At 36.7% G+C, this 144179-nt stretch overlaps 8 protein-coding genes, 2 long non-coding RNA genes and 2 other non-coding genes across 14 annotated transcripts; 3 read left to right on the top strand and 9 right to left on the bottom strand.

Moving 5' to 3' along the window:
- Window positions 1–23223: 23223 nt before the first annotated feature.
- On the bottom strand, window positions 23224–25934 carry LOC113279950. The gene is made up of 7 exons (XM_026528585.1): window positions 25552–25934; window positions 25177–25383; window positions 24696–24908; window positions 24429–24581; window positions 24107–24281; window positions 23991–24040; window positions 23224–23764 (listed from the first exon to the last, which is right to left on the bottom strand). The coding sequence occupies exons 1-7, from the start codon at window positions 25932–25934 to the stop codon at window positions 23224–23226; spliced, it is 1722 nt and encodes a 573-aa protein (XP_026384370.1).
- A 1004-nt stretch (window positions 25935–26938) lies between these two features.
- LOC113283399 (phosphoinositide phosphatase SAC1-like) lies at window positions 26939–35904 on the top strand. The gene is made up of 16 exons (XM_026532635.1): window positions 26939–27226; window positions 27330–27534; window positions 28383–28548; window positions 29930–30152; window positions 30516–30592; window positions 31113–31300; window positions 31424–31521; window positions 31746–31879; window positions 31973–32107; window positions 32673–33045; window positions 33153–33274; window positions 33472–33582; window positions 33663–33875; window positions 34733–34924; window positions 35130–35238; window positions 35398–35904. The coding sequence occupies exons 1-16, from the start codon at window positions 27098–27100 to the stop codon at window positions 35635–35637; spliced, it is 2715 nt and encodes a 904-aa protein (XP_026388420.1). The 5' UTR covers window positions 26939–27097; the 3' UTR covers window positions 35638–35904.
- A 1213-nt stretch (window positions 35905–37117) lies between these two features.
- TRNAR-UCG lies at window positions 37118–37191 on the bottom strand. Its single transcript has one exon. It is a non-coding gene; the product is annotated as a tRNA-Arg (tRNA).
- An 89-nt stretch (window positions 37192–37280) lies between these two features.
- Window positions 37281–43081, top strand: LOC113283398 (threonylcarbamoyladenosine tRNA methylthiotransferase-like). The gene is made up of 11 exons (XM_026532634.1): window positions 37281–37581; window positions 37678–37716; window positions 38106–38197; window positions 39424–39673; window positions 39848–39967; window positions 40046–40121; window positions 40504–40712; window positions 40887–40995; window positions 41334–41426; window positions 41642–41802; window positions 42238–43081. The coding sequence occupies exons 1-11, from the start codon at window positions 37393–37395 to the stop codon at window positions 42820–42822; spliced, it is 1923 nt and encodes a 640-aa protein (XP_026388419.1). The 5' UTR covers window positions 37281–37392; the 3' UTR covers window positions 42823–43081.
- Window positions 43082–77239: 34158 nt separating this feature from the next.
- LOC113283397 (TOM1-like protein 5) lies at window positions 77240–83590 on the top strand. Its single transcript, XM_026532633.1, has 10 exons — window positions 77240–77436; window positions 77654–77779; window positions 77867–77945; window positions 78488–78586; window positions 78680–78793; window positions 78915–79072; window positions 79703–79778; window positions 81101–81186; window positions 81918–82088; window positions 82997–83590. The coding sequence occupies exons 2-10, from the start codon at window positions 77679–77681 to the stop codon at window positions 83346–83348; spliced, it is 1236 nt and encodes a 411-aa protein (XP_026388418.1). The 5' UTR covers window positions 77240–77436; window positions 77654–77678; the 3' UTR covers window positions 83349–83590.
- Window positions 83591–101214: 17624 nt separating this feature from the next.
- On the bottom strand, window positions 101215–101990 carry LOC113283396 (late embryogenesis abundant protein 6-like). The gene is made up of 2 exons (XM_026532632.1): window positions 101833–101990; window positions 101215–101685 (listed from the first exon to the last, which is right to left on the bottom strand). The coding sequence occupies exons 1-2, from the start codon at window positions 101908–101910 to the stop codon at window positions 101383–101385; spliced, it is 381 nt and encodes a 126-aa protein (XP_026388417.1). The 5' UTR covers window positions 101911–101990; the 3' UTR covers window positions 101215–101382.
- Window positions 101991–102300: 310 nt separating this feature from the next.
- Window positions 102301–105962, bottom strand: LOC113283394 (multiple organellar RNA editing factor 1, mitochondrial-like). Its single transcript, XM_026532631.1, has 5 exons — window positions 105477–105962; window positions 104903–105000; window positions 104755–104820; window positions 103267–104179; window positions 102301–102639 (listed from the first exon to the last, which is right to left on the bottom strand). Exons 1-5 carry the CDS (start codon window positions 105866–105868, stop codon window positions 102615–102617), a joined length of 1494 nt encoding a protein of 497 aa, XP_026388416.1. The 5' UTR covers window positions 105869–105962; the 3' UTR covers window positions 102301–102614.
- Window positions 105963–107019: 1057 nt separating this feature from the next.
- LOC113283393 (ferredoxin) lies at window positions 107020–107785 on the bottom strand. The gene has a single exon (XM_026532630.1). It carries the CDS (start codon window positions 107696–107698, stop codon window positions 107264–107266), a length of 435 nt encoding a protein of 144 aa, XP_026388415.1. The 5' UTR covers window positions 107699–107785; the 3' UTR covers window positions 107020–107263.
- Window positions 107786–108336: 551 nt separating this feature from the next.
- On the bottom strand, window positions 108337–114150 carry LOC113283392 (transmembrane 9 superfamily member 1-like). 2 transcript variants are annotated; one of them, XM_026532628.1, is made up of 12 exons: window positions 113827–114150; window positions 113087–113282; window positions 112885–112989; window positions 112765–112782; window positions 112571–112668; window positions 112322–112474; window positions 111744–111878; window positions 111427–111593; window positions 111058–111152; window positions 110160–110533; window positions 108979–109252; window positions 108337–108752 (listed from the first exon to the last, which is right to left on the bottom strand). In XM_026532628.1, exons 1-12 carry the CDS (start codon window positions 113905–113907, stop codon window positions 108685–108687), a joined length of 1764 nt encoding a protein of 587 aa, XP_026388413.1. In that variant the 5' UTR covers window positions 113908–114150; the 3' UTR covers window positions 108337–108684. The 2 variants fall into 2 exon arrangements, with proteins under 2 accessions (XP_026388413.1, XP_026388414.1); XM_026532629.1 differs by having other exon boundaries at window positions 109020–109252.
- A 220-nt stretch (window positions 114151–114370) lies between these two features.
- On the bottom strand, window positions 114371–117031 carry LOC113278030. The gene is made up of 4 exons (XR_003325270.1): window positions 116955–117031; window positions 116685–116847; window positions 116428–116583; window positions 114371–114728 (listed from the first exon to the last, which is right to left on the bottom strand). It is a non-coding gene; the product is annotated as an uncharacterized LOC113278030 (long non-coding RNA).
- Window positions 117032–120912: 3881 nt separating this feature from the next.
- On the bottom strand, window positions 120913–122466 carry LOC113278029. Of its 2 annotated transcripts, none has more exons than XR_003325268.1 (3): window positions 122413–122466; window positions 122103–122303; window positions 120913–121039 (listed from the first exon to the last, which is right to left on the bottom strand). It is a non-coding gene; the product is annotated as an uncharacterized LOC113278029 (long non-coding RNA). The 2 variants fall into 2 exon arrangements; XR_003325269.1 differs by having other exon boundaries at window positions 120913–121032.
- Window positions 121733–121815, bottom strand: LOC113285054. The gene has a single exon (XR_003328565.1). It is a non-coding gene; the product is annotated as a small nucleolar RNA U36a (small nucleolar RNA).
- Window positions 122467–144179: the final 21713 nt, after the last annotated feature.

The raw sequence follows: 144179 nt of genomic DNA, 5'->3' as shown, positions 1-144179 counted from the left end.
TGTTGCACATTTCATCATGACCTCTATGTAGAATCAAAATGATTGGGCAGTTCTCTAGACATAATTTTTTTTAGAGGGCTTAACGCCTTCAGGACGTCGACGCTGCATGTTGTTCCATGACTACATAGAGAGACCCACCTCTACATAGAATAACGATTGGATAGTTCTCTGGACATAATTGTTTGTCAGAGGGCTTAACGTCTTCAGGACGTCGACGCTGCACGTTGTTCCCTGACTATGTGGAGAGACCGTGTATATATTCAGGCGGCTCTCTAGACATAATTGTTTGTTATAGGGCTAAACGCATTCAGGACGTCGGCGATGCACGTTGTTCCCTGACTATGCACCCTTCAGAACGAGTATGATGCTTCAATTATCTCATATCTCGATTCTGCAAATAAATTAATTCTACTGTGACATTCATCCACTGAATTCATAGAAAACAACCTATTATATCTCATTACTCCGTTCCTGAATCCCCCGTTCATGGATTAGTAATAGATAACCATTTTATCCCATTACTCTGTTCCTTGAATTCTCCGACTAGATTTCATGGATTAGTAATAGATACTCAATTCATTTTTATTACTCCGCTGAATTTCATGAATTAGTAATAATTACTCAACAATCGGGCATCTGGACTATCACCGAGTAAGCCCCAATAAAACAGTGCAAGTGTACTCAACGATGATGCACGAACGAGCATTCAAAAATATGGACAAACGAGGAATCCTACACATAACAGGAGAGAGAAAATAGTAATAATAAAAAATAATAAAAGAGGCGCCTAGGGACCGGACCCACCGGCTGGCCGGTCCCCCACGCCTCTTCCTTTATTTTTCTTATTTTGTTATTTTCATGATCTCATGAAGATTCCTTCATTCGAGCAACTTTCCTTGTTTGAGCAAAACTCATGGTTTCTCCATATTTTCACGGTTTCATGAAAAATAATAAAAAATAGGGGAAGGAGTCGCGGGTCCGGGCTACCTAGACGGCCGGTCATGCCCTAGCCATGGCCGGTCCCACACTATGCAATTGTTTTCACAATTATTATTTCCCTCATCTCATGAAACTCCTCCGTTTGAGCAAAAAACCCTGGTTTTTCCATATTTTCTCAAATATTGCTCAAACCATGAAAAAGCCAAAAAGTCAAACGATCACACGACTGACTAAGCTACTCACGTTAAACATTAAAATATTATTATTTAAATATCCTCAAAATATTGGTCACATGAGCAAAGTTCTACTTGCTCATTCGAGCAAAATCAAGAATTTCAGTCAAAGATCAAAATCTTTTGAAAACCCAAAATATTGTTCAAACGCACACCAGAAAATATCGAAACTCTCAGGACTGAGACATGGACATCAGGTGACACGGGCATGCTCCCTTGACCGACCAAGGCCGGTCCTAAGGCTTGCAAGGAGCGGTCCTACACATCTTTATAATATTGACCTAATTTTCTCAATTGATCATATTAGGTCCAAACTTTCTCCAACCAACTTTGAATTTGCTCAAACGACCATCAACTGGTCCACGTCCACCAAGGGCTGGTTTCATGCCCTCTTGGTCGGTCCCCCACTTCTCTATAATTAGGTTTCATCACCTAATGCTCAGACGAGCACTATTCTAATAAGTGATTAAACCAGCTGTTTGAGGGTGAAAACCGTTTCTGCTGATTTTGGTAATTTTGGGTGTGTGGGTGAGAAACGAATCTAAACCCTAAACAATGTACTGCACGGGAGTACTTTTGATTCGAGAGATCAATCTGTACAATCCTGGCCTAAACCAAGAAATGGCCGTTCCAGGCTTGTTTCGGTCACAAAGTGAAGGAGAAGGGTTGGTCTTAGGGAGGGAAGCGAAGAAAGTGTTGAGACCAGAATAGTTGATTCTGGAAATGTGGGTGTTTTATGACTTGTATCAGAAAGTAGAACCAGTGAGCCGGCTGGAAAGATACCAGGTGATTTCAAGATACTGTGTGTTGTCGACCAAAAAACTTCCGCTTTGGTGGAAATAGGTGAGACCTATTTATACAAGTCATAGTGAAACGTACCCTGGTCTCGTCGGAAGCGGAAACGATTGAGTGGTGGGAGAAAAGAGTAACATCTAACTGCCAGACGTTATGTTTCCATGATGAAGAGAGTGAATTGGTGTAATCGCCGGTCATTACTCTTCCATGATGAAGGAAATGAATTTTCTACACCATTACTTTTCACCACCACTAATTATACTACTTCATGACACTTTATTGTAACGGGTGCATTGCACACCGCACGCTGTAAACCGCCAGACCAATACCCTGATGAGCATCCCCCAGTTTGTGACATATTTTGATGTCTCGAGTATTTTCGTGGAAAACATGTAGCACTTTGCTACGTGTGTCAAGTTAAAATTGAGAGGCTTGTCGCAAGTAAATATCATGTAATGCTAGGATCGTCTTGTCTAGTCGCCTAAAACTTGCCGCCAGCTCATCAGTTCGGTGGCGAACTTGGATGGCTGAGATTGCATCTCATGAAGAAGGATGACCATTGATTATGGCCACATCTTGTTGTATAGTGAAGTGGCGTCAGCCACATGCTAATGGCATGCCAGTAGCGTATCCATGGCATGGCGGCATGCTAGTAGCCGCGACATAGTGGTATGCCAGTGATGTTGCGGCATGGCCAAAGCTAAAAATTGGCTCCGCAGCCAAAGTTAGGGTTTGGCGTCGTGGAAGGATTTGGCGTGGCCAAGTCTTGGCGCCGTTGGAAGGACTTGGGCGTGGCCAAGTTTTGGCGCCGTTGGAAGGAGTTGGCGTGGCCAAGTCTTGGCGCCGTTGGAAGGACTTGGGCGTTGCCAAGTCTTGGCGCCGTTGGAAGGACTTGGGGGTTGCCAAGTCTTGGCGCCGTTGGAAAGACTTGGGCGTGGCCAAGTCTTGGCGCCGTTGTAAGAATTCTTCGTGGAAGAATTAGGGCTTGGCGTGGCCAAGGCATCGTGGAAGAATTGTTCGTGGAAGAATTAGGGATTGGAGTGGCCAAGGGGCCGTGGAAGAATTCTTCGTGGAAGAATTAAGGATTGGCGTGGCCAAGGCATCGTGGAGTCGGACCCACATGTGGCGTGGCAACATTGGCCCTGTTTCCACGCCAATTCCATTGCTCTGGGAACGTTATTTGGAGTTGGTAGCAATTTTCTCAAATTAGGGTTTGTTGAATACCCTAATTAGTGCACGTGGCGTGCGGCTGTGGCATGGCGCTACTTTTGTGCAAATGGCGCCATAATTATGCCAAAGGAACCATGGCAAGGCCATATTGTGGAAACATCCACATGAGTAGGAATTGTCCTGTGGTGGCTATTTAAGGCAGGTTGCCAAGAAGTGGCATGTTTGTGAGGTAGCATGTTACGAAGTTGGCATGTTGCGAAGTTGCCGCGGTAGGGTGCATTTGGCCTTTAATGTATGATGGAAATTTTAGAGCAACCTGATTGGCCACAAAAGGGGTCCGGCCAAACATAAGGCGCGACCACACTTCTGGTGAGAGTGTGGCGCCTTTAGGGCGACCTGATTGGTCAATGGAAAGTGGGGCCAGCAAGCTAGGGCGTGGCCGCACTTCTAGTGCGCTGCTGCGAATTTAATTAATTTTGACAAGCAAGGTCTAGTGTATTGCACGAGGCGCGAAACCCTAACTTCTGCAAGTTAGTCAGGACGATTGACTGAATTCTATGTGTCGACACAAAGTTCTTTTAAGTTCGTTGCCAGAGAGCAGCATGCTTTTCTGATTGAATACCTTATGCAAAGATCTTATTCTTGATACTTGGAGATTCGTGCTACTCTGCAGCGCGTGAACACGAATCGTCATGCCATATCAACATTAAGGGTTCAGCCGGAGAACATAGCATAGAAGGCATTCAGAGGAACTTATTTTAAGTGAATATAAGCGAGGCGTCGAAATTTACAGAACATTTGGGATTCGCCAGTCTGGATAAATTTCATGTAAGTATATTGAGCGACTCAATAAATTTTTCAGTCGAGAGGTTAGCACACGTGGCTCTGTTTCCTTGCAGAGTGACGTCACATCAGATGCAAGGTTTTACGATTTTGACCCTAAGCTAAAAACCACCATCAACATTAAGTCCCCTGCTTAGCACGTAACAGTGGCGTTGTTGCGGGGTAAGCATGAGATGGTGACAGATAAGTGCAAAATCGAAGAGGGCAAGGCATAAAGAGTTTGCCAGGGAAATTTAACTAACCTTTAGCGGAAGGCATGAGGAATCCGTGATCCTTGTACTGACGACTTGGCGCATTTCCGGCTTGACCAGGGGGTGTTGGCGTAAAGTTTTGCTTCCCGGAACATTGGTGCCATTTTGGGCCATGGGGTGGTGAAGATGGCGCTTCCTTCTTGGGAGTGGCGAACGACGCGGCTTTGAACGGCGAAGATGGTGCTTCAATCTTGGCCGAGCGAAGATGATGCTGCGGAATGACGAGTAGCGCGGCTAGCTTGGAAGAGCCGATGACATGACTAGCTTGGAAGGGCCAATGACGTGCTTGGCTCGGAAAGGACGATGACGTGGCTAAGAGGGGTCATGAAGCGTTGGAGATGGATCCATGGAGCGTTGGCTTGCGACGCGGAGATTGCACTGTCTTGAACGACCAAGATGGCGCCGCTTTGAACGGCGAAGATGACGCTGCTTTGATCTTGGATGTGCGGAGATGGCGCGACTAGTTTTAGAACAACGCTATTAGCTTGGACGCGGACTTCTGGCACAGGCCTGGTGCGGCTGACTTGGATTAGCGGATGGGTGCGGCTAGCTTGGAGTAGCGGATGGCGTTGTTGGTGCATCGGCTATCGAGCAGAGAAGCTAGCGCTGGAAGAATGCGAGATGTTGGTGTCGACTAGGACGTGGGGCCGTTGGCGCTGCTGGCTTGGAGTGGAAGGACGGCGCTGGCTAAGTCACAGAATGACTTGGATACCAAAACCCTAATTATTCTGTATAAATAAATATTTAATCCAGCTGGTATCACGCGTGTGAAGCCTTAATTCGCGGCTGGTAAAATATTTTCTGCTGAATATAAGAGGTGATCTTGAATCCTTCTCTCATACAGATTATCATAAAATTGCATCCACCTTCTTCACGGGTATTGCCTCGTGTTTCTTCTCCTAGTCCCATTTTGTCTTTCTCATCATGTAGATTGCCGGTGCAAACGTGGTAATTTTTTTTTTGCATAGCATATAATAGGATCTTCTAGTGATGATCGTACCTCTTCGGAAAGAAATTCTGAGCCTGACGAACACCAGTTTTCTTCCCATGAGGGGGTATTAGACAGAATTGATTCTCTGTTCCGTGAGGCTGACGAGATTATGCAAGGCATGTCTCTCGCCAATTTATGCAGAGTGCAGATGTGTGTTCAGACTCTCTTGGCTTCAGTGGACATGGAGGAAAAGTGGAGGCACGATGAAGCATCCCAGCTCGTCGGGAGATCTCAGAGCAATGAAGCTTCTGTACAACCCAGTGTTGGGGCTGAACGATTCGCCTCTCGGTTGAAGCGGCGGAAGACTGAGTCCACGAAACTTTTATATGAGAACCATTTTAATTACCATGTCCATGATGGTATCGTAATCCTTGACCTTGATGCGGACGAATCGGGACGTCCTCAAGAAGTTGTTGGAAAATATCATGAGAAAGATGTCGACACGGTTCACGAGGCTGAAGCAGCTTCCGGAGTGGACGCCGAAACTGTTGTCAGGGACGTTGACGCAACCACTGAGGATGTCGTTAAGGCAGATGAGGAGACGGATGCAACGTATATTGGAGCCATTGGAGAAGCTACAGAAACATACGCTGGGACTGTTGTTGAAACAAACGCCGGACAGGAAGTGGAAGCTGTTGCTGAGGTGGCTTCTGGATGGGATGCTGCGGTCTCTGCTGCTGAGGCGGCTTCTGGATGGAACGCCGGAGTTGATGCTGCCGGGGTGTTTGGATGGAACGTTTGTTGCCAGAAAGGGTGCTGGGGAAAGTGCTTGAAAAAGCTCTGATGAAGTCGCTATTGATCCAAGCGTCTGCCATTAACGCCCAATTTTTTCCACTTTTGCTATTTCTTCCCGGCGTTTATCCTCTTTTGGTATTCCAAAAGTTTACTCTCACTTTCTTGTTTTCATGGCGGAGTTAGGGCTTCGCCAAGTAACATTTCGTTATTCAGTTTTATGGTTCACATCTCTGAATGAATTAATAAAACCTTCGTACTGAAAAGATCCAGAAACCCTTTATGCGAAAATAAGTTGCTCGCCCCTCCTAGTCATCCAGTAGACGGACGGACGCCGCACAAAAATAGTGTGGATGGAATTTGTCGCCGGTATTGGCCGGCCTGCTGCGCTGCCAATGCCTCCGAACGCCTACATCACCCATCGTAACTCGAGACAGGAGAAAATAACAATAATAGTTAAGGGTTCAACTGACCTTTCTTGTAAATTCCGTTCTTCGGTACTTGGAATAGATATATCCCCCTTTTTTGTAGTAGTAGTTTGGTTTCTCTGGTTTTCAATCGACAGGCATTGATTCTGCGAGAGTTTGGGTTTGCTTGGTATTTTTCCTTTAAGGTGGCTTGGGAAGACTATTTAAGGAAAGATGCTCTTTTTAATTGAAATTGAAAATTCTACTTATGAATGCAAGCAGTGCAATCATTTTGGAGAAGTTACAAACATTGCATGAAAAAAGGGAAAATGCAGAAGGAAATGTCGAAAGGAGAACGCTGGAGGTGAAGGTAGCACAACGTTTTAGGTATTGAAGGGTTTGAGCCATCGCGAGTGAATCTTCACACTTTCCAATCTGTCAGAATTGATGAATTTGTAGTAACCACCCAAGATAACATTTGCCACTAGATATGGCTCGTCTTCCTTTTCTTTGGGTGGACCGGGTCGAGTAGCTATCTTCACTGTTATATTTCCAACTTGAAACGAGGTTGTCTTGACTACCATATCTCCAATTTGAAACGGGTTTGGGCGTTGTGCAACCACTTGGTTTTTGAACTCGTCATCTTTGGGTGTGACAGCTTCTAGATTTTTGGCAAAACACTTGAAAGGCCTAACATCCCATTACTCCTAATGGTGCCCGGGTTGATAATCAGAGCGAGTCACCACGCCCGGCCGAGAGGAGATGTGACTGGGTGCAGAAAGGGTTGTTTAACCAGGCTTACTTGTGTTCGGAATATGCGGATGAACATCGACGGGATTTCTCCAGGTAATTGAGTTACATTGGTAAGTTGTTGATACGACAACATGTAATCTTCAAAGTTGGATGGCTTGTTAGAAATCCTTTCGGGTATCGACATCGGCAGAGGGGATACTCCTAACTTTTCTTTGTTGTCGTGTACCCATGCGCGCCCCAGAATCATGTCGTAATTTGAAAGTTCTTTGACAATGTGGAATTTGCCATATGTTAGAGTGTCTTCTACCTTGATTTCAAGGGTGATGTAGCCATACGCGCCAATCACCTCGCCTTCCAAGTTTTTGACCTCGGTTGGGGAACGGGTAGCCTCCTGTTTCAAAACTCCCGCAGATCTCAGGGTTTTGATGGTAATGATGTTGAAGTCAGAGACCGCGTCGATTAATGTGTTGTCGAGCTCGGCGTCCCTCATATGAACCGTGGTCAGCAGTCCCCAGTTGCATTTTCCAGCACCGCTTCCCGAGAGAGTTTGGGGTTCTGGCGTGGTTTCTTCAGTAGGAAAGAGTCGCTTGCCTGATACAACACGATTAAAGGATGTGAAGATATCTTGACACTGTGTCTTGGAGAGATAGAGAATTTCGCACACACGCTGTATCATGGACTGCACAGTCTCGTGTACAGAGTCCCCAGAGACCATGCAATTTCTGACTGGGAGTGGATCTCTGTGAACTCCTTCATTGCCCAGTTGAAGTTCCCCTGCTTCTATCTTTTCTTTTAATATATGCTTTATCTTGTTGTAGTCACTGGTCGGGTGGTGGACAAATATGTGGTAGCGGCAATATTTAGGGTTTGTCATTTCCGCTTCGGTTGGTGGGCGTCTGGTAGGAGGTAGTATGATGTCGTCGTCTTGGATCCATGCTTCCAAGAGTTCAATCACTTCCTCAATTGGGAACGAGAAATCCAAGACATGTTCTCCAGCTTCTTGATGTCGCATTGGAGCTTTAGCGGTAGTATTTCGAGGCGGAACTGCCTGTCGTGCTGGCGTTGGGCGCTTGGATTGTTGTTCTGCCGCTGGAGCCTTCTTTTTTCCTCCTTCATCTACCACGCTCACAGATAAGGGACCAATGTTGTATTGCTTATTGATGAGGCGTCTATTCCCTCGAGTTTCGCGTGCGTCCTCGCCTCTGGCTGGCCTGGTTCTCTCCAACAACGCTGGTGCTGTTGTGGCCGACCGTTTTGAAGCTTCATGAAGTTCAGAGAACGTCTAGAATCGCAGATTCTCTAGTAAGTCTCGATAGATGGGGATCATGCCATTGATGCAAAAATCCACCAATTGTTGTTCAGTCACGTTTGGGTCATGACAATCCAGTGCTTGAATTCTGAATATTTTGACAAAATCATTCGGATGTTCGTTGTTTCATTGGAACATCCTTCCTAGATCTGAGAAGGTAATTTGCTCAGACACAAAGAAGTACTTCTTGTAGAAAGCCACAACCATGTCAGACCAGTTGGGAATGCTTCCTGGCATAATGTTGTTATACCATGTGTATGCTCTTCCAGTAAGTGATTTCGAAAATTCCCTCAAACGGAGAACGTGATTGTATTCGTGCTCCCCCAAGGACTCCATGAATCGAGAGACATGTTCACGTGCATTACCGGTGCCATCATACAGAGAGAATTGAGGGGAAGAGTGCCTCTTTGGAAGAGGAATTCTTTGTACTTCCATAGGATACGGGGGTTGATGCTGATGTATGTCCATAGAATCGCTTTTGTCTCGGTTTCAGAGAAGTTGTTCCAAATCTTCTCGTGTAACAAAATTGGACGGTTGATTTCTCTCCGCTGGAGTTCCTGGACGAGTCTCTTCGTCTACAAGGGTGCGCCCTATTGAGGTGCTGGCGCCAGGGGTATTGGAGGTGTTCCTCATGGGCTCTGGCTGGCGTGATGCTTGTGGTAGCCGCTCTGTTAGTGTCTTGAGAAAAACAAGCACCTCCTTCTGAGTCGAGGTCATGTCCGTTTGGGCTCTAGCGAGAACCTCTTGTCTTTCCATAAAATCATCAATAGTGATATAGGATCGGCTCCCACTGGGTCCTCCAGTTTATCGTCCTGACGGCGGAGTAGCTGCGACTCTGGTGACGGTTGGAGGTGTCATACTTTCCGAAATATTGCGAGCGGCGGCAACGGCTCTGGCTCTGGTGATTGGAGGTGTAACACCTGAAGGAGCATTTTCCGCGACAGAGGCTCTTACTCTGGTAACCGAAGGTGTAACGCCTGATGGAACATTCCCCATGTTGTTGTTGTTGACAGGTGGCGTATTAGCAGCACTGGAAGGAACGTTAACACCGAGAATAATTTGGGCACCAGTGTTCTTAGGGTTTATCGCTGATCCGGACATGAGTTCTACCATCTTGAGATCGGGGTTGAATGATAAGATCGAGAGTTAAGAAATTGATATTGTAACCGAGAGATTAATCTCCCAATGTGGTCGCCAATTGTTTGAGGGTGAAAACTGTTTTCTGCTGATTTTGGTAATTTTGGGTGTGTGGGTGAGAAATGAATCTAAACCCTAAACAATGTATTGCACGGGAGTACTTTTGATTCGAAAGATCAATCTGTACAATCCTGGCCTAAACCAAGAAATGGTCGTTCCAGGCTTGATTCGATCACAAAGTGAAGGAGAAGGGTTGGTCTTAGGGAGGGAAGAGAATAAAGTGTTGAGACCAGAATAGTTGATTCTGGAAATGTGGGTGTTTTGTGACTTGTATCAGAAAGTAGAACCGGTGAGCCGGATGGAAAGCTACCAGGTGATTTCTAGATATTGTGTGTTGCCGACCAAAAAACCTCCGCTTTGGTGGAAATAGGTGAGACCTATTTATACAAGTCATTGTGAAACGTACCCTGGTCTCGTAGGAAGCGGAAACGATTGAGTGGTGGGAGAAAAGAGTAACGTGTATCTGCCAGACGTTATGTTTCCATGATGAAGAAAGTGAATTCGTGTAACCGCCGGTCATTACTCTTCCATGATGAAGGAAATGAATTGTTTACACCGTTACTTTTCACCACCACTAATTATCCTACTTCGTGACACTTTCTTGTAACGGGCGCATTGCACGGCGCACGCTGTAAACCGCCAGACTAATACCCTGATGAGCATCCCCCAGTTTGTGACATACTTTGATGTCTCGAGTGTTTTTGTGGAAAACATGTAGCACTTTGCTACGTGTGGCAAGTTAAAATTGATAGGATTTCCGCAGGTAAATAGCATGTTATGTTAGGCTCGTCTTGGCTAGTCGCCTAAAACTTGTCGCGAGCTCATCAGTTCGGTGGAGAACTTGGATGGCTGAGATTGCATCTCATGAAGAAGGATGGTCATTGATTATGGCCACATCTTGTTGTATAGTGAAGTAGTGTCAGCCATATGGAGGCATAACGGCATGCTAGTAGCCACGGCATAGTGGTATGCCAGTGATGTTGCGGCATGGCCAAAGCTAAAAATTGGCTCCGCAGCCAAAGTTAGGGTTTGGCGTGGCCAAGTCTTGGCATCGTGGGAAGGACTTGGGCGTGGAAGAATTAGGGTTTGGCGTGGCCAAGGCGTCGTGGAAGAATTCTCTGTGGAAGAATTAGTGCTTGGCGTGGCCAAGGCACCATGGAAGAATTAAGGCTTAGCGTGGCCATGGTGTCGTGGAGTCGGACCCAAATGTGGCGTGGCAACGTTGTCCCTGTTGCCACGCCAATCCTGTTGCTCTGGGAACGTTATTTGGATTTGGTAGCAATTTTCTCAAATTAGGGTTTGTCGAATACCATAATTAGTGCACGTGGCGTGCGGCTGCGGCATGGCGCTATTTTTGTGCAAATGGTGCCATGGATATGCCAAAGGAACCATGGCAAGGCCATAGTGTGGAAATGGCCACAAGAGTAGGAATTTCCGTGTGGTGGCTATTTAAGGCAGGTTGCCACGAAGTGGCATGTTTGCGAGGTAGCATGTTGCGAAGTTGCCGCGGTAGGGTGCGTTTGGCCTTTAATGTATGGTGCCAAGTTTAGAGCAACCTGATTGGCCACAAAAGGGGACCGGCCAAACATAAGGCGCGACCACACTTCTGGTGAGAGTGTGGCGCCTTTAGGGCGACCTGATTGGTCGATGGGAAATGGGGACGGCAAGCTAGGCCGTGGTCGCACTTCCAGTGCGCTGCGGCGAATTTAATTAATTTTGACAAGCAAGGTCTGGTGTATTGTGCGAGGCGCGAAACCCTAACTTCTGCAAGTTAGTCAGGACGATTGACTGAATTCTATGTGTCGACACAGAGTTCTTTTAAGTTCGTTGCCAGAGAGCAGTATGCTTTTCTGATTGAATACCTTATGCAAAGATCTTATTGTTGATACTTGGAGATTCTTGCTACTCTGCTGCGAGTGAACACGAATCGTCATGCCATATCAACATTAAGAGTTCAGCCGGAGAACATGGCATAGAAGGCATTCAGAGGAACTTATATTAAGTGAATATACGCGAGGCGTCGAAATTTACAGAACATATGGGATTCGCTAGTCTGGATAAATTTCATTTAAGTATATTGAGCGACTTAATAAATTTGTCAGTGGATAGGTTAGCGCACGTGGCCCTATTTCCTTGCAGAGTGACATCACATCATATGCAAGGTTTTACGATTTTTTCCTTAAGCTAAAAGCCACCATCAACGCCATCATTTAATCATCCTTTCACCAACCAGTCAACAAAGGACTTTGGTGCACGCTCACTCGAGAACTTGGCGCTACATGGTCGTCCATCATCCCATGTAGCAGGTCACTCCTTCACTCAGTGGCCTATTTTCAGTTAATCATCAATGATGAGCAATTGATCAAAATTAGGGTTTTCGAACAAATGCGTTGCAAATCATGATTTTGAGCAATTTCAAACACCGATAAATTTATGTTGACCCAGCAATCAACATCTGGATTAATTATATAATATTTGGTAGGCTACCAATATTTTAATTAATATTTTATTGAGTCACGTTACCAATAATTCATCGAATGAGCAATGCTTGCTCAATTGCTCGAATATTGATCCAACTATCAACATTCAGTAATTCATTGAATTGAGAAATACTTGCTCAATTGCTTGAATATTGATCCAACTATAAATATTCATTAATTTATCTAATTGAGCAACTCGCTCAGTATATCAATATCCCGCTGAATATTGATTCAACTCAATATTCAGCAATTCGTCGAATTTACAATATTTGCTCAGACGAGCAATATCGACATCATTCAGGAACTATACATATGGCACGTTCAATCCATGAATCACTGAGCATTCGTCAATCATGATCAATTCAACAAAACTTAGACTCACTGTATAATCAGTCAACGACTGACTAATCAAATACACGTCTTCTTTGCAGACTCCACGTTCGTGAGACATCAATCACGTCACATGGGGGATATCAATTAGGGTTTTGGCATGGCGGCCTACAACACGTGTGATCATCCACGATGATAAATATGAGTAAGTCTTGCAAGTGGTTGAGAGAGTTAGAAAAGTAGTGGGTGGACGATCAACCAAGTCTCCATCGAACTGATTTTACCACGATCTCCCACTTTCCCACTCTTTCACTCAAGAAACCGTCACACTTACTGGGATCAAGGTGTTTACTATTCTGACAATATAAATAAGTCTAAAGTCGATGATTGAGACAAAAATTCTCTCGATCGAAAACTTATTTACACATTTCACATACTTGCAGAAACCTTCAACACATCCACAATCCTTGATCATCATTGATCCTACAATTCTCAGCTTCCCTCCTACAGATCAACCCATCTTCCTCTTTGTGACCGCATTGACTCTGAAACGGCCATTGACTTGGTTTAGGCCGGAGTCCTACAGATTGATCTCTCGAACTCAAAGCACTCCTGTGTAGTGCATCTGTGTGAGCTTAAGCAGTTTGATCGGTTGAGGAGTCCCGCCCGAACCTTCGTCTCTTCACTTTCCTAAAAAAACCAGCAAATCATTTTTCCCCATTTACAGAAGTGCTTGGGTTACTCCCTGAAGCTGTTCAAGAATCCTTGAGAAGATATCCTTGACAGCGTTTATATTTCCTGAAAGGCAAAAACCACATGACTCAAGTTGTGCGAGTTACTTGTGAACGTTGGTGGAACACTGCAAATAAGTTCTTTTTCAAGGATTTCGAGTGTGGTAAGTTCCATTTTTTCTGTTCAATAGTTTAATTTTTAGTTCTAAAAACAAATTTTAATTTTTAGAGATTCAATTTTTTAGTTTGATACAAATTTTAGTTCCACATACAAACTTTAATTTTATGACCATGTTGTTTTTAGGGTTCACACCGTTAGATTTGTACATGTTGACTGGAATAAAAAGTGAGAATGAAATAGTACAATTTAACCAATTAAAGTGGATATCAGAAGAAAGATGAAAACAATTACTCTCCTTGTACTCAAATGATACTGAAGGAAAGCCAGAATCCAGACAGTTACACTCATATGGATTAAAAGTGTCTAGGTTGAAGGTTTTTTTGAGCCGTTACCATGCCAAGGGGATAAACAGAGTTGAAGATTATCCCGAGCTTGAACGTATTTTTGTGTTATGGATATTAGGACAAGTTTTTCCCCCCAATGGTAGCTCAATATCATTAATTGGTTTTTTGGAAACTTTAGAAGATTTAAATAAAATGCCAAATTATGATTGGGGTTCTGCAATTTTAGCTGAGCTATACATATGTCTTGGTGATTGCTCAACTAAGAAGACAGATAGCTTAAATGGATTTTGGGTCATATCTGAGGTAAGAACTATTTATTAGATTTATTATCGAGTTGTCAAACTAGTGGTGAATGTACTAACACATCAATTTTCTTCAATGTTATTTTTCAGTATTGGTGGTATACTTACTTTAAGGTCGGCGAACCTGATCTTCACGATAAACGATTAATTTTTCCAGTCGTGTACAAGTACCAAGCTGATAATTGGATTGGTCAGATTAATGATGGTCAAAATGTTGATGCTATGCAAAGGATGCAACAAGTGTGCAGAACTAGTGTCAACATTGCGTCAGTGTCGTATACAATAATTGATGAATTCCATGAACCAGCGGCACAAGCCATGCTTCAGTTAAGCCTTAGACGACTTGTGTTTTATAGTCCAGTTAGTGGCTAGGGTATTTGGTATTACGGAGAAAGACGTCTGTTTCAGCTACAAGGAAAAAAGGTAAAAGCAATCAACCCGTTTCCAACTTCAATAATTTCACATGATGATTGGATAAAGTTGATAAATAATGGACAACCTTGGGAAGAAGCTGATGATTTGATCCAAGAACCAGAAGATGACTATGATTACTATAGTTGGTTTCTAAAGGTATGCAAGCTAAATATTTCTAATCATCCACAAAACTCAGGTAGTGTTGACTTTCCAGCAATTGGCAATTTGCCACTTACAGATCTTCCATCCCAACCCCCACCACCGACGGGCGAAGCATATACGTACCATATCAGTCAAATGGGGTCGTCAAATATGCCTCAATTATCTCGGGAAGTCCAGACTTTATCACCAAGTGGAGATGTTGTTACAGTTTCACTTACTAGTGAAGGTATCCGACAGATCTATCCATACGATGGTGTGGTAGAAATAAAAGAAGAGTATAAGAACGAGTTGAACAATTTTGCGCTTTTTACCAATCAATTCAGCGATTTTCACTTGAGACAGATGCATGCTTTGAGGGAGAGCATGAGTTATGAATTGCCTGAGACTCCGTTAGGGTCAATTTCTCATATGCCCGATGAGAGCAATACAAGAAGTCGTGCAATTGGAACTCGTGGAGGTCATAGAAGTCGTCATCACACTCCAACTATGATAGAAGAGACTCAGCTACCACCAACAACAACAAACTTGAAGACGGATTTCCAGTCTCCTATTGGTTTCATGCCCCAAGTTCCTATAGTTACTCCTGGTGGTGGCGTAAATATGGATGCATTTAGGGAATCCGTAATTTATACCCCAACAAGTTCAGCTTTTCACCGATTTCAAGCACCTCCAATGGCTCTGGTACCATTTCAAGGTTATGAATCACCTGATGCTACTCAACCACCATCTCAGAGTCTAAATAATGAGTTTTCACAAGATCAAACAGGCTTAGGGGATTATATATTTGGTAATTGTTAGTTTGATAGATTATTAATCGTTAATAGGAATCGTGGTTTGTTTAGATCGTTGATGTAATTGCACTTTTGTTTGATAAATAATAATCTTCATTTAAAGTTTTCTACATAAGTTAAAATTGAAAATTTAGAATTGATAAGCTAGATTAAATTGGGGAAACACTTTTAAGATTTCATAACAACTTGCATATCAGAACTTCTCTCCGTTGCCACGGAGCCACTTTGCACGACATCTTTGATCAATCTCCAGCAGGGTTTCACCACTTCTCATGTTTTGAGCCTCTTCCCATATCATACCAATATACTTGTTAACATTCTTGGAAATTATGGAGAACCGAGCACTCAACATCATCGAATTGCGATTATCGCGGTTCGCTGTTTCTTCTTCAAATTTTATTAAAACGCGTCCCCAAAACGGAATTAGCAGTAATGTGCCATCAACGATTGGATAATTAATGAAGAAAACATAATTCCTGCAGATGCATTCATCTTCTAACGTGCTAAAATTGCGCTGCTGTGCAACTCTCCAACTATTTGCTCTTCTTATTAAATTTTGCACACTAGCTCGAAGTGCAACTCTTTGATTTTCGGCCGCATGTTGCTCTTCTGTGAATTGAGCCATAGACATGTTTTAAGCCATTGGAAAATCTAAGAAAAAGGAAGAAGGTGTGAGTTAAAATGGTAAAGGAATGGGGTATTTATATGGGGAAAGATTTATGACCGTTGGATCAGATTCTACTTAACAGTGTAACTAGACAGACATGTCTTATAAGAGCCTCTAGCGGTGTACATAACACCTAACAGTGTAGTCTTAACCGAGCGATCAAGACTCGACCACTCGGTGGAAACTTGACCTGGCTAAGTGGAAAATTTGTCACTTAGCCAGGCCAATTTACCAGTTTTCCAGCTCCATAGTGGGTTCATTTTAACTCTGAAGTTTGCCACACCCATATAGGAACGGGAAAAAAACGGTTCAGTCCAAAATCTCCCTCAAAAGTGCGGATTAGTCCACCCCGATCCGACTAGGAACAGATTAGTCCAAAGTTAATTTGAAAATGTGCAAAGACGCTGTTATTCTTCTCACGCGTCTCATAAAGCGCACGTGCAACGAATTGGAACTGTTTTGTAACTGACACAGTTAATGTGGAAGAGACACGTTGGTTCTAAAAAAGAAAACTGAAATTAAAAACTGGAAAAAAACCTGGAAATGTTAGTAATTCATTTAGCAGAAGAGAGAAGATAAAAAATCTCAGAGAAAAGAACACCAAGAGAGAACTTTAACCTAAAATCTAAAATCCAAAATCGAAACCTAAAGCTTCAAAATCAAACCTTAAATCTTCGTAGAATAGATAAATACAGTAGCAGTAACATAATGGTGACTGCTAAAAAACCAGTTGCAAAGCGAAAATCAACAGAAGAATCTTCTGATACACCAACAACAGTTGAAGAAGATACTTCAAAATCACAAGGACCGAAGACGAGATCAAAATCTACAGCAATTTCAACATCAACTGTACAAGAAGATACTTCAAAATCACCACCACCTAAGAAGAAATCAAAATCCACAGCAATTTCAACATCAACTATACAAGAAGATGCTTCAAAATCACCACCACTTAAGAAGAAATCAAAATCCACAACAATTTTTCAACATCAACTGTACAAGAAGATACTTCAAAATCACCACCACCTAAGAAGAAATCAAAATCTACAGCAGTTTCAAAAAAGGGTAATGCTACTTCAAACTCTTGTCCATATATTGTGTTTTACCAGTGTACAGATCTGTACACCGGCATGCTATATCATGTTTATATGTTCTGATGTGTGTGTTTTCAGACTGTTGTCCATCTCTTGTTGTTGCTGTGTAGAGATGTGTACACCGCCATGCTGTTGCAGGCCTTCTTTTACAGTTTTATATATTTTCTTGCAATTTTCATGAGATTTGTTGTTGCTGTGTAGAGATGTGTACACTGCCATGCTGTTGCAGGCCTTCTTTTATAGTTCTATCTATTTTCTTGCAATTTTCATGAGATTTATTGTTGGTGTGTAGAGATGTGTACACTGCCATGCTGTTGCAGGCCTTTTTTTACAGTTTTATCTATTTTTTTATGATTTTCATGAGATTTGTTGTTGGTGTGTAGAGATGTGTACACCACCATGCTTTTGCAAGCCTTCTTTTACAGTTCTATCTATTTTTTTCTGATTTTCATGAGATTTGTTGTTGGTGTGTAGAGATGTATACACCACCATGCTGTTGCGGGCCTTCTTTTATAGTTCTATCTATTTTTTGTGATTTTCATGAGATTTGTTGTTGGTGTGTAGAGATGTGTACACCACCATGCTGTTGCAGGCCCTCTTTTACAGTTCTATCTATTTTTTTGCAATTTTCATGAGATTTGTTGTTGGTGTGTAGAGATGTGTACACTGCCATGCTGTTGCAGGCCTTCTTTTACAGTTCTATCTATTTTTTTGCAATTTCCATGAGATTTGTTGTTGGTGTGTCCGAATGTTGATTTAGTTAGTTTTCTGTAGGAGTGTACACAATTATACACCTGTATGATATGGTCCTATTTATGCGTACAGTGATATGATTTGTACTTATATGAGTATAATGAACTATTATTCTTCTTGGTTCATTTTCGTAGATACCAAAAAACCATATAGGTCAAGTTTTCATGCCTTCAGTGACTTTGTGAATAGAAACCTCGAGGAAGATGAAACAAAAAAAGGAGAAAAAGTATGCTTCACCAATTATCAACTAGAGAAGCAAAAAGAAGGACCATTCTGGCCTGTTGTAGATATCTTTGTCCACAAAAAAAGCATACCGGAAAGATGAGAAAGATACAAGTAAAAAGAGAGATGATATATGGATTAAGAACCCAAACTCAATTCTGAAAATTGTGAGACAGTACCGCCATGAAATTTGTGACTCAGGGGGACATTATTTCATGTTTGATACTACCAAGAAGAACAAGCAAGTGGCAGTAAAGAGTGAACCCGATGATTTGTTTCTATTTTATGGGATTAAGATGGTGCCAATGGAAGTTGAAAAAGGGGAAGATGTAAAAACTGCATCTGAAAAAAAATACGGTCCGCTGATAAACAGATTGACTCTTAAGAACCGAACTGAGCTGGGAAAAAAAAGATGTGGAGGAGGAAATCGTACGTATCATGAAGCTAAAACCAAAGTCGAAAATGGAGATTGAAAGAAATGATGAAGACTTAGTGGTATTGTTTACTATATACTTGTGTATCACGGTATTTTTTACCCAGGCAAACGGAAGTACGATTAGCAAGAATCAGTTTGCACACTTTTTTGAGTCTTTGGATAGGATGAAGAGAACTTGCTGGCCAGTTCATATACATGAGTATCTCATGGCGAGCATTAAGAAACATCAGGATCCACCACTTAAAGTTAATGGTTGTGTGCTTTATCTGTTGGTGAGTTCGCATTTGTACACCTGATATATCCATTCACCATTTTAAATAATTATGTTCATTGTATTTGTTACTTTCTCTTACATTTCTAACTATTCACCTATTTGTTAATGCAGCATTGGTTTGCTGAAAACAACAAAATCATGAAGCCAAGCAATGAGGAAGGTGTGCCAAGGCTTCTTAGGTGGATCATCAGCGACGTCAGTAATACAATCGAGAAAGACCTGAATGATGCCATGAAAAAGGTATCTCAAAAAACTTTCTTAGAATAGTATATGTACATTGATATACACCTTTAATAAGGTGTACAGGATTGTACATTGTTGATAGATTTTAAGAAATTTGTCTTGTGTACAACAATGTACACTCTTACAACATGTGTAAAAAAGTGTACACCTGTGATCAATGTTAATACTTTGGCATGTTTTCAGATACAACCAGGATGGGTGAAGGCTTATACTGATGAAGAGCGATTGCTTTTGGATGAGTACCGGAGGCAGAAACAAGAAAATAGCATAGATGCTGTGAAGGAAAAGTTGCGCATTTCAGATATGCGAAGAAAGAAGTTGGATGAGGAGCTTACTGAAGTTCTGGATAGGCAAGAAAGGATTCTTAGTTTCATTGAAGAGAAAAGACTAAAAGTTAATAAAGTTGGTCTAATGAGCTTGATAGAAAGAGAAGTTAATGATTTCCGTAATTACACTTTGGATGAAATCTTTAAATGTGCAAAGGAAATACGGCTTGAAACTGAGGAGAATGAGGAGATTGAGGAGGATGGGGAGGAGGAGGAGGAGGAGGATGACAAGGTTAAGGAGGAACACAAGGAAGATGATGATGATGGTGATGACAATGACAAGAGGAGCACAATGAAGATGGTGATATGCATGATCATAATGATGATGATGATGGTGATGACAATGACAAGGAGGGTAACAAGGGTGGTGATATGCATGATCATGACAATGGCAAAGAGGGTAGCAAAGGTGGTGATGACGAGCATGGAACTGAATCTGAAAGGAATGAAGTTCCGTCTGAAACTCCTGAAAAGCAAAGGTACACCATCACTTTTTTTAAATTTTCAAGTCATTTCTTTTTTATGTGTGTACATAGTCGTACACAAGTGTGTGAGAGCTAATACCTTTTCTAAAAACTTGAATCTTTTTAGCACTCCTTCACCAAAGACTAATGAGGCAAATGAATAAGAGGATGGCAAGGATGGAACAAGCCAAGGAGTTGAGTCTTAAACTGGTAACAAGCCGAGGTATATGTGTAGATCGCATTTATTCTCATTTTCTATATATGTGTACCAATATGTACACCTTAGTAATTTCTTCTGTGTGTATATCAAGATATACACCTTAGTGATTTCTCATTTTCTAAAAAAATTGCATTTTTTTCAGCACTCTTCTGCCAAAGGAAGTTGAAATCTCTGAAGGTCAAGAAAAGCATATGAACCTTAATGACCAGGATACTGCTCAAACTGATGAAATTGACAAAGTAGCTGGGTGTGAAGCTGCTAACAAGCAAAGGTATAAAGAAAATGATCTCAGCTTATATATTTTTTGTTTGTTTGTTTTCAGTATGTGTGTACAAGGATATACACCTTTATGACTTCTTCTGAATTTGTGTACATACCTGTACATTGGTGTAAAACTCTGTACACCATTGAAAATTCTCATAAAAATTTCATTTTTCAATACTTCTATGCCAAAGACAAGTGTAATCAATGAAGATAAACAAGACCAAGTGAACCTTGATGACTATAATGTGATGGATGGCACTCGAACAGCTGAAATTGATGAAGCTACTATAATTGCAGCTGAAGCCATATGTCAGTTGGATCCTAAAGAAGTCCTTTTACTCACACAAGGAGAAGAATCACAGAATGAGACTTATACATCAATTGAGGACCTTCTAGATAACTTGTATGAAACTGTATTCGTAAAGCTTGAAAAAGGTTGTTACAGAATGGCACCATCTGAAGTGAAGGAAAAGATGGCAACCCTGATCCACCACGATTGTCCAAGCTTTGCATTATTGAGCCAAGAATATCCAAAAGAAGAGTCGTCGCAAAAATCATTATCCAATGAAGATGTACGAGAAAGGATCATTGAAGAAGCAGTGCATTTCATTAAACAAAATCCTAGTGAATTTTTTAGCAGCCAAGAGGTAGAAGAAGAGAAGACGACTCTAGTGAGGACAAGAGCAGAGAGGATGAAAGAAGCAGAGATGTTGAAGACACAAGCCGCTGGCAAGTTGTCCAAGACACCACAAAAGAGAAATGCAAAAAGAAAGCTAGATCCTGAATTCACCGCCGAGGGTAAAACCAAACGAGTTGTGATAAAAGCAGATCCAAAAGGCAAGGGTATCAAAGAGGAACAAGGAACAGGCTATCCTGCCCCAATAAAGAGAAAGGGAGATGTATATCGTCCTCACAATCCATTGCCAGATGTTCGTCTATCACCACTATACCATGCTATGCAACCAGGACAGGAAAAAAAAGGGTACAAAAATTCTTCGACTATGCAAGCATGGAGTAAGTTCACAAAACACCATGATTGAATCTTATAAAAAAAATTATGTGCACAACTTTGTACACCATGTTAACATTTCCTTTATGTTTCCGCAGCTCTGTAGCTTGGAAACTAACAAGACTGGATGATCCAACAGTCAAGGAAGATATTTTGATTGTTAGAAGAGTACTTCTTGAACTGATGTTCAACAAATATCTGGACCAAGAGGTACTCCAGTTCTACATCCATCGACGTAGAAGAGCACTTGTCAGAGATAACATTCGTCATCCAGATGACAAAAAGTACCTAAGCTGTGAAATAATGAGTCCTACTGCATGTGTAAGTTTCTCAAAACAAATAAGAAATGTCATATATAGTTACTTTAATATTGTGTACATAGTTGTACACCTAATTGACATGGCGTGTTCTATGTGTTTTTAGATTTCTTTAGCTGTGTACATTGATATACACCAATATGCATATATGATTGACACATGGTCTGTTAAGTGTTGATTGTTAGATTTATTTATCTATGCACATAGATGTACACCAATATGCATCTATGATTGACACATGGTCTACTAATTCTTGATTGTTAAATTTATATAGGTGTGTACGTAGGTGTACACCTGTATATCATACATGGATATACGGTATGTTTTCAGGCCTACAATGTTTGATTTGTTAGTTTTCTGTAGTAGTGTACATGCTTGTTAGTTTTCTGATTAAGGTGAGCCTAATTAATTTTGTTTTATAACAAATTATTAATTGCAGTACTATGTCAAGTATAATGTCACCAGCGAGGTGCAAAAGCTTGTGGTTGATTTCATATGGGACATGCCTGAGAATCTGGAAGTTCTTGTAATCCATATCAATCACTCTACAGATCAAACGAGGATGGGATTGCAATGGTCGCTTTTGAATTTTGATTTCGAAGCTAAGGAATGGAAATGGTATAACTCGTTACACTCAGAAAATGAGCAGTCATATCAATACGATGCAAAGAAACTAGCAGATGTGGTACAAGTGGAACTCAATAAGAAGGAGCATTGAAGGGTCACCCACCTATAGAAAAGCACGAATTAAACACCATGACATTCCCTTCACAATGAATCAACCCGGACTGTCTAATATATACTTGTTACTTTATGAAACGAAATATGAAGACAAAAAAAGATATGGAAAAAGGTCAGCAGAGGGCCGAAGACATTTGTCAGCAAATGAGATCAAAATTGGTGGCCAAGATGTTGACAAAAGTCCGATGGTATGAAAAGGTGTGGGATATAGCGAAGGACGAGGAGCATAATCAGTGGCGCAAGACTACATGAAAGCAACCATTGAAGAGGAAGAAGATTTTTTAATCTTCATTCAAGATCACTTTCTGAATTTCTTCTAAACATTTTTAATCTTCAGAAAAATTTAAGTTTTCAACTTTCTGTTTAAGACTTATCACTATTATAAAGACCTTGAATTAATGTTTTTTATTAGTTTCAATATTGATGTTTTGAAAATAGACTTGTGTCAGTACTAAGGTATATATTATAGGTTAGGAAATATTAAGGTGTACATGATTGTGCAGAGTTTCTGATAGAGTAGAAAATCTGACAAGCAATAGTACAGGAAGGTGTACATAATGGTACACATGTACTAACATAAACATAAAATAGAAAAAGTAATAACCTAGTATCAATCATTAAACATCAAAAATTAAAAACTAATTACTAGAATTAGAACTGAAAAGATAGAATATTACTAAACAAAATAAACTAGTAGCATCAATTTTACAACAAGGTGTACATAATGCTACACATGTAAAAAGACAGGTAAGAAAAGTGAAGTGCATAGGAAGGTGTACATAATGGTACACAAATCCTGACACTAATTATTCATGAATAGAAAAATGAAAAGACATTACCAAAAGTAAAAACCAAAAAACATAGAATCTTTCAAACAAATCAAACATAATAAAAAGCATCAAGGCATGGGGCAGGTAGCTCTGTTGTGGTGACCAAGAGTGAAGCACTCTGTGCACATCATAGGCCTCTTTTGCTTCTCCCAAGGCTTCTTGAAACGCTGTTCTCTTCGTCTACCGGGTGGAGGCACAGGAATAGGAACAATAATCCTATCACTAGGATCATAAGACTGCGGCTTGTCATAATTAGGGATTGGCAAGATGATCTCTTGGTATGTCATGTTGTACCATTCAGTGGTGAAGTATGGCTCAACAAATGAATAGATGTCCTCCCTTGTAGATTGAATGGCAGCACAAGAATGTGCGCAGGGAAACCCATTTACTTGCCACCTGTGACACGTACAAGTTCTCTCCAGCAGATCTACAGAATGAGTGCGGGGAGACCTGACTTCATACAATCTTTCCATAGACTCAACAAAAGTCCAAGTACGACCAATATTGATGTTCTCGTTTAGTAAATCCTCGTATACGGGAGTGAGCCTAGTGTTAAAATTTTCAAGACCTTCTACCCTTCTCTTAGAATTCATCTGCAAAACCTTCAAACTAAGATAACAAAAACACAAAATATAAAATCAAAACATGATATAGAATAAATACAGATAAAACATGTGTACAACAATATACACATTAAGGAAATCCATGTGTACAACAATGTACACACAGTTGCAGAATCACAAATATAACATGTGTACAAGTATGTACACATCAAGCAAATCCATGTGTGCGACAGTAAAAAATAAATGAATGAAACACTAAACGTAAAACTCACCGTATCGCATCGAGAAGAGCAAAAGCAGGCAGCTTTTTGAACTCAAGAATCTAGTTATTCAATGACTCGGCAATAGATGAAGAGTGAGCAGCATATCTGCATATAGGGAAAAATACATTTGCCCATTTCTCCTTTGGAATGGTCCTGAGATAATTAGCAACATGTCCACAACCAATTGCATGCATGCCCCGCAAAGCTTCTTCAAAGTTCGCTGCTGTGTAAGAGTAAGCAGCTTTGTAAAACAAATCAATAACGACATTGTAATTCGCATCAGCTTTTCCAATAGGGAGACTGCACTTGATGTGGTAAAAGCAATAATTGTGATTTGAACCAGGAAATGATCTTGGAATGCCCTGCAGAAGTCCTTTGTGACGATCACTAAGGAAAACAATCAGACGATCATCGACCACTTATTGAAGATTATCCAGAAACCAAAACCAATTGTCTTTGTTTTCAGATAAAACAATAACAAAGGCATATAGGTAAAAACCATCATTTCCATTGACACATGTTGCAGACATCAAAGTACCGCTGAATCTACCAATGAGGAAAGTAGCATCCAAGTAAATCATGGGCCTGAGATACCTATAGCTATGATTGCAAGCACCGAAACAGATGAAAATCCGCTTAAATCTTCCAGTTTCTTCATCAACTTCAAGTTTCACAAATATATCATGATTAGTTTTCTCAATGGATTTCACATACCAATTTAAATCGCTATACGACTTCTCGTCGTCACCATATTGATCTTCAAATACAGCTTCTTTCCCTCTACGGGCATGATGATACTTAATATTGGACCCATAAGTCTTCTTAAAGAGTGACATGATCTGTTTGGGTTTTAAAGTGGGATCACGCTGTATATTATCAGCGATCAAATGCTTAACTAACTTGTTTGTCACCACAGGACTCTTCAACCTCAAACCAACACCACAGCTACAAAAAAAAAAAATATCTGGAATAAGTAATGTGCACCACATTGTACACCTAATAAAATCTCAAAAACAACAACACACATGCAAAAAGAAAGCACAGACCAGGCAACAATATGAAATTTACACCACAAGTGCCACCTAAAAAGCCTACAACAAGTAATGTGCACCACAATGTACACCTAAAACAAGTCTACATATTAAAACCTAAAAATCAATAACATGGATCAAAAAAACAAGTGAACACCACTAACCTGTGAATAACATTAGAATCTTTCAGCACAAACCGAGAAATGTCACCATTCACAGGCCCAAAGTGAATCCGCCAACCACAACCATCTTCTTCGCACTTCGCAGTAAAACGAGTCTTGACGTTTTTAAGAATAAAAATCTTGTAACCAGTACACATCTTGTACTTTTCAACAGCAATCCTTACAGCTTTAACACCACCCACAAATTCTCTACCAATATTGTCAAAAACATAACACCATTAATCGATAATGAGAGGCTTGGCCTTGTCCGCGTCATGATCGACCACCCTTACAAGCTTAGGACTTTCACTTACACAAGAGTTTGAAGTACTAGCACCACAACTACTGCTACAACCAGAATTAGAACGAGACAAAGACCTTGAACTAGTGCTACAACCAGTATGCTTCGGAATCACATCAACATTCAAATAGAAATCTTCATTGTTCATCAGAATAACAATAGCAACTAAACCTTGAAGTTGTATATCACCTTGTATAAAAACTACTTGATTAATATCCATATGGGAAAAACGTATACTCAAAGCGGACAAAGACCTCAACTGCTTACAGGCAAAATGCTTCAATTCATCAACGGTGATAAAAGTATTAACACGAAATGCAGCAGAATACTCACCATGATTCAAAACAACATGAACAAACTTTTCAGATATACTTGATACACCTACATATAACAAAAGATATAATAATAGTTTCATATTCGCATAACCTAAAACTTGAAGAGTGTAAAGGAAAGTACACATTTAATCGAAGGCAAAAATCAAATAACAGTAAACTTAAAATCAAAACTACTCCATCGATTAATCGAAGATATAAGCTTCAGAATCTTACTAGAACACATAATTGAATAAACCAAAAGCATATGATCTAATATCAGTTCGATTTCATATCATGCATCATAACACCAAACACAAAAAAACAGTAATCAAAATCATTTAGCGAAAATCAAAAGCTAAAATATAACAAAAATCAAATCAATAACATGCAAACAATAAGATGTAACATATTGAATTCATATCATCAACTGATAAAATCAAAAAAACTAAATATCAGAAAAGAGATTCAACGATGAAGCAAAAACAAAACTAACCTGAAGTTGAATTCCGTTAAATATCAGAAACGATGAAATCCAACCTAACCTCTATGAATCTGTCTGAAACTGTTAAATCGCTGAAACTGAAGTTGAATTCTGGATCGATCTATCTCTGAAATCTTTCGTGAATTCAAATCTGAGATCAAAAATAATCCCATAACTACACTTTACCAGTAACCTGAAGTTGAATCGCAACCAAATTTCTCTCTGAAACTGTTAAATCGCCTACGAATTTCTTCTCTGTTCGGCTCCCTGTTTTGAACTCATGTTTGAGATATGGAATTTTCGATTTCAAATCCTCGTTTTATGTATGGAATCGTCTCAAGGGTAGTTACGGGATATTGGAAATACAGGAAAATCGGGATCGGTCACAATTTTGGACTAACTCATCCATATTTGGATTAAATTGTTTGAGACGGGACTTTTTTGGACTAGAGAGTACTAGGCCTGAGATGAGAGGACTAAAGCGTCCCAACCCCAGTAACTTTGGGATTAAACGTCAATTTCTGCTACAGGAACCGGCCTTACAAAAATAAATTAAGCTGAGATAAAACGTAGACAATCCTATAATACTAACTTGTTTCGGTTTTTACATGGCGCCATGTGTCTAAGTCACACTTTTGTATCTACACTCCTTGGGTCGTTTAGGACTTGAAAAATGGCTTCAGGGTTATTTTCTTTCATTCTCTCTCTGGAACAGCTTCGTTGGCGCTCTCCAGCCAAACCTATATAAAATCTGCAGTCTTCACCAATCGATTAAATCTAGTAACACTGTTCTAATTTCAAATTATTTGAAAATCAATCGATTAAGTAATGTCTAAATCAGAGAAATCAAAACCTAAAGCATCATCTTTGTTTCCTATCAGCGATCAACCAATTGAGCAAGATATGGACCCTCATTCATATTCTCTCGAGAAATTCAAGCTCTATGAAACCAGAGCAGTAAGTAAATTGTTTTAATTTTTTTATTTTTACAATTTTGACTTATCAGAAATTTAGGTGAGGTTTTTAACAATTTGATTTTTTTGTTTTTTTTGTCATACAGAGATTTTATTTAATTGGAAGTGATAGAAGTAAGAAATTTTTTAGAGTATTAAAGATTGATCGATCTGAACCATCTGATCTTAGTATTAGTGAGGATCCAGTTGTGTATACACAACAGGAAGTTAAGAATTTGCTTCAGCGGATTATGGAAGGAAATCGTTCTACTGGTGGACTTACTTTTGTCGCTAAGGTCTTTGGTATTGCTGGTTAGTAAATTTAAAATTTTCAATTACTAGTTTTTCTTTCATTTTTTTTTGCGTGTAATAGTGTTTGTTTGTGAGTGTCCTGCTTGGGAGCGTTTCCTCTATTGGTCACGACTGTTGGATGATCCTTGTGATTAAGTTCATTGTTAAATGGTGAAAACCGGAGTATAGAACAAGAACAATACGAGTGTTAAAACAAGCTTTACTGTAAATAAAAATGAGAATAAATTAGTAAAACAATACATTTCTGGGGATCACTGTAGGTTCTTCATGTGCATTTTTTCAAAATCTTTTGTTTTGGCCAAAGATCTTAGATTTCAGCTGCTATGGATATTGTTTTGGCTCCGTAGTCACTACCATCTCTTGGGGTCTTGAGCTAGTCTAGATAGACGCAACAACGATTGGAGTCTTTGATAGTTGATTTTCCCCTCAAGTTAAGTCCAAGAACTCCGTCAACAAATTGAGTGATTACTTTCCGTGGAAGGTAACATATTATAGTATCACCACCAGAAAGTTCTAGTTCTCACAAACTTGTAGCCAACATAAAGCACCTAAAATGTAAACAGTAAAGTCTTATCCTCGACAGGTAAGTCAGACTGCAAATTAGTACCTTCTCTTCCTAATCCCCAGTTTAGACTACCATCTACTATTCAATTACATGCTATCCAGTCAAGACACTGAAAAAGTGAAAGATTACAAATCACAAAATTAGAGTTCACAAGCTCACTTTAGTCAAAGCAAGATCATCATCCAACACTTGGTACTCCATGAGGAAGTTCTAACCAGTGACACCCACATCTTTATTTATGCTGTATAAATAATGCCTTGTAAATATCTTTCTTGTTTACTAGGTTGCATCAAGTTTCTTGAGTCTTATTATTTGATTCTTGTTACCAAGCGTCGACAAATCGGATGTATTTGCGGCCATGCAATTTATGCCATCGACGAGACCCAAATTATCACAGTTCCACATGTATCAATTCAGAGTGACGTAGCACATTCAAAAACTGAGCAAAGGTCTTTTCTCCACTATTTTTTTAAGACTTCATATTTTATACATTGGTGACTTTTATGCTGAATAGTTTTAAGTGCTCACTTCCTCTGACTCTCTACATGTAATTAAAATAGGTTAGGAGTGTTCTGTGGGCTAGCGTGAGATCTTGTTACAGTATGCACATTATCTTTTATAGTTGGTTTATATGTTATCCTTTCCTTACCTGTGAAGGGGTTACTAGATGAGTAATCACTTTTAATGTGAGTAAAATAAACTTATGGCTGATTATTACATCAGATGTCCTTTTTTTTTGTTATTCAAGCTATCTTTCATGTGTCTACAAGGAGCTGTATCTTGAGTTTGGTAACGTTATTGCATTTGGAGCCCCAAATGTGGCAGAAAACTAGTTTATGGAAGGTATTTTCTTGGAAGATACCAAAGTTGTTAGGAAAAGTGTAGAGGTTTTGTTAGATTTTAGGATGTAGTGCTTATAGTTAAAGAATTTTGTGTAAAAAGAAATAGATCTAATTTGACAGTTTCCAAATTGATCTATGTTACTTTGATGCATGCCAAAGAAATGACAGACATCTGCAATAACGATAATGAATATCCAACAAAAAAAGAGGGTGATATAACAATATGATGGTCTCTTAGAAATGGAGATGGGGAGTTTTCAAGAAGACAGTTCCTAAGCGAAGGATATCTGGAGGGTTGAACCCCAAATAAATATGAACCTACATGCAAAGGGGAAGCAAAGGTTTATCATATAAGTCACACTCATCAATAATAAAGACGAAGCATGTTGTGCGCTTATAAAGTAACATATGGAATAAGCAACATACAATAGCCAACAGGACTCTTTGTTAATAATAAGTTCTTTCTGTATCTACCTAGTTCATGTTTTTAATTTTTCAGTGAAATGTGTTTTTGCTCATTACCTAGTATATGTATTACATTCATGTTTTGTGTCCCTTTTCCCTTTAGGAAATCGTGATGTTAATGGAACTTGTTTGAACAAAATTTCAGCATTTATAGGTAAAACCTTGGTTCACCCCGGTCTAGGAATGGGAGATCTTTTTACTCTAATATGATACCTTCAATTTATCACTTACTCATACTGGGAATTTCGTGTATGTGCTATTGAAGTCTTAATTGATGAAAGACCTGACATCAATTTTTTCAGTGCAATAGCAGATAGGCGCAAATAACTCAAGTTATCCCTTTATGTAACACAAAGCTTCGCCAGTCACTCTTTCAGGAATTTGACGTCTCAAATTTGTTTGATTTAGACCAGCAATTCTTTACCGGAGTTTATAATTTTGTCTTTTCGGTGGTCAGGATCTTCTTCTCTAAACCTGGTTGGGACTTTTTCTGATTCTTGTTATGTTATTTCATTTACTGCAGGTACAAAAAGCTCTTATCTAGTGTTGATCTGACAAAAGATTTTTTCTATAGTTATACATACCCTATTATGAGAAGCTTACAGAAAAATGTCTTGGCAATGGGTGAGGAGAGGATTCCTTATGAGAATATTTTTGTATGGAATGCTTTTCTTACACAAGCCATACGTTCACGATGTAATAATACTCTTTGGACAATCGCATTGGTTCATGGGCACTTTAAACAGGTCTGTCTCGCTTCTTATATGTATATTTTGCTTCATTGGTATTGATTTGAATCAGTAATCTTGTGAGTTTTGTTGTTCGACTCATTTTCTTACCACTTTGTGCACCACATGTGTTGCTCTCTTCATAGTTTTTCGTATATTGATCGACTATAATTTTTGTGATTTTTATTGGTAGTCTGGAGTTATTTTTTCTATTTTTTCACATTTTCTGAAGTTTTATTTAGTTCACTAATCATGCACGGTCCTAAAGGAATTTGCGGATCACCCCAAGATATCTTAATTGATTACTTCTGGTTCATTTCCAACTAAAACAGGTGTTCTAATATTAACATTTAGAGATTCGATTTGTCTTTCTAATGGCAGGTCAGGCTGTCAATCTTTGGACGGGAATTTGGTGTTACTCTTATTTCTAGACGTTCTCGGCATTTTGCAGGCACAAGGTATGTCCCAGTAATGATACTTATACCTCCTTTTACTTTATTTATCCAAAGAAAAAGCAGTGAAAACAAAAATATGTTCGTCTTATGACTCTTATCAAGGATCATCCAGGTATAATCCCCTATATAATTGAATGAAAGAAAATGCCCTTATTCGTTGTTTAAGGAGCCTATTTCACGTGTCAGATTGTAAACAACTATCTTGTTCTTGCCGTACAACAATGTCATGTACATCAGATCTTCGCAAATATATAAAGTGTACGCTATATTCTTTATGTGGAAGTCCTGTGATGTATAGTTTCTATATTTGAAATTGAACAATGTTGTTGTCCTGGATTACAGTTTGCACAAAATACATGAAGAATAAGATTTTCTTTCACTATAGTTAAACCTAACATGTGATATGGCAGAAGACCTTATAACCAGAATTTATAAATTTACTTTTAACTGTTAATTGTGGCTAGTGGTCTGCCTTCAGATTGACTGATATAATCTCATTCTCTGAAATAATATTATCGTCCAGATATTTGAAAAGGGGAGTGAATGATCGGGGAAGAGTCGCCAATGATGTTGAAACAGAACAAATAGTCCTTAATGAAGAAGCTGGGTTAAGCAAGGGAAAAATGAGTTCTATAGTGCAGATGCGGGGTTCAATTCCACTCTTCTGGTCTCAAGAAGCTTCCAGATTTAGCCCCAAACCTGACATCATATGTAAATGTCCAAACTTGCCATTTTCTTTGGTTTATTTTTCAGATGTTGCATGGAGACCATTCATTTTTGTGTAGCTTTAAGTTCAGAGAGTTTGATGTGTTTTATTTTCAATGTCTTCGTCAGTGCAGAGATACGATCCTACATATCAAGCGACCAAGTTACATTTCGAAGATCTCGCCAAACGATATGGCAATCCGATCATTGTACTCAATTTGATTAAGGTATGTTTATAAAACCGATGTTCCTTTTTGTTTAGAATTATGATTAGATTACATGTTAGATTTTGAGAGTATTTTACAAGTAGAAGTGTTCAACCCAGATTGTTTACTTTAGTTTATACTGCTTAGCATGTTTAAGTTGTCTAATTCAGTAATTATGCTTATGTCGTATTATCACTACTTACAACCAAGTATGAAGTCTCATTCCAAAATGTCTGGTAATACAGACTGTTGAAAAAAGGCCTCGAGAAATGATGCTGCGACGTGAGTTTGCAAGTGCAGTAGGGTATTTAAATCAGATTTTTTCAGAAGAAAACCACCTAAAATTTATTCACTGGGACTTCCATAAATTTGCAAAGAGGTAAGCATGTGCACTTCTGTCTGCAAACCACACAACATGTACCACCAGATTCACATGGATCAACTCTTATGTGTTTTTCTTCTTTTTCTAAAGCAAGTCAGCCAATGTTTTGGCGGTTTTAGGGGCAGTTGCGAGCGAAGCTCTTGATTTGACTGGCTTTTATTGTAGTGGAAAGCCTATCAATGTCAAAAAGAGAGCAAATTTGCTCAGTCGAACAAGCACAGCGAGGTATACATGTCTCCATTTTGATTATTCTATTAATTCATAGATGCAACTGTCTTCTAAGAGTTTCAGTATTGTTTAAACTTGACATGGTAAATTTATGCTTTGAACCGTGCAATCTTATAGAATATAAATGAAGTTGATCTTTATGATCCATTTAGGTTCATGTTCTTCTGACCTCGAGTCTCGAATTCGGACTTTCGTATCCGATTATTACTCTCCTTTACAATATATGTATGGAACTATGTAACGCATATACTGGCTAACTATTTTATATTGTGCAAGTGATAAAAAGAGCACTTCAGGTGGGTTTGTGTTTTAATTGGTCCAGTAGCTTGGGCTTATGAGTGGACCTATGGTTCCTCCAAACGTTACTCAGCTTTTGAAGTTCTGTTTTTCTTTTCTTTTCTCGTTTGTATCCGTCATTCTTCAACGATTATCTATTTTAATAAATTGACACGTCCAACGAAGTATTTATTCAATATCTGCAGTTGGAAGTATGAACTTCACAATTCCCACTTCAATTACATTCTTGTTATAGATGATTCTTTGCATGTATAAACTTCTACAGGGACACCACTCTTGTAGACCTTAGAGCTAATTCCGGCGATTTTGCAAGGATTGGGAATGGCAACGAGATTTTGAATACTTTCATATCTAAAGAGAAAGAACAACAGTCGAGAAAAGATGCACATGGTGATACAGGACCTTGTTTTCAAAGCGGAGTTCTTCGTACTAATTGTATTGACTGTCTGGACCGTACAAATGTAGCCCAGTATGCATATGGTTTAGCAGCTCTAGGGCGGCAACTCCATGCAATGAATTTGACAGATAAGCCCAAAGTGAATCCTGATAGTAGCATAGCTGCGGCTCTCATGGATATGTATCAGTGCATGGGTGATGCACTTGCTCAGCAATATGGAGGCTCTGCAGCTCACAACACTGTGTGAATTTTTCTCTGGCTTGTTTGATTCATTTTGTTTCGAGTATTGCTTTTTCTTTGTATAATGTTTGGAGAGAGAGTTTTCTTATATGCTGCCATTTATCTCAGGTTTTTCCAGAGAGGCAAGGAAAGTGGAAAGCCACTACTCAATCAAGGGAGTTTCTGAAGTCTATCAAGAGATACTACAGCAATGCCTATACAGATGGTGAAAAGCAGGATGCAATAAATTTGTACCAACTCATCTCTGATTCTTACTTTATTTTTTTAACAACATTTGAAATGTTAACTCTGGACTAGTACAATTTCTTGATTGATTTTGTGCTTCCTACCTGACATTCACCCTCCATAAATACCTTATTTTGTGATTGTCATCACCCTTTTTGAAGGATGCCTTTGTTTCTAATGACCTTTGTGGATGCTTTTACAGATTCTTAGGTTACTTTCAACCGCAGGAAGGTAAACCTGCTCTATGGGAGCTGGATTCTGATTACTATCTTCATGTTTCTGGGGTTGGAGATGAACCTGTTCACGATGTTAGGTAAATATGGTTCTGTTGTGACATATTTCTGTTTTCATGTGTATTTTGTCGATCTTGATGGTTATTTATCAATGTCGCAGTTCACCTCCTGATGCTAAACCAATGGTACGACCAGGGAATATGCTTGAACCTACTCCAGCTTGCAGAGATGACTTCTTGCGGATGAAATTGACTTCCTTCGATAAGTTAATTGAGAAAACATGCAGTTCAATAAAGAATGTAAGGCTTTGCAGTGAACCGGATCTAAGAGCAGGTGGTGTTGTAAGTACTTCTGGAATGGCTCCTGATGCAGCGTAAGTTTTGCTGCTCCTAGCAATTATTGTAGTTCGTCCAGCTTCCTATTTTAAAAGAGTGAAAACCTGAACTAGTCTAGAACTACGTCTAGAGCTAAAGAACACGTATACCACTCTCAACTAAAAAAAAAACTTAAATTATTATTCATGAAAGATGTCTTATGCTGTAGATTGGTTCCATCCTGCTTATATAATAAATAAGTTCGCTAAGCTTATTTAAACCCTTCTTGTGAGAAATCTTTACATCAAGGAAACATTCCAGATCCCAACTGCTTACAAACATATAATTTTACAACTACTAGAGAAAACCTTCTAGATTATTGATGGAATGTGAAACCCTACTTGCAGACCATATATAGGCTTTCCTCTTCTTGGACACGGGCTTGGCCTTGTCTAGCTGATCTTGAACTCTTCAGCAATTTCCTATGCTCATTTCTTCATCTATAATTCAAGATATCTGGTCCCATGCATCTCTTTGACATTGGCACTTATTATGGCGTGAGGCTTAAGTTTCTTTTGGTGTTTGTTGGGCTATTATCTCTCTCGTTGAGAAACTTATCCCATTCAGTGTTAAGCATTACTTTTTCTTGCCGTGCTGTGCTAGTTTCTGTTCTTGTTTCGAGAATGGTCACTACTAAGGATGAAAGTAAAATTTGCCTCTAATTGTTGGATATTTGGTGAATCCTTTTTAGTATTTATTCTTGACTTGGCATCTTGCGGCTGTTAGAACTTGAGTCAAAATAGTATGAGCTGAATAATTTGTTTTTTTATCAATTGCTGAAAATTAAAATAATCAACAAACGGAATGCTAAAGGGAAAATTCTGCTCAATTTTGGATCTCGTAAACATTTATGCAGTGAAATTCAGCTTAAGAGCCCGAATTGGCTCTTCGGGCAGAGGAAGTCAGATGATCGTGGTTCTGCTGCAAAAGTTGCTACTCCAGAACCCGCATGTGGAGTGTCTTTAGATGGAATGAGTGCCAATGATCTCTGTGACTTAGGCTGGATGTCATCTGTTGTTGATGATTGCGATGAGGACATTTTCGAGAGGTAAATCCGTAAGAAATTTAAAAGTATTTTTTGTTAAAAGCGAAGAAAATCGCATAGTTGAACATATAGTAGTTAGTACTGTAGCCATCTAACGAGGAAACCAGCTTAGGTGCATGTAGTTCCAAGGTTTAGTTTGAAGCGTCATTGGCTTCTCTTGAAAACGAGTCTTGTATTTACTGGCTTATACATGTTCTTCCATTGCCAGGTACACAATTAGTGCGGTAGATAATGCCAATGGTTGGTTCGGTGGATCTTTATTGGAGGATGAAAATGAAGATAGTGAGATATATAAGCATTATGCTGAATTATGCCAGGTAAAAAAATACTGATTTCTAAATCTCAATTGGTATTGTTATCTGTTAGGATTTTTGGTACCCAATCTTAAGAAACTGGAATATGCCTAACACTACGCATCAAGAAAAGAGTACTATACCTTGCATCATGCATATATAATATTTGCCTCGACTTAGCAGGGTCCTGCCACGGAGCTATTTCGAAATGACCCTGAAAAAGAAGAACACTATGCGAATCTTTTCAGTCTTGGTGGTGTAGAAGGCGTGGATGATGAAGTAGTTACAAAAGAGATGGAAACTGCACTTAAAGAGTATGACCAGATTGGTGATGACCTTGGAATTTTTTCAACATGTAAATCTTTAGCAGAGGAACCAAGCAAGATAGCAAGATTGATGGTGGGGGAAGAAAGTGTGAAATGAAGGCCGCATTTAATCTAATTGGCTTGAGTATATTGTCTTTCTGTTACATCAAGTGTGTCTGTATTTTGCTGTTGAAAATTTGGTTTGAGTCGGAGAAAAAGGAAAAAAGAGCATTCTTCAGATTGCTGGCATTGTAAATGTACATAATTGAAAAGATATAGGAGTATAAAGTTTTTGTACAGAAGAAAATTATACTGGCTCCCAATTGAAAAGATATGAAGCCTAATCTGAAAATAAGATGCTTTTCCTGGAACTCATGTTTTTGTTTGTCTTTTGTATGTAAAATAAATTTCAGAGCATAATCTGTTAGGAGGACACCTTGTGCTTGACGAAACATGAAAAACAACAGGGACCTGGAGGTTCAAGTGCATAGTGCATTATAATTGAAGCGAAGGAGGAGACACACCATTGAGTTCTTGGATATGTTTATAGAAAGTGCAAAAACAACAGAATTGAAAAACATGTGCTCCTCAATTAACCCTATTCAAGATCTGAAACACGAACATCAACATAAGATGTCGTTTCCCATGAAGGTGGTGGAAGTACTGTTGGCAATGCCTTCAGAACAAATGGATGAGTATTATAAGAGTTATGAAAGCGATAATCTGAATGAGCCTTAGCTATAGAAGAAGGCTCAGTGAGCTCTTCGTGTCTTCTAGTTTGAATGTTGTATGCCCAAAAGCCGGACTTGTAGCCGAGCAGAATAACATCTTCCTCCACTGGATTGAAACCTAAAATCTCGAATTCCTAAGAAAAATCATCGCATTCGCCATAGGAAAACGCGCTATGTTCCTCTTCCCAATCATCATACACATCAAATCTTCTAAGCATTTCTGCTATGAGATCACGCAAATCAATATCCTTGTACAACAAATGCCAGTCTTCCTTGAACACCCAAACACCTAAAATCCTCTTGCTTGTCACAAATGAAGTATAATAAAGCAGACCTTCATACTCGCCAAGACAATAAACATTGCTTTCCCAATAATAATCTTCTTCTGACTCCAGGCCAGGTTCAAGGTTGTCTAACAACCTACACTGCAGGCCACCAATTTCAACATCATAGTTGTTGTTCAGATTGTATGCTAGTAGATATCCCCCTTCAATCCAATGCAATACTCCACTTACTATAACTAAAGAGTGAAAGGGATACTCACACCCAATACAACCCTCAGGGCGTGAAACCTCGTAGACATTCCATTCACCCACATCAGAAGAAAATATCTCAATGTTAAATTTGCTGGATTGCTTATCAAATCTCGGTAGAAGCACAACTTTGTAACAGCTAGTGGATGAAATGGACTCGCAGGTAAAACCAGCAACAACTTCAAAAGTGGTGGTGGACATAGGAGTTTGAGGGAGTAAGTAATACATAACATTTAGCTGATTAGATCCTTCCTCAACAAGGTGGGAGAAAGTCAGAGAACTTCCTCTAGAAGGAGGGAGTGCTGTGCTTTCAAAAAGAAAAAAAAAAGGAAATCGACCACAGTGGGAGTCGAACCCACGACCTTTTGATCCGAAGTCAAACGCGCTAATCCACTGCGCTATGCGGTCTTGTTGTTGCTTATATCGTAATCAAATAATGAAGTAACATATGTTCCTTAAACCTCCTTGTGCGAAATACCGAAATATAGATTCTACGCTACTTGAGATTTGGTAATTCGATGACGGCTGTTTCTCGACCAGTTTCATGAACTGATTCTCTCTCTTTCTCTGAAACGCACACACACAGAGAAAAATCCGAGTGTAGTTGAGATGGATGATATCGAAGATATGTTAGTCGGAAACGATGGAGCTCCTCCTGGATTTCGTTTGCCGGTAATGTCTGTTGGTTTAAACCCTAAACTACGCCAGAAGAAGAAGAAGAATGAAGATACACCCAATCTCAAACATCTAACTCAAGATATTCCTTCTAATCCTTCTCCTCAAGTCCCTGGAACTCAAGTACGTCTCCACATTTTTACTAAAAAATCACCTCTCTATATATCTCACTGAATACTTGATTTTATTATCTGATTTTGTTTGTTTTTGTTTCTACAGACTATATACATGAAGACTTTCGGATGTTCGCATAACCAGGCAAGTAACTTAACCTTAATTTCGTTACAATACCACCAATAAACACAAGTAGCAATTGCTTTATTTGATTTAAGTAAGGATACCAATAATGAACAATTGAGACTTTTTTTAAACAAAAGAACTTGATCTGGGAATGCTCCAGTGTGAATTGGTAGGGTTATAATTGGGAATTTGCAATTGCTCTAAAAGGAGCTCAAGTCCAAGAGGTAGTCAATGACAGACATTAGGTTAGAGAAGTTCAGTAAGTTGGTTTTATGTTAGAAAATTTGGACTGTGACATTTATAATTGTTGTTTGTGGGGTTTACAAGTTTTGGACTTTAGATTTGTAGGCTTTAGCGTGTAGTAATTCCATTCAATGAACTAAATTGTACTTTTTTGTGAATGACAGAGTGATAGTGAATATATGGCTGGTCAGCTTTCAGCATTTGGATATGCGTTGAGTGATAATCCTGATGATGCAGATCTTTGGCTGATCAATACGTAAGGGTTCTTTCTTTCTTTTTCTATTTGATACAAGATAGTGTAATAAAATTAACGAAAGGAGGTTATCCTTTTTCATATAAACACTATACAACTTGCATTGTCATACGTAGGCCACATTTGTTTTGCTAAACTTCCATAGGCTAATCACTAGCCTTCTAGTAGGGTTGACAAAAGTCATAAAAGTTGAAGTGCGATATATACTTCTGATAGTTTCTCTAGAATTATCTGTAGGGTTGACAAAATTCATAAAAGTTGAAGTGTGATATATACTTCTGATAGTTTCTCTAGAATTATCTGTATTCATAAAACTGTTTTTATTTCCTTTCTTCTCTTCTGCTCTTTCATGTAGTTCTCATAGTCCTCATAGAATTTTCTGGTTGTATACCTTCTATGTCTTGCTCATAGATGTGGTATTCTGCTCTTGTTTTAGCTGCTTCAATGATAACTTAGTGAGAGAAAAAAATGAAGAACCCCTTTGCGATGCAGCTCATGTCGTAAATCTGAACCCTGTTGACAAACATGCTTCAAAATTTTGGTCAACTTAGGACTGATCATCCGTCTCATAATATCGACTCTGTCCTCATAAATAAAGAAATCACCAACTCAGGTGGGGTACCCTCTCTGGTCTTGAGTCTTCAAGTTCAAAGATTTGGTATTCTTATTAGTATTACAAAATTTTGGCAATTAAGCCAATATCATCACCATGCTGTGCACCAACTTGATAGAATCACTGTCTTGGTTGTATCTCAAATCAATGGAAAGTCGGAAATGGTAAAACTAGATTAAAGAACGAGATAATAAGATAATTTCGAGGCAACGTCGTTCTCCAAATTGTGATTGATTTCGGGGAAACTATTGCCTCCACTACATTACTTTCATATGTTTATTAACATTCAGATTCCATTCAAAATAATAATAAACTTGTGTGAACGTAATTTCCAAGATAAAGTACTAACCACCTAGTATCCCTCCAATGCATAGAAATTTTCATACACTGAAGTGGACACGCATAAACGACTTAGTGAAAACTAATTCAATTAACACTACCTAACTTGGGCAGTGTTTCCTAGAAGTAAACATAAATCTGACTTCCTTCTTTTATCTTTGTTTTCTTTGCTTCAAGATACAAGCATAATCATGAACCAGTAACACTTATTTGCTATTTTCTATTGCTAGTGTTGTGAGTAATTCCATATAAAAATGATGCCAATTATTTAATACAGATGCACAGTGAAATCTCCTAGCCAGTCTGCTATGGACACGCTAATAGTGAAATGCAAAACTGCCAAAAAGCCACTGGTAGTGGCAGGATGTGTTCCTCAGGGAAGTCGAGATATAAAGGAGCTAGAAGGGGTTAGCATAGTTGGAGTACAGCAAATTGACCGTGTTGTTGAAGTTGTGGAGGAGACTCTGAAAGGTCATGAGGTGCGGCTTTTGACTCGCAAGACATTGCCAGCTCTTGACCTTCCAAAGGTAAACGCCGAATGTCTCTGTAAGACTGTAACAACTATAATTTTGCCATGTAGGGGCTGTAAGCTGATTAATACATTTTGGCCCCTTCGTAACACTGACATTATTATATCCAATTTTCTATTAGGTTATCTGTGATTTCCTCCATTAAGATCAAATTTTGAATTCATTTAACAGGTGAGGAAGAACAAGTTTATAGAGATTCTTCCAATAAATGTTGGTTGTTTGGGTGCTTGCACTTACTGCAAGACTAAGCATGCTCGTGGGCATTTGGGAAGCTACACTATAGACGGTCTTGTAAGTAATACTAATCGCTGAATTCTGAGAACTGATTCAGATTCTGTGTATGTTATTAAAGCTTAATATCTTATGTAGGTAGAGCGTGTAAAAGCTGTCGCAGCTCATGGAGTTAAGGAGATATGGTTAAGTAGTGAGGACACCGGAGCATATGGTAATTAAAATTTGCTCCCTTCATTAATTGCATGAGTTGATACCACAAATTCAGTGAATATTCAACTTCTTAAGAGGACTCAAGGGTTCAAATAGTGGTTATTTCTTTGTGATTTATGAATAAATGCGACTTTTGAGGATCTACTTGTGAGATGATGCCAAACAAAATGCATCCAATGACAGATCACATCAAATGCCCCGAGGTCATCTGGCTGCATACTGAGTGGCTCTATGCGCAACCCTTTCTATGTACTTTCTCTAGGAGCAAGTAGATAATGAAAATGGGCATTGGTAACATGTGGTTAAGATCTGAATTTCAGATCTTTTGTGCTAATGACTTGACTTATACCTTGAGTAATTTTGGCAGTTTGATGGTTTTGCAGGCCGCGATATTGGAACCAATCTTCCGACTTTGCTAAATGCTATTGTTGCGGTACTCCCCCCTGATAGAAGTACTATGCTTCGAATTGGGATGACCAATCCACCTTTTATTCTAGAACATTTAAAAGAGATAGCTGCGGTCCTCAGTCACCCGTGTGTATATTCTTTTCTTCATGTTCCAGTCCAATCTGGAAGTGACCCTGTTTTGACTGTAAGTGCAGAATAAATATATTTACCTTTGTGATTCTAGTTTATAATTGGTAAATTTTACTCAACTAACAGCCTTCCTTGTCTTGCTTGTTCAAGATCTGAGTTTTGTTGCTATAAGTTAGTTATTTCTCTTACCAATTTCCTTCTGACAAAGTGTGGGAGATCATTATTGTAGGCAATGCATCGAGAATATACTGTGAGTGAGTTCAAAAAAGTGGTGGATACTCTTCTCGAACTAGTACCTGGGATGCATATTGCTACTGATATAATTTGTGGTTTCCCTGGTCAGTATGTGTACATTGTTATGTGTAAACTTGTTTTAATTTGGTTTTCTTATGTTTCTAAACTCCGCTGCCTGATCAGGAGTTCTGTAAAATAATTATGTCCACAGATGTGTTTTTAGGTGTTTACATCTGATTAAGGCTTCTCTGCATGGATCCTTGTTCTAAATGATAAAATGTGCTTTCAGTATATGAAGCAATGACTTATGAAGAAACATGTGATACCATATTATCAGAATACTATGAATCTGCATAACTTCCTTAACAGGGAGCTTGTCTTTGATGATGTCAAGCTGAACTTTCTTAGATTGATTTTAGTCGGATGGTCTTGCCTTTCTCAGGTGAAACTGATGAAAATTTTGCTGAAACTGTCAACCTTGTTAAAGAGTACAAGTTTCCTCAGGTTCATATCTCACAGTTCTATCCAAGACCTGGTAAGTTTTTAAATTCTAATATTCCCTTAGTTTATAATAATAACAATCACATATTAGTTTATGGAAATTCTTTTATTGTAACTTGCTGTTTAGTGTAGCTGTTCAGCACTTTTAAGTTAGTTTCTTGAACTGCTGATAGCCTAATAGAAGTGCCTCACGATGTAATATGTGTTTATGTGGCAAATGGGATGGTTGATCTTTTGTTGTTTTTCCAGGAACACCTGCAGCAAGGATGAAAAAAGTCCCAAGCGCTATAGTAAAGAAGCGGAGCCGTGAACTTACTTCAGTATTTGAATCATTTACTCCATATCAGGGAATGGAGGGGCAAATAGAGAGGATATGGATTACTGAAATTGCCACTGATGGAGTTCACTTGGTAAGCCTCGATTCACAATGTGCACATGTTTTAGACTTTGCTAATTTTGAGCTTTCCAGTTAAAATTCAGGAGTTTCAATGTAGTTAAAAGGCATTGTTACTTATCCCTGTGTGACGACTGTATGACCTGGTTTTCCAATTTCTTTTTTCTTCAAAAATAACTTAATAGAACATACTCCATCTTATCATGACACCTAGTCGAGGTCTATCGTTTAAAAATCTTGTGTATTTTGAGCCAGAATTAGTGTTTAAAACCGGCTAGTTGTAAATCTGCTACAGAAAAAATAACTTAAATGGAGTTCTGGTTACTGGTTAATGGGTCAATCTGCATTATATGCAGATTATTCCTGTATTCTGCTCTATCTTTGTTTCAGGAAGCCGGATATTTCTTATACCAAATTTATATATGATGTGTTTCTTCTTTTCTGGTTTTAGGTTGGTCATACGAAGGGATACATACAAGTCCTCGTGATTGCTCCTGAGGCCATGCTAGGCACTTCAACTGATGTGAAGATTACCTCAGTTGGAAGGTGGTCAGTTTTTGGTGAGGTGATCGATACTCCAAAAAGTGATATGGAAAAAGAAACAGGTTCTCGTGAAAGAAAATCAATTGATGAGAAAATGTTTGCCTGCTCTGGAGTACCTACTTATCCCAATGAAAGTCTTCCTTGCTCTGACATGGATGAAAGTTGTGCATGTTCAAGAGAGCCGGAACCTTGTGCATGTGCAGGTCAAAGTTGTGGGGAGTCTAATCTTGTAGATAAGACTACTGCAAAGACGGAAGACGGAAACAGGAAAAACTTAATTGGATGGCTACTGAGAAAACGTAAAGTACTAAATGGAACGGAGAGGTTGGAAACCAAGAGTGGATTAGAATCCGAAGACAAACAAGACACATCAAAAGGAAACACAGTGAGGTCCAGTGCTATAGATAGGGCTCTACTGGTTGCAATGCTCATAAGTTTTCTAACCATTCTAGGTTTGCTGGTGCTGATAGGTTTTAGGATACAATTTCCTTGATGATATTCATGCCCCCATTTCTAGTTTAGCAAGTCCAATATTTTTATTTTGTTCTCGTTTCCAGAGTTGTCTTATAGACCAGGCCAGCTAGGCTATTGCCTAGAGCCTCACATTGTTCTCGTTTCCAGAGTTTTCTCGCAACTTGATTGTTTTAGTATTCTTACATAGTGGTTGATAGTCAATATCCAGCTGTTATTGAATGTTGTTTGTATTGCAAGTACAACGTACTGCTTTCAATTCCATCTAGCCGTCATCTTTTGTGCAAGTACTTATAATTCACCGTATCGAGCAATTCTTTTCAAAGTAGTTTAGATATCCTCTATCCCAGTAGATTCGTATAAAATTTGATGAATATCAAATTTTAACCAAATCCCAGTAATTCTTTTTATTGATTTCAACTAACAAGAAATTAATTCTTTCCGAAGCATATTATATTGATTTAAATTAACAAGAAATTACGTGTGGGTATGTTACAACCATGGAGTCATTGACTATGTATTCCCAAAAGTTAGTATCAACAGACCTCTGTTGACTTCTGCATGCCACCCGATTTGTTAATGCATCAGTCGGCTGGTTGGTCTCTCCGTAATATGGTGGATTGTATAATGTGGAATAGATCGCAATAGGCTTATGATTTTGTTGATCATATCTCGCAAGTACGATGGTGTCTTGATCCGGATTGTGGTGAAATGAACGAGTTTTTAAGTTTGACTCCAAGCTAATTTCTTTTATCCATTGTCTGTTTATTGTTGTTTTGACTGCCATAAACACGACCCATGTTTCCGCCACTAAAATCGTGGTTATTCTTAGAGGTTGTGCCATTGATACTATCGTAGTAGTTGACGAATTCTTGCAGGAAATCCCACTATAGGTTCGATTTTATAATTAATTGAAAAAGTATATTGCAAAAATTATTAAACTGGAAAAGATCAAAGCATCAAGTATCAATTATTTGAAATCAAAGCATAGCTTGGTTGAACCCACACGTATTAGATGACTGAAATTTATCTTGATTTAAAGTCTACTAAAGTCAGCCTCGGACTAGGATTTAAAGTCTACTAAAGTCAATCTCAGACTAGGATAAGAGCATGATAGTTGAGTATCATAAATCACCCAATAACCCCGAAGGTTGAAGACTGAAGAAAAACGAAGACATTTGTGAGAACTTCATCAACAGAGGTATGTGAAGACTGACAATCTTATTTGCTCGTCATGTCTACCATTACATCTTCGAAGACAATGTTGTAGGACTTTAGTATATGTTGAATCACAGAAAAGAAGTTTCCAGTTCAAGCTTGTACTTGAAGAACCTCGAAACATGAACTCAAGTATTGGATGTTCATATGTCTTATCACTTCTGAGGTTGAGAATAATTTTATTGTTCAAAAAACTATGTCCGCGAAATATAAGCTTAGAAATGTTCACAAACTAATCTTTAAGTTCGCGAACTATGCAATTTATTGATGTATGTGAACTCCAAGGTGCACAAGTGTTCAAAAACTGATTTTTCAGTTGGCGAACTATGGAATATCAAGGTGTTCCTGCATACTTTCTTTGCGTACTCATGAACTAATTTTTCAGTTCGCGAACTATGCCCTTTTGGGTATGTTCCTGGACACTTCAAACATATTGAGTTCGCGAATCACTTTTCTTAACTCGTGAACTAGTCTATTTTTTGGTGTTACTGAACTCCAACGTTTCTTGATGGTGCACGAACCATACTCGGTTATTCCTGAGCTAAGTTTTATGCATGATACTTTAATCGACAAATACGCGGTGCACGTCTTCTTTGTATTACTAGGCAAACTTTTCACATGCTTACACTACATGGTTTCCATTATTTGGAATCAATCTATGTTGTATGTAGTTTGCTTGGGGTCAAAGTAATTCTTATACATGGAAACTAGTTCACGAACTTGCTTTGATCACCAGAAAATTAGCTTGAACCTTAAGCAAGAATCAAAATCCCTACACGATGTATACTAATTGCGGCTTGAGTCGTCTTCTAAACACCTAGGTGTTTTTGTGAAACATAACTAGGTTACGACTTTGAAGACTTCACTTGGGATTCTTGAGACCCGGTCAGATTATCTTTTACCTGATAGATGTTTGATACACGGAACGTTACAAGGATTTAGGAAATTAATATGATAAACTAGATGATCGCAGCCGGACCGGGATGGGGGGACGGTGGGGGTGGGGGAAAACAGCCTGACATCGAGCATTGGGACATTGATGACATCAATGAGCCTGTTCCATATATAAATATTTTATTATTATAACAAGTTAAGATACTATGAATGCGCCCTTGTAATTTTTATTCACTAAAAGTTAACAATTTATATAGATTTTTCCAAATTCTCGTCTATGTTAATTGCTTAGCGAATCATCCGATATATTTGTAATGCAAACATTCATCTATAAAAATTATCCAAGTGTTCAGAGTTATTTAATTATCATCTATGGTTATTGTCGAATTCTGAATATCTTGACAAACTTCCAAGTCCAGACAGTTTCTCCCTTTCTGTTAACATTATGCACGACAACCCTAGTATACGCTATCCAAAGATTCCAAACGATAAACACATGAGAAAATTGAAAGTCAAACAACCACGTAATATATCAAAGTAATCCAACGACATTCATAAATGAATGCGATGTATCCTTGGCTTCATTCTAACTACCAATGATGTTTCAACATTTACGTAGGGTACCAAGCACACCATCAACTTTTTTCGTTACAAAACCTGTAGACAATTCCTTGCGTGGACTTTAATCAGGATCAAAACAAACAAGAAGTATCCTTGCATAATCTCAATAAAAGATTCTTGAATCAGAAGGATTGATTTAGCGTACAACTTGTTTGTACTTTTAATTATAAAGATAAAATTAACATAATACAAAAATAAAAGTTACTTATAGCACTCACCAGAGATTTTGGTAACGAGGAAAACTACATAACAGAAAAACCCCAAGACCTCATCCAGTTTGAACATGAAAAGGCGAGGGTATCCAAATATACCTCAAGCTAAAACTTTTCCTACCTATAAGACCTTTCTCCGAAAGTGATTGTCTATGGACTGAGTCGAGACAATACAACTATTCGGTTCACACTTCATGTGATCGTCTATGGATACGAAATCGAGACAATACAACAATGAAGTATGTTACTTGATAAAAAAGTTCATAGGATTCACTTATCAAGTAAACAGGAATTAACGTTTGTGTAATTTACTTTAATTATAATACAATTATAATGCGGAAATATAAAGTAAATGATACAACAAGATTTTGTTAACGAGAAAACCTCAAATGAAGAAAAACTCCGGGACCTTGTCTAGAATTGAATACTCTCAGGATTAAGTCGCTATACAAAATTACACCAAACTTCGTATAGTTGAGACCAAGCAACTAAACCTATTGTTCACCTAGTTCCGTATGTATTCCCACACCTCCAACTTATAAATAAGTCACGTATTTGGATAAATTCCTTTGGTTCGTATTCCAAACAGTAAAGGAACAACAAATCTGTTTGGTATCAACTCTCTTCAACCAAGTGATATAAGTCGGACAAAGGCTCTTCTGTTTATCTTAACATAAACTCCTTCGTCAGGTCTGAGATCTATCTTATGTTCAATTACCGAAGTAATCATTTAAGATTAAGCCAACAACACTATTAATCCAAAGAATTGTGTTGATGCCGATCTATTCAATTAATCAATCCAATCTATCACAAGGATAAACCAATTATTTATTGGATCCTCTTTTACCGAAACAAGTATTGTGCACAACAAATATTATGAACACACAAATCAGAAATCTTCAATATCTTTATCGTCTTCAAATCTTCTTAGATCTTCAATAATAACCCGCACACAATTACTTGAATCTCTTGTGATCAATCACGCACAGAACGGAGTCTGTTAACAATGGATCATCACAAGATCGTCTTTAGAACTAACAACAGTCTAAAGATCCCTTTCGAAACTATGAACTAGTTTGAGTGAATCTTATATCAGAAGAGAAGATTCTCAAGCATAAACAAACTAGGTGCAATCAAAGTTCAACCACCGTTAGTAAATCAAATCAATGAAAACAAAAGATAAACCACAATTATCTAGTTTCCCACCAATGGTACACGCTAGAGATTCTCAATCCCAAAGAAGACTTTAAACTGAGCGACCGTAAGAGATTTATCCTAATTAGGATACTCTCTTCTCCGAATAGGCGGCTACACCAGTAACAACACAATAAAGAGGAAGCTTGTTGTTACGAAGGATTAGTTTGCTAGAAAGGCAAACTTCAAGTATTTATAGACAAGGAAGTTTGGACACCAAAGAATTTCCAAAACCGAAAATATTCTCAAGATATTCATTAAAGCACAAATTCGGTTTTCATAATTCCTGGAAATGCTCTGTCCAAAAATAATGATCGAAATCTCTCGGAAAATCTCTAATTAGTAAATGCATATTACTAATTCTTATTTCCCTACAAAATGAAATTAATAACCTTAATTAAAAGATTTTTAACTTATTTGTGTATCGATCCTGGGATTCTCTTCCCTTAGCTATTAAGGAATAACTTTGAACAATTAAAGAAATAAACATTCATAGCACGTGTTCAAAGTATGTAGACATCCTTACTTTGTAAGTTCTCTTTCACACTTACAACCTTGAAACCGATTTGCTACACTTCCAAACAAGTTTGGAATTGGTTCATCTGACTTTCAAAACTATGAGATTGATCAAATAACATTCAATCATAATCATAGGTTTAACGGTTCTACCAAAACAAGTTTCGGTCCTACCTTCCATGTGAAAACTGTGCATAGTCACACTAACTTTCCAAAATTCGGTTGACTAGGTACTAGGATCGGTTCCCCACATATATATGGTATCTAACTTATATGTGTTGCACATGTCCATAGGATCGGTTCCCCTTTGCCTAAAAACGTGTTGCACATGTTCATAGGATCGGTTCCCCTTTCTGCTATAAACCTTGCTGCACCTCATACAAGGATCGGTTCCCCTTTGTGATGTATTGCACCTCTTACTAGGATCGGTTTTCCTTTCCCATATTTGGTCAGACATAAAATCACAAACCCGATCATACCATCTCAGGTGATTACTTAAGATCGGTTTCACTAATAAAAGTCATACCAATATATAAGTCAGGCCTTTGTGAATAGTTCTACCAAGAACACAAACAATTCATGAACGGTTATACTGAATCACATATATTGGTTGTTCATAAGATATGCAATGAATAACAAAACCAATAGCTCCTGGCGATTTTCCTTTTCGATTCACAAACAAGTTTATGAACTTACTTCTTTAGATACATGTAAAACATTATTCCATAGGATGAAATCCTCACCCTATACCCATACATAATCACAATAGCATTAAAATGATTATGGTGATGTCTTATCTACAAAGTTTAATGGTTAAGCAATAAATACTGTATTGTATTCCTTAATACAATGTCTATCTAGAATTCAAATATTCTTCGCAGTTTTGTTTTCAATAAGCACGACTTGAAAGGTATGTTAGGGAATGAAACTGTTCAAGTCAAATATCACTAACCTCAAGCTAAAGGATGATTGTTGTCGTTGTAGCTCCTTGCTTCTTCACATCTTCAAGTCTTCGCAATACTTGTAATGCCTCATTATCCTAATACTTTCAAGATAACCTGTAGGAAGTTGACTCTAGTACATAATCAAGCGACTCTTAACATGAGTTTTGATTCACTAAAATATGGCAACCAAACTTGACATACCAATGCTTGGTGGGTTCAACTGATCTATGCTCTAACAGCACATATACTGTATTAAGCATCTACAAACACTAGCCTAATATGAGACTCCGGTCTGGATTGTAGTTGGGAAAGACTAAACCATCTAGGTTACTTTGTTTTAGTTGTGCCCTTACGTCTCTTGATTATCGCAAGAACCCATACAATTGATTCCCCAAACCGATATCCTTTACATCCCTAGGTGTTTCTGCATGGTTCGTTGTGAAGACTAAAGTCACCCTATCTCTAAGAGGACACGCGATGATTTCCTTTCTGATGCTAGATCAGTGAGACATAAATCTGTTCCCGGTTAGAGGAATCTAAATCTCTAAGACTAGGGTTTTATTCTCTTCAAAAGTTATAGAGACACCTAATCAACTATCTTCTCAAGAATATTAATCTTGATCAAAGTCCAAGATGAATTCTTGTTGAAAGCTTACAAACATGATTTCAATTGATAAAAGTTGAAATATAGGTAATATAGTTAATGATCCGTCCTTTCCTAACATCGAGGCCTGATGGGTACACTTGATTGAGTTGTGAGAAAAAATTCAATTAAATATGATCATTCGGGAGTAGTCATGGGATGGGTGACCTCTTGGAAAAGCTGCAGCTGGATGACCGTAGTAGTGCCGTTAAAAATCCCACACTACTGGATAGCTGCAGTGGGTAAGTGGGAACAATATCAGTGATAGTTGAGATACAACTAGGGAAGTCTCTTGTGCTTGTGTGGGAGAGTATGCTGGGCCGTTATACTAGATAATGGTTTGATGCTGGGTTGCTTAAGGTGTAAACAATAAATTTCTTACAACCAAATTGAAGTCTCAATTGTTAAATATAATTCGTTTATTTTGATACAGAAACTTGTTCATTTGGTGAGAGTTAGACTTGCAATGAGGTCATTTCCATAGTTTGAGGTTGTGGACATTTGCCAGCTCAAGTAAATTTTGTAAAGAGGTTTCTTAATACCAAAGATAACCTCAAACTACTAAAAATAGACAATGTATACAAAGAGCTAATTGTTTAGAAAAGATCTAAAAGCTTGAACCTCAAGCTAGATAAATTCTTAGAAAGAACTTAAAACTTTCCATACAATGGAATTAGCACAGAAAAATAATTTGCGAGTGTCCGAAAAGTTCGCCTTGAAAATTAAATAAAAATGAATGAGTCCAAAGCCATAGTGTGTTAGGTTGACTCGTTAAAATTTTAGGTATGTAAACTCAAGTGAAGAGATAATACAATTCAAAATATTTGTAGATTCACGAACTCAAATGTAAATAAAGTCATGCGAAAGATTCAAGCCTTTAAGTGCGAGAACTCAAATGCTCAAGAACTCATAGGAGAATTTTTCTTGTACTAGGTCCGAGAACTCACCCTTTTAGGTTCGCAAACTCAAATGACGTTAAGTCTTAGAAGAAGTTTTCTTCATTAAGTTTGAAAAGTCACCCTTTTAGTTTCGCAAACTCAAATGTCAAAAAGTTCTCAAAATAAATTATCTAAAATAGGTTCATTAACTCGCCTATTTAGGTTTGCGAGCACAATTGACTTATTGACTTTATTTTTTGGAGTTCTACAAGCAATAGATTCACAAACTCAAACTTTTGAGTTACCAAATTCAAGTGAATGAAAATTATCAGTAGTAAACTGTAAGACAAAACCTTACAAACTCAAAAATAAATTTGCAAGTCTTGATATTTTTATTAAAGTACTTGTGCTTTCTCTCAAGCTTAGTTTTGAGTTATTGACAAGAAAGAGCTTGGGTAGTTGATACATTATTAGACTTAGCAAATGCTAATCCGTGATATGATATTCTTTGAAAATAATCATTTACTAAAGTCCCCACCTTTGCTACGATAGATAGATAGAATGAAAAAGTGTCTGAAAGGAAAGATCATTCTTCGATATTTACCTCGATGAAGTTTCTTCAAATTGATGTCATCGTGTGATCTTCAATTTTTCATTCTTTTTGAGTAAATCGGAAAATCCTAAGACTTTTTCATGAAATCTATATTCCAAACTGAAGCTGACTTTAGTAGCAAAACTAAGAAATAGTTTTGACATCTAAACTTAAAAACATACTTGACATATCAAGGTATACAGATTCAACTGAGCATTGACTACTCTAACACACCTTCTTGAACGAAGTTGTAAATATATGCTACTATTTACGCTTGAACCGATGAATTTGGATGCTGTTGTATCACCTATTATCAGACGTATTTAATCTTATTCGTATACAAAAAAAATGGAGGTAAAGTTTACCATATTACAAATTGTAAATTCATCTTTACATATTAAACTTCTTTTAATTAACATTTACCTACACTTTCATAAACCTAAAGCGATTTCCAATTTAGGATTTGAAAAACCAAATTTAGTTGTATATATATACGGATTGCACCGTTGTTTAATTAATGAAGAAAAGTATATTTTTGAAAAAGTTAATTTATAAAAGCGAAATTTATAAAATGATTTATTTTCTTGCATTTGAATATTTGTATATGAATATTTTTTTGGCATATAAGTACGTTTACTATTTGCATTACTACTATCAATTTAATTGCCAATATGTGTGAAAAAAATAATGTGTCACGATATAAACTTTTGATTTTATGCAGTGTGCACACTCAGCTAACTTGTAAACTGTATGTCTAAGATATAGTCTAGAAATAAAAACAAAGTTCCTAGTTACTCTTAAAGCTTAGAATATGAAAGAATGCATACGATGAAAGGAATGACATGTCACATTTTCTTAAAACTACCATGTTCCACAGGCACACTTTTGTTCCTAATCTTCAGAAGAATTTTTATTAATGGCAATACACAGTATGTCCCCTTGGACTGCTGCTATTCTAAAACATCAAAACAGTAGAATTGGTCTTGTATTACCTGAAGTTGGATGGTTGTACGCAGAGAAAGAAGTGAGTGGCGCTTAGAATGCAAATCACAAATCGGCAGCGAGAATGGTAGAACTCTACGGAGAATATACATGAATAAAAAATCCTAGAGAATGAAGATTTTTATATGGTTGTCAAAGTAAAATAAAATTTTCATCATAATGGCCCCATATGCAAAACACTTAGTGCCACCTGATGCATCTGTGCTTACTAAGTACTCACTTTTTTTTAGGGGAAACAGACTGCACGTGCAAGCGTCCCCTTCGTTAAGATTCTTATCTAAGCTTATGTGGATAAAGTCGTTCACTTTGAGCAACAACCAAATGTTTTACCTGTTCTCTTAACTTGAATACCAATATAATACTGCAGTTTTAGTTCAAAGCCCCGAAACTCGAGTCTTTCGCGTAACACTACCTTCACATGTTCGGACGATGCCAACTGCACAATGCACCTGCCTAATGAATCTTCCACAAGGTTCGCTGGACCGAAGTGGGCCATAAACTGGACATAACAATATTAAAAAAGATTAATATGCATTAAAAAATGATAACTTATAAGACTTATCAGCAAAACATCCCACAAATATCCAGTATTGGCTTCCCATGAATCAGGCAAAAAACTCAAATTCTATCCAAGATTATGAAAGCTTTCATATCCAACATCTCACATAATTAACAAGAACAAAAGCTATACCTATACCCGTAATTAAGCTGAAGCATACCTTACTGCAAGCAACTCTCTATGCCTTTAAGTTATTACCTCCTCCTTTAACAGGTACCACTTCCAATATTTTCATTACCCTCAGCTATATGACCTCCTCCAGATCTAAATCAGCCGGATTAATACCATTAAGGAGTTGTAGTTAACCAAATAAATTGTACGGACCATTAAAAAGTAAAGGATTTTATATATCTTTACCGTCTACAAGAACTTGATCAATACTATCTACATGGACTCCAGAATTATCCTTTTCTCCATTAATGAAAACATGATTATAATAATTACCTTGTTCATAACCTAATTGAGCATCATAAATATGTCCTGTTGATCATATTCAAAATCATTAAAGTTCCAATCAAGTACATAACTAGGATCAGCATTCTTATTGTTACCTTCACCACAATCATGTGCACTTTCTTCATTATTCTCATTAGGTTGATGTTGATTGTGATCGATATTAGGGTCATTATCCATTTTTTATTTTCTTTTGATTACACTCCGTTTTCTCACCAAGTTACTTTAAGTTTTAAAGATGATAACTTTCTTAATTTGTTTTCAATAATCTATCCTTTTTTTTGTGATTTGGTTAATTTCTCTGTTGTTATCTGATGAACAAAATGAATTATTGATAACATAATTATAACATTCATCACTTCGTCGCTTTTGTAACTAACTGTGGTGGGAGGGATTATTTATTAAGTGAATTTTTTTATTATATTGGCTCACGTATGTGTAATTCACTCGTTATCATCCACATTCCCTTTGTTTATTTATTAAGATAAATAAAAACACAAAGAGAATTTTCATTTCCATGGTGAGTGACGCTGAGACACTTAGTTGCGATGGTTAATTCAAAGTTATATGGGTAAGTACATTAAACCCACTTTTATCTTTTGTTCAGGTCTGGTATTTAAAATATGTTATTTGATGCATGTGATTTTGTGTTAATAGGTAAAATTGATGTTAAAACCAGCATCATTATCACCATTGCCATTAAAAAGTAGATGTTTTGCTATATCCACATCAACTACAAGAACATGATTAATACCATTTACATGGACTCCGGGATTATCTTGTTCTCCATTAATGAAAGCATGATTGTAATAATTACTAAAAAGGAGAGGGTACCAAGTACACTGCCAACTTTTCCGTTCGGAAACCTGACCATGTATGGACAAAACCTAATACAATTGTAAGTAGACCAACTTAATGATCCTTGACAATGTGTGTATAAAGTTTATATATCAATGTCTTCTCAATCATAAAGTTTAGACAATGAAGTTCGTGTTAAAGCATTGCTCGGTTGAACCCACCAAGCGTTGGTATGTCAAGGTTGTATCAAAACTTAAAGTCGCTTAATTAGATTACTAGACTCGACTTCGTTAGGTTAGACTAGGAAGTATAAAAATGTTGAGACATACAAGTATCATACTGAAGACCTGAAGAATCAGAAGATGTATCGACATCAACGAAGATATCATACTTTTACTTGAGGTTATCAATACAAGACTTAAATTGTTTCCATTCAGACATTTTGGTAAGAAGTTTTAGAAAATATTTTTCTTATTTCAAATGGTTCATATAAATACAGATATTCGTTTGAAATGCTAATTGTTCTTTAAAACTAAGAAACGAAGATCTTGAAATAAATTTGTTTATATAAATATTGATGAATACTAATAGGAGGGTAAAAGTAGAATGTTATTTAGTGGAAAATTATACTTTAAAAGTTGGGTGTGCAACCACTAATTACTAGTTCCAATATTTCACATACGTGTAAACACAATAAAAAAATATCTAGCATATTGGTGACACATATAGCCCATATTTGGAGTCCGCCTAGAGACTCCAGGAATTATGAGATGGCCATGCAGTTTTTTCCTTACCTTTAAGAGCATTGCTCGGTTGAAACCACCAAGCGTTGGTATGTCAAGGTTGATTGTCATATTTTAGTATAAAAACTCAATTAGAGTCGCCTGATTAAATGTACTAGAGACAACTTCGTTTAGTTTAGATTAGAAAGTCTAAGAATGTTCAGACCTACAAGTATTACCTTGAAGACCTGAAGATTGTGAAGACGTGTAGGCTACAATGAAGACATCATCCTTCCACTTGAGGTATTGTGATACTGACTTAACTTGTTTCCATTCCTATCGTTACTTTGAAGTCATTTAAGATTGAAAACATAATGCGCGAGGTTATATTCAATTCTCTAGTAGTAGACTTGGTCATTCATTATGATCAAAGTGTCAAGGAAAAATATTTGGTTACGAAGTATAACGTTTATCTTTTGAACTTCGTAAATGTGACATCGGCATAATAAATGTAACTTGTTACTTGATTGTGTATTGGATATAGGTGTGTGAAAAGACGAAGGTACCCAAATACACCACAATCTTTTTGTTTCAACCTATAAGTCCTCTACCGAATGTGATCGTCTATGGACAAAGTCGAGACAATACGATAGTTTCATTCACACTTCGTGTGATCGTCTATGGATACGAGATCGAGACAATACGACAACAAGATAACTTGTGATTGACTATGAATACAAGATCAAGACAATATTACAAAAAAATGTGTTACTTGATAATAGGTTCGGTAAAGACCAAGCTCTATAGGATCACTATCAAGTATTATGGAGTTAACATACAAGTGTATTTTACTTTATTATAATAAACAATTATAATGCGGAAATCAAAGTAAAAGACACAGCAAGATTTTGTTAATGAGGAAACCGCAAATGCAGAAAAACTCCAGGACCTAGTTCAGTTTTGAATACTCTCATAATTAAGCCGCTATAAAAAATCTAATACCAACTTCGTATAGTTTAGACCAAGCCGACTACCCCTAGCTACTTAGTTCCGTCAGTATCCCTGCGCCTTCGAATTCTAGAGACATGCATGTGAATAACAAGTCGTTTGGATCATATTCCAAACAACAAATGAATAATCTGTTTGGTAACCACTCTAATCAATCTTGATACAGATATAGATGAGTCGTTGACAAAGGCTCTTCCGTTTAATCTAATAAACTCCTTTGTCTGGTTAGATCAATCAAACTTTAACTACCGAAATAGTCAATTATGCATTCGCACTCAATCAATATATATATCAAAGAGAAATATAGAGAATGTCGATCCCACGCAACTAATTAATCAGATCTATCAAATATAAATCGATTCTAGTTGGATCCCAGCCGATTAAGGTTTGTGCACTAAATCCACAAGAACGAAAACTAATAAAAAATCTTCTTCGTCTTCAAATCTTCTTCGTCTTCAAATCTTCTTTTATCTTCAAATACCTGCACAACACCACTTGAATCTCTTGTGATCAATCACACACAGAACGTAGTCTGTTAACAATGGATTATGATGTCTTTAGATCTAACAACAGTTCTAAAGATCCCGTCGATACTTTGATCTAGTCTGAGTGAATCTTATATCAGAAGAGAAGATTTTCAAGCATAAATAAACTAGGTGCAATCAAAGTTTCAACAACCATTAGTCAATCAAATCAAATCGAAAATTAATAAAACTGCAATTATCTTGTATCCCACCAATGGTACTCGTAGAGATTCTTGATCCCACATAAGTCTTTAAACGAGCGGTCGTAAGAGATTTCACCCAATTAAGATACTTTTCTCTCCGAATAGATGGCTCCACCAGAAACAACAAGAAATAAAGTTTGCATGGCTCTTAGGATAGTTTGCTAGAAATGCAAACTTAGGTATTTATAGACCAAGGATGTTTGGACACCAAGGAATTTCCAAAACCGAAAATATTCTCAAGATATGCAATGAATTCCCAAATTCGGTTTTCCTAATTCCAATAAATGCTTGTACAATATTTCTGAAATCTCTCAATAGAAAATATCCAATTAGTAAATGCACATTATTAATTTTTATTCTCTAGAGCTATCCATTAATTGCTGGTAATTAAAGCATATAAAACCAAAAACCTTAATTAAAAGATTCTTAATTTATTTCGGCACATGATCACCTTGAGTACTAAGGAATATCTTTGAACAATAAATGATAATAGTTACTGCTCGTGTTCAAAGTATATTGACATCTTTTCACTGCAAATCCTTATTTCATATGTACATGGATTTTCTTTCTTGGAATCGATTATACCACACTTCCAAAAAAGTTTAGAATTGGTTTGCCAGTATTCCAAGACTACTATGTGATTGGTCATACCAAATCACAATGGTTAGTTATGATCGGTTCTACCGAGTCACATATATGGGTTCAATCGGTTGTACCAATCACTAGATCGGTCATACCTAAATAAGGTACCTACTTGTGATCGGTCACACCAGTCACTAGGATCGGTTACACCAATTACAAGTATCGATTCCATCTACACATGGTATCTACTTGTGATCGTTCACAACAGTCACTAGGATCGGATACACCAATTACAAGGATTACACAACACTTATGATCCTTCACACCAATTACTAGGATCGGTCACACCAATTACAAGGATCGATCATACCATCTCATGATGATTACTTAGGATCGATTACACCAATTACCAGGACCGATCATACCAAATCATAAGTCTCGGCATTGTGATCAGTCATACCAAGATACATAACCTGAGTTAAGATCGATTCTACGAACTCACACATATTGGTCATCCAAAGACATGCAATGAATAACTGGACCAATAAGCCTGTTGATTTTCCTTTCGATTCACGAAACAAGTTCATGAATTTACTTTCTTTAAACAAATGTAAAACATTGTTTCCTAGGATGAAATCTTCACCATAACCCATACGCATAATCATAACACTATATACAAGATTATGTCAATGTCATATCTACGAAGTGCAAAAGATAAGCGTTATACTTCGCAGTCTAATTCCTTAATACTATGATCATACTATTATGATCATGTCACATCACTAAAGTATTATATACAATATGTACAGTATATACAGCTTTGGAGTTATGTTTCCAACATAGCACTACTTGAAAGATACGTTAGGAATGAAACAGTTCAAGTCAATATTACTAACTTCAAGTGGAAGGATGATGTCGTCGTTGTAGTTCGTTACTTCTTCACATTCTTTAGGTATTCAGAGTAATACTTGTATGTCTCAACATTCCTAGACTTTCTAGTCTAACCTAAACGAAGTTGACTATATTATTTAATCAAGCGACTCTAGATGAGTTTTGATACTAAAATATGAAAACCAAACTTGACGTACCAATACTTGGTGATTTCAACCTAGCTATGATATAACAATCTCCCTCTTTGTCAATTTTAATGACAAAACTTTTATTACATATGAAGTTAAACGAATTACAAAATAACCCATTCTTCAAACGCTTGATTCCAAGTTTCAACAGAACAAAACCTGGATATATTCAATCAATAAATGCCGATGTTGACATTTGAATAACAAAAGCTTTTACTCCCCCTAAAGGGAAGTTAGGTAAATATTCAATCCGAACATCTTTGTTATTCCCCTTTTGTAGTGAGAACTACTACACATCAATATGATATGTTTGTCCTCCTTAGTCAATGCTTTACTATTTTGTTAGATATAACATTTAAGCACAATTGTCCTTTACTAGTGATTAAAAATCACTTGTTTACTCCATATATTTCTCCCCAATTTTGTCACAAAATGACAAAGGTTCGAGCAAATAAAGGACAAATGAAAGGATCTTACAAATCTAAAAGACCTGTAAACAACCTATAATAGTTAAGCACAAAGGTTTCACATACCATTTTAGATAACCAATATTAAAACCGAAACTACAAAGTAATTTAGTTTCAATATGTTATCAAGGAAACAATTGACCAAAGCAATTTTCCCTAATCCAACAATTCGACTAAGATACTTAATTCCCTTGTTGGACCGATTACGTATGTACAATCGCTTATTTTGATAAGACCAAAATAAAGATCGGAATTAATTTTATTTTTCTCATCAGGCTCTAATTATTCAGAGAATAACTTAGACCTTTCCCTTTAGACAAGACAAACACTAGGTTAGTTAACTAGTTTGTCTTGTCTAGGCATTCTCCAATTTTATAAGTCTAATTAAGATCACAATTAGCTTAGTTTCTCTTATCCGGAATCAATTGGACTAAGCAAATGATCCCGTATTTTGTTACGCCTCAAACAGTAGATACAAACAAAAATAAATTGACTTGCACAATTATTTTCTTAACCGAAGCAATCGAACAAATATAAACATTACATCACCGCAATTGCACCTAATTTCATTAAGCAAAAATATTTGATACCCAGCAATAAAACAGCTTCACATTTATGTTTTCAATATAGAACGACTTGAAAGATACGTTAGGAATGAAACTGTTCAAGTCAATATTACTAACCTCAAGTGGAAGGATGATGTCTTCATTGTAGTTCGTTACTTCTTCACATTCTTCAGGTCTTCGAAGTAGTACTTGTATGTCTCAGCATTCCTAAGATTTCTAGTCTAACCTAAACGAAGTTGACTATAGTATTTAATCAAGCGATTCTAGATGAGTTTTGATACTAAAATATGACAACCAAACTTGACATACCAACGCTTGGTGAGTTCAACCGAGCTATGCTCTAACAGTGTGATTTCATCCTAGGAAATTGTGTTTAATTACATATATTTAAAGGAAATACATATACGAAACTTGTTTCGTAATCGAAAGGAAATCAATAGGCGTTGTGGTCCGGTTTTCATTGAAGATTTTTGGGTGACCATTTCGAATCTAGGTAATAACTTTGGTAGAATCGATCTTGACTTATGTTGAGAATTATGGTAGAACCGATCTTTACCTAGTTTGGGATATGCGGTAGAACCGATCTTGAATTATGTTGAGATCCTTGGTAGAACCGATCCTTACCTATTTGGGATACATAGTAGAACCGATCTTAACTATTGTCGAGAGTCTAAGTAGATACGATCCTTACATATATTGGGATACTTGGTAGAACCGATCCTAGCTATTGTTGGGAGTCATGGTAGAACCGATCCTTACCTATATTTGGAGACTTGGTAGAACCGATGTTAACCTATGTTAGGAGTCATGGTAGAACCGTTCCCAAGAGAAAAATCGATCCTTCATATTCACATACTACTTTGCAGTTCTGTGTGAGTTTGGAATTAGGGTTTGCTAAATAGGAAGGTTCTAGATGTCGACATATATTGAACATGGATACAATTCTTATCTTTTATTGTTCAAAGATATTCCTTGATACTCAAGGTGATCATGATCCGAAATATTGAGAATATTTTAATTAAGATTTTCGATTATATGCTTCTGATTTTCCAGCAAATAAAAAAACATATCTCTTGGAAAGTTATATTAGTTAATTGCAAAACTTATATTAGATATTTTCTAATGAGAAATTTCGAAATTATAGGTTGGATATTAGTTGGAAATAGGAAAACCGAAATTAATTGCATAGCTTGAGAATATTTTTGGTTTTGGAATTTTCTTGTTGTACAAATAACCATGGTCTATAAATAGTTGAGTTTGCATTTCTTGAAAACTATCCTAAGAGCCAGACAAACTTCATTCGTGTTGTTTGTGGTGGAGCCGTCTATCCAGAGAGGAAAGTATCCTAATTAGGAAAAATATCTTACTGAAAAACTGGGGGTCTAACAACCACACCCAATATTTCGTTTAACAATCTGTATGGACTAACTCTAATATAATTCCAAGAGAATCAACTAGACAGTCAGACTCAATCAAGGAAATATATCCAAGAGTTATATCTCTATTTCTCAATGTAATCAGCATATCAAACAGATAGGAATCCGTGAGCCTGATTATTATGAGAAACAACTTGAACGGAGTTTGTTCCGTCTTTTGATAAATCAATGTGAGCAAGAACCAATTGATAATCCGGTCTTATATTCCCGAAGAACAACCTATAAATATCAATCACCTCACAATAACTTACCTATATGGTAGTAGAACAAGTTATTGTGGAATCACAAAGAATGAGACGAAGAGCTTTGTGATTACTTTTTATATCTTATCTATCAGAGATAAATCTCGATCAAATCTTAGAGAAGATAGTACTCAATACAATAGAACAAGTAAGATCAGAACACGCAACTACAGAGAAAATAGTTCGGTCTGGCTTCAGAATCCCAATGAAGTCTTTAAGCCGTTAACCTATAATGGTTTTAGGAAAAACCTAGGTTAAAGGAGAATAGACTCTAGTCGCAATTAGTATCACACAGGAGGTGTGGGGATTAGGTTTCCCAGTTTTTAGAGTTCTCCCTTATGTAGTCTTCAAATCAGGGTTTGATAGCTTTGAAACAAAGCAATCAATATTCACCGTTAGATGAAATCATGATTTAAGATTCAAGCTAGGTTTGCTTAAAAACAAAGAAATATCTCTCTACCGTTAGATGGTCTTAGCTTGTTACACACAAATGAAATATACCTTCATTTAGATATGGGTAACCGTACCTAAAAGCGTATATTGAGTTGGCTTAATAACAATTAACCAAAGTTATACATATGAACACTTTTGTATTAACCACATTCATCTAACACGTCTAGATCAAATGATAATCAAATGAATCTAATTGTGTTACTCATAGAGTTGTTCAATTGTTTATATTCTCATAGAAGTATACAAGGCACAATTGAAGCAAAATCAGATTGATTCAAAAGAATCAGTTCATGAACATTTTAGCCACGGTTTGCAAAGATTGCATTCCTTAATATATAAATTTATTTTTTCGAATCATACTTAACCGATTTTAGAACTTAACCACATAAGTTTGCAAACGGGTACGCAAACTTAAGTTCCAGACTTTGATCTTTTCCTACAGATCGCAAACGGGTACGCATACTGTCGTTCCAGAACGAACTCAGGTGAAACAGTTCGCAAACGGGTATGCAAACTTGGTTCCCGTACTTTGACAGTTAAAACGGTTCGCATACAGGTATGCATGCTTGGTTACCAGACCTGAATCATACTTACAACAATTTGCATACGGGTTTGCATACTGTGTTATATCCATACAATGGTTAACTATTCTAAGCTCCCATTTCAATCATTGAAATATCCTTAGAAGACGACAATGGCTGTCTCACACATTCCATTAGATTATAAGTAATTTTTAAGTGATTGAATGATCAATACGAAACATTACGAGTCTACATCAAATGACTGTCTCACACAAATCACGTAAGATGTTACAAGGTGATTTTCATATAATCATCTTTTAACTCATTATTTAGTTTCCAATAAATAAATTGTTTCCAACTAAACTCGTCAAGAATAATGATGAACGTAGTTAAAGAAAAAAGCTTTCCAACATATATTTTGAGAAAGATATAAGCGAGTTAAACTCAGCTCCAAAATATCAAATGTGTATAATGTAAAAGTCTATATAGCTATACGACTTAGTATCAATAGGAGATATAATAGAATAGACTTCTGAGTGATAGATGAGTTTAAGTCTCCACATACCTTTTGTTGATGAAGTTCCTCCAAGTTCCCCTTAGTAGGTCTTCGTCTTCAATCGATGAACGTCGTGAAGTCTAAAGCTGAACTGCACCTTCTATCCTAATCTGAGACATAGCTATAAGTAGACTAGAAATCACGACTTATAGTTTTGACACCTAAACTTGACAAACAAGCTTGAGATACCAATGCTTGTGAGTTCGACCGAACAGTGCTCTAACACTTACGACCGCTCGTTTAAAGACTTCTGTGGGATCAAGAAGCTCTACGAGTATCGTTGGTGGGAAACTAGATAGTTGCATTTTTATTTTAGTTTTTGATTATTGATTTGATTGACTAATAGTTGTTAAACTTTTATTGCACCTAGTTTGATAATATAAGAGTGATATGGTTGTAGGTAAGGATTACCTATGTAAGAGTGGTATAATATCTCCATGATGATTTCGAAAGTAAATGTTCAACACAAAATTCAGAATGATAATCATTGAAGAGTATAGAGCAAATAAAAATAGACTTTTAAGGGGATAATAAAACTTATTTTGATCTAGGGATATTTCAAGGCTAAGTTTGTGACTCTATTTTGTCTCCTAGTGTGTGCTCCACAAGCCACTTGTTTTCTTTAAAAAGCAAAAAATGTGAATTTTTGATTTATGAACCAAAATAATAACGATAATAACATATGGACATGGAAAAACATTCTAGTGAGAGATTGGAAAATGATCGTCTTCTTAAGATGCTTTAATGCCCAAATTCCATGGGGTTATTCATTCAGTGAATCTGGTGGTTAAGATTATTCTATTTTATATTGTTAGATATTATTGTTATTGATGCATACATTGTTAGAGCATTGCTCGGACGGACTCACAAGTGTTGCTATCTTACGCTTGTTGTCAAATTTAGTTGTCAAAACTATATCTTAATTTCTAGTCTACTTAGTTATGTCTCGGTCTAGGATAGAGGTAGTTGAGCAACAAACCAGTCATTATTTGCGTTCTACCATTTGAAGGCGAAGATCAACCGAAGCTTTTGGAGAACTTCATCAGGTAATCGAAGACTGAACCACCTATTTCTCAAGCTATATTCACTTTTCTATCCTTGAGACGTTTGTCGTGAAACTAATTAGACTAGCTTGCATAGACAAGAATTTCGAGTCGAGAACTAATTATTTAGTTTACGAATTTCTCGAAATATAGTGACTAAGCTTAATGAACATTTGTTCATACTTGATCAATTTCGGTGGAGAACAATTTATTGTTCGTAACCAAATCATGACTCAAGTTTATCATTCGAAAATAGCATGGAACAGTGATATTTGTCATTGATGTTATTCGGGAATGTCTCAAATTGATTTAGAGAAATACATAACTACTATATTCGGAATACAATGCAATGTTATCAGTCTTACAAACTGAGATAACTGTTATAAGTCTGAAGCCGTATTACTTGTACTCGTACACGTAGCGGAGTATCTATTTATCGACTTACAGATTGTGTGATACGGATATTCGTATGCACATCATGGGAAAATCTGTTTGATTAGTGATCCGGATAGGTTTGTATATTATTATGCAGACCATTTTGGAACTGTAGTAAGGAAACGGGTTTAAGTATCTAAACCGGTATCCGAACCAATACAGATCTATGTTCCTGAACCAGTTTAGTACCCAAACCGGTACGCAACCTGAAAAGGTTATGTGAACTCCAGAACCGGTAAAGTCTTAAGGTTTCCAAACCAGTTTGCAAACTGAAAAAGTTTTGTCAACTACGAAACTTAGTTTTGCACCTAAGTTTGCAAAACGGTACGTGAACTGAAAAAGTTCTGTTAGCTCCGAAACTTTTACTCACAAGTTTGCAAACTGGTCCGCGTACCATGACTCAGCTGACTCACAAACGACTCATTATTTGTACTTTGTACATTTACCAACTACGTCGATTATGATTCAATTGCGGTAAAATTATTTCTATGAGATAATTTGCATTTGATCAATTCTCTATAAAACAATATTATTATTTGATCACATGATTGTGACTGAAGATCAATATCTTTGTGTTCATGAAAATGGGTGTTAAGCTTTTAAGTTCAAACCGGCTAGTTTCGGCTAACTATGTTGAACATAGTCTTTGTACACGATTCGGTTACGGTTTAACTAACCAGAGTGTATATCTTGTTTATGTGAATGAGATTCAAAGTTTTCATCTAACGGTGAGTATTGATTGCTGATAGACACATTTTTGTGTCTGATATAATCTCAATTGTATATATTGTTAGTGCTCGATTTTGTATTTATTATGGCTTTTTGTGTCTTTGCAGGTGTTTTTGGAGAAATAAGCTTGTGCGGGAAAATTGGCTCGAAAAGTGGTATTTGCGCTCGTGGGAGAAAATTACTATACGGACCCCCATTTTGGATAAGGGGTACTCAATTACTAAGGGGAAACCACTTGCTATTTACACCCAGGACACCCCAAGTGTTAAAGGCACCCTGGAGTTGGATAGGGGCACTTCATCTTTTCCCATTTGAAATTTTGCGGGAAAATACAACTCTACCTGCATAACCATACAATCACCGTGTGTTACTTTGGAAGGATTTTGGGTCGATACTTTCTTGGATTTGGATTTGGATATGGACTGGTATTGATTTGCTGGAGTTGTTATGTCCGAACAGGGTTGGTAGTTGGGTAAGAATCGTAAAAAAAAGGGAAGTTGTTATATGTTCCTCGATAAAACAGGGCATGAAGTACTCGGCCTGGAAGAAGATATTATGAGGAGATTTGAGTTTATCGAGTTCGTAGGTAATCTACGGAGAGGATGGAAAGATCAGATAACTTGGAGGACGCGTATAAGAGATAATGAAGGAAAGAATTTAGGCCGTAACTTCCGGTGAAAGAGAAGAAAATATTGTCGGATTTTTAGGTCGATTGTTGATATACATTAAAGCATCGATTAGACTCTCAGGGGATTTTCGAGAGTTTGGGTACCGAGCAGAGGTGTTAGGGTAGCTGCAGGTGGAGTTGGGGAGCCAACAAGAGGCTCAGGAACGAAGAAAAATAATTGCAGAGAAGTTCTCTGTTGCTGCCAAAGAAGAAGAGCACGAAGAACATTGAACCAGCAAAGACGGTCGCGAAAACTACGACTGAGAAGACAGAATTATTTACCGCAGTCTTATTATTGTTGTTCCCCTTGTAACAGTCGTTCTGCAACGCATATAGACGTTGCGATTGAACTGTTTTATTCCTTTTGAGTCTCTTCATCTTTGTAAACACCTTATGAGCAATGGAAAAATCTTTTGAACGTGTTTTCGATATGAGGAGCTAAACCCCAACACTGGGATGACGGAGAAAGCCATATTTCATGCGTGTGGTAATTATATTTAATTCTTTTTATGACTTTTTGCATTAATTTAATCATTTTATGGTTTTTCTTAATTAGTTGTGAAGTTGTATGATGATGTATGCTTGGTCTAAGTGCTTTTTATGCATCATGCTAGTGACTTACAGTTAATCTTTTTTAAAATCTACCCTGGCAAAGAATTAGAGTCAATAAACTAGAGCTATAATTGTCTAAGAATTGATTGTTGAACCACATGATATGAGGTTTGGTGGAATCCTGAGTCTCAGTAATCTCTCGACATTGTGACAAACCTTGTGTATATATTTTCTTTATTTTTATTGTTTTCTATTTTTAAATCTGAAATCAGTCTCAACAAGTCCGAGAAATGAACACTTTACTTACCACTACAAAATTACATCACTTGCTTGGTTCCAAAGCAACCTATGCTTTGGATGTCTATATAAGGGGAACTCTTGGCAACTGGGATCTTTGAATCCTGTAACTACTTTTTGGTGTGTCCTATTTGTATCTAGAATCGTCCTCTTCAAAAACCATTTTAGGGTTTAGCGACTATCAAAGACTTCATTGGGATTCGTGAAGCCAGGTCTGGTTATCTTTTAGGGTTAATTGGTGTTTGGGACTTACATTTTGTCCAGCATTAGTGTTTGGTCTAACATTTGTCCAACTTAGTAGTTGGTACCTAGAATTCACGTTGACCGTCTTTGACCGTTTCTGACCCAACGATAAATATTTTTATTTTAGAAATTTTATTAAATTTACAAATATATCCTGAAATGGACCTAGGATTCAACGACCTTGGTGAAACCATTTAACCTACGGTTAGAGATCGTATATCATTAACCTAACTCTTTATTCTTCCTCCACGTCTAAATCTTTTGTCCTTCTGCAGTCCTTACGAACATGTTTCAACTTCTTCTTCCCCATTACGTCATGAAAACCATTTTATTTGTGGATTTTGTTAAAGATTTTTTTTATAAAACAAAATCTCAACAACACATTAATTTATTCTCAAAATCTCAACAAATCAAAACCCAATTTCTGAAACCCCAATTTCTTAATCAAACAAAACCCTAACTTGTAGAACTAAGTCAAAACCCAATTTCTGAATCAAACAGAACCCTAATTTTTGTCTAATTGATGTGTTTGTTTTTTCATTAATGGGTTTCTTTGTTATGATTTGGTGGTATAGCTACCACCAAATCATAAAAAAATAAAAAATCATCCATACCCATCAACAGATTAATCTCAGCCAACATGCGGATCCTTGAATAGTTTCCATTGTTGAAAGCCATGAATCGTTGGAAGCAATCACTAAATCCAGTCAAGACAAACCCAATTTCAGCTGCAGATGAAAAATCAAGTCTTCCTTGTTGTTTTCCCGGTGAAAATCCTTGCTTAAACCCACCGTGAAACAAAAGATACAACACCACCATTTGATCAAAACCAAAATTGATTGGGTAAAAACCCATCTCTGCCACCTACCATTCAATCCATCTTCATTTGAATCAACAACCCATAATAAGAAACCGATTACCAAGCGTGATTACCTAGATGTATTGTTTTATTGGTATTGATTTTTTGATAATTTTCTTGATTAATGAATGGATTGAAATGAGATTTATCAGTTTGCAGGAAGCTCTAGTGTTTCTTGATGAATTAATTAAGCAGTTTATGTTATAATCGAAAAATGATGGTGGTGGTATAATTCTGTTAGAGCAACTGCAGTGGTGCGATCAAAACCAAAGATCAAAGATCAAAAAAAAGACCAAAATTTGGGTTTAGTCCGTGTTGTGACGCAACGGTACATGATTAAAATTTCATCAGGCGGACTTTAAAAGTCTGCCCCATTTTTTTTTTTGTAAAATTTCATCAGGCGGACTTTAAAAGTCCGCCCCATTTTTTGTAAATTTCATCATGCGGACTTTAAAAGTCCGCCCCATTCTTTGTAACTTTCATCAGGCGGACTTTAAAAGTCCGCCTCATTCTTTTTTTTTTATTTAATTAAAATTTCATCGGGCGTAATTTAAATCTCCGCCCGTTAACAAGCGTACTTTAAATTTACGCCCAGCAACAAGCGTACTTTAAATTTACGCCCGACTATATTAGAATTTGGGATTTGGTCGCGACCATATTTGGTCTGGAATTTGATCTTTGGTTGGGATTTGATCTTTACTCCGTCCCACTGTGTTACGATCTCATCCCAAATTTTTGGTTATACTCGCCCACTGTGGATGCTCTTAGAAGATGGAAGCGAGAATAAGGATGGGGATCGGGAGGTTAAGCGTGTAAAAAATTTGTGTGTGCGTTTATAAGGGTAATTTAATCCAAGTGAAGGGTACAATAGTAACTGTATAAATATCTAGATTATAAATTTAATTAAAACAATACTTAACTGAGTCAATGGAAGTCAACGTGAATTCCATGTACCAACCTCTGAGTTGGAAAAATGTTAGACCAAATACTAAAGTTGGACAAAATGTAAGTACTAAACTCCAATTATCTTTTATCTTGATAAATTGAGTATCCTGATCTTGTTCGATTGTTGATTTATCACTCGAACAAGATAAATAGAAATCAAAAAATTTTCTTCGTCTCAACTTTGTGATTCCGCAAGTTTTATACTTGTGAGGTGAATAATAATCTACGCTGCACTTTGAGTTGCATAAGTCTGGTTTTTGAGGATAGCTAGACAATTATCAAATTGCTATCGATTTTCATCACCTTGATCATGTGTTTGATTTGATCATCCGTTTTGATCATAAATCAGGAAATCAATTATATATGCTTAATCTGTGGAAGGCAGATTTGGTTTAAAGTCTTTAATTGAGTTGAAGCAACTCTTAGTTGGTGTGACATCATCTAAGGGAATCAATTGCATGGAGTCCTGCTGGGATTCAATAGGCGTAAGGAGTGCAACTGTACCTGAATCAGTGGGAGACTGATTTCGAGTTCGACTACATTCCAGACCGAAGTTAATAGGTAATAGGCTAGTGTCTGTAACATCTTAATAAAGTTTGGTATTCAATTTAGACTAGGTCCCGGGGTTTTTCTGGATTTGCAGTTTCCTCATTAACGAAATTTTTGGTTTCTGTGTTATTTATTTTTCCGCATTATATTGTTTATCTTTATAACTAAAATATCACAGGTTGTGCGTTGATCAATCACAGTAAATACGTCCAACCTATTTTGTTGTATAAGACTTGATTGATCCTTGGACATTGGTCTTTGGTACCGTCCAAGAACTCTCTTTGTGATTAGGTTCGCGGATTCAATTCTGTAAACGTTCTAATAACAAGAGAGATAGAGATATAAATCTAGACACTTTCATTGATTGAGTTTTAACTCTCGAAGTTGTATTGAGTTTGTCCATACAGATTTCCCACGAAAAAGTTGGTGGTGTATTTTAGTACCCCCATTGTTTTCATACATAATGATAAATTCCTTGAAATATCCAAATAGGTGGTGTTACAACACAAAATTTAGAGTAGGTGGCATTCTTGTTATGTGGACGAATGGTTTTAGAATTGAATTCATGCATTATACTAATTTTATGGCCAACTTCGTAATACACGTGGGTCAAACAAATATAGTATGGGTTTTAACTTGTTTATGTAACTCTTGTTATCTTGAAGAAAGAAAACAACAATGAGAAATGATAATTAATATGAGAGACAATATGAATTTTTCATAGGTGATAATTGGAGATCTAAATGAAACTTTGTCTAGCCATGTAAAACAAATTTTCTCTACACATCCAAACCCAATACCCATAATAATAAATCAAACCATATCAAAATATGGTCTTCAATAAATCCCATTAAATGGTAATCCATTCACTTGGACCGATAATAGGTAACCACACCAATTTGTCAGAAAGAGGTAGACTGAGCTCTAAGTATTACACAATGGTTTATACTTTATTCCCAAATGCAGTCATAAATAACCTCATACCTTTTGCTTCAGACCATACTCCAATCTTTCTTATATAAACCCAAAAATGTCAAATCATTACAAATGTTTCAGAGTTTACGAAGTTTGGACAAATCATAAAATATTCAAGCCAACGGTGAAAGAACAATGGAAGAAAAAACAAAATGGATCTGCTCCATATCAAGTCACATGAAAATTATCATAAATAAGAATGTCATGAAAAGTTAGAAACAAGAGATATTTGGTAACGTTGATGCAAGAATTACAATCCAAGAAAGAATCAATGAAGCACAAAATAAATCATCAGACAACCAAAATGACATTAGTCAACTACAAAGTGAACTTCAAAATTGTTATGAAGTGGAGGATAAAATTTGTATCAACAATCAAGAGAACAAGTCCTCAAGAATCAAGATAAAAGCACAAAATATAAAGCCAATTATAGGAGAAAAATGAATCAAATAAGCACAATTAAATATGATAAAGGAGTTTGGTATAACACAAGGCAAGAAATTGAACAAAACTTGTAGACAACAACAACTACAAATCCATCAAATAGAGCACTTCAACACAATAACAACAACTACAAATTCAAGACAAGATACATAAAATTTCAATCTTATAAGTCCTTGCATTTCTTATGAAGACAACATAAAATTAATAAGAATCCCAAATAAACAAAAAGTAGAGCAGGTGGTGTTTCAAATAAATCCAAGGGCTTCACCAGGGTTAGATGGATTCCAAGATGGATTTTTCAGAATTATGGTAGCTTATGACAAACATTTTCATAACAAGATCAAGCAAATAAACAATATATATCAAGTGTTTATCCCAAAGAAACCTTGTCTGTAAACTACAACTGGTTATCAGCCTATAAGCCTATGCAATATTAGTTATAAGATTAACTCAAAGTTGCTAGGAAACAAATTAAAGAATTTTTTGGGAAAAATAGTCTCTCCATGGAAAGCTGCCTACGTCTCAGCTAGAAACATATTAGGCAACACCATAATTTCTCATGATGTTGCAGGCCACATGAAGAAAACAAAAGATGCACAACGAATGCTTGTAGTGAAACTAGATATTTCAAAGAAAAAATGGAGCGGATTTTTCACATCAACATTCTTCAAAAGCTGGGATTTAATTCTAGGAGGTGCAAGCTTGTTCATCAGTGCATTAGTATTCCAAAAATCTTAGTTTTTCTTATTGATTCTCCTAAAAAATATTCTTAACCATCTAGATGATCAGGGTAGGGTGATTCTTTATCTCCACATCTTTTTATTTTATGTATGAAAAGTTTTAGTAGAATGCTTCTCTTTGTAGCTAATAATAACATAATCTCTTATATAAAGATTGCTTCATAATGTCCAAGGATATCTCATTTATTTTTTATTTTTTTTTGCAGATGATTTATCTTGTTTTCTAATGTTACTGGCAGAATATCATGCACATCATAAGACAGTTCAATAATATGTCTGGGCAAATGATGAATTTGAACAAGTGTGCACTGCAGAAAGTATCTAAGTGAAGACGCTAAACAAGATATCTGCTCCATTCAGATGAAAACCATGCCACTCACAGAGAAGTATTCGGAATCAACATGTTCGTAGGGACAAACAAAGATATTTGTTTTGAAGACACTATTAATAAAATGAGCAACAAGCTTCAAGCATGGCAAGGGAAAATAATCAACCAAGCCATAGAATAACCAAATTCAATATGCTCTAAATACCATGTCTTAATATCAGATGAAACGTATGCAATTAACCAACAAAACAATCAATAAAGTTGATGATCTTCAAAGAAACTATTGGTGGTCTAGGTTTCGAGAATACAAAAGTATTCAATGAAGCCATGCTTACAAAAATAGCTTGGAAAATGGTAAATGAGAAGGAAGCTATGTGGGTGATGGTCCCCAAATCAAAGTTGTTTAAAAATAAAATTCCTTTGCAAGACAAAGTACAAAAGAATGACACTTGAGTCTGGAAGAGTATACATAAAGTACAATGGTTTAAGGATTTCCATACATGGGACATAGGAAATTGAGAATAAATAAAGGCGGGATGCAATAACTGTTTAAAAACAATCAAGACAGAAACAAAAGTATCAGTATAAACTGAATCCAACCCAAATATGCACCAAATGAGGTCATTGAGCTCATAAATAATAAAGAAAAAAAATGGAATCGATAAAAACTGAACCAGATGGTCAATAACCAAAAAGTTAAAAAGATTAAGATATAATAATTTTAAATATAGGAAGAGATGAGCTAAGATGGTCTCTTACTGGATTTGGAAATTCAACTTACAGAGCTACCCGTAAATGAAATGAAAAGTGTAAAGCCACTGTGATGGTCAAACTAAACTTTGGCTTTTAATATGGCACTTGAAGATTCCTTACAAGTGTCAATTATTCTTATTGAAGATAACTCAATACATTCTTCCTGTAGTAGAAAGAATCAAGTACATGGTCGATATTCAGGATACCAGATGCCCTTTATGCGATTAAGAAGAAGAAGCAAAAGATCATCTCGAAGTGTCATTTTCCAAAAGCAATTTGGTTTGATATTTCCAACACAACTTTCAAGAATGTTATTTCTTTTGATAACCCGCAGGATTTGATGCTTTATTGGAGCAACAAAGAAAATATAGTATAGTATCCAATGCTAATAGCTATCTAAAAAATATCGCAGCTATAACTATGCGACATGTCTGGAAAGCTAGATGAACTAAATTTTTTGAGAATAACTAAAGACATAAACAATATATAAATGTAACTTTCCAGATATGTAGTTCAGTCAAAAAGCTTTCTAAGTATATATAAGATGTGTCAAATTCCGACGTAGGGTTCGTGAGATATGTTGTATTTGAGTTTTTTTGTTCTATATTTTCACACATGGATAGTCATACCATTAAAATCTCTTATTTGATGATGTCGTCAATCATTTATATTCACATAACCATTAGGAGAATGGCATAGCTTCATACTCACTTGATAAGTTGAAGATCGAGGGTTCAATTCTTCTTGACGGTGACTCTGACAATAAATACATTAACCCCGTCGGACGGGGAGGTTCATGGTCATAACCTGCCTCAGGGATTAGTCATGTACTCTAATTAAGGGCACAAATACCCTGGCCCGTCATTATTTCTAAGAGATGTTTTCATACCTCTATGAAATGGAACTCTTTATTGGATTTCATTTCTAGCCTGCCCCAACTTGCTCTAGCCGAAAAAGCTTTGTTTTCAATTTTCGGTTTGAGTCCAAGGCATATATCCCCCATGGCCCATAGAAATCTTGCTCAAAAAAACCTCGCGTTTTTAGGGGCCACTCAAAAGGATTTAGGGGCCAACAATAAAACAAAAAAGGTCACCCAAAGGGAAAATGTAGCCAGCCCTTATCTCGCGTAATTCGTAATGGCGAAATTACCCTTATATATTCGGAGGATATGATAACATTGTTACCCTCCGAATGCAATCGGAAGCCAAAATATTTCCCAGACTTCCGATTGTAGTCGGTGCAGTATTTCTTGGTTCGTGTTTTGGATTCAGCGTTAATCGGGAGTTAAATATATTACAATACCTACCGATTATAAGTTGCCGCAAATTCAAATTTTGAAAGCTACCATAATCGGTAGATATGCTAAATCCAATACCTACCGATTATTGGTTTCTCCACATTCAACTTTCGTCAAATTAGCCGTTGGAGTTTTTGGGAAAAACAAAAAGAGCCGTTGGACCCTAAACCTATATGAAGAAACTCATATCTATCACCCCAATTGAACCAAACTCTTTTCTCTCTTCAGTTTTAATTTTCATAACAAAAAACATGGATATTGCTTTTGCCGAAGAAGAAGAAGATTGTGCTATTTATAGAGCGTGGGTTGTGGTAACTACTCATGATCGTGTTCACAAGCTCCACAAATCGGAATCCGAAGAGCAGATATGGAACCGTATCTTAATGGTATTTGAGGCCTTAGATGGTAATCGAATTCGAAGATCATCCAATGACATTAAGATGAGAAAGAATGCGCTCGATAAGGAGATTGACAAACTTGAAGATGAGGAACGGTTTGTTAGGAACGCTTTTCCTTGGTGGACGTATGAAAAACGAGTAAGTATCTCTGTAACTCCAACTCACATTAACAAAAGTTAGTACTAACTTGTTACTCATTCGTAATTTCAGAGAAATCTTGCGGATCTCCGGTATGTGGACCTCTACGGGAAACGATTTGAACATGAAGGATGCTACAAAATCAAGAGGGACAATTTCTATGGTCACTGGAAGTTATGATCTGTTTTAATACTTTTATGGTCAATTAGGAGTATGGATTTAGGTGCTTTTGACGAAATTGTAAGGTTAAGACCGTTTGAATTTAATGTAATGGATGTAATCGGAGTATTATTAATATAAAAACTAGCCGATTATACGAAATCGGTAGATTATTTTGTTAAACAAACTACCGATTGTAATATTCGGTTATGTTATGAGTCAACTTTCTTTCCGATTATGGTGTTGTTTGGTTCCGATTGTAATATTCGGTTAGAATAATCGAAAGGGTAATAAAAACTAAACTTCCGATTATGGTTTGTTTTGAACTTGTAATATTCGGAGGATAGGTTTTTTGTAAAGTTCCGAATGTACGATGGCCCAAAAATCAGAATTTGGGAAAAACTGATACTTTTCAAATTTTGAAATTGAAATAATCGGAAGTTAAACAGTTACCCAAACTTCCGAATATGAGCTGTCTAACCTTCTATATTGGCCCTTGGAACCACCTAGAGCCATGGCGTGGTTTGTTTTGAACTTGTAATATTCGGAGGATAATTTTTTTTGTAAAGTTCCGAATGTACGATGGCCCAAAAATCAGAATTTGGAAAAACTGATACTTTTCAAATTTTGAAATTGAATTAATCGGAAGTTAAACAGTTACCCAAACTTCCGAATATGGGCTGTCTAACCTTCTATATTGGCCCTTGGAACCACCTAGAGCCATGGCGTGGTTTGTTTTGAACTTGTAATATTCGAAGGATAAATTTTTTTGTAAAGTTCCGAATGTACGATGGCCCAAAAATCAGAATTTGGGAAAAACTGATACTTTTCAAATTTTGAAATTGAAATAATCGGAAGTTAAACAGTTACCCAAACTTCTGAATATGGGCTGTCTAACCTTCTATATTGGCCCTTGGAACCACCTAGAGTCATGGCGTGGTTTGTTTTGAACTTGTAATATTTGAAGGATAATTTTTTTTGTAAAGTTCCGAATGTACGATGGCCCAAAAATCAGAATTTGGGAAAAACTGATACTTTTTAAATTTTGAAATTGAAATAATCGGAAGTTAAACAGTTACCCAAACTTCCGAATATGGGCTGTCTAACCTTCTATATTGGCCCTTGGAACCACCTAGAGCCATGGCGTGGTTTGTTTTGAACTTGTAATATTCGGAGGATAAATTTTTTTGTAAAGTTCTGATTGTACGATGTCCCAAAAATCAGAATTTGGGAAAAACTGATACTTTTCAAATTTTGAAATTGAATTAATCGGAAGTTAAACAGTTACCCAAACTTCCGAATATGGGCTGTCTAACCTTCTATATTGGCCCTTGGAACCACCTAGAGCCATGGCGTGGTTTGTTTTGAACTTGTAATATTCGGAGGATAAATTTTTTTGTAAAGTTCCGATTGTACGATGACCCAAAAATCAGAATTTGGGAAAAACACAAATTTTGAAATTGAAATAATCGGAAGTTAAATTAGTTACCAAATCTTCCGAATATAACACACAAATCATTGTCATTTGAACTTGTCTAACTTAGTTACCCAAACAAATTTCCGAATGTACAACAAAAATCATTGTCATTTATCTGCTCTTCTTTACTTTACGACCGTGACTACCTCCCAGTCCTGCACGACCACGGGTTTGAGCACCTTCAGTTGGAGCAGCTTCAACGCTCGATGAAGCTCGAGTTCTTTTACCCGTCTTTGATACTGCCACCTTGGGCGGATGCCTCTTCGTGACTTCTCCCCAAACTGGGCAGCATAATCTTCGTTATCCATATTATCAACTAGATCTCTAGCCTCTTTGATCTTCTCAGCTGGCATGGGATCTCCGCTCTTCAGGCATGCAGTTAACATTTTGGAAACACGCTTGAACCTATTCACCGAGTTGGCAACAATTGTCTTGAACCTTTCACATTCACCGGATAAAGGCCACGCAAGCATTTTTGTTGGTGCGGCGGTAGGTTTGAGTAGACGGACCGCATCTTGATGATCCTATTAAAGTACATAAAAAAATCCTTAATACAAGTATTACGATATAACACATAGACAATACATTAATAAAAATAGTAATTTTATTACCTCGGTTTCATATATTTCTCTGGCCCATGAGTCTTTGTATCCAAATAGCAATTTTCCTCCATCCGCTGGTAGTCCAAGGATTGTGCCTGCTGGAATACCCTTCTTCTTCAAGTGCTGAGGGACAAGATGTGATGCTTTCTTAGCAATATCCTTCCTTACAACATCTTTTCCTTTTTTGGCTTTTTGGGTACCACTTGGCTGTCCTTCTTCTTCTACTCTTGCCACTGGATCAACTGGTTCAACACTTGGTCCTGCACTTTGTTGAGCGTCTTGTTCAACACTTGGTCGCACCCCTTGTTCACTGCCTTGTTGTTCAACAGTTGGTTCTACTCCTTGTTGACTGCTTTGTTCTTGTTCGCTTTGTTGAGCACCTGAATTATCTTTGGCACTCCTTTCCCTCCTAGCACTAGCTGTCACTTTCTTCCTCCCTTCTCGACTTTTTTTAAACAACAAAGAAAGGAACAATATTTACAAACTATACAATCGGAAGACAAAGTATGGAAATATAACCCGAATGTACACATTCGGACGTAAGAAGACACATATGGTTCCCGAATACAAAACAATCGGAAGCTAACTAAACATATTTGCAACCGAATATACATCAAATGGTGTTCAGAAGCTGTAAATTTTTCATCCTACACAATCGGAAGACAAAGTGCACATCTATAACCCGAATGTACAAATTCGGAAGTAAGAAGACACATATTTTTTCCGAATGAAAAACAATCGGAATATAACTAAACATGTTTACAACCGAATATTCATCAACTGAAGTTCAGAAACTCTAAAATTTTATCCTACACAATCGGAGGTATAAAACATTATATTGTCTTCCGAATAAATACTGGCCCCAAAATGGGATTTTTCGTATATCAGAAATTTTGAGATTTTTTCAATATATACATTCGGTAGTGAGTGTTCTTCCGAATACTTTGTGTCTACTTAAATATATTCGGTAGCCAAAAAATTCATTAAACTACCGATTATTAGCAGTTTGTATCTAGGAAGATATGGCCACCAATATTCGGCAGATAATCATCAAATCTTTCTCCCGAATACTGTCGATGTTCTTGAAAAATGAAGAACACGACTACATTCGGAAGTAAATGAGCATGCATATCGTCCGAATCTGGATAAATAACCGAAAACCCTAGAAATTTTTTTTCTCGATTCGACGAATTAAAGCGAAATAAACCCCAAAAATGATAGATTCTTACCTAATTGGGGCCATTTGAAGTTGACGAAGTGTTTGAGTCTCGGAATCGCCACCACCGACTACATTGCCGGGTACTTCTTCTTCGCGTTCTTCTTCATTTGCAGCAAGAATTTCTTTATTTCTTGCTAAAATTCCAATGTTTGGATCGATACCCCGAGCAACATTTTTGGTTCTAGGTATGTGGGTTTCATTTCTCTTATCCATTGTTTTATAATCGAATCGACGATGTTTTGATTTTACGATTCGCGGCGATGTTTCGGTTGAACGAGGAAATTTTTTTTTTCTTCCACAATCGGAAGATAATATGAAACTGGAAGAAGAAGAGTTGAAATGAATAGAATTGTTTTTGATTTGGTTTTTATACAGTTTTACCAGAAGGGCATTTATGTAACTTCAATATTATATAGGGTACCCCTTAACTAGAGTCTTTGGCTGAGTATAAATTGATGGCCCCTAAATTCTTTGGGGTTGCCCCTAAAAACGCCAGGCAAAAAAAGACCCAAGAAACATGAAATTAAACACAAACCTCCAGCTGTATCTACTCTATCCAATAATTTAATACCCACAGACTCGGACCTACAATGATGCCCGTATCCAGCTCCTCAAAGTCCCTACACCATCTATGTTTCTTTCAGCTTCCTTCCATTCGATATTTTTTCTTCTTTTCTTTTTCTGTTTTGCTGTCAGTAAAAATGACGGTGCCACTGCAAATCCAACCGCCCATTTCCTATAGATTCCATATACTCACACTTTCACTTTCTCTCTTTCAAAAAAAAAAAAAAAAACACAAAACAAAACAAAACAAAAAACAACGAACAGACGAAAAAGAAAAGAAAGAACTTTGCAGAGTCTAGTAGAAGAAGAACTATCTATCTGTCTGTAACTCAGGTCCAATGTAAGTAAATCTTAGTTTCAATCATTGGGTTTTTTCTATAATTACTCTCCTAGTATGTAGAGATCTGAATTAACTCTTTTCTGCAGTTTGTGTTCTTTTTAGATTTTTTTTTTCTTGTGTTCTTTAGTGTAATTTTGTTTATAATGTGTAGAATAAATATGCATATCACTTGAATTTAAGTAAGTTCTGAACATTTGTTTTTGTTTGTTTTTCTTAGATTTGATTTTTAGAAGTAAGAAGAAATGGCAAGTGAGCTTGTTAATTTGGCAACAAGTGAGAAACTGACAGAAATGGATTGGATTAAAAACATTGAAATCTGTGAACTAGTTGCTCATGACCAAGGGTATGAAATTTTCACTCGTTGCCAATTTTAGAAATACTGATACTCATTCACTTTCTGGGTGATTTTCTTTTCTTGTTGGATGTGTAGGGAGGCTAGAGATGTTATAAAGGTCATTACACGACGATTGGGAGATAAGAACTCAAATGTTCAGCTTTATACTGTAATGGTTGGTGCATTCTCTCTATGTTTCATGTGATGATGACTAATTGTGTCTTTCAACTCATGGAAGAAATTAGTGTAGAAAATCTTGAATGTGATAGCCATATGAATTATCTCCTTAAATGAGGGTTTAAAAATGCTTGAGTACATTGTTTTCAGGTGTACATTGAACATCTTAATAAGTAAATAGACTCACTGGAATGCGTGTAGTTAGTATTTAGGAATTCAATCACAATTGTATGAATCTAGACTAATCTAGAAACATGAAGTGTTGGACTTCACTTATGGGTTTATGAGGGAAAACAAATCTGCATCGTCTCTCTTCCGTCTCAATGTTATGGATTTATCTCCATGAAATATTTATCTCATGTTATAATTTGGAATATGTGTCTAAGCTGGACTATCATCATCTTTCTGGATCATGATAATGCATGTCAATAATTGGTGGTCAACATTGGCTTTTGGAGTGTTATGACTTAAATTATGTTTTCTTATTCCTAATATAAGATTATTTCATATGTGACCATGTAAATCTTTCATGTCTCGCAGTTGTTGGAAGTGTTGATTAATAACTGTGGAGAACATATACACAGGCACGTCCTTGATATGGGAATTCTTCCTATACTGGTGAAGATAGTGAAGAAAAAGGTTGGCCAGCTTTTAAAATGCTAACTTATGGAACCTTTCCTGCTTTTTGGACATCATTGAAATACTTTATTTAAGTTTTCTACTCTTTTACAGAAGGATCTGCCTGTACGTGAAAACATATGTCGTCTTCTCCATGCCACACAAGCATCACTTGGTGGAGCTTTAGGAAAGTTCCCTCAGTATTATGCTGCATATTCTGAGTTGGTGGTAGGTACAAATAATGATGGCTGAGTTCTCTTGAATCTTAGGTCAAGTAAATTTGGGTTAAAGAACCTCTCGACAGTTTACTAGAGTACAATGTAGTTATGCTTTCTTTTTGTATTTCCAGAATGCGGGTATACAGTTTCCTCAAAGACCTACCATCTCCCCTGTGGATCCTACTCCAGTGGCACCCAACGGTAGCTTATCGCAAGTGAAACCTCTGTCTCCTAACCGTAAAGGGGTCGTCGCTCAACAATCAGGTTCACAGAACTCATCCGAATCTAGGTAATAAAATCCCGTCATCTTTCTTTTTGTTTTCCATCAATTTGATTGTGTCAGTACAACTTATTCAAAGAGTCCAAACCCTTGTATTGCGCATAGCATCATATTATTATTATTTTATTTTTTTTGAACTATTATAAAGTTAGTTGCCAGCTCAATATTTATTTTTGATCGTGGTGTTTTTGTTATGCTGTACATTGTGCCTAACTGAGAAACTAAACCTTCTTCAATGTTATTGTACCGGGGCTGTAGAGTAAACTGGGTACTAAAGGAACAACTTATCAGATTTAAAAAATATTTACCTCCTTGAAAATCTTTATGTATTTGAGGATTTGACCGACGCTTTCGCCTTTTGACTTTATGTCTTGGTCAAACCCATAGAAAATGCTTTCCGTGCTATGTTTCTTTATCTTTTGTTTCTGTTCTGGGATTCTTCTTTAATGAAGTGTCACTCTTGGTAATTGCTACTATGGGGTTTCTGAATATGTTGGTACTTGGTACAGAATGTCAAACAATTTTTGTATGCCTCCCAGTTTGCTAGGTTCAACTTGGTGTAACCAAGTATATATGAAAAAAAGAAAAGAAAACGGCTATACAAGTAATAACTTGTCTGATTTTATACCGATGTTGCAGTATAATCCAAAAGGCTGGTGCTGCTCTGGACGTTCTGAGAGATGTGCTAGATGCTATTGATACTCGGCGTCCTGAGGTAAGGAGTCAGACAGACATCATGTAGGCTTTAAAATTGTCAACCTATTGTACTGTCAGACTTTACAATTGGAGATCAGGACGTCAGTTACATTAGTCGTTACCAATTTATTATCAATCATGTGTTTCCCTACTCTTTCTATTTTGCATGCTTGTTATTTAATGGGCTTCCTACAAATGATTTTGCTACTCAAGCTTGTGAATTGATTCATGGACTTCTAATATATTTGGTATTTTTGTTTATAACCTGGTGTATGTCTTCCACCTTTCTAGAGAGGTGCACCTATGCTCCTTAATGGGTTCATATTGATCCACTTACTGCATCCTAACTTTGATCTATGTTTCTCCTTGTCGAACACATTAAGAATTATCCTTCCTACTGACAAACTCTATCAAGGCTAGCACTCCCAGTCATAGGGATGAAATGTTGGATCAGTTACACAATAACGCTAATTAGAATGTGGTGAGATAATTGAAGTTGAATATCTAGGGACAGGGACCATGTTGACCAAACTTTTTTTCTTCTATTTTCTATTGGAGCTGTTGCTTTTAATTGCATGACGGTAGATTCTATCCTTGCTATCGTTACACTTTTCTGCCTCCACTATCTTCATTCCTGAGCTTTTTAATCTAGTATTATGAGCAAGTTAAATCTTGACTAGCCAATATTGTGATTATGCCATGTAAAGGATGAGCCTCTAATATTATTTTGATGGTCTTGTGTTTGTTCTTCAGTGTGAAACTGTAGTTGTTGGTCAAATGATACTCTAGAAACTAGTCGTCGCATTACATAACCAGCACTAGTTCTGTGGTTCACATTATCGACATGATCCATATTGTAAGCAAAGAATAAGTAAATCTGCCTCTCTAGTAGGGTGGTAAAGTCGTAGGCGGTGATATCTAAGCTTAGGTTGAAGCCCCCCTACATAGATTACTGACAAAAAGATACAGAAAGCGCCATCAGTTTTGGAACTCCCTAAATTGATTCGTAGTTAACATCAAGTACCTCCTTCTGCAGATGTTTAGCTGATTAACTTCAACTTGTGCAGACTTACGTTGGGTTTTAAATGATTTTTCGAAATATACTTCTCTCATGCTGGATACGCAGTAGACGCTAGTATACTTATGTGTTAACTGTATGCTCATAAGGATCCAGTTTTTCAATAATGCACACAATTTTCTGCTCGCATGCTAATTTGGAAATTACATGTGCATATGCATACTTAATTCCCTGTCTCCTAACCCAAACTGTCCATGAATGTAGCGGTTTCACAAACACTGTATGCATTTCCTTTACTTTCATGGTTGCCTTTTATCTTTTAGGGGGCAAATGATGAGTTCACACTGGATCTTGTGGAGCAGTGTTCATTTCAAAAGCAGCGAGTAATGCATCTTGTGCTAACCTGTAGGTAAAGTCATTTCTTTTTTGCAGTTACAATTCATTATGCTAAAAAGTCATATATTATTTTCTGTGTATCTTGTTATGGTAAACTACGTCTACAGGTCCATAAAGTGTCTCCATTTTAAGTTTTTAGCGATACTGTATTTTCTGTTTCCCATTTCGTTTTCCCCTTTTGCTGAAGCTGGATTTACAGTTTTCAATTGGTTAAGAATAAAAAGTCTATTAATCATATGGAGTATTTGTTTACTGTCTGATAAATAGCATCAGTAATACACAACTTCAAATACTGGATCTTAACATTGTCTCAAATTGATAATGAATGGAATACCTAGAATCCTGAATTCAGGTTTCTTTCAATTATATAAAATGCTGTGTTCACTATATTCAGCACATCCATTGTTCCACATCTTCGACACCTTTTCAAAAAGTAGCGTCAAAGGTTGTTAATACTGGAGCTGACGATAATCAATCGTCTAAAATTTTCATTTTTTTAAAAATAGATTTTCTTTTCTCAAAGTTGAATTCTTTTGGATTGATTTCTATATTGGATGAATTTCCATCCAAATTTATTGAAGATTATACCAGTGAGCTCCTTCCTGACTTTGAAATGTGAATATTTAACAACTAAATAATCTTAAAGCAAGCTGATAGCAAACTTGTTTATTGTTGTCTTTTTGATCGATAACTTGTTTATTGTTATTGTTTCATATTGATCACATGTATCTTCCATTTATGCAGGAATGAGAATGTGGTTTCTCAAGCAATTGAACTGAACGACCAGCTCGAGAAAGTACTTGTCAAACACGATACACTTCTTGCAGTTCGTGCTGCATCTATTTCCAATCCCTTTGTCTGTGAAGAAATGGAGGAGGAAGATCAAGAGGAACAGGCGTACCAACTTGTTCGTAGGTACGTTTTCATGCTACAATTTCTTATCAATTCCCTCTGACCAACCTACTCATATTGCTCTTGATTATGAGATAATTGGGTGATTGCCTTTGAGGGGAAAAGTTTCTAACCCGTAACCATGCAAAAATTTATTTTGGTGTTTGCCCTTCAATATAAGATTTAAGTGTACATATATTCCTACAGATAACTCTCACAATACTCGAACTTTTGAAACCAAAAATCACTTTCTTAGGAATATAAGTTTAGGGGAAGAACTTGAGAAAGCTCTTTAAACCCCGGTCATCAGGATCACCAAATTTATGGTTTCATGATATTTTCTATAAGAACCACAATTTGGCTCTCGAACAGTTGAGATTTTAGAAAATTAAATCAGCATAATGAGTTTGAGTAGTCACTTCCGTACATAAAAGTTACTGATGTGAAGTTGTGAACGAATTAATATAGATGTGTGGTGTTGAGCTTAATATGCATCTAAAAAGTAAGATCGTTACAAGTAGAACAAGTGACGAAGGGTAACTAAATTGGATATCGTCTAGGTAGAACATCTAATTCATTTGACAGCTGGGCAATAGGTGAAAACAGTTTGGAACAGAACAGATGACTCTGTCATAGTGCTATAATGCTGCGTAGTTCTACCCACATGAATTTCACTTGTTGTTGTATGTATGGTATAGGCAGCACAACGGCGATCTCCATAAAAAAATGCTATAGTTTTTACGTAGTTGACTTACTGATTAACCCTTTTCACTTGTCAGAGTGTTGTAATGCTGCGTAGTTCTACCCACATGAATTTCACTTGTTGTTGTATATATATGGTATAGGCAGCACCACTCCGATCTCTATAAAAAATGCTTTAGTTTTTACGTAGTTGACTAATTGATTACCCTTTTCAAATTGATTATTTACAGAATGCGGAAAGGAAAAGCTTGTGTGAGACCTGAAGAAGGCCACCACAAGGAAAAAGCATCTGCGAGTTTGTTAGGAAAAATTGAACATGAACGTTTGCTTCATCGCCCTCTTATAAGACCGACAACAAGTTCAGAGCAAAAGGAATCTGTAAGTGAACCCCCTCTCCCCCCTCCAGCTGCTGCCACAATAATTCCTCTCCCCCCTCCAGCTGCTGCCACAATAATTCCTCCCCCACCAGCCAAACGAGTTGAAAGGGAGAGATTTTTTCAGGAGAAACAGGTGGTAGATGGCACAGAATTGGAGGATCATGTAGCTAGCATCTCACTGCAAGGCAAGAACTCGACCAATTAAATCGTTATTTTCTATAACTATGAGTTGATAATTTTACTCTTTTCTATTACTATGATGATTTTACTCTGTAGAAATTCTTTGCTCGTATATATACAGTTGTTTACTCTGTAACCCACATGGCTGTTAATACAAGGGTCTAAGTCTTGTGGTGCGTTCTTGTTGATCTTTAAGCGCCACTGGGAACTTCTTTTGCATACAATTGTCTCAACTTTTAATTTTATTATTTGTTATTGTCTCAATTAGATCCTTGTCACGGTGTGATAGTTAGGGGCTGTCAATTTTAGCTGCCATTAGTGGATCTGTGGGTGTATTTAGTTAAATTCTGTTGTCCAGTATCTAATTGTTTCTATCCGTAGGATTTAGCCACTTAGCCACGTGTCCCTCATCCGTTGGGCAGGATTAGGGTTCATCCGTTGAGCAGGATTAGGGTTAATCATTGACTACTTAAATGTGTAAGAGATTATTTTCCTCTCGGTTGAAATTTATGAAACAAAACCTATTTGGCCGCGTTCTTCATGAACCAGATTTGGCTCAATTCCTTACAGATTTGAGATTCTTCTTTCCATTTTTATCATCATTTCATCTTTCTGGTTGTTCATTTGTTGTTTAAACACAACAATTGATATCAGAACCGTTCAATCTATCCAAATTTTTTTTTCTACAATGACTCTCAAAGAGGTTTCAGATAAGGCTGATGCTAATACAGCAGCCATCACTCAACTCAGATCTGAATTCAAAACCCTTTCGACGGATCTTATTACTCAGATTGATACAGTGAAAGCTACCTTCAAGGAGGCATTAAAAGAGAATAATCGAAATCTCATCAAGTTATTCAGTAATCTAACAATAATCATCGTCCTGAAGACGAGAGTGGATCTCACATACATGATGATGAGGATTCAAATTACGTTCATCAACATCATTCCAACTTTCATAATCACCATCATCGTATTCCAAAGTTGGATTTCCCACGTTTTGATAGCGATAATCCTCGAGGTTGGATCCAGAAAAGTAAACGGTATTTTCAGCTGAATGACATTGAAGAACATAAGAAGGTTGATATTGCTACCATCTACCTAGAAGGTAAGGCCGACAAATGGTTTTTAAATTTTCATGTTAATAGGAAACGTATTACTTGGCAGCATTTATCTAGACACTTATGTGCTAGATTTGAAAATCCAATCGAAGAAAACTTTGTCGGCGGTTTCAATAAGTTAGTGCAGACTGCCACAGTTGATGATTATTATGAAGATTTTGAGTCTCTAAAGGCCTTAATGCTCAACATGAACCCATCTTTCACTGATGCATATTTTGTCATGAGTTTTCTTAGTGGCTTAAAGGATGAGATATGAAAATATGTTTCCATGTTTCACTCACAAACGTTAGCAGATGCTTTTTCCTTTGCCAGATTACAAGAGCAGAAACTCAGTTTAGCTGCTCCCACAACTAAGCCATTTACCAAACCCTTTACCACCCCTTTCACCTTCACTAGACAATATTCATTTAAAAATTTTCCTCATAAACCCATTCTTACATCACCCAAATCTGCTCTTATGACTCCCAAATCTTCTTTCAACACTCCATCAAAATCCAACCCCACAACTCCTACAATTAAAAGACTAAAACAATAGGAGATAAACAAAAGAATAGCTCAAGGATTATGCTACAATTGTGATGAGGTGTATAGACAAGGTTATTCTGTAAAGGCAAGTAGAAGATCTTCATGCTTCAAGTAGAGAATGCTGAATCACAGGACACTGAAGAGGAGGAAGAAATTTTTGGGGAAGCTGTAGGATCTCCAGTGCAGTCTGATATGGAGATTTCTTTACATGCCTTGACTGGTAATGCCAACATAAGGTCTCAATACTCATTGACACTGGCAGCACAACCAGTTTTATTGACAGTGTCTTAGCTGCTTCCCTACTGTCATAGCTGCTTCCCTTCATTGCTGCATTGAACCAACTACTCCAATGAGAGTCACAGTTGCTAATGGAGAGCAAACAATCAGTACTGGCATCTGTTCAAAACTCCAATAGAGCATGCAAGGCCATACCTTTGTGGAAGATTTGAGGATTTTTCCCTTGGGAGGTTGTGATATTGTATTGGGTGCAGATTGGCTCAAGACTCTAGGTGATGTACTTTTTAATTTTTCCAAGTCGAGTATTTCATTTCAATACAAAAATAAGAAGGTTACCTTACAAGGTACTGCTCCAAGACCTTCTCTACTCCAGATAAGTGGTGCAGTTGTGAAGAATTTTTTTTCAACCACTTCTCATGGTATTGTGGGCCACTTGTTTTCCATTTCTGCACCTACTTCCCCACCCATCACTCGTGATATCTTACTACCCTTGTTAACTGAATTTCAAGATATCTTTCAAGAGCCTACTCAATTACCTCTTAAAAGAATCTTGGACCATAAAATTCCCTTACAACCTGATTATACTCATGTTAACCTCAGAGCTTACAAATTCCCTTATAGCCAGAAAGGAGCAGTTGAACAAATTGTTAATGAAATGCTTCATTCTAGCATCATCCAACCAAGCCACAATCCATTTGCATCTCCAATTCTCTTGGTCAAAAAGAAAGATAACTCTTGGAGATTCTGTGTGGATTATAGAAAGTTAAATATATAGAATTGCCATCAAGGATAGATTTCCCATACCCATTTTTGATGAATTACTAGATGAGTTAAGTGGGTATGCAATCTTCTCCAAAATTGATTTAAGAGCAGGTTAATATCAAATCAGGGTCCATGACTTGGACATCTTCAAAACAACATTTAGAACTAATCAAGGTCATTATGAATTCAAAGTGATGCCATTTGGTCTTACAAATGCTTCTGCCACATTTCCGGCTTTAATGAATGACATTTTTCAACCATTCTTGAGAAAGCTTGTTTTGGTCTTCTTTGATGATATACTCATTTACAGTGCCAACATGAATGAGAATTTGGAACATCTCAGGATTGTTTTTGCCTTGCTCAGACAACACCAACTCTTTGCTAAGATGTCCAAATGCAGCTTTGGACAATCTTCCTTAGAATATCTTGGTCACATCATTACAACTGAAGAGGTTAGTGCTGATCCTAACAAGATTGCATGGATGAAGAACTGGCCACTTCCAAAGACCATCAAAGAATTGAGAGGCTTTCTTGGCCTCACAGGCTACTACAGAAAGTTTGTGCAAGGTTATGGAGCCATTATCAGACCTCTCACTGGCCTTCTCAAGAAGAATTCATTTCTATGGAGCCCAACTGCTACTACTGCTTTTGTGAACCTCAAGACTGCAATGAGTAATACTCTTGTGTTCGCTCTCCCTGATTTTACCAAGCCATTTGTAGTTGAAAGTGATGCTAGTGATGCTTGCACTGAAGCAGTTCTACTCCAAGAAGAGAGGCCAATTGCTTACTTCAGCAAACCATTAGGCCCAAAGGCTACAACACTGTCCACTTATGAAAAAGATCTTCTAGTTATAGTTATGGTTGTGCAAAGATGGAGACAATATCTACAGGGAACAAAATTTACTATCAATACTGATCATCAAATCCTCAAGTACTTCCTGAAGCAGAAACTCACCACCACCTTCCAACAAAAATGGTTAATCAAACTCTTGGGGTTTGACTATGATATCCAATACAAGAAGGGAGATGAGAATACTGTTGTTGATGTTCTTTCCAGAAGACCCTCGGAAACTGCTACTTGTAATTATTTAACAACTTCTACTCCAAATTGGGCTCAAGATGTCACCAACAACTACATCAATGACCCCAAGGAATACCAGCTCATATCTCAACTTCTTCTCAACCCTGACAGTGCTCCAAATTACACTTATGCATAAGGTATTTTGAGATACAAAACTAAAATCTATATTGGAACTAGGGGAAATGTCAGACAATCACTCTTAGAATCTCTATATGCTTCTGCAATTGGAGGACATTCTAGAATTCAAGCCACCTCTGTCAGAGCAAGGAACTGTTTTTATTGGAAGGGAATGCACAGAGACATAGTGTTTTTTGTCTCTCACTGTGGTATCTGCCAGAGAAATAAGAGTGACACCACTAATGCTGCAGGTCTAATTCAACCTCTACCTATTCCAAACCAGCCATGGCAGCATATCACCATCGACTTCATAAAAGGCTTACCTGTCAGCAATAAAAATAGTGTGATTCTTTTCATTATGGACAGACTCACCAAATATGTTCATTTCTTGGCTCTTCAGCACCCTTACAGAGCAGCTTCAGTTCCTCATACTTTCCTCAATGAAGTTTTCAAACTACATGGCTTGCCCTCATCCATTGTATCTGACAGGGACAAGGTCTTCACAAGCAACTTTTGGCAGGATCTGTTTAAAGCTTTGGGCACCAATCTCAACCTCAGTATTGCATATCACCCTCAAACTGATGGCCATACTGAGAGAGTCAATGCTTGCTTAGAGACTTATTTAAGATGTCTTACTGGCCATAAACCAGGAAAATAGAGTCAGTGGCTAGCCCTTGCAGAGTGGTGGTACAATACCAGTTTCCGTACCAGCCTAAAAATGTCTCCATTCCAAGCACTTTATGGGTATATGTCTCCCCACCTTGCATTTCCTCCTTTTGTCACCACTTCAGTTGATGTTGTTGAAACATATTTGAAAGAAAAAAACTCTCTACTGGATATTCTCAAAGAATCACTCCACACAGCTCAAGCAAGAATGAAGTTCTATGTAGATCTGTCCAGAAAAGATAGATCTTTTGAAATAGGTGATATGGTGCATCTCAAACTACAGCCCTACAAGCAAACCTCTCTATCAATGAGGAAGAATTTCAAACTCACCTCCAAATTCTATGGGCCTTTTCCAGTATTTCAGAAGGTGGGTAAAGTGGCTCACAGGTTAGAAATACCCTCCCATGCACGCATACACCCCGTATTTCATGTGTCCCAAATCAAAAACATATTGGCCTCAAACGCACTCCATCTCCCATGTTAGAGCATATCTCAGGTTGAACCCTCCAAACGTTGGTATTTCAAGTTTGGCTGTCATATTTTAGCGAACCAAAACTCATTTAAAGAGTCGCTTGATTATTTACTAGAGTCAACTTCGTATAGGTTAGCTAGAAAATTACTAGGATATGAGACTTACAAGTGTTACGTGAAGACTTGAAGAATGTGAAGAAGTAAAGATATACATCGACGACATCATCGTTCCTCTTGAGGTTAGTAATATTTGACTTGAACTGTTTCATTCCTAACATATCTTTCAAGTCGTGCATATTAAAAATATAAATACGAAGTTGTGAATGATATACTCTAGTTAGACATAGTATTAAGGAATACAATACGAAGTTTAATGCTTATCTTTTGAACTTCGTATATAAGGCATCGACATAATCGTATGAATGCTATAGTGATTATGTGTATGGGTATGGGTGAAGATTTCGCCCTAGGAAACAATGTTTTACATTCGTTTTAAGGAAGTAAATTCATAAATTTGTTTTGTGAATCGAAAGGGAAATCGCTAGGCTTATTGGTATTGTTATTCATTGCAAATTTTTGGATTACCAATATGTGTGTTTAGTGTAACCGCTCACGACTTGTTTATGTTCTTGGTAAAACTATTCACAAGGCCTGAATTTTATTTTGGTATGACTTTTATTAGTGAAACCGATCTTAAATAATCACCTGAGATGGTATGATCGATATACTGTAATTGGTATGACCAACTCTAGACATTGGGGAACCGATCCTAGTAAGAGGTGCAACCGATCACAAGTATATGGAATCTATCCTTGTAAGAGGTACAACAAGTCTTAGTAATTGGTAACCGATCCTATGACTTGTGCAACCGATTATGAGTAAATACCATAATTATGTGGTAATCGATCCTAGTACCTAGTCAACCAATTTTTAGAAATCTAGTGTGACTGATCCTACTACCCACACAGAGGTAGAACCGAAACCTGTTTTGGTAGAACCGTGAAACCCCTGTTTGGTGATTGAATGTTTTTGATCAATCACGTAGTTCTTGGAATACAAATGAACCAATTCTAAACTCGTTTGGAAGTGTGGCAAATCGGTTCCAAGATTGTAAATATGAAAGAGGATTTACAAAGTTAAGATGTGGACATACTTTGAACACGTGCAGTAATTCTTGTCTATTATTTTTCAAAGATATTCCTTAATAACTAAAGGAAAATCCGGATCGAAATAAATTGAGAATCTTTTAATTAAGGTTTTTAGTTTTTATATGCTTTTAATTTCCAGCAATTAAATGCATATCTGTAGAAAATAAAAATTGGTAATGTGCATTTACTAATTGGAGATTTTCTACTGAGATTTCGGTCAATATTTGGACAGAGCATTTCCAGGAATTACGAAAACCGAATTTGGAAATATATTGCATATCTTAAGAATATTTTCGGTTTTGGAAATTCCTTGGTGTCCAAACTTCCTTGGTCAATAAATATTGAAGTTTGCATTTCAAGCAAACTAATCCTCAGAGCCAGCAAAACTACCTTGTTGTGTTGTTACTGCTGGAGTCGTATATTCGGAGAGGAAAGTAACCTAATTAGGCGAAATCTCTTACGACCACTCATTTTAAAGACTTCTTTGTGAATAGGAAGATCTACGAGTACTGTTGGTGGGAAACTAGATAATTGCAGTCTATTATTAGTTTTTGATTGATTTGATTGAATAACGGTTGTTGAACTTTGATTGCACCTAGTTTTTCTATGTTTGAGAATCTTCTCTTCTGATATAAGATTCACTCAAACTAGATCGAAGTTTCTACAGGGATATTTATAACTGATTGTAAATCTAAAGACGTCTTGTGATATTCCATTGTTAACAGACTCCGTTCTATGTGTGATTGATCACAAGAGATTCAAGTTGTTTGTGTGCAGGTTTTTATTGAAGATCTAAGAAGATTTGAAAACAAAAAAGATTTTTGATTTGAGTCCATAATCTTTGGTGTGCACAAAAATTGATCGGCTGGGGATCCAACTATAATCGGTTTATCCTTGTAATAACCTTAATTGATCAGTTGAGTAGATCAACATCAATACAATTCTTTGTGATTCAAATTATTGATTGCATAGTCTGTAAACAATTACTTTGGTAGTTGTTGATTGATTGATGTAAGAAACCGACAAAGGAGTTTATTGTGATAAACGGAAGGGCCTTTTGTCAAACTCATATCACGTTGATTGAAAAGAGTTGTTATCGAACAGATTTGTTGTTCCTTTACTGTTTGGAATACGAACCAAAGGAATTTTTCCAAGTGCGTGACTTATTACAAGTTGGAGGCGCAGGGATACAGACGGAACTAGTTGAACTATAGGTTTAGTTGCTTGGCCTCAACTATACGAAGTTGGTTTAGATTTTGTATGGCGGCTTAATCCTGAGAGTATTCAATTCTGTACAAGGTCCCGGGGTTTTTCTGCATTTGGGGTTTCCTCGTTAACAAAATCTTGCTGTGTCATTCACTTTTATTTTCCGCAATTATAATTGTCTTATTATAATTTAAAGTAAATTACACAAACGTTAATTCCTAGTTACTTGATATCAAACCTATTGTGTTTGGTTAAGTCCGAACCTATTATCAAGTAAACATACTTCGTTGTTGTATTGTCTCGATCTTGAATCCATAGTCAATCACACAAGTTATCTTGTTGTCGTATTGTCTCGATATCGTATCCATAGACGATCACACGAAGTGTGAACCGATTAGTTGTATTGTTTCAACTCAGTCCATAGACAATCACTTTCGAAGAAAGGACTTATAGGTGGAAAAGTTTTAGATCGAGGTATATTTGGGTACCCTCGTCTTTTCAATTGATATCAGAGCAGGCAAACACGAAAAGATCTAACAATCTGTGTTTTGTGTGATCCAACCTATAAGGCATGAGTCAAAAGAAAGTTAAGCGAGAGCGAAAACTAAAGAAATACTCAGTTAAAGCATTACAAGATTTATGCTCAAAAGAAGATAGTTGCTCAAACTCTTGTTGCTCAAAATATGATACTTCTTCCGAGGTATTTTTGAGTTACATACTTGAGATCTCGGATGAAAGGTCAAGTGTGAAAACATCAGAACTAAAGGAATTAATTAAACAATTTTTTCTTTGTTCCAATGAACTTCTTTCTACACTTGAAAGAGAACAAGTTTTAACTTTAAAGCTTGAAAAACTCGATGAAGAGCATAACTTGCTAAAAGGCAAATTCTCACTACAAGTTTGTGACTTCGAAGAGAAGATGAATATTGAACGCCATCATGTAAAAACTTGTGAAAAGAATTTGGATAAAACCCTGGAAAAGGTTTGTCTTCTAGAAAAAGAGCTTGATGACTCTAAAATAGAACTAAATTCTCAACGAGAGTACTTCAAGGAAAAAGAAAATAGTCTTCTTTCCAACATAGAGCATTTAGAGGAAATTCTTAACTCTACTCTTGATTAAAATAATTCATCAAAAGAGGAAATATTTATACTTAGAAAACTTAATGAAAGCTCAAACAACTTATCCTCATTGTTGGAAACAGGGAGAATTTATGGAGACACACGTGGTTTAGGGTATGAAGATAGTAATACCGTTGTGCCTAACAATGAAATAAAGTTTGTAGAATCTCTGTATACACAAACAGTGGACTCTCTAAATGAGAATACTCAGTACAGCTATGAAGAAACCAATAGGGACATACAAACAATTTATGAACATTCAAAGAAGGTTGTTGAAGGAAAGGAGAAGTCGAAACTACGAAGAGTAGAGAAAAACAAAGGAGTCTTCAGCAATTTTGCACAAAAAGGTAACAACAAACATTATGATTCCAATATTCTCAAAGGTTGTTATTCTTGTGGTAGTAAAAATCATCTTCAGAAGTTATGTAAGTTTCGCAAAATGCAAAATGCTCTCCGTTTAGTTTCAAGGGAATTGAGAAAAATAAATTTTGATTCTCGACTCTCAACAAATAGAGTAAAGAACTATTATGCTGATTCTTGGTATACTCAGTATACTCCAAAATCATTTAAAAAAGGGCATAAGAAAAATGATTTTAAACGGACAAGATTTGTCTCTCATCCTTTAAAAGGAACAGTCTCTGAATCATTCTTCGATTATGATGATATATCATATCTCAAGAAGTAGAAGAGAAAAAATAGTTAAAAATAATGCACTATTTCATAAGAACAGATTTCTTCTTACCCAAACACTCCTTGTGTTATAGAAATTTGTTTAAAATGGGTAATTCCAGTTATTTCCTCTTAAGTTAGATTTCCTAAAAATCTCCATGTAATTCAAATAAAAAGTTTCTTTTTATAAGAAGTTAAAAATCTTATAAGAACCTAACTCAAATTCGAATCTTTCATGGTCTTTGATAATGAAAGACCGAAAGAATGCTATATCTGATTTGATATACTCCTATAGATTTCATGATCTATTAACTAGAAAAATTCAAATAATTCTTTTCACTGAGAATAAAAGATCATATAGTGAATTTGTGGGAGAATATTGTATTCAGGAAGTGGAAATTGTTTTGGATTCCTCCAATAAAGGAAGATTTGAACTCTGTTCTGAGTTGTGCTCATATCAGATCATGCCCTCCTTTACGGAAGTAATGGCTACAAGTTTGTGTGAAGGATTTCTTGAAATGATTGGAAGAAAGTAACTCTTTAAGGAATTATCCTCGGTTGCTCAAAAGGAAATTATTTTTCATGTTGTTTGCTGGGCATCTTATAGAGATTTTCATGATCTTCAGATGATTAGCTTTCACTCTGCCAATCTGGAACTATTTGAAGAAAACCTTGATGAAATCATGGAAACTGAGGATAATAAAGATGAATAAGGTTAAACTCTTATTCAAAAGCAGGAAAAATAAACATTAGTTTTTGATCTCTCTCAATAAGGTCTATTTTGAATAAAACTATCTTATTTATGAATAAAATTATTAGTTTATAATTTTTCTTGTGATAATATTTCGATTACATAGTCGGTGCTTGAATGCTCTATATTATTGCTATGTGTGTATGGGATGTTTGATTTCAGTTTTCTAACCTTGATATTCGATCTCATATGATGTGTCAACCCTTATGGTTTGGGTGACTTTTTGGTTTAGCAGGATTAAGTTCTATCCCATGTTGGTAGGCTTTATCAAAGGATCATAAGGGGTTCCGATTGAAACTAATATGTGAAAAAGTCACAATATGTTGAATCATTTGGTTTAACATAAAAGCATATGTGTTTCGGGGTTTTCAACTTTTGTTATGCATTAGTTAAAAACCGGTTTTCAACTTTTCTCTGGTAAAGGTTGGTTGTTGTTGTTCTTTTGTCTTGCAAGAGGATGACAACATGATGATTTCCTCCCTGGAAAGATGTGAAAGGAGAAGAGGATGCGGAACTTGGGGTAACGAATTTGTTAGTTAACCGTTTTCCTGTTTAAGAAAAGCCTGATTTTATTGCATATATTTTGCTTTTGCTTAACAAAATTTCGGTACAATTGATGTTTATTCCATTATCTGTGTATGGATGTGTGTCTGATTCAGTTGTTTCCGGTTAAGAAAAAGTATTGTTATCTTGCTTTATTGTTTGGTATCAATTGTTTAGGCTTATAAAATTACGGTGCAATTGCGGTGCTTTAATGTCTAAGTTTGTTTCAATTGCTTCCGATTGAGATAAATAATTATGCAAGTTGATTTATTTGGTTATTATTTATGGCTTAAAAAAAGTCTTAGGGATCATTTGTTTAGTCCAATTCGATTCCGGATAAGAGAAACTAATTCAATTATGATCTTAGTTGGACTTATCAAATTGTAGGTTTCGGTTATTCAAGTCTAATCGAATGCCTTAACAAGAAATACCTGTTAACTAACTGTTTGAGGGTGAAAACGGTTTCTGCTGATTTCGGTAATTTCGTGTATGTGGGTGAGAAACGAGTTTAAACCCTAAAAAATGTACTTCAAGGTAGTACTTTGATTCGAGAGATCAATCTCTACATATCCGGCCTAAACCAAGAAATGGCCGTTCCAGACTTGCTTCGGTCACATAGTGAAGGAGAAGGGTTGGTCTTAGGGAGGGAAGCGAAGAGAGTGTTGAGACCAGAATAGTTGATTCTGGAAGAGTAGTTGTTTGACGACTTGTATCAGAAAGTGGAACGCTAGCAGATTGGGAAGCTAATAAGTGATTTCTGAGTGTTGTATTCTCCTAACCAAAAACTTGTTTTTTGGTGGAAATAGGTGAGACCTATTTATACAAGTCGCAACGAAACGTACCCTGGTCTCATAAGAAGTGTAAAGGGTTGAGTACATGGAAGAAAGCGGTAACGGGTAACACCTGGAATTGATGTTTCCATAATGAAGGAAACGTTTCACTATTACATTTTGTATTTACTAACCGCCTCACTCTTATGATACTTTCTTGTAACGAGCATAGTGTACGCCGCACGCTGTAAACCGCCAGACCAATACCCTGATGAGCATCCACCGGTTTGTGACATTTTTTGATGTCTCGAGTGTTTTCGTGGAAAACGTGTAGCATGTTGCTATTGTTTGGCAAGTTAAGATTGAGAGGTTTGCCGGTTCGGTAGTGACCTTCGTCGGCCGAGATTTTGCATCTTGAGAAGAAGGTTAGCCGTTGATTGTGGTTACCTTGCGTTGGTATCCAGTGGCGTGGCCATGGTGTTGGCATGGGTTGCGCATGCTCTTGGCGTGGCTGATTAGGGTTCGGTGCCATGACCAAAGAATTGACATAGCTAAGTGTGTGTCGTGGCCAAAGAGTTGGAAGCGTAGCCAAAGGTTTCCACAAGTCGTTTGGTGGCAAGTTTGTACGGCTGAGATCTGCATCTCAGGAGGAGAGGTAGCCGTTGATTGTTGCAACCCTCCGTTTGGAATCCAGCGGCATGGAGGCATGGCTTTGGCATGTTTTAGGCGCGGCCAAATTAGGGTTTGGAGTAAACCGTGAAATTTGGCATTGGGCCAGGAGTTGCCATGGCGAACTTGGACGGCTGATATTTGCATCTCAGAAGGAAGGGTGGCCGTTGATTTTTGCAACCCTTCGTTTGGTAGCCAGCGGCATGGAGTCATGGATGGCATGGCTTTGGCATGGTTTAGGTGCGTCCAAACTAGGATTTTGGCATAGTTTTTAGGCGCAACCAAAATTAGGGTTTTGGCATAGTTTAGGCGCGGCCAAAATTAGGGCTTGGCGTTGGTCCAAAAGTTTCCACGCGTTTGGTGGTGAACTTGGACGGCTGAGATTTGCATCTCAGAAGGAAGGGCGGCCGTTGATTGTTGCAACCCTTCGTTTGGCAGCCAGCGGCATGGAGGCATGGCTTTGGCGCAGAGGTGTGGCTAGCATGGCATGCCATTGGCACTATGGTGCGGCCGACATGGTTGGTGCGCCTTTGGCACGGAGATATGGCTTGCATGGCATGCCATTGGCACGATGGTGAGGCTGGCATGGTTAGCATGTCTTTGGCGCGAAGATGTGGCTGGCATGGCATGCCATTGGCACGGTGGTGCGGCTGGCATGGTTGGCATGCCATTGGCGCGGAGGTGTGGCTGGCATGGCATGCCATTGTCACTATGGTGCGGCCGGCATGGTTGGTGTGCCTTTGGCGCGGAGATGTGGTTGGCATGGCATGCCATTGGCACGATGGTGCGGCTGGCATGGTCGGCATGTCTTTGGCGCGGAGATGTGGCTGGCATGGCATGCCATTGGCATGGTGGTGCGGCTCGCATGGTTGGCATGCCTTTGGCGCAGAGATGTGGCTGGCATGCTTGGCATGCCTTTGGCGCGGAGATGTGGCTGGCATGGTGGTGCGCCTGACATGGTTGGCATGCCTTTGGCACGGAGATGTAGCTGGCACGGCATGTCATTGGTACGGTGACGCGGCTGGCATGGTTGGCATGCCTTTGGCACGGAGATGTGGCTGGCATGGCATGTCATTGGCACGGTGGTGCGGCTGGCTTGGTTGGCATGCCTTTGGCGCGGAGATGTGGCTGGCATTGGCACGGTGGTGCGGCTGGCATGGTTGGCATTCCTTTGGCGCGGAGATGTGGCTTGCATGGCATGCCATTGGCACGGTGGTGCGGCTGGCATGGTTGGCATGCCTTTGGCGCGGAGATGTGGCTGGAATGGCATGCCATTGGCACGGTGGTGCGGCTGGCATGGTTGGAATTCCTTTGTCGTGGAGATGTGTCTATTAGGGTTTAGTGTATCGAGACCCTAGTTTAAAATATGTGGCACGCGCGATTGGCACGTTTGGCTAGCATGCGCGGCTGGCATTGCAGAGATGACGCCAGTCAGTACCGAGGGCTCTGCCGTGGAGCATGGCATATACATAAAATATGTACCCCGGTAATTTTACGCAGACATGTTGAATGGTTCAATAAATGTGCTAGTGGCGACATTATTACTCAAGTGTGACTGTACAGTTTGACTAAGGTTTTACGATTTTAAACCTAAGCTAAAAACCACCATCAACACTAACCTAGTACTTGTCTTGTTTAAATTGAAAGGTCTAAATTATTGTTCGAATAATTAGAACCTGGTGAGAAAAATAGAGTTAATTCTGATCTTTATTCTGGTCTTATCGAATTAAGCGATTGTACTTGCGCAGTCGGTTTAGCAAAAGAACTAAGGTGCTTAGTCGATTTTTTTGATTTGCTAAACTATTAGGAAAAATTGCTTCGGGAAATTGTTTCCTTGATAACATATCAAAACAAAATTACTTTGTAGTTTCGGTTTTGATATTGGTTATCGAAAATGGTGTGTGGAACCCTCGTGCTATAGGTTGCAAGTTTTTTAAGATTTGTAAGATCCTTTCGGTTTGTCCTTTATTTGCCCGTACCTTTGTCATTTTGTGACAAAAAGGGGGAGAAATATATGGAGTAAACAAGTGATATTGGTGTTGATTTGATATCACTTAGGAAAGGACAATGGTGCTTAAACGTTATATCTAACGAAAAGAGTAAAGCATAGACTAAGGGGGAGTAACATATCATATGATGATTTGTAGTTATATGGACTACAAGAAGGAATAACAAAGAGGTGCAGATTGAAAATCTACTTATCTTACCTTTAGGGGGAGTATAAACTTTGTTATTATAATGTCAACAGCGGCATTTATGGATTGAATGTATACAGGTTATTATGCTGTTGAAACTTGGAATCAAGCGTATGTATAATGAATTCTTGTAATTTTTTTTATCCATATGATGTAAGAGTTTTGTCACTAAAATTGACAAAGGGGGAGATTGTTAGAGCATAGATCGGTTGAACCCACCAAGTGTTGGTATGTCGAGTTTGGTTGTCATATTTTAGTGAACCAAAACTCATTTAAAGAGTCGCTTGATTATTTACTAGAGTCAAATTCGTATAGGTTAGCTAGAAAGTTACTAGGATATGAGACTTACAAGTATTACGTGAAGACTCAAAGAATTTGAAGAAGTAAAGAGCTACATCGACGACATCATCCTTCCTCTTGAGGTTAGTAATATTTGACTTAAATTGTTTCATTCCTAACGTATCTTTCAAGTCGCACATATTGAAAACATAACTTCGAAGCTGTGAATGATTATACTCTAGTTAGACATAGTATTAAGGAATACAATACGAAGTATAATGCTTATCTTTTGAACTTCGTATATAAGACATCGACATAATCGTATGAATGCTATTGTGATTATGTGTATGGGTATGGGTGAAGATTTCGTCCTAGGAAACAATATTTTACATTCGTTTAAAGGAAGTAAATTCATAAACTTGTTTTGTGAATCGAAAGGGAAATCACTAGGCTTATTGGTATTGTTATTCATTGCAAATCTTTGGATTACCAATATGTGTGTTTAGTATAACCGCTCATGACTTGTTTATGTTCTTGGTAAAACTATTCACAAGGCCTGACTTTTGTATTGGTATGACTTTTATTAGTGAAACCGATCTTACGTAATCACCTAAGATGGTATGATCGATATATTGTAATTGGTATGACCAACTCTAGACATTGTGGAACCGATCCTAGTAAGAGGTGCAACCGATTACAAGTATGTGGAATCGATCCTTGTAAGAGGTACAACAAGTCTTAGTAATTGGTAACCGATCCTATGACTTGTGCAACCGATTATGAGTAAATACCATAATTATGTGGTAATCGATCCTAGTACCTAGTCAACCAATTTTTCGAAATACTAGTGTGACTTATCCTTGTACCCACATGGAGGTAGAACCGAAACTTGTTTTGGTAGAACCGTGAAACCCATGTTTGGTGATTGAATGTTTTTGATCAATCACATAGTTCTTGGAATACAGATGAACCAATTCTGAACTCGTTTGGAAGTGTGGCAAATTGGTTCCAAAATTGTAAATATGAAAGAGGATTTATAAAATTAAGATGTCGACATACTTTGAACACGTGCAGTAATTCTTATCTATTATTGCTCAAAGATATTCCTTAACAACTAAAGGAGAATCCCGGATCAAAATAAATTGAGAATCTTTTAATTAAGGTTTTTATTTTTATATGCTTTTAATTTCCAGCAATTAAATGCATATCTTTAGAAAATAAAAATCGGTGATGTGCATTTACTAATTGGAGATTTTCTACTGAGATTTCGGTCAATATTTGGACAGAGCATTTCCAGGAATTATGAAACCGAATTTGGAAATATATTGCATATCTTGAGAATATTTTCGGTTTTGGAAATTCATTGGTGTCCAAACTTCCTTGGTCTATAAATATTGAAGTTTGGATATCAAGCAAACTAATCCTCAGAGCCAGCAAAACTACCTTGTTGTGTTGTTACTGCTGGAGCCGTATATTCGGAGAGGAAAGTAACCTAATTAGGTGAAATCTCATACGACCGCTCATTTTAAAGATTTCTTTGGGATTAGGATGCTGTACGAGTAACGTTGGTGGGAAACTAGATAATTGAAGTCTATTATTAGTTTTTGATTGATTTGATTGACTAACGGTTGTTGAACTTTGATTGCACCTAGTTTGTTTATACTTGATAATCTTATCTTCTGATATAAGATTCACTCAAACTAGATCGAAGTTTCGACGGGGATCTTTAGAACTGTTTGTAGACCTAAATACGTCTTGTTATAATCCATTGTTAACAGACTCCGTTCTATGTGTGATTGATCACAAGATATTCAATTTGTTTGTGTGCATGTGTTTATTGAAGATCTAAGAAGATTTGAAGACAAAGAAGATTTCTGATTTGAGTTCATAATCTTTGGTATGCACAAAAATTGATTGGCTGGGGATCCAACTATAATCGATTTATCCTTGTGATAAGCTTGATTGATTAGTTGAGTAGATCGGCATCAATACAATTCTTTGTGATTCAAAGTATTGATTGCATAGTCTCTAAACAATTACTTTGGTAGTTGTCGATTGATTGATCTAAGAACCCGACAAAGGAGTTTATTGTGATAAACGGAAGAGCCTTTTGTCAAACTCATATCACGTTGATTAAAAAGAGTTGTTACCGAACAGATTTGTTGTTCCTTTACTGTTTGGAATACGAACCAAAGGAATTGTTCCAAGTGCGTGAATTATTACAAGTTGGAGGCGTAGGGATATAGACGGAACTAGGTGAACTATAGGTTTAGTTTCTTGGTCTCAACTAGACGAAGTTGGTTTAGATTTTGTACAGCGGCTTAATCCTGAGAGTATTCAATTCTGGACAAGGTCCCGGGGTTTTTCTGCATTTGCGGTTTCCTCGTTAACAAAACCTTGTTGTGTCATTTAATTTTATTTTCCGCAATTATAATTGTCTTATTATAATTTAAAGTAAATTACACAAACATTAATTCCTATTTACTTGATATCAATCCTATTGTGTTTGGTTAAGTCCGAACCTATTATCAAGTAAACATATTTCGTTGTTGTATTGTCTCGATCTTGAATCCATAGTCAATCACACAAGTTATCTTGTTGTCGTATTGTCTCGATCTCGTATCCATAGACGATCACACGAAGTGTGAACCGATTAGTTGTATTGTCTCGACTCAGTCCATAGACAATCATTTTCGAAGAAAGGACTTATAGGTGGAAAAGTTTTAGATCGAGGTATATTTAGGTACCTTCGTCTTTTCACCCCAACCTTCCGGTGGTGGATCATGAAGATGCAATCATCATGCTGCCCGAGAAGATTCTACGTACCAGAAAAGTTCTCCAAGGTAATAAGTCACGCAGGTTCTCCTTCAATAGACCAACTCTTCTCCAGAAAATGCTACTTGGGAGGATCTATCTGACATCAAGGAACATTATCCAAAATTCATCCTTGAGGACAAGGGTCGTTTTCAGGGAGAGGCAATGTCACAGTGTGATAGTTAGGGGATGTCCATTTTAGCTGCCATTAGTGGAACTGTGGGTGTGTTTAGTCAAATTTTGTTACAGTTATTTAATTGTTTCTGTCTGTAGGATTTAGCCACGCGTCCCTCATCTGTTGGGCAGGATTAGGGTTAATTATTGGCTACTTAAATGTGTAATAGAGATTATATTCCTCCCGGTTGAAATTTATGAAACAAAACCTATTTGGTTGCGTTCTTCATGAACCAGATTTGGCTCAATTCCATAAGAATTTGAGATTCTTCTTTCCATTTTTATCATCATTTCATCTTCCTGTTGTTCATTTGTTGTTTAAACACAACAAAACCGTGATCCCATCTATATATATTGATATACACTTGCCTTGACGAGGTTCCATGCAACATTCTGAGACACCAGTGGCTTTGTTTGAATCAAAATCTGTGCTCTCGGCCTCTTGCTCTCTTTGGTCTATACGAACATAATGTAGGAGATTCCCCGTGGGAATTCCGACGGTCAGTGTAGAACTATTGGGGTACAATACAGGTGCAGGAGGATTTACAAGAAGTCCAAGTATTAGATCTTCTCCTGTTTGTTATGACGAATAGGCATAAAAGATGATTGATGTTTACCCAATTGATAAGCTACAACTAGAAAACATAAGCACATTACAAAGCTCAATCTTCCATCATGAGCACATAAAAAGAAAGAAAACAAAACACAACAAAATTCAACATAAGAGTTGCAAACAAAATACTCAAATTTGCTGGTTGGTGGCCGGTGGAAATTCCCTTGTAAGTCTTGGTTCAGTTAGTCCTTCCATGGGAGGAGCTCCGGATCCACGATCTGTATGATGCATTTGGTGGCCATCCATAGTATTAGGGAAAGGGTTAGGGCTTGGATTATCTAAGTTTTGGTGGTAAGGATGGGGTTTAGCCAATTCTTTCTCAGCCTTCTGGCCAGCTTTTGCCAAGTGATGTTCAACTTGTGCTTCTGCTTCTTTGGCCTTTCTCATCTCTTTTGCTACCTCTATTCTTGCCTTTGCCAAATCTTTCTCCTCCTGCAATTCATGGTTTGCAACAGCTTAATACACAAAATTTTCAAAGTAACTCGCATTTATATTTTGATGGTATCTATTTAGTGTCTTTGAGAACATAACAATTTAAGTTTGTAACATATTGTGCTTTATGACACATTCATAGTATACCTGCTCTTCGGCTTTAGCTTCTGCCTTAGCTTTACGCATGGCAGCCATGTCGCTCAACTTCTCCTTAACAGACTGCATATTTTGTTTTGTTTTTTCTCGATATTTCCAGGAAATCTATTAAACACGAATTAATTTTGAGATTAAGATGAGCTTAAATAATACTACCAGTTAACTAAAAGAATTTATAATTACAAATAGGTGGTTCGTAATATTCAGATCTCAGCCAGGAAAAAAAAATTATGGTGAATAGTGACCATCTCTCCTGTTATTTAGCAGATTGAAATCCACAAGAAAAGAGATGATTGATAGTCATTGGTGGTTCTTAATTGATACTAAAATTAGACAGTTAATGACTATTGCCTAAGATTTTGGATCTGTAGAAGAGACTTGAGAGGAGAAGATATTTCACATCCCATTCCTAAAATGTACCTGGACATAGCATTACTGAAGCAAGGTTAAACGCAAATGTGATAATAACCAAACTCTCACATTATATATTACCATTCAACTGCTTCAAAATATACAATGATTTCAGTTGAATTTATCTCTGAAAGTTTATCTCATAGCCAAACTCCAAAGCAAGCTAAATAAGGACCTGATAAAAATCTCCCCTGACAGTTTTAGCTAAACTGAAAGCAGTTGAGAACAATAACAAAAAGCTCCTAATTCCATCATCTCATGAACAAGAGCACATCATTAATGTAAGCTAAAACTCTAATTCGCAACCATTATCTCAATTATATTACTGGACTTTCTTCAAGTGTCACTCAGTCCTCCTAGTCCTACCATTGATCCCTCGTATTATTCCTGTACAAGCAAACACATAGAAATTTAGCAGTAATATCATAATCTTATTTAGGACTATAACCTTTTACCAGGAATAAGAATACAATTAAAAATTGTCCCTAATATATTAGTGCACAAAAATGAGCATGTTTTTAACCACCTTATTGATACCAATCTATCATTTGGAAGAAAAAAACAGCCTGTTTTAATTCTTCTACCATCAATATAGCCGTTACAAGTTCTGAAACAATCATATTTACATTCTGTTCTCACCAAGAACCTAAAGAGTTATAACCCCAACAACAAAAGGTGCTAGCCTTTTCAAGGGAATCCAAAAATTTTCAGGTTTAACACATTTAAGTTAGGACTACAAAAAATTTAAGTATCATGTCCAGCAGAACTACTCCTGGTTTCTATACAGCTCGAAGGTCATGACTTGCACACTGCTAGTCTGCTTGATATCTACATATCTATATGTATATATACAGCTCAAAGGCCATGGGTTTTTTTTTTTTTTTGATCAGAAAGCTGGGGTTAAGGGGACCCCACCCCACAAAGGCCATGGGTTACACGCTACTAATTTTGCATATTTTACTAAAAAAAATGTCAAGGAAACAATTTTAGAAAACATGAAAATTCACTTCATACCCGTTCATGCCTTGTTGTCCCATGTAACCCCTTTGCTCTTCCTGCATGTTATTTGACTGCGTGGCAGAGAAAGTTTGCCCTGCTCCAGACCCAGAATAACCCTGACCAAAACCTGAGGCCTCTCCTTGCCCAAATCCTCTACGAGATGGACTGAAATTCGTATCATCCCCTCTGAAACCCCTATGCTCAACTGGTGCATACTCCCTTCGCTGCTGAGGAGCATAATTTCCTCTATCATCTGGAGGAGCAAAACCCGCATCTACACGCTCTCCTGGGACTGGAGCATGTCCATAATTAGGTTGTTGCCCTGCCATCTGCCCAAAATTTGATTGCTGTCCAGCCTGACCATAATTTGATTGTTCCCGTGCTCCTCCTATAAAATTTGGTTGCGCTGCCGCCTGCCCATAATTTGGTTGTTGCCATGCTGGCTGTCCATAATTGGGTTGCCCTGTTGGCTGCCCATAGTTTGGTTGTTGCCCTGCAGGTGGCACATAATTTGGTTGTTGCCCTGCCGGTGGCACATAATTTGGTTGATGCCCAGCCATCGGCGGCCCAATATTTGGTTGATGATCAGCCATTGGCTGCTCAACGTTTGGCTGCTGCCCAGCCATCGGCTGCCCAAAATTTGGTTGTTGTCTTCCTCCCTGTTCATAATTTGGTTGTGGTGGGTAACCTTGCTCTGGCCCAATGTTCCTTCCAGCTCCTTGCATAGGAGCCTGACGATCAAATTGCTGATCTCTTGGCGTAAATCCCTGGCGATCATTTGGTTGGTTCCTACCATCTCCTTGCATAGGGGATTGGCGATCATAAGGTCGGTCCCGTGGACGCTCATTTCGATTAAATCTTCCTCCCTCCCGGCCATAGAGAGCCGGAGGAAGACGACGTATGATTTCCCCATTGATGTATTTGTCTCCTACAATAACAGGAGAATCACATTAAGCATACAAAGAGAAAACGAATAAACGATGTTTCAATGGACAGGGTAACAACCAAGGAAATCACAATATCAGAGGATCAATGAAGTGGTTTAAGTGTCCGTTAGTCTCTAAAAGAGTGAAATCCAAAATATACTGAAGTAAATAATCAACTCTGAAAATCAGAAGCCATGGCCCATGCATCATTTAAAGACCATCCTAAGCCATCCACATAACAGACTACAGGTTTACAAATATATAGGAGCTGCTTAGGAATCTACCTCAAATTTAAGATTTTTCACAGCATAATAGATATAGATTTGATAGACAAACCAAAACACAAAAATTCAGCTTCACGAATAATTTGATTAAAGTGAATATATTAGGCAAAAAAGTGGGTGTATTAGGCAACAAATGGGCCTAATAACTGAACATGTCCACTTTAATATGTTACCAAATGACAAAAAAGTTGTACAAAAATGAGGCTATGATAACACCACGGAATAAATTCTATACCGAGTCAAAGAAAACAATAAGTGTGCAAAAAATAAGGAGAAATGTCAAATAGCACTACCTCCATATTCCTTGTTTTTTGGATCAATATATGAATCTGGCAAGATAAAAACAACTCCTGGCAAACCTGATTACATAAAGACACTGCATAAGTATCACCCCAAAGAAACCAGTCTTTGCAGGACAAATTAAGATTACAAAAGTTTTACCTCTGAACTTTTCTGACATATCCTCTGTCATAACAGCTTGAAATCCGTGGTAAGTGGTGGTGCTACAAGCATACATTCTCTTTTTCGCCTCTTCCACACTGGATGAGGAAATCAAATTATTCAGATTAGTTAAATGAACTCTTATAGGTTCAGACTCCAATCCAACACAAACATAACTAAATAAATAAAGTGACCGAACACAGAATATAAATTACAATGAGAAAAATCAAGCTCTCAAAGATCTAATAGGTAATCTGCCGTTCAGGGATACACTTCCATTATCATCCGAGTTCTCAAGAAAAATTAGTACATGTTGAATAAAACGGTAAAGTTTATGCCTTATAGTGACACACTTTGGATATTGTCCCAATAAATTGTCAGTCATACAACATTTTCCAGACCAAAAATGCCATAACAAAGTTGGATACATGGAGCTCAAATGATCAGTGATACGATATGGAAAGTGGGTCTCAGTCAGATTGGTACTAAATAAATTCAGAAAACGATTTAATTTTCAGAGATTAAACCCAAAACCCTAACAAAAAAAATTCCCAAAATGACAAAAAGAATTTACCTTCCAACAACCTTAGCTAGGGTTTGAACATAAGTCTCAACCATTTCTTCAGCAGTAGGTGCAGGATTTTTTGGGAAATCCATAGTAATAAGCCAATGCATATAATCACAGCCTTCAAACAAAATTTCATCTGGTCCTATCTTATCATCATAATTGTTGTTATTGTATGATCTTGATGATAGAGATGGTATTGATGAATGAAACAAATGGGATTGAACATTTTTAGGGTTTATTGGAACATTAGTTGATGTTGATGATGATGGAGTAAATATGCTGGATTGTAAAATAGAGGAGGATGAAGAAGATGTGAGAGCAGAAATTGAGCGATGGGTTTTAAGAAGAGAAGATGTTAAACCTAGCGCTCGACGAGCACGCAGCGAGGAGAGCGCCATTAGAAAGATTTTTGCAGAGATTTTTTCTAGGTTTTAAGAGAGAGCCAGGGTTTTAGAAGAGAACGAGAGTGAATGCCAAAGTTTATTATTTGCAAATGAAACTGGACTACCTGCATAGGCAGTGTAGCATTTGATTCTGAACCACACAAAAAAAAAAACTTCCGCATTCTTTGTTTTGATCAAAGTTGCCACAATCTAACTGAAATCACCTTATTTATCTGGATCTGACTCGATATGTTTATTTTCATCTTATTCAAGAATATGAGTCAGTTGTTTGTTCCTATGCGTTAGAGGTATTTTATTATCTGTTTGTTGCCTGGATCTGACTGAAATCACCTGACTCATCTGGATCTGACTCGATATTTTTTTTTTCATCTTATTCAAAAATATGAGTCAGTCGTTTGTTCCCACAAGTCAGGAGTATTTTATTACCTGATCAAATAGAACCGAGTCAGAGTTTAGGTATGACTAAGATCGCGAGTCAGATTCAGGCACGCGGAGTCAACAAAAAACGAACATGCTCTTAGAACCGTGATAAGGTGTCTGCCCATTATGGTGCAGTCCGGTCCCTATGCGCACATCATAACCTAATCGGTTTGGCGTATTCTGGACATCCGTAAAAGACTCTACACGATACCGAAAACCATTGGATATCTAGTCGGGGTTTCTGTCCAGAGCCCACTCGGTAAGTCTAGCAGTTCTCTTGATTGAAAACATCTGTTGATGTTTAGGGAGAAAATGCAAATTGATCGTATATTTTACAGCAAACCTTGTCCAGGACATGCATCAATATTCTTCTCCGGAAATTCTGCTGAACTACCGTCTGCATATGATGTAAGCATGCACATTATATATAGCACTCTGGTTCCTGCCTACCTATTTGTTTCTAGAAATCGGAACTTTTTTTTATCATCCTCTGAGGAAACACGTGCACTGAGCCTAAGTGGTACCAAGTTTCGATTAATTTGTAAAAGATAATTATAAGCTAGGCTCAAACAGAAACAAGGATAAGGTTTATGTCGAACAACAACCACTGAAAAGTTACAACTAATGGAATGATGATAAAGAATTCAGATTTCAAGTCTTACAGTTTTGTGGATATTAGAATGGCAATAATGAATATACTTATAATTCTACCAAAACATTTGAAATATATCAAGAGAGCTGCTAATAGCATTCAAATAAACATAAACACATATGTAAAACCAATGAAAGTTTTGAATTATCATAGCACACTTGATAGTACTAACACCTCGTGTTCTCTCACAACACAATCGATCAAGACAAATAGAAAAATTTAGATAGGATTCAGAACACCACCACAACCACATATTGTCTTAAACTGAAACATAATGAAAAATGTCATCGAGAATTAATTGAAGAAGGGACTACTAATTAAGCAGTTAATTCTTCCTCCTTGTGAGTCTCAATGGTGACATCGGATTGTGGGTAAGCGACACAAGTCAATACCCAACCCTCTTCAACCTGGTCATCATCAAGGAAACTACCATCAGATTGGTCGAGCGTTCCTGCAGTGACTTTCCCAGCGCATGAAGAACAGGAACCTGCACGGCATGAGTAAGGAAGATCGATTCCAACTTCTTCAGCATGGTCAAGAATGTAAACATCATCTGGACAATCGAATTCTTGAGTTCCCTCTGGTGTGATTAGAGTCACTTTGTATGTAGCCATTGCGGTTATTCTACCACCACGGCTGGATTTTAGCCCGAACATAGCTTGGCTTACGTTGGAGATTGAACGAAGACTTGTTACGGGTTGTTTTCTGATGAATGAGGTACTAACCATGGGACCTGAAAGTGTTGCTGCCATTTTTCTAATAAGAAGAGAGGAATGGAGAAGTTGTAGCTAACAAGTTTGAGGTTGTGGTTTTTGGGTTGTGGAGTCTGAAATGAGATGGGATTCATAAAGGGGGAGGCAAAATATGGGAATATGTTTTATCCTGACACGTGTCAGCTTGTGATGCGTTGGTTTATCCTTAAAGGCCATCACATTGTGTGTGAAGAGGTTCACAGGTTATCTTTGGCTGTGGCTGGCACAAGCTTATCACACTGAGATGAGGATATTTTCATGTCCACGTACTCTGCAGTTTAAGCTTAACTTTTCATTGGCAAGAAAATATCCAAGAGCCAGAGATGTTAAAATTAGCTGATGCACATAATGGTTAAAATTTTGTTACAGGAAAGCAAAAGAAGGCCTTGGGAGAGAAAAAAATCGCAGTCCGACTTATTAAGAAAAACTGGTTTCTTGAAATATTTGAATGAGTCCAAATACAGCTTGAAACATTTGTATGAGCCCAAATTTAGCAGCGTCCATGCATGTTTTCAGGTTACCCTTGTGTTGGTTCCTCTCTACTCGGTATAAATTTGTGAAACGCAAAACATATATTACAGCAGAGTCCATAGAGATAAAGGAAGCCAAAAGAATAGAGCATCCATCATATAAACGGGTGTCTCAAAATGGGAAAGAAGAAATTTGATTGATCAAATACTACCAAAAATACAATGTAACAGGTACAGATAATCTGATCATATAGGATTGCTTCTCTAGACCATACATTTGAACAGTTACTGCACCATAATCAGGTAAGGAAGGTTTACAATAACAGCTGGGGAAAGAAAAAATACCTTCCCAAGTGCACCAAAAATGACATTAACACTAAAGCTCCTTCAAGATTTCTATTTCCGTGATATATTTGTTGGTTCCCGACTAAGCTTCTCATCAAAAAAAGCACCTGTTATATTTTCTCAATGGTTGGACTCTGAAAGCAACTACGACCTTTGGTTGTTTTCTTCGTATTAATCACATTTGATGTTTCTATAGATCCTCCTCACAAATAAAGTTGACCCCAAGTAACCAACGGCACCTAAAAATTCATATAGATGGAAAGAAATATCATTAGAGACAACATAAAGATTAATAAACAGCACCTGACCTGAATGAAAACACAAAAAGCAGATGGTTAAGTGGAAGATAAAATGAAATAATAGTAAAGGACTAGGCAGATACTCTAACAAGGTTACTTTCTTTCTTCAATTCATTTAAATGCGGCCTAGATGAAAACTAAATCCACCAGATGTACTTAAACTCACCACAGAGGATTCCTAAACCGAGACAGAACATCATAGTGTACCCGAAATAGAAGCTGGTCTGGAAGAAGCCTGACATCTTTGTCTTCACGCAATAGTAATATATGGAGTAGAGGTATACGTATACAGCTGTTGAAGCAGCAGAGAAGAATGATGTCCATTGCCAATGATAGTTCTCAGCATTGAGCAAGAAGTATGTTCCCACAATTGTAACACATACAGTGACGATGGTGAGAATCAAGAAAACTAGCAACATAAAGCCATAGACGTAATACACCTGCCATCAGAAGAAGACAATTAGTGAGTAGTGTTATGTGATTGCACTTCCGTGCACAAGAATCTAACCCATGTTGCACTTTTTCTGGAAAGTCTTTCATGCTCAAAACATATTCAATATACAGATCTTTGCACATCTCCATTTTGGTTTTATTCTGCACACACATAATTGACAGATGCAAACATTGTCTAAACTTGATGTCTAGTATTCTGCTGCACATTTCAAAATTTTAAATACAAATATTTATAGAAGTCCAACATTTTCTGAATTGATTTTCGTAAAAATCTTAGGATATAAACTAGTTGCTCGGATTGCCAGACATTATTAGAGAGAGAATTAGACAATCTATAGTGATAGGAAGGATTTGCACTATCATGTATTCATGTGGTCATATAAGTCATGTGAAATCACTCTGAGGCAGAGGAGATATAGAATGAAAAGGAAAAAGGAAACAGATACAGTACATTTGTCACCGAGACAATTGATTACTGAGGCAAAATTAACACTGAAAGGTCCATTGGGAAGAACAGACATGAAAATTAGTAGATGGAGTTTAGATGGTATATATATATTTATAGCATTAAATAGGGCAAACTATGCTCAAGTTTTTTCTACTGCTATATGTCACTCCCACAGTATGTTTACCAACTCCTCGTGGAAGAAACAATTGCTTGTAATAAAAGGAGAGCAGTACCCCTGTATTTATCAGGATGGAAAAAGTTTATTGCTTTTTAACCTTTTTGACCATGATGCCAGTCATGTTGCTCACAAGTTCAACAAGCAAGAAACCATCACTTCCATCAGAAAGGTACAGTGACATTTACATTCACAAATATTGAGAAGATTTTGAAAAGTATAGAAACAGCCGTATAAGCGTGCAAACCATATCTAAGAAATTAAGACTTACCTTATAGTTCCAAAATGATGTGAACACAAAATACATCTCGATGAATATGCTGCCAAAAGGAAGCAGTCCTCCGAATATAGACACAACAGAGGGCGTGAGATACCATTTTTTTTCAGGGATTGGACGAGGAATGGTCTTTACACGGCAGGGATTGTTTAGAGCACCGTTCCAGTTTCTTCCAACAACCGTTCCCAGAAGTGCCAGAGGGAAGGAAATGAAAGCCCAAATGACAAACACAACCATCATGGTACCGAAAGGAATTGCAGCCAGAGATCCATAAGATATAGCAATTGCGTTCAGAAACAAACCAATACCAAAGACCAAAAATGGGAAAAGTGATGCTGTTAGCATCATTGACTTAATCCAGCTTTTACCTGAGAAACATAGACCCGACCTCTATAAGCTTTCGAAGGATAACAAAAAGAAGAGCAAAGAAGTAACGGGAACAGATAACCACGGAAATAACCATCTAGCTGAAGTTCAAAGATTAAAGTGAGAAAAAAAAAAAAAAAACTGAGTTGTGAGCTCAATGATTTTAATTTTGGGCACTACGTAAAGGTTTTAATCCCCCAAACAGTTTTTGACTTTCAGATACTGCAGTAACCAAAGAATTGAATCCACTGGAAGCACCTAGCAACAACATCTTGTTTTTTAAGAACGAGTTTTCTAGATTGTACCCAAAAAGACTCTTTTTTGACCTAAACATAGGGCGATTTTCTTTTTCCTGGAATTTGTTGAATCCTTTGTTCCAACGAGAGTAAATAATACACAAAAGTGAATAAAGTGTAGCAAACTTATTTCACTACAAAACAGAAAACAAACTTCGGGCTTGCAGTAATAACATTGAGAAATCAAATGTGACGTGGAAAAGAGAAAAATTCAAGGCTTTTAGACATACCACCATGGCGTGAGTACAGCCCACCACTCACATAACCCGAGATAAATGATGTAAGAGCATAGCATACTATAAAAGTAGTGACAATCGCTCCTCGGCTGGTCCAAATAAATATATTAAGGAATCAATCATCAATCTACCAGAATAATACAACGAAACAAAATATCAATGTAGTTTGTCGATATAAAGCAAGATGGCATGGACTGCAAATCAACTGATCAAAAGAGGTGACACCAAAATAAACTCATGAAGGCTGATTCTTGATTCATGCCTACCCAAAAATGACCACATATTTTGAGACAAAACCAACCGATACAAAGATAATTAGAAAGTTATGCTATTCTCAGAAAATATAATACACTTCAAACATACCCGATGTATAACATCCCAATGATTGCCAATAGGATGACAAGGAGAACAAGCATGGCAAGCTGAGCACCTGTCCCAACAACTGCTGCAAGTAGATTCAAACAGCGGGGAGGGCGGAATACATCCCCATGGACAAGTTTCCATCCAGACTCTTCGCTCACCTCTCTTTCCTGATGTAACAGTTTTGCAGTAATCGCCGACATTTTGGCTATTAGCATTTACTCAGAGGCTTTCCAAAAAGTATAAGCATATCCAACAAAAACATTAACAAATAAAAATAAATTTTAAAATGAGAAACCAGGCAAAGAAAATAGTGTCACCAGAGTCTCAAGATCATCATCTTCCCGAGCATACTTTGCATAATCATTCCGAAGAGTTCTCACCAATATCATCGATACCAAGCCAGTGAGAAAGATAACCATCATGAAAGAATTAAAAATTGAGAACCAATGAATCTGCAATAGAAAGAACACATTTACTGCTCTGCTGCATCAATAAGAATATGACATTTGGTACTTTTGCGGTATCTCAATCTTTCTCTTCTCAGTTCATTGCATTCTGTATCTTTGTTAATATTGGTTATGATTTTCTTGCTCTACTTGGTTATCTTGTAAGAAATCATGCAAACAGTCACTTGTCTTAAATGAAATGCTATGAACTGATCAAAACAAAAACAAAACAAAAAAAAGTAAATTTCAAAGAGATTGTAACCACAACTCCAAAGACAAAAAGAATAAATCAAATTAACTTTGTTTTGGTAATACATGCTTAAAAGTAGAAACTGATTTTTCTACTTGTTCTGTATTAGGCAAAGTATTAAAAGAGAGGTTGGAAGGGATATCTGGTAACTGCTTGCTACTACCCAAAAGACAGTTGTTTCTTTAGGTCACTTACTAACCTGATGCTCAAAGAAAGGATAGTCCAAGTAAACATCAAATCGCCGTGCAAAAGTGATATCTGTCGGGATCCACTTCACTGAATACGTCATGTCTATCACCTTTCCCACTTCCAGTGGTTTAGGGCTTTCTTGAGTTAGATTAACATGAATAATCTGCAAATACGGAAACTCCTAAGAAGAAGAAAAAAATACTAGGGAACCAAAAATAAATCTCCAATTACTGATCATTGGATTTTAAATGCCACAAACCTGCTCTCCATTGTATTTAATAACAATGTTCTTATGTGTATAAAGCATATGCCTGCTGTCATCACCGCTTTTATCGGAATGTGGTTCACCAACGAAACCTAATCAACAAGAAGATATGCATGCATGCATGATGAATTAGAGTCCATCCAAGAGATTTTAAAATTTGAACACACAGGGATATGACAGGTGCGCACCCCATAAAGGCAGATCATCTGGAGATGTCTCAACACATGAAAAAGAAAGAAGAGTAAAAGAGTGAGCAACAAAAAAAGGCAACTCAAAATATAAGAAACAATAAGCCATGTAAAGCATACCCATGAAGAATTCAAACCAATACGAACTCTCAATTGCATCCTTGAACTCCTTTACCTTCGGTGCGTCTAAATTAATCTCACAGATGGAACTTCTATCAACATTTTCTGTCCAAACAAATAATGAATTACTGCTGGCACTGTACCTTAGCCATCACAAATTATCAAATGAAGGAAGAAGTTTACAACCAGAAGGTTTACACACTCTGATATTTTATTTCAATCTGACTATCAATGAGTTCATTTCCACCAAGAACCTCTCCAAGTCCTCCCCATTTGTGAGCAGCATTTCCAGGTTGTGGCTGGCAAAAGGGAAGACTGTAGTAGTTGTATGTTTCTTGTGGATTATTATAAGGTCCAACTTTGTTTACCCAAAGAGTAACAGGAGCATCTACCTGATACTGCGTGAATAGACAATCAAAGGAAACAGTTTATGATTCATAAAGCGGGTATTCAGTTCTGAGTCTTCTGACTCAGATAGTTACTACCAATTCATAAAGAGGAACTCATATGGGTTGCCTTTTCCCCTATATCCAAATTCATTCCTTGCTTAACTGTATATGTTTCAAAACTCTTGGCAACTTGCTCAGCAATGTATTTTCTTGTTTAAGCCACACCCAACATTCCAAATTTATTGAAAACTCAAACTCTATAAATTGTGATTCTTAGAAATTCCTTTGGTAAGAAGGTAAGTAAAGCACAATTTTTGAAACCTAACCCTTGTGAGCCTGAATAACCAAGACATTTAAGACTAAAGCAGTGAGCTTCAAACATTGACATGGGATTGCATCAAAACAAAAAACAAAAAAAATCTGCTACAATTTCCAACCCTTTTAACTTAAAACAGATAAATTTAAGTACATACATACAGATCTATGAAACACTGAGCTAATTAGGGTTCAAATACAAATTTAGAATATAACAACTAATTATAGAGGGAATTACCTTGTGATCAGACTCAGAAGCAAAAGCAAGATTAATGTAGGCAAGAAGAAGAATGCATAAGAAGGATATGAATTTGACCATCACGTTAATGTTGAATCGGATCTATCTTTATTTGTAATTACTAAAAAGAGTCAAAATACAAAAACGAACTCAAGAACTGCTCAAGAAATCTAATCACATTCTACTTCTTATTCTACAAATGCTGTTTTTTGATGTTTCAGACCGATAGACGGAAACTCGACCAATTTCATGGTCACATGACATGACTGAACGGTGCGTTAAGATTGAGATTATGGAGCAAATATCATACCCCGACCCATATAAGATCTCTGGTCTTAATAAGAAGTAAGAACCCTATTATTGGGGCTTAAAAAGTCTTGGTCTTTTGGGGGCTTTTTAGGGTCACCAAATAGTAATTGGGTCATCCCATCAAATATTTATATAACGACTAATATGATCCCTCACTGATTTTAGATTTTTTTCTTTAATACGAAAATTTGAAATTAATAAGATGAAGAATTACATGAGTTCATCCCTCTGGACACATTGTATCACCCAGTTAGGAAGATGACTTACCCATTCTACTTCAGACATAATGTCTTTACCATGTTTTGGCAATGTATGGGCAACATGGTTCACATTTCTATGCACATGAGTGCATTTCCAACTATCAAAAGAATTCAAAACATTGCCACAATCAATAACTAAGTTTCTTGTGGTCCATTTTATCGACTCTAGACTTCCAATCAAAGCATCAATAACATTTAAACAATCTCCTTCCATATGCACATTTCTGTATCCTTTTCTCTTGGCACATAACGCACCTTCCAGCATAGCTTTGGCCTCCGCTTGTTCAGGGTCTAAGGCTTTGTCTTTGCAGCATCTAGCTCCACCTGAATTACCTGCAAAGTTTCTACTTATCAGTCCAATGCCCATTATTTTGTAATTTCATCAAAAGCAGCATCCCGGTTAATTTTTATATAGGGATTGTCAGGTTTCTGCCAACTTCTAGTGACCTGCATATCAATTTCATTAGTATTTCTGACAGTAGAAGGTAAACTAGCATTCCATTCAGAAAAATCAGTTTTAAACATAAGCACAAGTTGATTAAGATTCTGTTGTTGGTTTTCAAAGACTTTTCTACATCTGCCTTTCTATAAATGCCATAAGATGAAACTCATCCATTTAAGGACTTGTTCATTCTGCACCTGTTGGTTATTATTCTGGAACAATGAACACAACCAGTTATGAATATTCACATTAGAAATAACAATTGTCATGGCAGGATCAATAGCATTTGATACTGTTCTAGAGAAATTGCAATCAAGGAATATGTGTTGCATGTGTTTCAGTATGGTTGTTACAAAATGGACAAAGAGAAACTATATTGGAACAATGCCTAGATAATTTGTCTCTTAGAGGAAGACAATCATGAAGACACTTCCAAGGAAGTGTAAAATCTTACTAGGAAGTCTAGTTTTCCAGAACTGTTTCCAAGAAGTAGGGATTGTATTTGTGAAACCAATTTATTGATTTCTACTATCCAGAATAGCTCTATAGGCTGATTTTACAGTGAAAACACCATTACAACTAGGTCGCCATCTCAGACAATCTTTACCATCAAAAGGAATCCTAATACTAAGTATAGCATTCACAGTGTCATGATCAAAGAGAGCATTCAAGGTTTGCAGATTCCAAGATTTTGTGTTTGTATCAATAAGTTGAGAAACAGTATTCATATTGCTAGACTGGTATTGACTGTTCACATAGGTAGATATTGAAGGTATCCATCTATTTTTCCAAATCAAGATAGAAGAGCCATCACCAACTTCCCACACAGCATGCTTTTTTATAATTTCAAGACCTTATATATCCCATTCCAAATCCAAGAGCCAATAGCAGGCAGAGGATCATTTAAGGGGTTTAATTGAGGGAAATACTTACCTTTCATAATTTTATACCATAGATCATCCCGAGCATGAAGCAATCTCCAAGCAATCTTAGAAAGTAGAGCTAAATTCATAATATCAATTTGTTTTATATTCAAGCCACCTAGTTCTCTAGGTTGAGCAACCTCAGTCCATTTTTTAGTAATATAACCTTTTTTTTTCCTTTTTGCTTATTCCACCAAAACCTCATGTGAATGAAATCAATTTTATTAGTGATAGTTTTTGGTATAGGAAAAACAGACATGTGATGGGAAGGGAGACTGCTTAAAACAGATTGAATTAAGACAGTTCTACCAGGATAGTTCAAAAACTTAGGCTGCCACCAAGCTAGTCTGTCTCCATATCTATCAAGAAGAGTAGTGAAAGACTGAGTTTTGTTTTTCTGTACAAATGCTTCTCTCTAATACGCCATGCTAACAACTAAATTAAGTGATTACGGGCAAAAAGTTGATTACGCAACACTTCTCTATCTACTATGACGGAAATAAAAATGGACATGTAATCTTAGGTCTTAGACTCTTCATGTTTCAAAAGAGTTCTAGTCCCGAATTTTGAGTGGGTCAAAATGATTCGATGGACCCATGTGACCAGACATGGAAAAGTTATGGCACGCAATGAAAAACTTGCAGAATACTTTTGCTGCCAGAATTACCTTTTTGAGAAGCGTCAAGTAGCTCTTCATGCTCGAATCAACTGATATCATCAGAAAGTTCAACAGATTTCTTATTCAACTCTAGGATGTCACCCAAAAGCTAAAAGCTCTCAAACACTACATAAGCTAGGAACCACAAAGCATGTGCCAACTCACCTGAACATGATTAAGCATGATAAGGAGCTTCAAACAAACTCATTTGAAACACTACAAAACTTAAGTTTTCAATATACCTTGTGTAGACGTCAATGCCTTACCTATTTGTGGTCCATGGCATACAACAAACTCAAACCCCAAGTGACATTGTGCGGCAGCTGCTTCTTGACAACATCATCCAGTATGCCAAAGAGCTACTTCTTCTTCAAAAGTAGCTTAGGCCTTAGAGTGATTAAGAAGGTCCCTGAATCTTGCATCGCCCATCTGTTCCAGGTGTCAAATATCAAGTGATTACAATTAATAACTAGTATTAACAACATAATCATATCTTCATATCTTTGATATAAGAACTTAAAAAACTTTACACTGACAGAGAAAGTTGTGAAATGCACAATGAGAAAGGTCTGCCCCAGATTACATCCTCCAGACCGGTACACGTGGTACAAACCTTAGAACCAAATTATATGAATGGCAAGTCAGTAAATAGTGTGGAAATCCAAGAGACAACTATAGAATGTGCTTATAAAAAGGTGATATTTGATTAGATATATGCCCACAAGTACAGAGCTTTAGTCATTCCATGAGTTTTGCTCATATTTTAAGAATCTGAACTGTTTTCAGTTAAAGTGATCACTGGTAGCTGATTCTACCGGTGAGATTGCTTAAATTTCCATGTATATACTAAATACTATTTCACAAGAAAATGCAGTGGAATATAATGTTAATTTCTTTTGGAGGGAGTTTCAAGACATAATTGGTAAGCTAAAACAATTTTAAGTCGACCCTGCTCCATTAGTAAGTCATATGACATTTGGCACTTTTGCGTTATCTTGGTCATTCTCTTTTCAGTTCATTGCATTTTGTATTTTGTTTCTATTGGTTTTGATTTTTCTTTTCACTTGATTATCTTGTAAGATAATGTGTAAACTACTTCTCGTAAACGAAATGTTATGAACTGATCCAAACAAAAAAGAGTAACTTTTAGAGCAATTGTAACAGCAAATCCAAAGACAAAAAGAATAAAATCAACATAAACTTATTTTGGTAGTATCTGATTAAAAGTAGAAACTGGTTTTTCTACTTGTTCTGTTTTAGGCAGGTTGGAATGGATATCTGGTAACCACTGTTGGGTAACTTACTAACCTGATGCTCGAAGAAAGGATAGTACAAGTAAACATCAAATCGCCGTGCAAAAGTGATATCTGTTGGGATCCACTTCACTGAATACGTCATGTCTATTACAATTCCCTCTTCCAATGGTTTAGGGCTTTTTGAGTGAGATTAACATGAATACTCCGCAAGTACAGAAAGTCAGTAAGAAAAAATAGAAACACTGGGAAACCAAAATAAATCTCCAATTACCGGTCATTGGATTTTAAATGCCACAAACCTGCTCTCTGTTGTATATAGTAACACTGTACTTATGTTTATAAAGCAGATGTCTGCTGTCATCACTGTTTTTATCAGAATGTAGTTACCAACAAAACCTAATCAACATGAAGGAAATGCATGCATGAAGAATTAGATTCATCCAAGAGAATTTAACATTTGAACACACAAGAATAAGGAAGGTGTGCACCTCATAAAGGCAGATCATCTGGAGATGCCTCAACACATGAAAAAGAAAGAAGAGTAAAACAATTAGCCAAACAAAGAAAGCAACTCAAAAATAAGAAACGCCGTGTTCAGATCTTCAAATTTTAAGAATTCAAACCAATATGAACTCTCAATTGCATCCTTAAACTCCTTCAACTTCGGTTCGGTGCGTCTAAATTAATGTCACAGATGGAAATCCTATCCACATTTTCTGTCCAAACAAATAATGAATTACTGCTGGCACTGTACCTTAGCAATCACAGATAATCAAATGAAATAAAAAGTCTACAGCCAGAAGGTTTACATACTCTGATATTTCATTTCAATCTGACCATCAATGAGTTCATTTCCACCAAGAACCTCTCCAAGTCCATTTTGTGGCTGGCAAATGGGAAGACTCTAGTAGTTGTATGTTTCTTGTGGATTATTATAAGGTCCAACTTTGTTTACCCAAAGAATAACAGGACCATCTACCTGATACTGCATGAATAGACAATCAAAGGAAACAGTTTATGATTCATTAAGCGGGTATTCAGTTCTGACTCCGGTGGATACTACCAATTCATAAAGGGGAATTCATATAGGTTGCCTTTTCTCCTATATCCAAATTCATTCCTTGCCTAACTATTTGTTCGGTTCAAGTTTTTCAAACCTCAGGAATTGGATTCCAAGAAAAGGATTACATGGTAAAACAAAATCTGTTTGGTTGGGATAATTGGATTCCATTGTAATTCAAATCTATTATTTACTTAAATATCCTTGAAACTTCTAATAAAGCTAAAACTCAAAAATTTAAGAATTCAAAATTTCAAAACAAATTTGAACCATGGATGACTATTGTTCCACTTGTGTATGAAGAGTTAAATTTCAAAATAAATTTCAAAACAAATTTGAACCTAGATTTGTCATCAAGAGGTCTTGCCATCTTCTGAAGCTTCTTTTTTTCACTACTACTTGAGTATTCTATTCTTCACATAGTGAGCCCTCTTCCCTTCTTCCATCCCGAAAAACATTTTGGTCTTCGTAGATGAATCAAGTATAATCGAAGCAGCATCTATCACATCATCATCAGTAAGACCATCAATCTTCTGTAGCTCCTCAAACAACTGTTTGTTGGTGTCTGATTCTTGGGCCAATGTACTACGAATTGCTTCAAAATGTGAAAGAGTGCCTGATACAAACTTGCTGAAAGAATTAGCCATCAGATTAAGACCATTCGAATCACCACTTGATTCACCAGATACAACATCCAAAGAAGATGATCTAACCCTCTTCCTCCTCCTACCTTTATCATTACTGTTATTGGCTTCGTCCACTGATCCAGATTGGTTACTTTGTTCTTGTTCAGTTTCCTGTTTTGTTTCGTTCTCCCTTTCTTGCTCATCTTCTTTATCTATCTCTTCCAACTCTTCAGCTAAAGAAGCAGCTCCTTTACCATTTGCTCTATCTTCAGCAAATATTTCAACCAATGCGTCCAAATGAGGAAAAACTTTCCCATACACTCCCTTTATACTTGGATGAGACTGCAAAATCCACAAATTGGGTATCAGTGCAGTTAAAATAAACAGTGCACTGAGAATCAGTGCAGTAACAGTGCATTTAAAATAAACAGTGCACTGAGTATCAGTGCAATAACAGTGCAGTAATCTGAGAGTTGCAGACCTAGAACTAAAGATATTAGACCAATGCCTGCGACTTAATTCCATTTAGAAAGGTCAGAACACAATTAATAACACTTTATTCTAGTCTTGTCTATTTCAACACCCAAGTTTTAAATCATGTCATTCAATCCAGGATTTCTATGATTACCCATTTGATTAGGAACAGCACCAGTGGGAGAATTACAGCTTAAATCAAGAGGCGGAAGAGACTCTAAGCTAACAATAATTGTATGAATTAGGAACTGTTCCATTTGACTACCAGCCAATAATACACAAGCAAAACACTATTTTAAGTAAAGCTGAAGAATGCAGAACAATCACAAGAAATCAGATTAGGTCACAAGTGAATGGAGCTGAAACCAGATAAGAGGATTACCCATTTCAGATACGATTGAGGACTACTCATCATGTAATATAAACAGGACAAAATCACCAAATGCAATTTTTTACCAAAATGATAATCCCAAATCACAGAGATACATCAAGATATACCAAACCCATAATAATTCAAATGTAAACACCTCAGTACACATTCTCTCTCTCTCATAAGGCAAAAAAGAGGTGGCAATTGATCTGCATCAACGATTGGCAACTGCAGTTCTAAGTATTGTTAAGAGTCCTTTTTCTAAATTAACCAAAATAATTCAAGTTTGTCGTGACAAGAACGTGAGCATTCCTAATTGTCTCTGCTAACTTTATGGAACTACATGTTATGCATCAGGTGTAACATAAGAAGGTAATCACATATTAGAAGGTAACAACAACCCACAAATGCAAAGAGCAAAGGGGGTGGAGATACTAAACAACATGTTCAATTCCAAATACAGCCAACAAGGACCCATCCTAACCTAAGTTACCAAACCATGTGGAACCAATGCATGGAAAATTATGGTGTTCATTGTCAAAACAGGGTACAAAATAAATTACACAAGAATCTATTAGACACTGAAGATGCTCATTAGAGGAGAAATTAGAGACACAGCTAATTAAATAGAAAGGAATATATTTAATAATGGTTTGAAATTAGAGACACAGGTTATAATATTTCATTTGAGACAATCTCATACCTTAAAGCAGTTCCATCTCTGGTCAACAGAACTTGTAGAGACTGCTACCGGTTCTTTTAACAACTCTCCTTGAAGCCTAATAACTCCTTTCAACACCGTGTTCACATGTCTACTAATCGTATCTCCTGATCGCTTGAATTGAAAACCCACAACTCTATTCTTATGGTGATGCGCAATTACATATAAAAATATCGCCACCATTTCTTCGACATCACAATTCCTATTATCTTCTAGTCCATTAACAGTGCGCAACTTATGACAAAGAATTCTAAAAGTGCGTCTATCGAGACGAAGTTGGGATTTACATTTGGTGTCACTTTTGTATACCAAATCTTCCATCACCCACAATCGTACCATAGTTAATTCAAAACGATCATTAGCTCTTAACACACAGCTTTGATGACGCAAGACATATGAATAGAAATAAATGTAAAATAAAGTTACATCATCCATCGTTGTTCGGATATTGTCTGTCATCATTTCAAGTTTTCTTTTTTTTGTCAAGACTAGAGGTGCCATACTGGAAGTGGGTCTGAATTTGAAAAGGATAAGAACAAAATGGTCAACCATACATGACTATACATACACGGATGATAAAACAGTAAACAATCATACAGCCACAGGGTGTCTCAAGTCAAATATCATTTGAAGGACATGTTATCAAACTTATGTTAACAATCATACAGTCGCAGGGTTTCAACAGACCATTATCTAAGGCTCTGAAACACCACAGAATTAAGAAAAATAAAAGCATTACAGGCCAAATCATTATGAAAACATGTACTCATAATCTAACACAAATTTAGATTCAATAACTATAAATAATGGATCATATCAAGAAATTCAACCATTTTTATTTAGCTTCACAGATAACTCTCAGAAGCGCGTGTATTTTGTAATCATAGCCAACTTTACGATCAAAGACTAAACATAAACATGTACTCATAATCTAACACAAATTTAGATTCAATAGTTAAAAGTGCAGCCAGAACTTTTAAAGGCAAAAACCAACGAAAAACTAAAGCTGTAATTAGATCAGTAAGTAAAAAAAAAACATAACACAATCAAGAGACAGTTAAAAGATGATTTCATGGATTATATCATAAACCCAACATACACATGCATAAGCTAATTTTATCATAAAACTAAAAAATTACCGAAATCAATTTAAATGAAATTGGTGAACGAATTATACCTTGAAAGTTCTTATTAGTTGAATCAAAGGGAAACGCTGATAATACTGTAGTTGATTGAGTCGGGAGAAGAAGAAATAGGTACTGTTGAAAATGAAAGTTAGAGTTCTTGTGGAAGAAATTATTGTTCCTGAGTTGATGATCGATTATCACAAAGCCGAAAATCCAATTGAGATGATAATTGGTCTTTTAATCAATCATTCCTGCAACAAACTGAAAAGAAATCAAAACCCTAACAAAACGAGCAGTTAAAAAAAATGAAATTACATACAGATAGAGAAGAAAGAAAATACGAGAATTTAAAACCCTAACCTAATCATCGTATTTCTCCATCTCTCATTCTTCAGTGGTTTCTTTCTTCTTCTCTCTCGATCTCTTCTTCTCTCTGGATCTCAGATGGTTAGAAACTCTCGATCTCTTCTTCTCTCTCGATCTCAGATCGAACGAAATGGTTAGAAACTCTCGATCTCTTCTTCTCTCTCGATCTCAGATGGTTAGAAAATCTCGATCTCTTCTTCTCTCTCGATCTCAGATCGATTTCAGTACCTATACGAATGGTTATTCAGTAAAATGAAAAAAGAAAACCAGATTTTCAGAGGGACAGATTCGTAATTTTCGCTCAATTCCCTTTGTTTTTTACGGAATCAAATTCCTTTCCACCCACCCACCAATGCAATAGAATAGAGCCCATAGGAGGGAATTGGATTCCTTAGCAATCCAATTCTAAATTTTTTTGGGCTGTTCGGTTCAGGGGAATTGGGCCTATTCCCTTGGAATCCAATTACTGGGTTCCCAATTACCTGAAACGAACGGGCTATAAATGTAGTATGTTTCAAAACTCTTGGCAACTTGCTCAGCAATGTATTTTCTTGTTTAAGCTACACCCAACATTCCAAATTGATTGAAAACTCAAACTCTATAAATTGTGATTCGTAGAAACTCATTTGGTGAGAAAGTAAGTAAAGCACAATTTTTGAAACCTAACCCTTGTGAGCCTGAATAACCGAGACTTGAAAATTTAAAATTAAAGCAGTGAGCTTCACACATTGGTATGGGTGTGCATCAAAACAAAAACAAAAAATCTGCTACAACTTACAACCCTTCTAACTTAAAACAGATAAATTTAAGTACAAGAAGTCTAATGAAAAGGAGATAAATGAACCCAAATGATAACATAACATAAACATGCATACAGATCAATGAAACATTGAGCTAATTAGGGTTCAAATACAAATTTAGAATACCTTGTGATCAGACTCAGAAGCAAGAGTAAGATTAATGTAGGCAAGAAGAAGAATGCATAAGAAGGAGATGAATTTTGACCATCACGTTAATGTTGAATCGGGTCTATCTTTATTTGTAATTACCAATAAGTGAAGGTTTTGTGTACATCTACTTCTTCTTCTGCAGAAGCTTTTTTTATGTTTCAGAGGGAAAGTCACCAGCACAGACCAATCTACCAATACCATGGTCACGTGACTAAACGTTACGTTAAGGTTATGGAGCACTTGTCATTCGACTCGTTCCCCGACCATGGTTCACATATGCCTACGAATAGGATACGGTGGTAGCGGTTTGAAAGTTAAAACTGAGTTTTACAAGCGGTTCGTTTCTACTATTTTTTTATTTTTTTTTCGGAAGCATAAATATATTTAAATTTAAAGACAACATTCCAAAAATATTTGCGCAAGGCTCATATTTTTTACATGCATTTTCTACTCCATATCAGTCGGTATCGGGCTGTATCCGTGCGGGACGATACGACACTGGTACATTCCGTCGGACATACAAGTATGGATCAATGCCTACACATATATGTACGATATGATGACGGATACGGCAGAACCACCTCGAACTTTACTTACACAGAAAACTTCTCAAGCTTCATCATTCTTATTTCTTCTTCTTCCTCCATAGAAACACAAACCTCATTTTTACCCCCATTTGATCTTCATTGGATTAGATCGACTTTTCTTGTGATATTGATTGAAAGGGTTTATTCTTCATTTTCAGCCATGAAACTTTTTTTTTTCTTTGGACACCCAGTCATGAATATTGGGTCAACATTTATTATAGAAGTCTATTATTGGGGTGTCACACCCATCCATGAAAACTTCAGCCGTAACTTGTTTACGGTTGATCCCGAAAAACTAAAATCCAACCGTAACTGGTTTATGGCTAGGTTCTTCCCAATTTTTACCAGTTACGGATAGGATTTCATCATAACCTAACCGTAAATCGCCCCAAAAAACTTAAAAATCCAAAATTTTGACGTATTTTTAGTAATAAAACAACAACATGGCTAAGTTGGATGTGTACCTAATTGTTTTCAATCACTAATTTTTTTACTTTGATGAATCAAAATCTAGGGTTTTAAACAGAAATCCCCAAAAGAATAATATTCCCTCTACTTTTCTTCCACCAAAACTAACATCTTATTTGATTTAGTTTATTCACTAAGTATATAAGAAATTCATGATCTAATAGCTAATTAAATAATTAACATTAACTAACCGAGGGTAGTTTAGCCATTATAAAAATATTTTAGATAAGGGGTCTTTTAAATTACCAGCGGGTGACCTGTTTTTGTCCTATTAGTGAAGCCCCTCTATTGGAATGTGACACCCCAATAATAGGCTTCTTATAATAATGGCGGCGGTGATCAAGCGCTGGAAAAGTGTCAAGAAAAATAGTCAAGTGAATATGAATGCTGGTCGAATATTCAGTATCGACCCATTATGGTGTAGATACCCAAAGATTAAACTATGCTATTTTTATTTTATTTTTTTGAAGCATGAAATTTATTAAACTATTAGAGGGCTATTACACTAGGGTATGTGATACCCAAAGATTCATCGGTTACAATTGACCTGGTAATCCATGAACCTATAGCAACACAATAGTGAGATTGAAAATGAATAGCGGTCTTCAGATCAAAGTTGCATCGGGGTTAGATGTTTAGGTAGTCGAAGGTCAAAAGGCCTCCGGTCAATGCTTTCCACAAGAAAAGTTGTACTGTTGAAGGACACGACAGTGTCTGTCGGAACTTGGTTGATGGTAGTGAGGTTCGATGCAATTGATTCAGGATGCTAATCAGGCAGTTGCATCCATATGGTGCGGTGTAGAGCCCAAATGATGTTTGTCTATCTTATTTTCTCCCGGCTTGATCCATAACTTCAATATGAGCCTATAGCTTTGATTGCAGCTTGAAGTAGTCTCCCCAGGTAAAAGAGTGAAAAAGATAACTACTGCTAATACAGTTACGAAAAGGACACCAGATATTGAAATAAAGATACAAAATCACTTACAGACTCGATTAAGTTAACCATGTAATTTAAACTTGAAAACAAATTTGCTTAGAAGTAAAAAACAAACTAAACTGACACAAATTGTCCAGTAAAAGTGTCGAGTTCACCGGCCCATTCACACTTCAATTAGGATCCGTACTTGTTGTTGTTGTTGTGATAAAATTGAAACCAGTATTTTTGATGTTTTCAGTCGTCTCCCATTAACTCATTATTTCCGTCCAGAGGAGATGAAGTTACGCTGGTTGCTGATAAAAGAATTCACCCTTTTCAAGCCGTTGCAGTTGATTCTATTATTCTCAAAGACACCTAGATGAGAAGGGATCTGAGTATGGCTTGACCCAAGTTTCACCGCTAATCAACCTCATATGGAAATTAGCAAAATAGGATAATATGAGATTAATTATGAAGGTGCAGATTAAACTGCTGAGTTGGAAACTGTTGTCTGAAGCTGGTTATCCCAATTTCGGCGCAGAGGGGATAAAATGCTGAAGAATGTAAATCTCTGATGCTAATAACTTCAGATTCTCAGGTTAAAGCGCAAAACTTTTATCCCAAAGTCCAATGTATTAAACACCAATCAATTGTATTCTCTAAAAAAGACCCAAATCCTGATCATAGAAATCATCACTCCAAGGAGAGTTCTAGCTTCTTCGTAGACAATACTAACTAATTAAGAAATAAAACAACTCCAGCAAACTATGCTGAGTTCCAAAGGATCTGATAAACAACCAAAAAACTTGTAATAGAAACCAAGTGAAAACAAGGCAATCAGATGAAATAAAGAGAGGAGGACACCACCAACATGCCAAACCATAACCTCAACTGAAACTAAACTGGTGGTTTGGAAAATTTCTTTTCAACATCCTAAAACAAGATCAGAGATGTATATAACCAGGTGAACAAGGGGCCTCTACTAGACCACGAATTATTTGGGTTTTCATGTGAAATAGCTATTGAAATCAAGAGGGGTCTTAAGGGTTAATGAAAGCAAGAAAAAATTCAGCGGACTCCGAAAGTAGGATTTAAAAGCAAAGTTCAAACAACGTGAACTGGTATATCGAATCAGCCCGAAAACTTCTTTCCTGTTTTTTCGATGTGGAGGAAGAGGAAAAATTAATTTGAAAATTACCTCATAATTGTAAGCAGGTGGAAACCAAAAGGGTAGAATTGTTGAAGGATATCAGATCTGAGAATAAACCCCCATAAAATTCCAAATCCCAGAAGCAGCAAGAAGATAAATCAGGATAAAATGTCCACGAGAAAAGGAGTGGTATCACAATAAAAAACAAGCAACGATCTAATTGAAGGCTAAAGGCTGCCGAATCGATGATTTAGCCGATGAGATCTGCTAAATCCATAGGTGTTGTATTTGGGTTTTGAAAATTAAATTAGGGGTTAGGGTCTGTTTTCTTCTGAATAGATTTTCTGTTTGATCGATCTAAGAGACTACTAGAAGATTAAAAAACTCGTGATGCTCAGATCGACCGGCAGGGTTTTCTTCTCTGTCGAAAAAAAACTTAACTAGAGAGGAGAGAAAATCTCTATAAGTTCACGCATTAGATTTGTGTTTTGGTGGCTTTATCAACATTTAGCCACCTTACTTGTCATCTTTTCATCTCCTTTCTCTCCGTTTCTCCAAAGGAAAAAAACAAAACTCAACTTCATTTTCTTGCTCAAATCTAGCCCCAAGTTTTTTTTTGTGTTTTAGTTTTAGAATAAAATGATACTTTTATTTTATTTTATTTTTGATCGGTAAAAAATTTGGTGCCAGCGAGACTCGAACTTTAGCCCCGAGTTTTTTTTTGTGTTTTAGTTTTAAAATAAAAGGATTCCTTTTTTTTTTATCGGTAAAGAATTTTGTGCTGGCAAGACTCGAACTCAGGTCACTGGTATCATCACCCAATGACTTTACCACTGTATTAGAGTGACACCGGAGAATAAAAAGATTTTTCCTATTACGATTTTAATTTCACTTTGTTAGTCGGTTATGGCTTCTTTTCTTCACCTTCATGGTGATTTTTTTCTTCACCTTCATGGTGATTCTCTTTTATCTTAATGGTTACTTGACCTTGATTATATGTTTGTTCAAGTACATCGCCAGATTCAGATTACTCTCAATTATGTCAACAAATTTGCAGATAACTCCTATATCATTGGAGCATTACTTCATCAGGAAGATGATTTATCGAATGGTCCATAAATATTATGAAGACCATCTTCTCTCCGATTCAATCGATTCTTGTATTATGTCAGTATTTGGAATTCCTTCTCTTTTTCTTGTCGAAATTTTCAATCATGTAACAGTACAATCGTGTTTTTTCTCGTTACTTTTTGAATTTAATGTACTTGAGATCCATGTAATCATGATTTCCAATAATGAAAATTAAATACCAAAAAGGAAAAAAAATAGCCACCATGTATTACATTACATCCTATAGGCATGGTCAAAAAAAGAGAACAAGATGGACCTTGTTCTAAAGTTGCATCCTTAATCACATCAAAGTAATTCTGACCCAAATTGTTTTTTTTTTTTGATCGACATCATTATGGCTCAATTGCTCCGTTTAAATAACAGGCCATGTTGTACAAATTTTATTAGTGAATTCTTAACCGAAGTTACTCCATATTTTTATAAACTCCCACTATTTCTATGAGATAGTGAACATTTGAACAACTCTACTTTAGTCGACCCTCCCATTTGGACGGATGCAAATTATTGATTTGGTGCAACTCTTTCACTACCCTCCCATCTGTCACGTTTAAATTTCCTACAAAATGGTGACAAGAAAGCATATATTTGGTTTAGTTTTATTCTCCAATTGTCTCTTTCTTCATTAGGGTAAGTCAAATTCCCAATGTGGTCGGTCACATCGCCACTATGCTAAAGTTTGCTCAATACTTCTCCGGACGACCTCGGAATGACCTCAATCTTTTTGCGTTGATACCATATTTAAATTCTCTACAACATGGTGACAAGAAACCATATATTTGGTTGAGTTTTATTCTCCAATTATCCATTTCCCCGATGTGTCCGGCCACATCTCCACTATGCTAAAGTTTTCTCAATACTTCTCCGGAAAACCTCGCATTGACCTCAATATTTTTGCTTTGACTCCATATTTAAATTCCATAAAAAATGGTGAGAATAAATCATATATTTGGTTTGGTTTTATTCTCCAATTGTCCCTTTCTTCATTAGGGTAAGTCAAATTCCCAATGTGGACGGCCACATCGCCACTATGCTAAAGTTTGCTCAATACTTCTTCGGACGACCTCGGAATGACCTCAATCTTTTTGCGTTGACTCCATATTTAAATTCTCTACAAAACGATGACAATAAAACATATATTTGGTTGAGTTTTATTATCCAACTATCCCTTTCTTCATTAGGGTAGGTCATATTCCCGATGTGGCCAGCCACATCACCACTATGCTAAAGTTTGCTCAATACTTCTCCGGAAGACCTCGCATTGACCTCAATCTTTTTTCTTTGACTCCATATTTAAATTCCCTACAAAATGGTGAGAAGAAATCATATATTTGGTTTAGTATTATTCTCCAATTGTCGCTTTATTCATTAGGGTAACTCAAATTCCCAATGTGGTCGGCCACATCGCCACTATGCTAAAGTTTGCTCAATACTTCTTCGGACGACCTCGGAATGACCTCAATCTTTTTGCGTTGACTCCATATTTAAATTCTCTACAAAACGGTGACAATAAAACATATATTTGGTTGAGTTTTATTATCCAACTATCCCTTTCTTCATTAGGGTAGGTCATATTCCCGATGTGGCCAGCCACATCACCACTATGCTAAAGTTTGCTCAATACTTCTCCGGAAGACCTCGCATTGACCTCAATCTTTTTTCTTTGACTCCATATTTAAATTCCCTACAAAATGGTGAGAAGAAATCATATATTTGGTTTAGTTTTATTCTCCAATTGTCGCTTTATTCATTAGGGTAACTCAAATTCCCAATGTGGTCGGCCACATCGCCACTATGCTAAAGTTTGCTCAATACTTCTCCGGACAACTTCGGAATGACCTCAATCTTTTTGCGTTGACTCCATATTTAAATTCTCTACAAAACGGTGACAATAAAACATATATTTGGTTGAGTTTTATTATCCAACTATCCCTTTCTTCATTAGGGTAGGTCATATTCCCGATGTGGCCAGCCACATCACCACTATGCTAAAGTTTGCTCAATACTTCTCCGGAAGACCTCGCATTGACCTCAATATTTTTTCTTTGACTCCATATTTAAATTCTATACAAAATGGTGACAAGAAATCATATATATGGTTTAGTTTTATTCTCCAATTATCCCTTTCTTCATTAGGGTAGGTGATACTCCCAATATAGCCGGCCACATATCCACTATGCTCAAATTTGCTCAATACCTCTATGAACGACCTCGGAATGACCTCAATCTTTCCGAGTTGAATACATATTTTAATTCTTTACAAAATGGTGACAAGAAATCATATATTTGGTTGAGTTTTATTCTCCAATTATCCCTTTTTTCATTGGGGTAGGTCATATTCCCAATGTCACCGGCCACATCTCCGATATGCTCAAGTTTGCTCAATACTTCTCTGGACGATCTTGGAATGGCCTCAATCTTTTCGAGTTGAATCCATATTTAAATTCTTTACAAAATGGTGACAAGAAATCATATATTTGGTTTAGTTTTATTCTCCAATTGTCCCTTTCTTCATTAGGGTAAGTCAAATTCCCAATGTGGTCGGCCACATCGCCACTATGTTAAAGTTTGCTCAATACTTCTCCGGACGACCTCGGAATGACCTCAATATTTTTGTGTTGACTCCATATTTAAATTCTCTACAAAATGATGACAAGAAACCATACATTTGGTTGAGTTTTATTCTCCAATTGTCCCTTTCTTCATTAGGGTAAGTCAAATTCCCGATGTGGCCGGCCACATCTCCACTATGCTAAAGTTTTCTCAATACTTCTCCGGACGACCTCAGAATGAACTTAATCTTTTTGCGTTGATACCATATTTAAATTCTCTACAAAATGGTGACAAGAAAACATATATTTGGTTTAGTTTTATTCTCCAATTGTCCCTTTCTTCATTAGGGTAACTCAAATTCCTAATGTGGCCGGCCACATCGCCACTATGCTAAAGTTTGCTCAATACTTCTCTAAACGACCTCGGAATTACCTCAATCTTTTTGCGTTGACTCCATATTTAAATTCTCTACAAAATGGTGACAAGAAACCATATATTTGGTTGAGTTTTATTCTCCAATTGTCCCTTTATTCATTAGGGTAACTCAAATTCCCAATGTGGCCGGCCACATTGCCACTATGCTAAAGTTTACTCAATACTTCTCCGGACGACCTAGAATGACCTTAAACTTTTTGCGTTGATACCATATTTAAATTCTCTATAAAATGGTTACAAGAAACCATATATTTGGTTGAGTTTTGTTCTCCAATTGTCCCTTTCTTTATTAGGGTAACTCAAATTCCCAATGTGGCCGGCCACATCGCCACTATGCTAAAGTTTGCTCAATACTTCTCCGGACGACCTCGGAATGACCTCGATATTTTTGCGTTTAAACCAAATCCAGTATGATAAAACCTTGACGAAGGGAAAAATGTACAACATGACAGATGCAAGTAAAGGTGATCCGTTGCAGATGATCACTTTACTCTGTTGAAGTTGACTAGTTGCTTCACAATTCATAAGGCATAAAATCCTCGTAGGAAAGACAATAGCCTTAGCTGGGAAGTTAAATTTCCGGTGTTTGTTGTTGTATCATTAAAAACCTTGTCGAGTAACAAAACACTGTGGGAAAAATCAACCTCGGTGAAGAAAAATAGTACAACACACCATTAGATGCTCCCCATGATGTCATACAATTTTTCATGAGTCTAATGCAATCAAAAGGAGTTTATCACTCTTTACTTTGGTGACTTGAATGTTTATATGACTATTGTTGATTCTGGAAGTTACGTTGCTTAACAGACCATCGCGTTTCATTTCTTTGATCCAGATATTTTCAGTAATATCAACACGATCTTTATGTCTTTAATGTTAAACATACTTGATGTTTTAGTGTTGTCTCGCTAAAAACCTTGTCGAGTAACAAAACCCTTTGGGAAAAACTACTCTCGATCGAAGGGAAAGAGAGTACAACACAGCTTCAATTTCAAAGTAAAATATGTCGACATCTTGGATCCTCCCCCTGATGTCGGCATATCCAACTGATTACTTTCAAAGTTGTTCCAGACAGTTCATTTAGTCATGTACTTTTCGAAACTGAATATCGGTAATGACTTAGAAAATAGTCTACCATATCTCCTCCTGATTACTTTCGTTGGAGAAAAGATTATTGTTCCTTCATAATCAACAACTTTTGGATTGCACTTTCATTAGCATTCCTTTTTATGTCCTTATAGAGATAATACAAATTTATTTCAATGGTTACTTTTAAGTACATGATTACATTCACTATACCATTCCAATGACGTTGCGTTGGCGTTAAGCTATATCTAGCTAACAAGTTCCATGAGAATGCAAAATTTGATCGAGTACATTATTATACTAAGTACAACAATGCGTATATTGTACTTAGATATGAGAATTTCATCCCCCAACACGTCTTCGTCATCTTCCTTTAGACGAAATGGTCGTTTACTTAATTTGAACCTCGACTAATCATGGGAGTGCTATCAGGATGCATGTCTTTGTTAAATTTCCTGAAAAATTTAGACATATGCAAACTGGTGGAATAATATACCACAAGCTTAGTATTCGGTCGAGCTTTCCCCAGATTTTTCATCTCAATTCGGATTTCAAATAGCTTTTACGGTCTCTTATTACATCAAGAGTACCCACCATGGCTGTACCATCGACATAGATAGCTACAATTCAAATTAGCAACTTTCTTGTGAATACGCAAGAAAAAATAACTTACTTTTATATCCCCTCCAAATCAATTAGTCACTTAGACGGTTATACCACATCCGCCTTATTGCTTCAATCTATAAGTGAGCGTTCCATATAACTGTAAACTCACTCTGTGGTTTAGAGTCACTTGATTTTGGAAACAAAAGGCTATCAAGTACTTTTGTAAATATCCGATATCTCTTAATTCTTTCAGAGATACGTAACAACCACATACATACGCTGCATTTCAAGTCCTTTAGAAATTACCAAGTTAACTAAGTAGCGGAACGCTACAACGTTCATTATAAGAGAATAATTCCAGGGCTTTGTGAGAAACCTCGCGCCACAAGGCGAGCCTTTATACATTAAGGATGTTTTCTTATCATTTTTCTTTGTGACAAATTAATCTTGTATGTCCAATAGGCTTTACACTTGGTTGGTTAGCACTACCACACTAAATACATGTATATTTATCAAAGAACCAAGTTCTACCTGGATTGTGTAGGCCAAATATGGTCTTTGTTGATATTAAGCTACAAGGATTTTGGTTCGATCTCATCTTGATCTATTTCCTTAAGCAAGTGTATATGAAATTAATCATCAATATGCTCGCATGATCTTTCCATTGACTCGTGTACATTCTCATAATCCACTTGGGATGTCATTGTTTTCTGGAATCATTAAACTTCGGGGCGTCCTCCAGTATTGATTCATGGACATAGTTAGAGGCAATTAAATGAGATGATTTCATCAATGACACAAATTAGATTGTGCCTTACTCATCTACTTCCTTTCTAGGTGAGTATTGATCGAACCTGGTGGTTTCTCCATCTTTCTTTCTGGAGCCACGACCTTAACTACACTTCCACCAAGTTTAGTTGCAACACCTTAGTCTATGGTGTACCCCATACTGAGGATTTCTAACCTTGCAGGAACATTTGTAGCTGGTAAGTGTTATCTTGTCACGTTGTCGATATCGGTGTACTTTCTGAAATCGATTATTCTTTGTCACTTCACATTTACATTTGTGGAGCACAAGAATTAATATGAGACACAGCGGGGACACACCACAACAATTTCCTGTCATTCCCTTAGAAAATACTTTTTCTTATCTTCCCCTAACGACTGGAAGACTGTCTCATTAAAATGATAGCCCAAGGTTTGACCAAAAGTCAACATTTAGAAAATTACAATATTGTTATATTAATATAATTTGATAACATATTTATTCTAACCAATCTTATTTATTCTTTTATTCATTATTATATTTAAATTTTACTTAGAAAAATACATCATGAAATGCACATATCTACTTTTTAGAGAGTCGGTTTGGCAGAAGTGCATTTCGAAAAGATGGATTATGATATATTATTATATCAAATCAAAGTCCAATTGCATCACAACTTTTAAATAATACTATGGTGGTATGTATCACTCCCCCTTAGTCAATACTTCATCTCACAATGAAAATCATTCCCCCTTACATAATGATCCGTGAACCATATGTATATAGCGTGAACTACCAAATAATTCTCCCCCTTTTTATCAATATAAATTGGCAAATATACGAAACTACGAGATCATAATGAAATTCTAAAAAAGATAATTCATGACTAAAAGAGAACATATCAACTTTGTTTCGATGATTTCACATAGTCGAAACTTAGTGTATTCATCAAGGATTTTGTACAAGTTAACTCCTACAATATTCCACAACCGCACTCCCCACAAAGATACGAAAACTAAGCACAAGTTTAATTAAGAACTCTCCCCCATTTTATGTCATTCCCGAAAGCACAACATGAGCGACCTTACTTTTACGAGAAAAGATGAATTTCTTTGGACGTTAACAAACAACATGGATTTGTATCCAGTAAACTCATATAAATTAACCACAAGAGACCTTATTGATTAATTTAATCGGAAACGCTCAACATAATAAAACTTACGAAGTCATACAGTACTTTCACATAAAAGTGTATCAGGGAAAGATCAATATTGCGGAATTTTCAAAAGTTCATTCTATCTTTTGTCAATATTTGCATAAAGACATAATAGACTTAACTTTGTGGGCATATATGAGATAATCATAGTTCATGGACGTAAACACAACATATCCTATAAGTTATTTTTGCAACATATAAAACCAATAAAGATAATTAATACTGCAAAATCATCTTCCAAATAACTTAGAATTTAAATAAATAAACCTAAAAACAATGCAAGATGAAAATCGATGAAATAGCTATATGTAATCACAAAATTTGCTATTCCAAACCCTAGTTATCCTTCTTTAAAACATAAGAATAAATTCTCATAAGAAGTTTTCTAGACAAAAATAAAAATCAGGCTTCTTTGATGAATTCGTACCTCTCCATGACTCCATCATAAAAGGTATCATTGATATCCTTGATTATCTTGACCGTGGAGATTCCATGTTCATGAGTTAGAACATTCACTTTTCGATCAACAATACGAGCAAGTTGCCCGGCCTTGATGCAATCCGATATAAGTTTCTTCTGGTTCCTTATCAAACTTTTTGATTTTCAAGTATTTTGTTCTGACCATCAATGAGATGATTTATTTGCAGTTGAAGGTTTGCAAATTCGACCTCAGATTTATTCTGATAATGAATTAAATTCTTGACAGATTCAGCAATCCAAGAGTTGTACTCTTTTCTTGCAATCATCTTCTTCAAAACAAGTTATTGAACCGAACTACATCCTTTCATGTCTTCTTTCATGTCAAGATTTACCACTTCCTGAGATCTTGACAAGTCCTCCATGATCTTTTTTTGAGATAGGGATGGAGATAAACAAATATATATATATATATATATATATATATATATATATATATATATTTGCAAGCAAGAGAAATAGAGTAATTCTCTTGACAAAGAAACTAAACTCTTAGGAATAAGAGTACATGGACGTTCGCGGACCGGTTAAGGAAAGTTACCGGGTCAGCAAAAAATCAAAATAAGGAAATACACTATTTGTTTTTCAGACATCTTATAGATTTTCATAGCTCGATAATTAGAAGTTACACTTTAAATTAGAGCACATGAAAAACTCAACAAGCTACACACGTTAATAGGATTCAATATATGACTGAACATTCACATATGAAGAAGAACAATTTTAATTCAGGATAAAGACACAAGATCAGTAGGTATCAAACAACGAACTTGAGTATCCCACAAATATCATCCTTGCAACTATCAAGTAAGTTTTAAGGATGAATTTACCTAGAACTATGTAGCCGAGTAAGATGTAATCCCATTATGCATATTGAGGGAAGAGTTGTAAATCCCTTATGAGCGTTTGTGTCGCGTATTCCTTACCTTCCTTCGGTTATATCTTATTCCAGAGGAATTAGACATCGACCTTCTTGGAACTCCATTAGAAGGATGTTTATGAGGATTAAGTCTAGGTCCTCTTGAGATACGTTTCAGAGAATAAAGATCACGAGAATCCCATCTCCCAAACTTAGATTTGCCAGACTTATTCTCATAAGCATTGGGAGCGTGTACGTAAGAGGTGTAAGAAGTTACACCATTATGAGATACACGATTCCAATAAGGATTTCTATAGGAGTGACCTTGGAAACCCTTTTTATGATATTTCTGGTATTCTGTAGGAATGTCAACCATTGTAGATGTCGTCAGAATATTTACTCCGTCGACTGTAAAAAGAAGCAAATTTTGAAGATCAGAAATATGTTTCCTTCTAGAAAAACAATGTAGAACATTATGATTCTTTTTCTCGCAGAAAGAACAAGATCGTGGATAAGAACCTTTTGATGAATCCCCCTTTTGACTCATAGCCTTTTCAGATATCCGCAAGTTACGAAAATGTTTTGTAGCGAATAATTCCTTAGAAGTAATTTTCTCCGTACTAGGTAATACCTCATGAGTATTAGGAATAAGAACTGAAGAAGACATACTCACTAAAGCAGAGTTTTCCCTTTTCAAGGAGTTACACTTTTTCTGGTCTAGTAAAATGGATGCAACAAGTTTCTCTTTTTCAACATGACAACTGTTCAATTCTGATGAATAAGGCTCGATTAAACGTTTTTCTCTAATTGAGTCTTATTTAATAGTATCTTCAAGCATACTAATCTTTTCGTGTTATAGAGTAGTTTCTTGAACAAGGTTTTCAATATTGTTAGAAAAAGACTCATGATAATATAGAGTTTTCATTATCAATCAAGAGAATTTTCAAGTTCATCAGTGAGCTAATCATATTTTTCTTCAAGAGATCTAATTTTAGAAACTTGAACATCAATGATTTCAGTAGATTTGTTTAAGGTTCTAGTGAGTTCCATCTCAGAATCTGACATAGTGTCAACTATCACTTTAGAGGGGTTGATATCAGAATCTGATAGCATAAGTTTTCTACCTCAAGATTCAGAAGAATCTGCTAAGGGGTTATCCTTTGAGGTAATCCCAAGACATTTAACATAATATAAAACTTTGGAAGACAATTCTATGTACGTAAAAGTGAGGTAAACCTCAATCCACATAAATCATATTGCTACAAACACAGACTTATGAGGTCTTAGCGTGTTTTCCTACTCTGATAGCAATTGAAAAAGCGGGAGTATAACAACCACACCCAATAATTCGTTCGGCAATCTATATGGACTAAACTCCAATATGATTCCGAGAGCACCAACTTAAAAGCGAGATCAATCAAGAAAAATGTCAAAGAGCTTTATCTCTATTTATCAATACAATCAGAAAATCGAACAAATAGAAATCCGTGAGCCTGATTGATATGATAAATAACTTAGACGATACCAAAGACCAATTCTTAAGTGTCGATCAAGTTATATCCAGCAATCAAGGTTGGATTTATCAACTGATTGAACTGCGCACAACCTGTGATATTTCAATTATATAAACATATATAATACAGAAAAGAAATAACACAGACACCGGAAATTTTGTTAATAAGGAAACCGCAAATGCAGAAAAACCCCGGGACCTAGTCCTGATTTGAACACCACACTGTATTAAGCCACTACAAACTCTAGACTACTGCAAGTTAACTTCGGATTGGAATGTAGTTGAGCCCTAACCAATTTCACACTGATCAAGGTACAGTCGCGTTCCTTACGCCTCTAGACCTACGCGGGATTCTGCGCACTTGATTCCCTTAGCCGATCTCACTCACAACTAAGAGTTTCTACGACCAAAGTCTTATAAATAAATATGTCTCCCACAGATTTGTCTATTCTTTCTTCGTTTTTTGTTCCGTCTTTTAATATAAATCAAGGTGAACATGAACCAATTGATAATCCGATCTTATTCTCCCAAAGAGCAGCCTAGAAATATCAATCACCTCACATTAATGCAACCAATTAACAAAAAAAGTTATTGGGGAATCACAAGAGTCTGAGACGAAGAACTGTTGTGATTACCTATCGGAGATAAATCTCGAGTAAATCCTAGAGAAGATAAAACTCAATGCGATATAACAAGTAAGATCAGAATACCCAACTACAGAAAAAATAGTTGGATCTGGCTTCACGAATCCCAAATGAAGTTTTCAAGTCGTTAACCTAATATGGTTTTGGAAAAACATAGGTTAAAGGAGAATCGACTTTAGTTTGCAGCTAAGATACAGGAAAGTGCCGGAATTAGGTTTTCCAGTTGCTAGAGTTCTCCCTTATATAGTATTTCAAATCAGGGTTGCTTAAAATAAAATCTAAGAAAGCTTAGTAACAAAGCATTCAATATTCACCGTTAGATGAAATCATGATTTAAGATTCAAGCTAAGTCTGCTTAAAAATAAAGCAATCAATCTCCACCGTTAGATGGTCTTAGCTTGTTACACACAAATGAAATATACCTTCATTTATATATGGGTAACCGTACGTACCTAAACGTTTATATTGAGTTGGCTAAATAATAGTTAAACGAAGTTAGGCATATGAATACTTTTGTCTTAACCATATTCATCTAACACTTCTAGATCAAATATGATGATTAATCAATCATGAAATATAATCAAATGAATCTAATTGTATTCAAATAGAGTTTTTCAATTGTTCACTATCTCATAGAAATATATATGAACAAATTGAAACAAAATCGGATTGATTCGTAATCGTACAAAGTACATATACAAGAATCAATTCATGAACATTAAGCCACGGTTTGCAAAGATTGCATTCCTTAATTCATATATATTTTAGTTCATGAGTATGAGAATTATACATAACCGATTTTATAACTTGCCCACTGTGTTCGCAAACCAGGTACGCGAACAACAGCTCTGGACCTTGGCCTGTCAAGTCGTTCGCAAACCCGGTTCGCAAACAGCCGTCCCAGACCCAACTCAGGTAGAACCGTTCGCATACTAGGTACGAAAATAAGGTCCCCAGACCTTCACAGGTAAAAACGTTTGCACACTAGGTATGCAAACAAGGTTCACGGACCTGAATTATGCCAATAGAGTTCGCATACTAGGTATGCATACCGTGTTGTATCCAGACGTAGGTAATTGTTCTAAACTCTCATTTCAATCATTGAAACATCCTTAGAAGAAGAAAATGGTAATTTCACACATGCCATTAGCTTCAAGTAATTTTCAAGTGATCGAATGATCAATACGAAACTTCCCAAGTTAACATCAGATGATTGTCTCAAACAAATCATATAAGATGTTCAAGGTAATTTTCACATGATCATCTTTTGACTTAACATTTAGTTTCCAACAAATAAATTGTTTCCTACTAAACTCGTCAAGAATATGATGAACATAGTTACAGCAAAAAGGTTCCAACACATATTTCGAGAAATAGATAAGCGAGATAAACTCAGCTAGAAGTATCAAATGTGTATAATATAAAAGTCTGTATAGCTATACGACTTAGTCTCATTAGAAGATAGATTATAATAGACTTCTGAGTGATAGATGAGTTTTATTCTCCATATACCTTTTGTTGATGAAGTTCCTCCAAGCTCCTCAGTATATCTTCGTCTTCAATTGGTGAAGTCTAAATCTCAACTACACATTCTATCTGAATCCGAGACATAGCTATAAGTAGACTAGAAATCAAGTATATAGTTTTGATCAACTAAACTTGACAAACAAGCTTGAGATAGCAACGCTAGCGAGTGCGACCGAGCAGTGCTCTAATAGATTCAAAGTAATGATATGACACATCAAAAACAATGTTATATATTTCAGACAAGACGCATCACTAAGGAGTGATGGAACGCACCAAGTAGAGTGGTTTAAAAATTTCCTATAAATCGAGTCCCTCTCTACCAAAATAACACAACCAAATTCTCCACCTCTTCTTATTTTAATTAGTTTTATAACTACAGTTGATAGATTCACTCAAAAGAAGATACAACCACCACAACAAAGTGGCTGAATGTTTCTGTGCGGAAAATGTTAGACGAATCCTAGTTTCTTGTGTGGACTTATGGGATCTGGTTATTCAAAATTTATTAGTTAGTTATGGGAATCCTCACCAATGAGGTACGAATGTTATACGAAATAGGGTTACAACTATAAAAATAGATGTAAAACAACACGTTCACATCCAATTTTCATCTTACCAAAATATGCCATCTGGTTTTACGATTGTAGATATTGTGAGTGATTTTGAATTAACTACATATCTTTAAAACACTCTCTCAACGAAATACTAGATTAATTTTTGTTGTGTCATATGTAGGAAATACTGGAAAAACAATCTTCTCTTAAACATCAAGACATGAATTCAATTTTTATGAATGTTACTTACTCATAAAGGATAACCTTCCCGACTACAATCCGGGAGAATCAGCTCGTGATACCCCGGAAGATGGAGACCAAGATTAGGATATTTGCACCAAAGATTTTGTGGATATATCTCTCTGTAAACCCTCACGCGATATAAATCATCCACTGGGGTCTCCGGGTGATCTAAAAGGCTTGCTGCACATGCTAATTGCAAGCATGATTCCTATGAAAGTGAGTTAGGCTCGGAATTTATAATACGAATTCAATCGATGTACTATCTTGTGTCTTATTTTGAAATTAAGAAAATCATTTAATCCTTATTTGAATCTACGAAAATTGATCCTCCTCATTTGAACTTTCATATGTTGATCACAATACGAGGTATCAATATTTCGTTTGTGTAAAACACCATTAAGGGGAGTGTGAATTATGTCGTAGGAGCGTAAATGGAGTGTATAATTAAAAAGGTTAAACAAACATTTTTAGATGGCGCCACATGATTTGGCATTATATGGTGACAACATTTGGTATGGCCCTGGGGCCATATAGTTTGGAACTTTTTCTTTTTTTCGAGCAAATATTCTGTTTAGCGCCCTACCTTTTTGCGTTTAAATAGATTTTGCGGCTCCAATCATTTGGCACCGCAGTCTTGATTCCATATTACGTCCAAGCAGTCTCTTGAACACAATTTTCTATTTTACACTTGTAACCACAGTTTTAGGCTCGAATGTTGAATCCTGACTCAAGATAAGAGAAAGCCTTATCGTTTAACTTTTTAAGAACGATTTTGATTTTTACGGGATTGCTCTTATTTTATGAGAATATTTGAATATTTGAATATTAGGTTATTTCGAAATGAAAAGATTAAAGTTTATGTGAGACAAAAATAAAATCGGTTAGGTCAAAAATAAAAAAAATATAACTAAATACTTATTCTTCGTATGCGAAGGACAACATTGTAGTTTGGCTAGTTTGGCGAAGTATACCCCAATGTTCTTCCAGGTTCGACAAGGAGTGTACTAAATTAATTACTCTAAAACAAAATTAGAAAAAGAAAAATTTGTCGAAAATTACCAAAAGAATAACTAGTTTAAATTCGAGGGATTGTTTCTTTTACTTCTTTGATTGGGGTATAACCTGATTAATTGGAGGCTATAGATTTTGTTCTTAGTTATAATAGTATGCGAAGGGGTATCTAATACATATAAATTTACCTAATTACCTTTCCCTTAATAATAATAATAAATAAAATTAGTCCCTTTTGTGGACCGTCAGTACAATCGTAACGATTGGCTTGAGATTGATATCTCCGATAGGAAAGATATAAAAGTATTCACAAATATCTTCGTCTCATCATTTGTGATTCCATAATATCTTCTTTCGCCGCGTCGATTAAGATTATTGTGAGGTGATTGATAATACTGAGCTGTTATTCGGGAATAAAAGTCTGGTTTATCAATTGGTTCCTGTTCACCTTGATTTATCAAAAGGCGGAACAAAACTCGTAGGTATTTCTGTGGGAGACAGATTTATCTATTACGGTAGACTTTTCTGTGTGATACAGATTTGTTTATTAAAGTCTTCGACTTTGGGTCGTAGCAACTCTTAGTTGTGGGTGAGATCAGCTAAGGGAATCAAGTGCGTAGTATCCTTCTGGTATCAGAGACGTAAGGAGCGCAAATGTACCTTGGATCAGTGTGAGATTGATTGGGGTTCAAATAAAGTCCAGACCGAAGTTAGTTTGTAGTAGGCTAGTGTCTGTAGCGGCTTAATACAATGTGTGTTCAATCTGGACTAGGTCCCGTGGTTTTTCTGCATTTGCGGTTTCCTCGTTAACAAAACTTCTGGTGTATATGTTATTTCTTTTCCGCATTATATTTTGTTATATAATTGAAATATCACAGGTTGTGCGTTTGAATCAATCAATTGGGAAATCCGACCTTTGGTTGTTGATTGAAATTGATTGATCCTTGAAGATTGGTCTTTGGTACCGTTCAAGTGATTTCTCTTGTATTCAATTAGACTCGCAAATTTATATTTGCTTGAGTAAGAATTGAATCGAGAAAGTGAGATATAACTCTTTGATATACTTTTATTAAGATTGAGTCTGACTGTCTAGTTGATTCTCTTAAAAGTATATTGGAGTTAGTCCATACAGATTACTAAGCGAAATATTGGGTGTGGTTGTTAGACCCCCACCTTTTCAAACCCTACCTGCCGAATGGAGGTATTACAAATATTCTGGTTGGACTGGCCAGTTTACCCGGTTTATCAGTTTAAACACGGTCTTTGGGAAAATTAGTGGGTCAATGATGACCCACCCCATTATTTCTGCCGATTCACTAGGTTTACGGTTTGACCAGCCGGTCCAGTCGGGATCTTAAAATGCCGATCATGATGGCTTTCAAAGCAGTATATGGGTTGGTATTGTAGCAAATATGAATATATATATGTATAGTTATATTTGAACATGTTACTATTAACCTGACTAATACCGTTAAGAACATCCAACACATGATCAAGGAGATATCTCAAAGTAAGACAATGAAATATAATCTCGTTATATCATCATTGGGTCATAAAACTGCTTCACGACATCATTATTTGTCTACAGTTATAATGCAACAACATAAAACTCCATTTGTTTTTGATTCAGAAAGGGCTCAATATATTAAAATAAATCGATTTCTTATCAAGAAGGTAAAGAATAGACGAAGAATTACAAAACAAGCTCAATTGTTGTAGAGCACATAAGAAAGAAAAGAACAGACAATACTATTGCATGATTGCCTCCCAGTTGTGCAGTAATGTGTCTAAGAAGATACCCTGAAAAATATTTGTACCCACAGACCAATTATAAATAAAAGTCTTGACATTATCAATCAATTCACCCTGAGTTTTGTATTTCCCATTAAAAAGCCTTGCATTTCGTTCGACCCAGACTGCCCACCACACTGCAAACGGAATAATATCCCATATGTTGTTTTTGGCATTAGAAATTTTAGTTTTCTTTTGTTTCCATTCATGGTTTGTCTAATTGACTCTTGAAAAACCCATTGTAATTTGAGAAGAAAAGCCACACTCCTCTAGTTGTTTCACTATGCAAAAATAAATGGTGATTAGACTCTTCTGCCTTCTTATAAAGTAAACAACCATTAATCCAAAAAGAATTTCCATAGGTATCCATTGTCGGAGCTGCAACGTAGCACAACGTCCAGACAAAAAATATTACCTTTTGCGGAAATTTAGAGTTCCATAGTCTCTTGTGTGGAAATAGTATCAAACTATCTGTCTCTAACATCTTATAACACTCAATCACTGAAAAATTCGTCAACCTTGCTGCCAAACTCTCTGATCCTTCACATCATTACCAAAATTAAATGTAGAAATTATATTCAAGAGATGCGCGACATCATTAATTTCATCTTTTTTTAGAACTCTGCAAAATGCAAAATTCCAATTCTTGTTGCCATTCTTTCTATCCAAAATATTTGCAATAGTAGCATCCTACAGCCTACTGATATTGTAAATATTTGGAAATAAAGTCCTTAAATTTTGCCCATTCAACCATGGATCCATCCAAAAAAGAATCTTGTTACCTGTATTAACCTGCAAAGTCGAATTCTATCGCACATCATCAGTACACTTGAGAATACCTGCCCATAAGCTCTTACCTTCATTTTTTTTTTTTGGATTAGGATATAAAGCCTACTATTTCCTCCAAACTTGTGGTGTACTATTTTCCTCCACAAAGCGTTTTTTTCATTTCCATATCTCCAAATTCACTTAGCATACAAAGCTTTGTTCATGAGTCGTAATTTCTTTATTCCCACTCCACCGCCTTCCTTAGGCAGATTTATCCTCTTCCAGCTATCCCAACCCTTTTTTGGTTTGTGATTCAAGGTTCCCCAGATAAATGGTCTCATAATCCTTTCTAATTGCTTCTCCACCGATGTTGGCATTTGAAAAAGTGATAAATAGTACGTCGGTAAACTACATAGAACACTTTGGATAAGCATTAGTCTACCCCCTTTGAAAGATACTTCCGTTGCTAGGCGCTTAACTTTTCTGAAAATTTTGTATTATCACATCCCAAAC

Source organism: Papaver somniferum, chromosome 5, assembly GCF_003573695.1.
Source record: "Papaver somniferum cultivar HN1 chromosome 5, ASM357369v1, whole genome shotgun sequence".
NCBI classification, from domain to species: domain Eukaryota; kingdom Viridiplantae; phylum Streptophyta; class Magnoliopsida; order Ranunculales; family Papaveraceae; genus Papaver; species Papaver somniferum.
This window is presented reverse-complemented; position numbering and strand designations above follow the sequence as displayed.

What these genes read in the sequence shown, in the direction of transcription:
- LOC113279950 (XM_026528585.1), bottom strand. Translation starts at nt 25,934, where the DNA reads ATGTGTACTTTCCTTTACACTCTTCAAGTTTTAGGTTATGCGAATATG. An exon ending in CAAAGGAGAAATGGGCAAAT is followed by an intron (nt 24,041 to 24,106) that starts GTATTTTTCCCT and finishes TTGAATAACTAG; the next exon opens with ATTCTTGAGTTCAAAAAGCT. An exon ending in GCTCTTCTCGATGCGATACG is followed by an intron (nt 23,765 to 23,990) that starts GTGAGTTTTACG and finishes TTGTTATCTTAG; the next exon opens with TTTGAAGGTTTTGCAGATGA.
- LOC113283399 (XM_026532635.1), top strand. Translation starts at nt 27,098, where the DNA reads ATGTCTAAATCAGAGAAATCAAAACCTAAAGCATCATCTTTGTTTCCT. An exon ending in TTGTACTCAATTTGATTAAG is followed by an intron (nt 31,522 to 31,745) that starts GTATGTTTATAA and finishes CTGGTAATACAG; the next exon opens with ACTGTTGAAAAAAGGCCTCG. An exon ending in GATGAGGACATTTTCGAGAG is followed by an intron (nt 34,925 to 35,129) that starts GTAAATCCGTAA and finishes TTCCATTGCCAG; the next exon opens with GTACACAATTAGTGCGGTAG.
- LOC113283398 (XM_026532634.1), top strand. Translation starts at nt 37,393, where the DNA reads ATGGATGATATCGAAGATATGTTAGTCGGAAACGATGGAGCTCCTCCT. An exon ending in ACAGTTCTATCCAAGACCTG is followed by an intron (nt 41,427 to 41,641) that starts GTAAGTTTTTAA and finishes TTGTTTTTCCAG; the next exon opens with GAACACCTGCAGCAAGGATG. An exon ending in CCACTGATGGAGTTCACTTG is followed by an intron (nt 41,803 to 42,237) that starts GTAAGCCTCGAT and finishes TTCTGGTTTTAG; the next exon opens with GTTGGTCATACGAAGGGATA.
- LOC113283397 (XM_026532633.1), top strand. Translation starts at nt 77,679, where the DNA reads ATGGCAAGTGAGCTTGTTAATTTGGCAACAAGTGAGAAACTGACAGAA. An exon ending in TGAAGATAGTGAAGAAAAAG is followed by an intron (nt 78,587 to 78,679) that starts GTTGGCCAGCTT and finishes ACTCTTTTACAG; the next exon opens with AAGGATCTGCCTGTACGTGA. An exon ending in CAGAACTCATCCGAATCTAG is followed by an intron (nt 79,073 to 79,702) that starts GTAATAAAATCC and finishes CCGATGTTGCAG; the next exon opens with TATAATCCAAAAGGCTGGTG.
- LOC113283396 (XM_026532632.1), bottom strand. Translation starts at nt 101,910, where the DNA reads ATGCAGTCTGTTAAGGAGAAGTTGAGCGACATGGCTGCCATGCGTAAA. An exon ending in AAGCTAAAGCCGAAGAGCAG is followed by an intron (nt 101,686 to 101,832) that starts GTATACTATGAA and finishes CATGAATTGCAG; the next exon opens with GAGGAGAAAGATTTGGCAAA.
- LOC113283394 (XM_026532631.1), bottom strand. Translation starts at nt 105,868, where the DNA reads ATGGCGCTCTCCTCGCTGCGTGCTCGTCGAGCGCTAGGTTTAACATCT. An exon ending in AAAAAACAAGGAATATGGAG is followed by an intron (nt 104,180 to 104,754) that starts GTAGTGCTATTT and finishes CTGTTATTGTAG; the next exon opens with GAGACAAATACATCAATGGG. An exon ending in GGACAACAAGGCATGAACGG is followed by an intron (nt 102,640 to 103,266) that starts GTATGAAGTGAA and finishes TTGCTTGTACAG; the next exon opens with GAATAATACGAGGGATCAAT.
- LOC113283393 (XM_026532630.1), bottom strand. Translation starts at nt 107,698, where the DNA reads ATGGCAGCAACACTTTCAGGTCCCATGGTTAGTACCTCATTCATCAGA.
- LOC113283392 (XM_026532628.1), bottom strand. Translation starts at nt 113,907, where the DNA reads ATGGTCAAATTCATATCCTTCTTATGCATTCTTCTTCTTGCCTACATT. An exon ending in ATGATGATCTTGAGACTCTG is followed by an intron (nt 111,594 to 111,743) that starts GTGACACTATTT and finishes CTGTTACATCAG; the next exon opens with GAAAGAGAGGTGAGCGAAGA. An exon ending in CATCATTTTGGAACTATAAG is followed by an intron (nt 109,253 to 110,159) that starts GTAAGTCTTAAT and finishes TTCTGATGGCAG; the next exon opens with GTGTATTACGTCTATGGCTT.